The 144,179-nt window shown below is 43.3% G+C and overlaps 2 protein-coding genes across 10 annotated transcripts; one reads left to right on the forward strand and one right to left on the reverse strand.

Annotated features, from left to right (window-relative positions):
* Positions 1 to 16,935: 16,935 nt before the first annotated feature.
* RPRD1B (regulation of nuclear pre-mRNA domain containing 1B) lies at positions 16,936 to 72,533 on the reverse strand. The gene is made up of 7 exons (XM_082644843.1): positions 72,233 to 72,533; positions 66,293 to 66,422; positions 58,891 to 59,024; positions 49,752 to 49,864; positions 48,066 to 48,192; positions 41,248 to 41,423; positions 16,936 to 19,532 (listed from the first exon to the last, which is right to left on the reverse strand). The coding sequence occupies exons 1-7, from the start codon at positions 72,381 to 72,383 to the stop codon at positions 19,383 to 19,385; spliced, it is 981 nt and encodes a 326-aa protein (XP_082500969.1). The 5' UTR covers positions 72,384 to 72,533; the 3' UTR covers positions 16,936 to 19,382.
* A 345-nt stretch (positions 72,534 to 72,878) lies between these two features.
* TTI1 (TELO2 interacting protein 1) lies at positions 72,879 to 117,523 on the forward strand. Of its 9 annotated transcripts, none has more exons than XM_082644840.1 (9): positions 72,879 to 72,921; positions 81,720 to 81,777; positions 87,631 to 89,974; positions 94,364 to 94,573; positions 97,712 to 97,860; positions 100,800 to 100,940; positions 103,911 to 104,115; positions 104,408 to 104,495; positions 116,134 to 117,523. In XM_082644840.1, exons 3-9 carry the CDS (start codon positions 87,673 to 87,675, stop codon positions 116,315 to 116,317), a joined length of 3,279 nt encoding a protein of 1,092 aa, XP_082500966.1. In that variant the 5' UTR covers positions 72,879 to 72,921; positions 81,720 to 81,777; positions 87,631 to 87,672; the 3' UTR covers positions 116,318 to 117,523. The 9 variants fall into 9 exon arrangements, with proteins under 9 accessions (XP_082500966.1, XP_082500964.1, XP_082500965.1 ...); XM_082644839.1 differs by having other exon boundaries at positions 72,888 to 73,073; XM_082644834.1 differs by lacking the exon at positions 81,720 to 81,777 and adding an exon at positions 85,111 to 85,224 and having other exon boundaries at positions 72,888 to 73,073; positions 87,632 to 89,974.
* The last annotated feature ends 26,656 nt before the right edge of the window (positions 117,524 to 144,179 follow it).

Consider the following 144,179-nt stretch of genomic DNA (forward strand, 5'->3'; position numbering starts at 1 on the left):
GCCCTAAGGTCTTGGCACAAAAACTCCAGAAGCTGCTGGCAAAGCCTCCTTTCCGGTAAATTCTTTTCTAGCTCTGGAACTACTGGTTCCAAAGGTGCACAACCGGTCCTGAAAATAGCCATTTCACCCCAAATTAAGAATAAACCCTGTTTTTGAGGATTCTCAATTTGGGGTTCCTCTCAAGCGGAGCTCTAGACCATCTGAGTTGGCAGGGACCTGAGATATTCTGGGCCAATTACAGAAGAGGAAACCGAGGCCAGAGAAGGACAGAGACTTTCCCAAGTCACACAGGGAATCAATGACAGGGCTGGGACCAGAACCCAGGCTCTCCACGCTCTGGCCAGTGCTCCTGTCTCTACAGCAGGCTATAAGTAGTCGGACTGGATTAACTTGAAGGTAGTTGCAGGCTCTGATCTGAGGCTAACAGATTCTTCTTCGAACAGGGGTGTGGTCTTCTTCAGACTGTGGTCAGCTGTGCAAATTCCTGTCACTGGTCCTCAGCACAGAGTAACATTCTACATGCAAAAATGACAATATGGCATTCCAAAACAAATTGGCATTCCAAGAACAAACTGATATTCCAAAAAAACAAAATTCCAAACTGGTATTCAAATTAGTTGCCAACATTAAAAAACTAAAGTATTTTTACATGCAAATCCAGATTCCACATTCTCTTGGAAAAATCAGACAATCTGGTAAGACTGATCTTCCCTTCCAGCGTGCGACACTTGGCTGAACTACACAGCGGCTGTCACACGTTCGCCTGTCCACAGCTGGCCAAATTGCCTCCTTCCTATTGCCTCCCCAGGTCCTGAAGGCATTTGAGTTTGCAGTCCCTGTTCTATTGAGATTTGCGAATCCCTTCTGTAACTATTCCCCAGATAAGGGGTCACATAGGCACTGTTCGTTGCCTCTAAGGAGTTTGCTTCCAATCTGTTCCGTGGTTGGCCACTTAGATGGTGGTGGTGAAGGAGAGCTTGATTTGAACCATGGCCGATCTGAATTCATGCGTAACAGGTCATGCTGCATGTACTTCCAAAGCCTAATGAACTTTAATTACCTCAGAACCAGGACCGAACATGCTTGTTTTGGCTGAGGCAGATAAGAAGGCCCCTCTTGGAAATGACTTCATAGACTGTCAAGCCATCGAAATGAAGTCCAGATGCCATTGCATTCTGGGCAAAATAGGGGTCAAATCTGGATGGCCCTTTGGAAGTTCTGAAGGCAACCAGTGCTGATATCAAAAGAGGGTTTGGAGGCCTGTCTTCAGGTTCTTGAGCAATGACAGCACTCAGATAAATTGCCTTTCTATGACCTTGCCAGGAGCTGTCACCACCAACCCGTGTTTCATAATCCATGGAGGTGGGGGTGGTTTAGAGTAAAGTCAGGCCGCTGAGCACTCCATCAGGAGGTGGCCCAGGGAATCTGGGCAGACACTCTTAGACAGTTCTTGGCAAGCTTCAAATTTTGGAACTTTAAAAGCAATGGCTTCGTTCCTACCACACGTATCAGCAGTCAAATCTCAAAGGCAACAGAAATATTAGAGTCCAGGGCTATTCGATATAGGAGAGCCCTTGTATGTTTCATCTCGTCTAACTCTCCACCTTAATTGAGAAGTTCTCTAGAGCACCCTGGACAAGAAGGGTCAGCCAGCCTTGGTGGGGCAATGTCTTCCTGATAATGGGTCAGAAGCTGTCCCCACTGAAACGTCCAACTCCTGTCCCCACTTTTATCCTCAAAATAAGAACCATTTTTATGCCTGCCTTTGTCTATGTACATTGAGCATCACCAGATTTGCCCTCTCATCTGCAGGCTAAACTGTTCCAAGTCATCCTTCCTGGGAGGCCTTGATTTTGAGGCCTAGCTACTGTCCTGCAATTGGCCAGTGCCCCTTTCCAGCATCTTTTCACAACAGCTGTGACTTTAAGAGGACACAGTTCTTGCTCTATGACCTCCAGAGAAGAACGGCTGAGTCCAGCTGTACCACATCCCAGGTTCACATGCCCAGTTTGTTCCACATCAGTAAAGAGCTTTTATTTAGTTAACAAATACTCATGTAGCTCAGCTTACTTCAGCAATATTCATTAAATTCCCATAACCCTCAGAGTTACGAGTCTATTATTGTCATCCCTGGTGTACAGATGATGAAACCAAGACACCGGGAAGCAAAGTACCAGTTAAATGGGGAGGCTGGGGGGTTTCCCTGGTGGCGCGGTGGTTAAGAATCCACCTGCCAATGCAGGGGACACGGGTTCGAGCCCTGCTCCAGGAAGATCCCACATGCCAAGGAGCAACTAAGCTGGTGCACGCCACAACTACTGAGCCACAGCTACTGAGCCCGCACGCCTCGAGCCCGTGCTCCACAACAAGAGAAGCCACCGCAATGAGAAGCCCGTGCACTGCAACGAAGAGTAGCCCCCACTCGCTGCAACTAGAGAAAGCTCTCGCGCAGCAATGAAGACCCAACGCAGCCATAAATAAATAAAATAAAATAAAATAAAATTTAAAAAGTGGGGAGACGGGGACTCAAACTCAGATCATTGGAGACTGGAGCTGGTGCCCGTCCCCTCCGTGTGCTGCCTCTCTGTGCAGTTGTACACGTTAAGCACGGGGATGAAGATCTCTAGGGAGATCTGGAAATACTATGTCTCCCTGATAAGTCAGCCTCAACCTGAGATGTGAAGTGACTTGCCTTAAGTCACTCCATTCTGCAGTGATGGACTTGGGACTTCACCTGGGTTCCAAGTTCAGGATTCTTTGCTCTAGTCTAGAGCATGTCGAGTGGACTCATCAGATTTAATTGAAAGGGAATCCTCCAGGGGAGCAACATCACAAAGATCCTACCCAGGGAAGTGAAATGCATTCTAACCTGGCTTTGAGCCCACATACATATCTAACAGTCCACAATTACCCAGTGGGTTCCTGGTCTAGGGAGACAAAAACTAAGTAACCTAAGCATCTGATATTTTGAAAGTGCACATGTTAGGAAATACATGGAGACCTCATTAATTCATACCCCAATAATTCAGCAGTCATCATGGTCTCTTGTTGGGCTGAGGTACATATTACATTAATCCAGAGATGGGCAGACTTTTGTAAAGGGTCAGATCGTAAATATGTTGGGAAAGGCGATCATACACAGCCTGTTGACTCTTGCACAGTTGCATGAACGTGTTCCTGGGGCCTGAAACGTTTCCTAACAGGAAGGTAAGGAGCCCTCACAGCTAGTGCTGGGCATATCACCTTGTTTGCAAATATATTTCCCCTGCTAACAGGTTGGATGTATATGTCTTTGTTCTGCTTAAGTGGCATCTAGCCAACCCCACTGCTTGTATCTGTTCCTGGGGAGAGGGAACAGGGTCCTCCTCCTGCATGAGGGGCGCATGCAGACCATCTTCCTGTGTTAGCTGCAGGACAGGACCCGCTGACCATGGGGAACCAGTGCTCACTATTAAAGCAGGTCTTGCTTTCTTCTGTGAGTAAAGCATCATTCCATCTAGTGCCTATGTGAGCTGTGTCTTACTTGGTGACTCTGACACCTGAAACCATGCACCTTAAATTTCTTACTATCTCTGCCTTATTTATTTATTTATTTATTTATTTATTTATTTAGCGGTACACAGGCCTCTCACTGTTGTGGCCTCTCCCGTTGCGGAGTGCAGGTTCCGGATGTGCAGGCTCAGCGGCCATGGCTCAAGGGCCCAGCCGCTCCGCGGCATGTGGTATCTTCCCAGACCGGGGCACGAACCCGCGTCCCCTGCATCAGCAGGCGGACTCTCAACCACTGCGCCACCAGGGAAGCCCTATCTCTGCCTTTTAATTGAGGTATTTAGACATTTAATGTGATCACTGATATGATCAGATTTTGGCGTATCACCTTGCTATTTGTTTTCTACGTCTCATCTATTCTTTGCTCCGTTTTTTCCTTTTTCTGCCTTCTTCTGGAATAATTGAAAATAATTTTTATGATTTCATTGCATCGCCTCTGTTCACTTATTAGCTACAGCTGCTTGTTATGTTCATGGTTGTTTTAGACTTTTTAGTGTATATTTTTACCTTATCACAATCTACCCTCAAGTGACATTATAACACATCACGAACACTATAAGATCCTTATAATAATACTTCCATTTCTCCCCCTTCTGACTTTATGCTTTTGTTGTCATATATTTTGCTTTCTTGTATGTTATAAAACTCTAAGTACATTATTACTTTTGTTTAAACAATGATCTCTTTTTAAGATTTTCTTTTTGATGTGGACCATTTTTAAAGACTTTATTGAAATTGTTACAATATTGCTTCTGTTTTATGTTTTGGTTTTTTGGCCGCAAGGCATGTGGGATCTTAGCTCCCTGACCAGGGATTGAACCCACACCCATGCATTGGAAGGCGAAGTCTTAACCACTGGACCACCAGGGAAGTCCCTCAATTATCTTTTTTTTTTTCCTCAATTATCTTTTAAAGACATTTAAATTATAAGAAAAAAATTATATACTTCCCCATGGAGTTATTTTCAGTGCTCTCCATTCCTTTGTGTAGATCCAGATTTCTATCTTGGTATCATTCTTCTTCAGATACCATTTCTTATTGTTCAGGTCTACTGGTGATGAATTATTTCAGCTTTTGTTGCTTTGAAAACATTTTTCTTTCATCTTCATTTTTTTCTCTCTTTTTAAAAATTAAAGTAAAATTGACTTACAATATTAAATTAGTTTCAGGGATCAAAACAATATTAAATTAGTTTCAGGGGTACAATATAGTGATTCAATATTTTTATACATTACAAAGTGATCACGAGAAGTCTAGTTAACATCTGTCACCATACAAAGTTATTCCAATATTATTGACTATATTCCCTATGCTAAACATTACATCCCATGACTTATTTTATAATTGGAAGTTTATACCTCTTAATCTCCCTCACCTATTTCATTCCACACTATCCCCTCTGGCAACCACCAGTTTGACCTCTGTATCTATGAGTCTGTTTGTTTGTTCAGTTTGTTTTTTAGATTCCATGTATAGTGAAATCATATGGTATTTGTCTTTCTCTGACTTATTTCACTTAGCATAATACCCTCTAGGTCCACCCATGTTGTCACAAATGGCAAGATTTCATTCTTTTTTATAGCTGAGTAATATTCCATTATGTATATACACATCTTCTTTATCCATTCATCTGTTGATGGGCACTTAGGTTGCTTCCATATCTTGGCTATTGTAAATAATGCTGCAATGAACATAGGGGCACATGTTTCTTTTAGAATTAGTGTTTTTGTTTTCTTCAGAAAAATACCCAGAAGTGGAACTGCTGGATCATATGGCAGTTCGATTTTTAATTTTTTGAAGACTCTCCATACTGTTTTCCACAGTAGCTGTACCAATTTACATTCTCACCAACAGTGCACGAGGGTTCCCTTTTTCTCCACATCCTCACCAGTACTTGTTATTTCTTGTATTTTTGCTGATAGCCATTCTGACAGGTATGAGGTAATATCTCATCGTGGTTTGATTTGCATTTTCCTGATTAGTGATGTTGAGCATCTTTTCATGTGTCTGTTGGCCATTTGTGTGTCTTCTTTGGAAAAAAAGGTCTGTTCAGGTTCTCTGTCCTTTTTTTTTCCTCTGCCCATTTAAAAAAAATAGGTTTTTTTTTTTTATATGAGTTATATATTTTGGGTATTAACCTTTTTTCACCAAATTGTTCACACACACCTTCTCCCACTCGGGTTTTTGAAAAATTTCCTCTTTGATTTCTTTAACAACCCATTGCTTGTTTAGTAGCATATTGTTTAGCCTCCATGTGTTTGTGTTTTATGTAGTTTTTTTTTCCCTTGTATTTTATTTCTCATCTCATACCATCATGGTCAACAAAGATGCTTGATATGATTTCAATCTTCTTAAATTTATTGAGACTTGTTTTGTGGTCCAGCATGTGATCTATCCTGAAGAATGTTCTATGTGCACTTGAAAAGAATGTGTACTTTGCTGCTTTTGGATAAAATGCTCTATATCTACTAAGTTAATCTGGTCTAATGTGTTGGTCAAGGCCAGTGTTTTCTTACTGATTTTCTATCTGGGTGATCTGTCCATTGATGTAAGTGGGGTGTTATAAGTCCCCTACTATTATTGTGTTACTATAAATTTCTCTCTTTATAGTCATTATTTGCCATATGTATTTAGGTGCTCCTCTGTTGGGTGAATACACATTTTAAATTGTTATATCATTTTGTTGGATTGATCCCTTTATCATTATGTAATGTCCTTTCCTTGTCTCTTGTTACAGTCTTTGTTTTGAAGTCTATTTTATCTAATCATTGCTACCCCAGCTTTCTTTTAGTTTCCATTTGAATGGAATTCATTTTACCATTCCCTCACTTTCAGTCTGTGTGTGTCTTTAGATCTAAAGTGAGTCTTTATAGGCAGCATATACATGGGTCTTCTTTTTTTATCCATTCAGCCACTCTGTCTTTCATGGAGCATTTAGTCCATTTACATTTAAAGTAATTATTGATAGGTATGTACTTATTGCCATTTTGTTTATTGTTTTATGGTTGTTTTTGTAGTTCCTTTTTTCTTCTTTTGTTTTCTTCCCTTGTGATTTGATGACTATCTTTAGTGTTGTGTTTGAATTCCTCTTTTTTTGGTGTGTGTATTATAGATTTTTGGTCTGTGGTTACCATGAGATTCATATATAACTATGTAAATATGATTATTTTAAGTTGATGATCTCTTAACACATTCTAACAACCAAGCATTTTTATTCCTCCTATCCATATTTAATGTTTTTGACATCACATTTTACATCTTTATGTTTTGTTTATCCCTTACTTATTGTGGATATAGATGATTTTACTACTTTTGACTTTTAACCTTCCTGCTAGCTTTATAAGTGATTGATCTACTACCTTTACTATACGTTTGCCTTTACCAATAAGATTTTTCCTTTTATAATTTTCATATATCTAGTTGTAGTCTTTTCTGCTTAGAGAAGTCCCTTTAACATTTCTTGTAAAGCTAGTGCTGAACTATTTTAGCTTTTGCTTAACTGTGAAACTTTTAAAAAATATTTATTTATTTTATTTTTTTGGCTGCATCAGGTCTTAGTTGCAGCACGCAGGATCTTCGTTGAGGCATGCAGTCTCTTCGTTGCAGTGCTCAGGCTTCTAATTGTGGCGCGTGGGCTTCTCTCTAGTTGTGGCATGTGGTTTTCTCTCTCTAGTTGTGGCGTGCAGGCTCCAGGGCACATGGGCTCTGTAGTTGAAGCACATGGGCTCCAGAGCGTGTGGGCTCTGTAGTTTGTGGCACGTGGGCTCTCTCATTGAGGTGCGTGAGCTCAACAGCTGTGGTGCGCGGGCTTAGTTGCCCTGTGGCATGTGGGATCTTAGTTCCCCAACCAGGGATTGAACCCACATCCCCTGCATTGGAAGGCATATTCTTTACCACTGGACCACCAGGGAAGTCCCTGTGAAACTCCTGATCTCTCTTTCAAATCTAAATAATAGTCTTGCTGGGTAGAGTATTCTTGGTTGTAGGTTTTTTCCTTTCATCACTTTAAATATATCATGCTATTCCCTTTTGACCTGCAAAGTTTCTGCTGAAAAGTCAGCTGATAGTCTAATGGGAGTTCCCCTCTATGTAACTGGTTGCTTTTCTCTTGCTGCTTTTATCTTTTTTTTTTTTTTTTGCCAGTTGAATTATAATGTGTCTTGGTGTGGACCTTTTTGGGTTCATCTAGTTGGGACTTTCTGTGCTTCCTGGACCTAGATGTCTGATACCTTTCCTAAGTTAAAAAATTTTTCAACTATTATCTCTTCAAATAGCAACCCTCCTTCTCTTTCTGGGTCCCCTGTAACAAAATGTTAATATGCTTGATGTTGACCCAGAGGTCTCTTAAACTATCTTCATTGTTTTAAATTATTTTTTTCTTTGTTCTGTTCAGCTTGGGTAATTTCACTGTGTCTTCCAGTTCGCTGCTCTGTTCTCTGTATCATCTAATCTACTGTTGCTTCCTTCCAGTGTATTTTAAAATTTCAGTTATTGTATTCCTCAGCCCTATTTAGTTCTTTATATTTTCCCACTCTTCATTAATCTTCTCACACGTTCATTCATTCTTCTCCTGAGTTTGTTGAGTGTCCTTATGATCATTACTTTGAACTCTTTAGGGCGTAGACTGATTATCTCCACTTCACTTAGTTCTTCTGGAGTTTTGTCTTGCTCCTTCGTCTGGAACATATTCCTATGTCTTCTCATTTTGCCTGTGTTTATTTCTGTATATTAGATAGGTTGGTTATGTTTCCTTATCTTGAAGTGGCCTTATGTAGGAGATGTCCTATGGGGCCCAGCATCACACTCCCCTCTGGTCACGAGAGCTGTATGCTCTAGGGGTGTCCCCTATGTGGGCTGCATGGGCCCTTTTGTTGTCAAAGGGCCTACTACTATGAGTGTGCTAGTAGGGGGGTGCTGGGCCCTGGTCTGGTTGGCTGCCAGGCCTTGCCTTGTGCAGTGGCTGCTGGTCCACTGGTGGGTAGGGTTGGGTCCTGGGGCAGCTGACTGCTTGGTTTGGGGGGTCCTGGGACTGGTGCTGGTCTGCTGGCGGGTGGATAAAACCCTGGCACTAATGGGTTAGAGAGAAGACTGCAAAGTGATGCTTGCCACCACCAATCTCCTCATGGTAGAACAAGCTCCCCCAGATGGCTGCCTCCAGTGTCTGTGTCCCCAAGGAGAATCCCAATTGCCTCCTGCCTTTCCAGGAGGCTCTAAGGTCAGCATGAGGGTCTGATCCAGGCTCCTTTCAAATTACTGCCTCTGCACGGGGCCCTGGAACATGTCAGATTTTTTGAGTGTCATTTAAGAGCAAACTATTTCCCACAGCTCTCCAGCTCTCCTGTATGCAAGCCTGCTGGCCTTCAAAGTCAGTGTTCTAGGGCGTATCTTCTCAGTGCAGGACCCCTAGGCTGGGTAGCCTGATGTAGGGCTCAGATCTCTTGCTCCTTGGGAAGAACCTCTGCAATTGTGATTATGCTCTCAACTGTGGGTCACCTACCTGGGTGTGTGGATCCTGGCTTTACTGTATCTTCACCTCTCCTACCCATCTTGTTGTAGTTCTTTATGTCCTTAGTTATGGAAAATCTTTTCTGCTAGCCTCCAAGTTGTTCTCATAGATAGTTGCTCTCTAAACAGTTATAATTTTGGCATGCCTGTGGGAGGAGGTGAGTTCAGGGTCTTTCTACTCTGCCATCTCGACCGCACCCCCACCCATTTTTTAAGGACATTTTTGCTAAATACAGAATTCTACATTTTCCCCCCCTTTCAACACTTTAAAGGTGTCATGCCATTCCTTTCTGGTTTGCATAGTTTATGATGAGAAGTCTGCTGCTACCCTGATCTTTGTTCCTTGGTATATGTTTCTTCTTATTCATTACCAGTGGTTTAGCAATTTCACTATGATGTGTCTTAGGATGTAAGTTTTTTTCATGTTCGTTCTTCTTGAGGACTACTGAGTTTCTTGGACCTATGCCCCTTTATCATTTTTATCATATTTGAGGAATGGCCATTATTTCTTCAAATATGTTTTCTGTCTCTTTCTCTTTCCTCTCCTTCTGGTATGTATTTCTGAGAGTTGGTATTGTTTCACAGGCTACTCTTTTCATTCTTTTTCCAGTATTTTCTCTTTGTGCTTCATTTTGAATAATATCTATTTCTGTGCCTTTAATTTCACTGATCTTTTCTTCTGCAGGGTCTAATTTCTTCTGCTGTTAATCCCATTCCGTTTATTTTAATTTCAGATAGTCTATGTATCATCTCCAAAAATTTGATTTGGATTTTTAAAAAATACATTCTATGTCTTTCCTCATTATGTTCATGTTTTCCTTTACATATCCTTGAGTATTTATTATAATGTTAATAATATCTGTTTAAAATCCTTGTCAGCTAATTCTATCACCTGTGTCATTTTGGATCTGTTGAATTATTTTTCTCCTGGTTCTGATCATATTTTTCTGCTACTTTGGTGATTTTTTTGGTGCCAAACATAATAAACTTTACATTGTTGAGTGTTGGGTTTTGTTGTATTTCTTTAAACAGTGCTGGACTTTGTTCTGCCAAGCAGTTACTTGCAGATCAGTTTGCGGATTAATACTGAGCTTGTTTTATGGCAAGCTAAAAGCAACCTTTACTCTAGGACTACTTTAGCCCCACCACAAAGGCATGACCTTTTCAGGATTCTATCCAACACTGTGTGTTACAATGTCTCTTCTCCGGCTAGCAGAAACTTCAACTATTCCCAGATCTATGCGAGCCCTGGGAATTACTGCTTTCTGTTTTTTCTTTCTCTGGTGGCATGGAGTTTCATCCCACATATGTCCTGATCAGAACTTACCTAAGGGTCAAGGGAGCCCTCTGTGGATCTTCTGAGCTCTGCCTCTATGAAGCTACCTTCTCTCTGTTATTTCTCCATGTAAATTTTAGCTGCCTCAGCTTTCCTGAACTCTGACCCCTGCCTCCCAGTTCAGTGATACAGCGGGCATCTGGTTCCCCATCTCTGTGAAGACTGGAAAAATCCTAAATGAGTAAGAGGGGCAATCCACCTCTTCCTGTGTGTTTTCCTTCTCTCAGGGAGTAACAGCCCTGAGATGTCCCAATGCTTCCTATGTCCAATGTCTGAAAACGTTTGTCTCATATATTTTGTCTGCTTTTCTAGTTGTTTATGGCGGAAGGCAATTCCCACAGCACTTAATCCTTCATGGGTGGAACTGAAAATTTCTATCCTAGTTGTTTTCACCATTGGTTTATACTTTAAAATATCATTTAACTAATAGATGGTGACTTCATTAAAAGTCGTTAGAGACAGTTTAAGAAAATTGTGTTGGGAGTTAGCTCATGAATATTTTTGAGTTTCACAATTCTACCAGGAAGTTAGGCTGTCAAGATTTTATGAAAAGTTGAACTAGGAAAAGATCTTCAAGGTTAACTCGAATTGATCAAGACACAACCCATTACTTAACCTTTAAATTCACTTTTTAAAGTGTTCAAGATTTTGACAAGGGTGCCAAGACCACTCAAGGGGAAAAAATAATCTCTTCAACAAATGGTACTGGGTGAGATAACTGAATATCCATAAGCAAGAATGAAGTTGAACTCTTACCTCACACTGTACACAAAAACTAACTAAAAAATGCACCAATGACCTAAATATAAGAGCTAAAAGTGTAAAATCCTAGAAGAAAACATAGGAGTAAACTTTCATGACCTTGGATCTGCAGTGTTTACTTAGCACAAGAAAAAACAGATCACAGACTTCATCAAAATTTAAAACTTATATACATCAAAGGACGCTATCAAGAGAGTGAACAGACACCTACAAGATAGGAGAAAATATCTGCAAACCATGTATCTGCTAACAGTCTAGTATCCAAAATATATAAAGAACTCTTAAAACTCAACAAGAGACAACCCAGTTCAAAAATGGGCAAAGGACCTGAACAGACATTTCTCCAAAGATATACAAAGAACATTAAGCACATGAAAAGAAGCACAATGTCATTAGTCATTAGGAAAATGCAAATCAAGCCCACAATGAGAGAGCACTTCATACCCACTAGGATAGCTATTGTTATGGGTTGAATTGTGTCCCCCCTCCCCTGCAAAATATGTTGAAGTACTAACCCCTGGTATCTGAGACTTTGACCTTATTGGGAAATAAGGACTTTATAGATGTAATCAAGTTAAGATGAGGTGATTAAGGGGGGCCTCAATCTAATATGACTGGTTTACTTATAAAAGGGGGAAATTCGGACAAAGGCACAGAGGGAAGATGGAGTCAGAGATTAGAGTCATGCTACCACAAGCCAAGGAATGCCTGGGGCTACCAGAAACTGGAGGAGGCAAGGAAGGATCCTCCCCTAGGGACTTGGAGGGAGCATGGCCCTGTGAACACCTTGATTTTGGATTTCTAGCCTCCAGAACTGTGAGACAATGAATTTGCTGTTTTAAGCTTCCCAGTTTGTGGTACTTTCTTATGGAGCCCTAGGACACCAACACAGCTATAATTTTAGAAATGGAAAATAACAAGTGTTGGAAAATGTGACGGTTAATTTTATGTGGCTGGGCCATGGTGCCCCTATATTTGGTTGAACATTATTTTGGATGTTCCTGTGGTGTTTTTAGGATGAGATTAACATTTAAATGGATGGACTTTTGAGAAAATCAGATTACCTTCCACAATGTGAGTAACCCATCAAAGGTCTTAATAAAACAAAGACTGACATCTCCCCTCGAGCAAGAAGGAATTATGCCAGCAGACTGTCTTTGGACTCAAACTGCACCTCTTTTCTTGGGTCTCCAGGTACTGGCCTACCCTGCAGATTTTGGACTTACTAAGCCTCCACAACTGTGTGAGCAAATTCCTTAAAATAAATCCCTATCTATCTATCTACCTACCTACCTACCTACCTACCTACCTATATATATCAATATCCTATTGATTCTATTTCTCGGGAAAACCCTAACACAGCAAGGATGTGGAGAAACTGAAACCCTCATCCATTGCTGATGGAAATGGAACTGGTGCAGCCACTGTGGAAAATCATTTGGTGGATCCTCAATTAGTTAAACAGAGTTATCATATGACCCAGGATTTCCACTCCAAGGTATATATCTAAAAGAATTGAAAACAGGTGTTCAAACAAAAATTTGTACAAGAATATTCATAGCAACACTACTGACAATAGAAGATAAAAACAACTCAAATGTCCATCAACTGAATGATATATATTGATGGATATCCATACAATGGAATATTGTTCAACCATTAAAAAAATAAAATTCTGATAAATGCTATAACATGAATGAATGTTGAAAACACTATGGTGAATGGACAAAGCCAGATGCAAAGATCACATGTTGTAAAATTCCACTTATATTAAATATCCAGAATAGGCAATTTCATAAAGACAAAAAGCAAATTAGTGGTTGCCAGGGGGTTGGGAGTAGGAGTGACTGCTTAATGACTATGGGGTTTCCTTTTGAGGGGATGAAGATATTCTAAAACTAGGTTGTGATGGTTGCACAACATCGTGAATGTAGTAAATACCAATGAATCATACACTTTTAAAATAGTTAATTTATATTGTGCATTTTGCTACAATTTAAAAAAGTGTTCAAATACACAGAGAAGGATAATTCTTGAACTTACTAATTAAGAAACAAATTGAAGATGTGGAAATGGAACTTTTTAAGTTAACAAAAAAACCCCAATGAATCAAGAGTTAAAGGTCGGGCTTTCCTGGTGGTGCAGTGGTTAGGAATCCGCCTGCCAATGCAGGGGACATGGGTTTGAGCCCTGGTCTGGGAAGAACCCACATGCCGCAGAGCAACTAAGCCTGCGTGCCACAGCTACTGAAGCCTGCGCGCCTAGAGCCCGTGCACCACAAAAAGAGAAGCCATCGCAATGAGAAGCCTGAGCACCGCAACGAAGAGTAGCGCCCACTTGCCACAACTAGAGAAAGCCCGTGCGCAGCAACGAAGACCCAAAGCAGCCAAAAATAAAATAAAATTTAAAAATTAAAAAAGAATTAAAGGTCAAAAAATAAACATGTGTAACCACTGCGATAAACAAGTAGGCTTGTGGAATTACAATCACAAAGCAAGTTTTTGTCTCCTACCGTCTCCGGAAATCCAACTTGTGGGACTAGTGTATCCCTTAGTTCTAGAAGAAAATCAGGCCTCTACAGCTTCACTAGTCAATCTTACATCATCATCATCATATCATCCTGTAGTCACACTTAAGATGCAAAACAGTCTCAGTTCAGAAATTTAAATGTCCAATTCCATTATAATCAAAATGGCTTATCATTTGAAGTTGAGGCCTTCTCTGGGCCTGCTGCAGACCAGAAGCCAGCATCAGGGAAGTGAGGCCTTATTTGTGTATTAAGGTTTCTGACCCTCCTGGGGTAGGGCTGTGGGAGTGAGGAAATGAAGGCAAAGCAAGAAAACATCCTTAGTTGAGGCTTTGTGGTGACTGGGCACTGACTTGGCAAGAGTTTAACTGTCTTTCTCATGTGGGCTCCTCCAACGCTCCTCAGGGTGGCTCATCCGTCCTCTCCTCTCTCCCTGTCATGCCATCTTCATGCCCCAGGGAGCCCTCAGGGGTGACGATTTCCCCCATGACTCTGCTTTTTGATCCTTCATCAGCACCGCGAGTTGGAAGTTCATCTCCTGGAGGAAACCCTCGCCTCTTGCTCAGGCTCTGAGATGACCGCATGCCAGTTCTCTTGCATGCAGCCCACATCTGGTCCTTGGGAGGCAGAGACACATCCCTGGCCCAACAAGCTCTGGGAGTGGAGGCTGTACCCACCTCTGCCACCTCTCCTTTGCTCCATCATCAAAGCACCCAGCCAGCCACTGGTATCTCATCCTTTAGATTTTTCCAGGCTGGGGTCTGTATAGTCTATCAGATTGTCGCCCTACAGGGGATGCACATATAAAGCTCCAGTGAGGCCCTTTTCCCTAGCCTTGAGGTGAGGGGCAACTGGCACCCATTACTCTTGCTGAGGAGACTCCAAACACACAAATAGCTCTCTTCAAAGAAACCCCCACCAAAAATTCTCCTTCTTCAGCTCTTAACTCTTCTTTTATATCCTTGATGTGGGTGAGGGAGTTTACGATGGCTACAGGTTTTCGACCATCTCCATTATAAATACAGCATATGGTATAGTTAGGTGGTATCTGTTGCTGCCTTGCAAAAAACATCTATTTTAACCTCTTGTTACATGTGCATTTAAATAACTACAATCATTTGAATATAGTAACAGCTACTATTGAGCCCCTACTTTGTCCCAGACATGGTACTAGGTCCTTTTTACAAACATCTCATTTAAAGTTATTAATAGGTATGCTTATAACTACCTTATCGATTTCATGAGTTCATACAGATAACTGGCATTTAAAAATCTACAGAGGTATTATTAATAAGATTCTCAATAGGAAGAAATATTCTGAAAGCCTAGTCACAGAACTTTAGATCTGGAAAGGACTTCATAGGTTAGTCAACCTCACTCACTTCCTTTAAGCAGCAGCTGAGGTCCTGAAAGGCTGAGCGACTTGCCCAAGGTCATCACAGTGAGAGGAGATCAGAAGATGGGGGTTATCATTTGCTACAGCTGCCTTTTATCTGTAAAAAGTATTAGGTAAATTCTAATGCATACTGCTAATTTTAAGATTTATCAAACCAGGGGTAGAAGTGAATTCTTAATGTAAAATAACTGTCTCAGAGTCTTAAAAAAATTGAACAAACTGGGCTTCCAACACTAGGTAAAGCTGTGCAAATCCTAATATACTGTACAGGAGAATAAAGGATTCTTAATTGAATCTGTGCCTCAGAGTGGAAAAATGATTTTTAAGTGGAAAATCCCACAGAGGTGGCGATGAGAAATGAGTTTAGCTAGATGAATGATCTTAAGAGAAAGCAAGACAGCAAACCAGGTTGGAGGGTGGCTTTTTCTTAAAGATCTCAAATAAACCAAATGCAGACTGTTTGTCCCCAGACAGTGAGCTACTGTGCTTACTCTCATCTTCCTAGTCTTGGCACTGTTTCGTGTTCTGATCCTCACAGCCTCCAGGATTTCATGTAAACTTTTAAAAAAATAAGCGCATACAGCAAGATGATGATATTATTAGTCTATCTATCAAATACTATTGAGAACCCAGCAAATGCCATCCAGCATTCTCAGACTTCAGTCCTGCATTCTTCTCCTGCAAGACAACAACCATATGCTTTAGGGCTGGCGGGTGTCCAGAAACAATTTAGGCCAATACACTTCAAAGATAAGAAAACTGAGGCCCAGAGAGGAAAGCACCTTGCCTAGGAAGGTCACACTGTTAATGGCTCTAATCACGGAAGTTAAGCATTTTGACAGATTCATGAACTCTTGGGTAGTTAGTTCCATCCTCAGCTCTGAGGACCTCAGAGTCACATTTTGTAGCCTGAAGTGCTAATTAAACCAGAGGAATTATGGACTTACTATTTATAGGCAGGAGTGAAGACATTAACTAGACCATGAAACCTGGGGACACAGAAGGAGATCTTGTCTCCTGAGATTTACATATTACATTCAACCTTTATATTTTAAGACAGAACTTGGTTAATGCATAGTCTCAACTTTCCAAATCTGATCTTCATCTTGGGTTGCCTTTAGCCTTGAAGGACCAGGGCTACAGCAGTTTTTTTTGCGTCATGAGACAAGCGGGATAAACTGGTAACTGTACTTCTTTTGGTAAATGCTGCCCTCACCCAGTAAGAAAGGTTAAAATCATCCTTCTAAACATATCAATTGCTTCAAAGGAAAGTATTTCAAACCATTTTTTGTTATTTTGAGTTTTAACCAATAATAGTCAATATGCTCTCACTGAATTTAAAAGTGAAAAGAAACCCACAAAAAATGTTTTTAAAAGACATACCCCTTGGGTTTGCAATTATCTCACATGTTTATTTTACTGTTCAGAGTGGTTTTCACTGTACTGCCAAAATCAAATCTCTCTTAGGAGGCCTAGTGGTACAAACAGAAGTGCTGAAATCAAAGAACTTCCAAGTTTTAATCTGTCGGAGACCGTGTGATACTAAGGATACTAGGCAAAGAGTCATTTAACCTCTCTCCATCAATCCCACTTCCGTACAATGAAGATAAAACTATGAAGGTATCTCTCCTGTGTACTGTGTGAATTGGCTAATTAAAGCTAATTAACCCCCTGGAAAGAACCAAAAAATACTATCTAAGTGCTAAGTATTTATGGGCTACTAAACAGTCAAAAAAACTCCTAAGTGACAAGACTCTACAGAGACAGCACAATCTCTATTGATGATTACTAATTACCCACTGATTACAAACAAAGCTTTGGGTGTTCCCTAACAGGGGAGGGAAAAGAAACATTACACAATGTCATTCAACAACACCATCTTTATTCAAAAATATATATCTATGAGACATTTCAGAATATACTGCTACCGCCAATGGCAGCCTATACTTCTAAATAAAGTCCTAAATTAATATACAAATTTAAGCTTTAAAAATACTCTTTAAGAAAAAAAACAGAACAAAAAACAAGGGAAGATTGAAGACTTTCTGAGGAAGAAGACCTGAAGGAAAGGTCCTGGAGGCCGATGGATGCCCTAAGTATAGGAGAACACAGAACAAAATTCACCCACCCTGCCCTGCCAGATCACCTCACATGTACAAGGAGAAAGGTTCATTTAAATTAAACAAATGAAGTAAAAAGCACTCCTGGGGAGGATGTGGGAGAATTAAGAGTTAAAAAACAGAACTAACTTCCTTACAGGAAGTCCACTAGTAACAGGTGTTAAGAGGCCAACACATTCATTTACATAATTGCTAAAGTTTCATTTCTTGCTCTTGCTGTAAGAATTATGCGACAATCTCTAGTCAAAGACTCAATCAGATAAAACAGAGCAGTGGGCAAAATCCATTATGTTGTAACATTTTCCTCTAGCTGATGAGAGCAGATATCTACTATACCTTTTTGGCTGGTTTGTGGCTGGTAAGACTTTGCTTCCTTGGTGAAAGAAAGCACAGAGTTTGTGCAAGATGGGTCTGTTCAGAAGCAAGCTCATCTGCGGGACTAAAGCAGCACACCACGTGGGGAGGGGGCTTATATGCAGAAACAGCAAAGACTGGAATTTATTTTGCCATTTTAGTAAAAGTCATTTACTGCCCTATGGCCTCTGGGAGAAACACTTTATATATAGACTCATTAATTTAATAATGACAGGACAACAGGCAGTGTCAATATGCAAACAACACACAGACCGTATTCAATCTGAAAAATAGCTTAAATGCCACTAGGTCCTACACAGAGTTAAACTGCACACCTGCTATGACTTTTTATCAGTTTCACTTCATGGCAGGCAGGAAAGCTTCTCGAAGGGAAGCCTGTTACACTTTTAAAAACAGACGTTATGTTCTAACACGCTGAACATGTAAAATTACATGTAAATTGGCTTTTTGGTAGTCCTGAAAATTCTGAAGCCCCCTCCACTGAATTCCTTTTTATAGCTTTTGGATTTCAGCCTCTGGGCTATAATTCCTATTACACTATTTGGGCAAATTGTTTTCTGCCCTTTCCAATGTCAAAAATAAGCCTGCCAAATTAGCATGACTTACAGTCAGCAGGCCTAACCTTCACTAAACGCAAGGTAATAATCCTAACTACATTATATAGTCATAATGTCAGCTGGCATGATAATGGAATTAAGACCCCCAATTAATATCCCTCACTTTCCCCCTTCCCGAGATGAGCTATTCAGTAACATCGGACACAAAGTACTCCTCCGCCTAGGGGCACAAGGACACGTGCAGTGGTGTGAACCGAAGGACAGACAAGCATGCACAGAGTGTCATATTTGCAGGGGAGATTTTCAAGTTTAGTCACCATGCTGTGGACATGTGCCCACGCAGTGAATTAAATGTTAGTGTGTGCCCGACTCCCCAAAAGAAAGGGTCAAAGCAGCACCCACGCAGAGCCCAGACTCCCAGAATGCCTTTATAGCTTTGGGGGCCCACAGTGCCATTTCTAACAACCGCCTTCACAACCAACTGGGGCAAAGATCATGTTTCTAGGAACGCGCTGACAGTGGGTGGCACCCTTGATAAGTGCAGCCTGGGAAGGTCGTTGGATAGGAACCCTAAAGCAAATAACTTATTTTTAATTCATGCTTGTGATCCCTGTTAGTCGTTCTCTGAACTATGACTTGATGGCCCAGATCAGCTTTGAATGTTATTGCTAGATCCTCTAGTCTGCTCACAAATGCACCTAACCATTGACTACGCATTGCTAGAAGTCACACTAAGGGAGGATCCGAGATTTGGCAAACACTTTATGGCAAAGCTGCTCAACAGTTGTGCCTCCAATCTCTGGGGTGGATGGCAGTCAGGAAAGCCAACTACTCCAGAACTGAGTCCCTCAGTGGAAGTTCAAGTGAACTTGAACAAGCCCAACTCAGAAAGGAGAAGCTGCTTTCATGACACAATGCTGTCGTGAGAGACAAGATTCTTCTACACATGATTTTCATAACTTCTTGGGTGTAAAGAGAGAGCTAAGAATGGAAAACCAACAGGGGCATGGAAACGTGAAGTGAGTTTGTATGCTTTCCAAATATAAATCTAAACTGGATTCCATTCGCCACTGTCCTCAGTTGTGCTCAACAGGAGAGGCTGGAGAGGAGAATCAGACCCTGCGGTTCTTTCTTGAGGCTGGGGGGGGCCGAGCAGAAAGAGGGATAGAACCAGGGGCTACTAGGTTATTTCCAACCATGACTTGCCCTCTTCTTTCTGCTGGTACAGATGGGAGTCTGGGGCATGACACCTGCCTTAGTCAGTTGAAAACAGGTCACCAGCAGAGGGCAGGGGGGCCAAGCCCCCTGTGACGTTGGGCAGCAACGAGAGGTCTGGCAAGCTCTGAATATGGGACTTGAGTTCCTTGCGGACCTGGGTTACCCGAGCAAGCTTCTGTTTATATTCCTAAGGAGACAAAGAGAACACAATGCAGTTAAGTCTGTGTGTGCTGATGGTCAGGTTTAAAGACCAGATACAGATACTCTCACCTTCTTGCTCTGTGTGCTCCTCACCAGACAGCCCCTCCCCCATTCAGCTAAACATTCATTCAAACTCTCAAAAGGCAAAACTTTAAATAAAAAAAGGAAAGCTCAAGAGTTCAATACTGGCAACAGTGAATGAAATGGTATTCAACTAAGCACTTGCGATTTGGAAGTAAAAAGTGATGTTTTGTATTTGCGGTGTCTTTGGTTCTTATCTATTTCAGAATACTTTATAAAATAAAATAAAGCCTAAGCTTTACAATCATTTTGAAAACTCCACCTAGACATGGCTAGGAAAACCACTATAAAGCTATATTTTGTGTGTTAAACTTAGATTAACCCAGAGTTATTATCTTCGTAGACAAGGACTACAGAAGCTTAAAATTCCCACTGCCACTGCCTGTGTCCAGGACTTCCTTGTTCCACACCTGAGAAGTGCAGCAAGGCCCAGCTGACGCCTTCTAGTAGACTCCCCTGAACAGACTTATCTTCCAGAAGCCCAGCTTTCAAGTCACTCCTCTGAGACAGGGAAGCATGGCACGGCACTATCTCCATGACTGCTCCCAGCAGCAAGGTCTTCTTACAACTTCCCAACCCCCCATGCACATGCCAGAGCTTGCACAGGCCGTTTGTTCAGGATTCCCCTCAAGCCCGAAGGGATCTCTTTCTTCTCCTGGTCCTGGCAAAGTCCTGACTCCACTCCTTCGCCTACTTGCTGAGTCCCACTCCTCTAGAAAAATCTTTCCTCCTTATCCAAGACATTGGTCCCCATCTCCACTGGCCTTCCTGTGCACTGCGCCCCTAACAGACTGCTCTTAGGTACTCTCTCCATACATACAAGACTTCTATGTTCCCCTAAAATATGACTCCCCTGATGACAGGAACTGAATATACTATTTTCTTTCCTCAGCTCCCAGCTAAAAGGTCTTCTTGGTAAATCTGTATGGAGTAACAACTCTGGGCCATGTGAGATCTGTGGTTTACAACCCCTTTGGGGCTTGACTTCTTCCCTCTAACTGTGTCACCCTCCTTGGTGTTTCTGCAAAGATAAGGAGGTTCCTGAGGCTGGGCCCTTGGTGACTAAAGCGTCTCCTGCAGGAAGGTAACAGAAAGCACTGGGCTGAGACGCAAAGCCCTGGGTTTAGTTCTGGCTCTTTTAGTTTCTGTGTGACTGTGGACGTGTTCCCTCCTTTCCTTCATCCTTCTTTATCTGAAAACTGAAGGAACTGGACCACCCATAAGGTTTTTCTTCAAGTTCCAGATTCCTTCATGCCAGACACCTATGCACACTTAGAGAGGCAAAGGGTTTGAGGGCATAAGCTTAAGCACTCCTAGGAAGAGTGATAAGACAGGAAAAGGGTTAAATGAAGAACACTTATTTTGAGTTGTAAAGACAAATCCCAAGCAAGGAGTGGAAGAGGGGAATGGGGAAATGGGCAGGGAGGCTCCACCCCTACATGACTGGTGGTGGTCAGCCTTCCACCTGAAATGAGAGCTGCTCACACAAGCCATCAAACGAACAGACAAGGGACAGGTTAAGAAAGTAAGCTCTCCTGGCACCCCCTTTTTTACCTTCGTAGACTTAATACAACTAAAATAATGACTTACGTTAATTATTGTTAGTGACTCCTCCATCAAACTAGTAAGCGTCGGGAGGCTAGGACCAGACCTATATGCTTCACCCAGCGTCCACCACGCCGAGCAGTGCCCTCTCAACAGTAGGTGTCTACATAGCTGCCCAATGAATTTACAATATATAAGAGATAATATCATGCACAAGCACACCACATAAAGTAATCACCTTTCATTCTTGAAACTGAAAACTACTTTCAAATCTGAGGACCTAAAACGTGAAGGTTCTCTGTCCTTCCCTCCACAAATAGTTTTCTTCTTTGGTTTCACAGACTTCACAGGAAATTAATAGAGAAGACCAATTTTCTATTACTGGGCGTGGATTCATTTATTTAACTCCTCCTGAATTCTAGGTACAGAAAAGGTGAAAGAGTTACTGAATAGTTACCCCTTGCTCCCTGCCCAAATCCTCTGACCAAAGCTGACAAATGGAAGCCACCTCAACTCAGAGCCATCCAGTCTTGGTAGCTACAGAGCACTTCAGGTGAAGGAATTCCTCAAGAACAGTTTGAAAATCACTGAGTCTCTAGTGAGCTGACCTGAGATCAGAATCCAAGGGTCCTCACTCTTGCGTAATCCTTAGACTAATTGAGCAAGTCCGCCTGAAGGCAAAAGGAAAGGTGGCTGGGACTTCCCTGGCGGTCCAGTGGGAAGACTCTTGCGCTCCCAATGCAGGGGGCCTGGGTTTGATCCCTGGTTGGGGAACTAGATCCCGCATGCATGCTGCAACTAAGAAGTCCACATGCTGCAACTAAGACCTGGTGCAGCCTAAATAAATAAATAATAAATAAATATTTTTTTAAAAAGGAAAGGTGATTGATCTGATAACACCCCCACACTACCTTAAGTTCAAATAACTCTCTTCAAAGGCAATCTTAAAAAAAAAAATCCCATTTATTCCTGTTTAGGAGAGTGGAGAGGTATCTCATCATGCTTAGGCTGCTATTATATTCTAGATATCACCACAGAAACTTCATTTTATTAAAAGGAAGTATGTTCCGTATTAAAGTCCTCTCTTCAGGCCACTCTGAAAGTGGATGGATCATGCCCATACCTCCTTGTGCCATGGGCATTTCTTCTCGTTCTCTTCCCATAGGGATTTCTATTTTAAGAGCAGTTGCATGAGCCTAGGAGGAGGGCATCACTAGAGAAAGGATGAAAGTGGGATTCACTGAAAAGGATTAAAAAACATAGAGTTGCAAGATACACGGTTAATATATAAAAGTCAATTGCTTTCCTATATATACCAGCGATGAACTAGTGGAATTTGAAATTAAAACCCAATACCTTTACATTAGCCCCAAAACAATGAAATACTTAAGTATAAATCTAACAAAATATGTATAAGATTTATAGGAGGAAAATTACAAAATTCTGATGACTGAACACAGAAGTAAATAAATGGAGAGATATTCCACGTTCATGGATAGGAATATTCAATACTATTAGGATGTCTGTTCTTCCCAACTTGATCTACAGATCCAAGGAAATCCCAACAAAACCACAGCAAGTTATTTTGTAGATACAGACAAACTAATTCTGAAGTTTATATGGTGAGGCAAAAGATTCTGAATAGCCAACACAATGTTAAAAAAGAAGAAAAAAGTTAGAAACTACCTGACTCTAAGACTTACTTTAAGCTGCGGTAATCCACACAACGCAATACTGGCATAAGAATAAACAAACAGATCAATGCAACAGAATAGAGAGCCCAGAAATAGACCCATATAATCAACTGATCTTTGACAAAGGAGCAAAGGCAATACAGTGGAGTAAAGATAGTATTTTCAACAACTGGACATCCACATGCAAAAAACCAGATCTAGACACAAATCTTACATCCTTTACAAAAATTAACTCAAAATGAATCAGAGACCTAAAGATAAAACACAAAACTATAAAACTCCTAGAAGATAACACAGAAGAAAATCTAAATGGTCTTTGGTTTGGTGATGACTTTTTATGTACGACACCAATGGCATGATCTGTGAAAGAACTGACAAGCTGGACTTCATTAAAATGAAAATTTTCAACTCTGCAAAAGACTGTCAAGAAAATGAAAAGACAAGCCAGAGACTGGGAGAAAATGTTTGTGAAAGACATCACATGTCATCAGGGACATGCAAATTAAAACACTGTTGAGATACCACCCCACACCTATTAGAATAGCCAAAGCACAGAACACCGACAACACATGTTGGTTAGGATGTGGAGCAAGAGGAACTCTCAAATACATTGCTGGTTGGGAATGCAAAATGGTACAGCCACTTTGGAAGACAATTTGGTGGCTTCTTACAAAACTAAACATACTCTTACTATATGATCCAGCAATCATGCTTGTTGGTATTTACCCAAAGGAGATGAGTATCTATGCCCACACAAATACCTGCATGCGAATGTTCATAAGAGCCTTATTCCTAACTTCCAAAAGTTGGAATCAACCAAGATGTCCTTAAGTAGGTGAATGGATAAATAAACTTTGGTACATCCAAACAACAGCATATTATTCAGCACTAAAAAGAAACGAGCTATCAAGCCATGAAAAGACATGGAGAAACCTTAAATGCATATCATTTAGTGCAAGAAGCCAATCTGAAAAGGCTAACTACTGTATGAATCCAACTACATGACATTCTGGAAAAGGCAAAATCATGGAGACAAAGGTTGGAGGGAAGTAGGGAGGGATGAACAGGTGCAGCAGAGATGATTTTTAGGGTAGTGAAAATACCGTAATGATAAATTATACATTTGTCCAAACCCACAGAATGTACAACACCATGTGAACCCTAATGTAAACTACTGACTTTAGGTGATTATTAGTGTGTCAGTGTAGGTTCATCAACAGTAACAAATGTACCACACCTGGAGAATGTTGATAGTTGGGAGACTATACATATCTGGGGATAGGGAGTATGTGGAAAATCTTTGTACCTTCGTCTTAATTTTGCTGTGAAACTAAAACTGTTCTAAAAAACAGCCTTCAAAAAAAATGACCAATGGGACAAGAGGTCAAAATGTATCAGCAAGAGTGACTAGATATATATACTCTAAATATCTAAATACAGGTAAAGACTTCTTTTAAAACTGTTAAAACAGGGACTTCCCCGGTGGCCCCTGTGAAGAATCTGCCAGTCAGGTCACGGCACTCCCTTGATAGCTGCCTTTCCAGTTATTCTCTTAGGTTCTGGACGGGCAAAGGAAACAGACCTCAGGAGAATCCAAGAATCTTTTTTCTCAAACTACTAGCCTGCCTTCTGACAACTGTGGTCCACAAGCTCTGCTGCTACAAGGTTCCAAACCATGCCCTCAGCAACTCCTGTGCTCAGCAGAAATCCAGGCTTCGTTTCACGATACCATGAAAACCAACTTCAAAGTGATGAGACCTATTCAAGTTCTTTTGACTCATTAAGTGTGCTGCATCCCACAGTCTCTTTAGCACACCAAGTACCATTCAGACAAATGATGTGGCAAGGTGGTCACATGCTCCTTGTTTAAAATACCTTACACTTGTAACAGAGGACTTAGTCTTTAATCTAAGGCTCATGCTCCCCTGCCTGGTACAGGAATTCGAGAGATCAAGCCCTGTACCATTTACACTAGCAGATGACACCGCTGCACCACTCCTGCTCATCAGTCTTCTCTCCCTACCAGCTAATTCACCTCACCCACGCTTCACATGGCTCTTTATCATACTCTTGTCTTCAGACACTTGCCTCTTCCTCCACTACCTACCTTAAGCAAGAAAAGACAAGGCAAACCCAGGCAGCTGTTGCTTTTTCTTCCCTGCTCGTGCATAATTTATACTGGGGTGGTGGCAGAGGTGATGGGTTGAGCTGAATCCTCCATTCTGCTACAGGCACCTACTGCAGCAAACCCCACGCCACCCTAGAGAGGCCATGGGGAGCCGTGAGACAGGCAAGAGTTCCACCAGATTTGCTGCTACGGCTGCCCTGTTTCAGGATCCTTGAGGAGAGGAGGTGGAGGGGAAAGCAAGCACCTGTGAGGAATCGCCTGGGTTTATCTGACTGCCAAGAAATGTTTAAAACATAGAAGGTAAAGGCCCAACGCGTATTTCTAAGATAATGCCGAGGATTTATGGTCCTGACAAAGCTCTGGAATCTTGCCTCACAGACTTCAAACCAGAGGGAGAAAATGTGTCCAACATCCCCCTGCCTCCTATGGATCCAGCTGACTCTGTGGGAACACAGTCCAGCATGAAGTACCAAGACAACTGGCTGAAGGAAGCACGGCTGACACATTCTTTGCCTTTTTTGGTTAGAGCGGTAAGCCAAATCTGACACGCTGCAGATGAGCTTGGGGATAAGATGGTTAGAAATGACAGGGTCCGACATCACAGTCACCTTTCGACAGGAATTTCACTTTCAAAACAAAATTAGAAGCATCTCCTCTAGCAACTCATGTAAGAAATACCGATCAAATGTAAACACTGTCAAACCTACTTTTTTCTTGCTAAGAAGTATTTACATAAGAAATATTATGTTAGAAATAACACCACAGGCCGGGGCTTGATTTGATAAGATTTCCAGTAACAAGACTCATGTGTTCCTTTATCTTGCCCTGTTGTGCTATAGGACATACGGTATATAAAAATCACCCACTGCTTGGCTACTCCCAATTAAGAATCATAAAGGGTTATTATGCATGAAGAAGTTTATGAAGGGCCCTGTTCAGAGAACGGCTTCAAAGTCAAAGAACGGCTTCATCGCATGAAGGGTAAAGAGAGCCAGGCAGAAAGGGGAAGCTGATCCTCACCCTAAGATTACTTAACGTGCCCACTCAGCCCCCTCGTCCTGCCAGGAGGCTCACCTCTTGCCACTAAGGCTCACAGGATCTACACGTAGAAGTCACAGCTTCTACTTAAACCCCAATTAGTTAATTAATTTCTCTTTCTTTCATTCACTTTTTTTAAAGGAAAATACAACCTAGAGATCTTTGGACTGAAAATAAGAATGCTATTTTTAATTTTTCTTCAAGGATCTACACGGGAACGTTGAAAACCCATCACTGACTTGCACCTCTCTCTCACCCAGCTCCATGCTCCATATGACTTAGTGGCAGCGGAGACATCTCAAAATGATACATTCTGGGATGTCACAGCAGGGCTGGAGCTGCTGAATAAGATGCAAGATACAGGGAAAAGAGGACGTCGTGGCTCCGATCCCAGTATTCAGGGCCTTGCAGCTCCATTACTAAAATCAGTAATAAAGGTATTGTTGGGGCTCAGAATGGGATGCCCCAAAATATGCCACCATGGCATATTGATTATTTTGAATTGAAGCTGCTTAAGAAGCCACTAATATAAGGGGGGGGGGGGGAAAGACTCTGACCCTCCTCTGTCTCCCTGAAAAGCAGGAAATAAATCCCTCACGTGAAAGGTTCACTCTCTGCATCTAGAGGTAGAAGGAAACACTTACTGTCAGAGACAAGGAATTCAGCGCTGAGAAGAAGCCTCTATAAACAAACCTTGTTACTTTACTTCTTTAATTTACTACCCCAAGCTTAAACTCTGTTTAGAGTCTTTTCTAATTAGGCACCCAAAGCCTAAGTTTCTTTGTGCTGTCAATTCCTCACAAATTTATTGTTTGTCTAAAAAGTATAAAAGCTGCCTTCTCTGGCTACTTCTTAGGTCCCATTTTTATGAGATTTCCATGCACATGATTAAAATTTGTTTCTTTTTCTCCTCTTAATCTGCCTTCTGTCCATTTTATTCTTAGTCCAGCCACAAAAGCTCAAGAGAGGCAGAGGAGGAAATCCCTCACCCCCACCCCCTTCCAACAGAACACACGAAGTACTTCCCAGAGGGGAAAATGACAAAATGACCACAATTAGGGGTATTCTCAGAGCAATCCAACCAGCCACTGGAGGAATCAAGTGGGAACAGGCTTCTTAAACCTGAAATCATACCACAAAGTGTTTTCAGGGTATTTCCTTCTCCCCAGAGGACCCTCTACACAAAAGGTTTAAGGGAGCTTCTACTATCACAACAAAACCCCCCTTCTGATAGGGAATTGCAAAAGCAAGGGAAGAAGAATGAAAAGTCACTGTATACACATAACTAAACTAATAAAAAATGAAACTAACAAAAATAAAATCAATTTTAGGACTGGGCAAATTTTCAAACCTTAATGTAATCATAAAGCTAAAATTTACAATTTAACAGATGTCCATAAAAGTGCTTTAAAAAGAGACTTACTTAAAAATGACCTGGGTCCTTCAAAAATGCTTACACCACTTATGCAATGGACCCCTCATACAAAACCAGATAAAACCAAAATACTACTGTACAGGAAGAATTATTTATAATTAATTCTTTTTTAAAAAGTTAACCTTCAAATATGCAAGTTTTATGCAAATAAAGCCCCCACAAACTGACTTCCTTAATGACTATTTTAATAAAGAACCAGGTTATTGATGCTGTGCAAGCATCAAAGGTGCCAACTTTTCACCTGTTTCTCCTTTTGAGCCTAATACTGTTGGAGTCAAGCATTCCTAGAAGGCAGATGAGAAGCAAAGGGCAGAAAGGAAAAGGACATTTTTCACACAAAATAATTTTAAGCAATGCTTATTATAATTTTAAGTGCTATACGGTCTGCCTGAAGCAGGCTAGCCTGTAGGTTATTGCACAGTATCTGGATACAGCTCTCTCTATAAGCAATAAAAAAACATCAATTCCTTCCCATTAGCAAAAAAAGGAAGAAAATGCATTTCCTAGCTCCTCCAAAAGACTGAGGGTATATCACACTCCCACTGGAGGGAGGTCTCTGTGGTAGGACAGAAAAAACTCAGAGTCAGAAAATCCAAGGTTCAGATCCTACCCTACCTCTTGTCTGTGGTATGACATGTGACTTTACCTTGCTGGGCTTAGCATCCTCCTAAGATGGGAATGGAAATAATGCCTATATTCTGGGGTGATGCTGAGTTCTGAATGAGACCAAGCACTTGTTAAACTGTTCCATGTCAATGAGCAGATCTGAGAGGGGAAAAGAACAATCACTCTTCCCATGTTTATTATTTTATAAGTAATATTTAATCTTCCTGATTTATATGTTAAAGTTGTACAGAATTGAAGAAAAAGAGAATTATTAATGGGATACAAAATCCTTCCTCCCACAAACCATTTGAGTATGACCTGAAAATTTAGCACATTTACTAGAAGCTGGCTTGAGAAAATGAAAAGGCCCATGACCTCCAAGACGAGGGGAAAACAGTCACAGAATGTTTAATTAGGTGGCACCACAGTCCAACCCTATCAATCTAAAAGCTGAGCGAGAAAAAGAATTTGTCTCAGGAGTAAAGCCTAGATCTCGTAGGAATGTCCTCAGCCAGAAGGAGTCCCCGTTGAAGATATCCTCTGACCGCACCTGGAGATAAACCGAACTGCAACCGTCTGTGCCACCTGAGGTCAGACGCTGAGCCAAGCATCAGGATAGGGTTGGGGATGAAAGAATGACAATACAGCCAGGATTTTATGATCTGGTCAGAGAATCACCAAATAATCCCTAAACAGAATGACAAACTATGTGGTGCTCTAAAGGAAAATGATAGGGAGCTACGACAGTATATATGGGGGGTGGCAGCGGGGAGAGACCTGGCTTTATGGGGTGGAGATGGGGTTTCCGGGAAATACTGTTTGACTTGGGATATAAACGATGAATGGGGATCAACCAGGTAAGGGTAACCAGTGGGAAGTAAAGGAGGGAGAGAGTGTTCTAGGCTGAGGGAATAGCACATATGAAGCCAGAGACAAAAGAAGGCTGGCACAGACAAAATGCAATGGAACACGGCAAGAGATATGGCTGATGAGATCAGCAGGGGCCAAGTCCTGGGGTGGGGTAGGGGGACGGCCACATGCGAGGATTTGGGCCTATTATTCTAGGAGCAATGGGAAGCCATTTAAATGTTTGAGCAGAGAATGACATGCCCAGAGCTGCATGCTGAAAACATCACAGGGTGCCATGCAAAAGAATGGATCACAGGGCATAAGAACAAATGCAGATGGATCAGTAACCAGGCTACTGCAAGAGACCAGGTGAGATATGGTGACAGCCTGAACTAAGGTGGTGGAGGTGGAAAAAGAGATGAAGAGAAGGGGGACAAATTCAAGAAAACCTGAGGAGACAAAGATCACAATAGCTTGGTGACTACTCCAATGTGGAAGACAGGCGACAGGAGGTTGTCTGGCAGAGGTGCAGCACAGGAGCTGAGGGAGAGACTGGGACATGAGGAGGGTGAAATGACTGGCGTGGGAGGTGGGAAAAACAGGGAGAGAAACACTGCATGAGGTCCAGTGTCTGGTTTTGATGAATGGCAATGCTCTTCTCCAAGAGAGGGGAAGAGGAGGAAAGGAAAGGTTGCAAGGGAAGAGATGGTATGTTTTGACCATATTAAGAAAGAAGTGTCTGTGGAAATAAGATAAATGGGCCTTAAGTACAAGGAAGGGTCTAGGTAAAGATTGAGATTTAAGCCATCAGCACAAAGGTGGTAGCTGAAGCCACTTTATGTCACTCAAGGAAAAGGTCTGGAATAAGAAAAAAGCTAAAGGAAAACCCATATTTACAGGGCAAGGATGGAGAAAAGCTGATTAAAGGACAAAAGTCCTAGAACCAGCAGAAGGTGGGATACAGAAACCAGAAAAGGAAAACACATAAAAATTATTAAACAGTATAAAATGCTATAGAGAGGGCCAAAAAGAGAAAAGGAGATGAGAGACAGAGACTGAAAAGTATCTTTTGGCTTTTGAGATTACACCACTGGTGGAAGATTCTAAAGACAGTAGTGGAGATATGCCTGCTAAGCTGCAATGGGGTAAGCAGAGGCAGCAAGGAGAGACACGAACTTACAACGGGATAGTGGTAGTGGTGCAGGGGTGTGATTGTGTGAATGTGATTTAAAAAAAATATTAGAGAGGCAAAGCATGCTACACGTGCTGAGAAGGACCCCTTCAGCCAGCCTACTGGAGACTTCTTCCACAGAAAGGAAAATAACTTGGCCCTAAAGATCCTGTGGGATAAGGAAAGGCAAACACTAACAACTTAGGTTAGACAAGTATTGGAAACTGTTTGCCCCAGGTGAGGGTAAAATTGTTATTTTATAAATGAAAAGCCATGCCAAAGACAAGAGGCTGCAAAGACCACTGGCCTCAGTAGAGAAAGTCAGAACAGAAAGAGCCTGGAATGGGCACTTTAGGTCCTCATCACTAAATCCTAACTGGGGCAAACGGTATCTTTCTGGGAATAACTCCTAGTGAGTTTATGTCCCACGGAGCAGAAACACTATGGGCAAAATAAAAGGACTCGGAAAAGCACCAAATACATCATACCAGACATCATGAAGAAAAAGTGGGGTGTGTCTATATATAATCACTAGCCAAACCCCAAGAATGCTTAGAAGGCTGCTGGCAAATTTTTGCTGAGTTGAAATTTGCCAAGTTACTCTGCTTAAAATTCTCAAAGTACCTAATGACTGGAAGAAGCAAGAGACTGGTCCACACTTTTTCCTAAAGATGCTGAAAGAACCTGAATAAGGAAGAGAACAAATAAGGAGGCTGGCAGAGTCATAATGACATCTGGCTGGTACCATCACTTCTTTACATGAAGCATGCTGTATGTACCTCAGGGACTTTGTAAAGCTTTCAGGTTGACTCATTATAAGCATGCACAGTTTTGCCCTAATCACGGAAAAAGACTCTTTCTGACCTTATTGCAAGCCCTACATTTTATAAGGAAAAACAAAGTCAGAGATATAACTTAGAAGATTGCAGAGTATGCCACAATCCCATTTTACTTTCTTCAAAAATCACAACTTGAAGTGGGAGTAGAAGGCCCACCTTAACAGGAGTAGGAACATTCATAAAGACTAAAATACATCTTTGCTCAAAATAACATGTACCCATTGGGTCAAACAGACACCTAGACACAAGAGCTCAAGTTTCTGTAATCTGAACTCTGCTTTCAAAGTTATGCTCACTCAAGTCAATACTATAATGAGAAGTAATTGCTATTTTCCCACAGCCGTTTCACATGTAAACAGATAAAACCTAGAAGAGAGCCCTATTTGTCTAATTAAACTATTCAATGTTCATTCCTTCATAAAACAAAGATTAATCCTTAACTTGTGGATATATATACACATATTATACATATATATCTTCTATCTGTCTGTCTATAAAAGCTCAATAAAGTTCTAGACTGCCTAAGATGCTTTGAAAAATATCAAGAACACTTAAGACAGAAATGCCTACTGGTGGCAAAGACCCTGAAATGCATATGACCTGCAGGGTACTTAGAGACAAGCAGACATATGCACACATACAGAATCAATTTTTAGAAATTTATAGGAAGGAAATAATCTAGACTAAAAGTTAGCCCAAAGTTGGGGGGGGGGAGAAACAGTACAATAAAAATAATCATTGAATATCCAACCACAGATATTCAAGCAGCCATTTAAAATGTTTATAAAGTTTTTGTCAAGAAGGGAAAATGATCACATAAAAGTTTTAAAAAGCATGACATTATGATTATTTTAATTTTAAAACAGGAGGAAAAAATAAAAGAAATATACCAAAACTAAAAGTAGTTATCTCTGGGTCGTGAGATTATGATTTTTTTTATACTTAATTTTTCTACGTTTCCTATGATGTGCTTCCTTTATAATCAGAAAAAAAGAAAAGAGAAAGAACTGAATATTAGTTGAATAAGAATGAATGTTTTCACAGACAAGCAGTGACATGGGGCCCGGATGCTGTTTTGACTCAATATGTATATGCGCTTTATAAATATGAAAAATTAGTGCTACATATACCAGCTAAAACTCAGTGGAGCTGTTTCAGGAAGGAGGAGGATTCATCAAAAGTTGAACTATAAATACAAAAACAACACTGTGGCTAAAAGTATGGAATTCCAGGGACTTCCCTGGTGGCCCAGTGGTTAAAACTTCGCCTTCCAATGCAGGGGGTGTGGGTTTGATCCCTGGTCAGGGAGCTAAGATCCCACATGCCTCGCGGCAAAAAAAAACCCAAAACATAAAACAGCAGCAATATTGTAACAAATTCAATAAAGACTTTAAAATTGGTCCACATCAAAAAAAAAAAAAATCTTAAAAAAAAAAAGAAGTATGGAATTCCAGCTGGGAGAGCTTTGAAATCACATCGCTTTTTTCAGTGTAAAGTCTCAAATGTCAGTGAACCATGCCCTTAGGTCACCAAGTAAGTGAACTACATTATATGGGGCATTTTCCCCCGTGGAGTGACAAGAGATGAATATAGAAAGAACACACACACACACCTAAGCACACACACCGACAGATAAAAGTTCCAGCTGCAAATCTGGCCTGAGCTATATATAATTAGCACCTAAAATGAATGGAAGAAATCCAAGGACTAAACACTGCCTCCAAACTCCAAATTACTCACAGAACCACACAACTCAAGAAAAGTCCCCACCTACTGGAGGGAAACCTATTAAAAAAAAAAAAAAAAAAAAAAAAAGGATCCCACATCAAAGGGGTGAAAAAGCAGTAAGCAAGCCAAGGCCTGCTGTGTGGGGAAGGATACAAGTACAGCCCCCCTGATCACTTGACCCACGTGAGCAGACTGACCTGCCTCAACTATTCTACAGCCCGTGGTGCTGACAGCAATGCTACTCTAGGGAGGAAAGAATGACATGCTGAGGAAGGGCAGTGAGTGTAGAGGGCTGCTTAGTGGGGGACCAGGCAGGGCCTCTCAGTTCCCAGGGGAACACAGTAGATGATCACTGGAGTCAGGTTTCAGGAGACTGGGGTTCTGGTCCTCACTGACTTCCTCTGTGACCTTGAACTGATCATATAAATGCTGAGCTTTGCCTTCTCATCTAAAGTGAGGATTAGGGAATTCCCTGGTGGTCCAGTAGTTAGGACTGTGAGCTTCCACTGCAGGGGGCACGGGTTCAATCCCTGGGTCAGGGAACTAAGATTCTGCATGCCACGCAGTGTGGCCAAAAATTTTTTTAAAACCGAAAAAACAAACAAAAACCCCCTCCGATTATAAAATGAGGATTAGATCACCTGCTCCCATCTGCCCTCACTATAATGGACGATGAGATACTGGCTTTCATCACCACGGGGAAAGGGGAGAATTTACTCCAAAGCTGACAAAAAAGGAGCTCTCTATCTCCACCTACTGCCTATCCCATTACAGGAATGAACACTTCTAACCACCTGCTCCCTGCAGGGAGATGGGGGATGCTGCCAAAAACAACAGACGGCCAGCAGTTCGGTTTAGCGCCCCTCAGCTACAGTCAAAGACTTTCTCAAGTCTGTTATAACCAAATTACAAACAGATACATGAAGAGTCACAAGACAGTGCTGGATTCCGGGCCGTCTCCCCCTCCCCAGCTGTGTTGCCTGAAGTAGAAAGCTGTGCTGCCTGAGTATTCATTACAGCTGAGGGGGAGGAGCCACGCTGGGGAAAGAGCAGCAGGCCCAAGTTCCACGAACCAATTTCTCCCTTCCTCTCAGAGCAAGAGCATGCACAGTTATAGCAGGAGGGTACTCAGAACGTTTGTGGCAAAATGGGCTCTCTCAAATTCAGAAAGGTTTTCTCGAGGGCCACTTTAGAATGCTTTCATGCAACCATTTTAATCCCCCTACATAAGATGTCATGTCTCTGAAACAAGATTCTTGGGATTGCTGAAATGATCAACTCTGGCTACTCTTCTGTGTAGAGTGTCTTTCTGCTGTGACCTGACCTTATGAAATAAATTAATTAATTTTAAAAAAAAACAATAAACAAACAAAAACACAAACCCAATAAAAATCACAAGATGTCTGCTTTGAATTGTATTCCTGGTCTGGGCTAACTGGGTCCGAGTTCCTTTACCAATTCAGAAGCTGGACTATACAATCTCTGAGGTTCTGTCCAGCTCGGTAATCCTGTTAATGACCTTACCTAGACATCAAGGCCTTTACTTTGCAGAGTGAAGCTGGCTGTCATTGACCATGCCCTGGTGACTTTGTTGAGCGCACATGCATACATACGCATACCTTCTAGAGGTGGGTAAGACACTGCCTACTGAAAAGAGGCGCATGCTGTCTTCTACTGTGGTCCCTGATACCAAGGGCACCTAAACAGGGCCTTTGTAATATCAAATGCATCAGTAAGTGATACTCTAGCATCTCTTTTAAAATCCTCCAGCAGAAATTAAAGCACACCTAAATAATTGGGAAGACATCTCATGTTCATGGATTAGAAGGCTTAAGATTGTTAAAATGGCAATAGTGCCCAAAGCAATCTCCAGATTCAATACAATTCCTATTAAAACTCCAACAGCCTTTCTTGCAGAAATGGAAAAGCTGATCCTCAAATTCACACAGAATTGCAACAGGCCCCAAATAGCCAAACAATATTGAAAAACAACAACAAAGTTGAGGACTCACATTTTCTGATCTTAAAACTTACTATGAAGCTACAGTGATCAAAATAGTTGTGATACCGGCATAGGACAGACACACAGATCAGTGGAATAGAACAGACAGTCCAGAAATAAACCCATACATCTACCGCCAACCGATTTTTTACAAAAGTGCCAAGTATTCAGTGGGGGACAACAAATGGTGCTGGGGCAACTAGATATCTATATGCAGGCAATGAAGTTGCACGCACGTCCCCCTGCCCCACCTCACGTCATATAGCAAAATTAACTCAATGACCCAAATGTAAAAGCTAAAACTACAAAACTCCTAGAAGAAAACACAGGAGTAAATCTTCATGATCCGGGATTTGCCAACGGATTCTTAAATGTGACACCAAAACACAAGCAACACAAGAAAAAACACAGTAGAACTCACCAAAATTTAAAACTTACTACTTCAAAGGGCATTATGAAGAAAGTGAAAAGACAACTTATAAAATGGGAGAAAATATCTGCAAAGCGTTTATCTGGTAAGAGTTTAATATCCAGAACATACAAAGAACTCTTACAATTCAAGAACAAACAAACATCCCAATTCAAAAATGGGCACAGGACTTGAATAAACACTGCTCAAAAAAAAGATACACAAATGGCCAAAAGCACATGCTAAGATGCTCATCCCCGTTAGTCGTCAGGGAAATGCAAATCAAAACCACAAGATGTCGCTTCACATCTACTAGGATGGCTAGAATTTAAAAAGGACAGACAGTTATCAAGCGCTGACGAGGATGTGGAGAAACTGGAACCCTCATACACTGCTAATGGGAATGTAAATGGTACAGCTGCTATGGGAAACAGTTTTGGTGGTTCCTCAAAAAGTTAAACATAGGGCTTCCCTGGTGGCGCAGTGGTTGAGAGTCCGCCTGCCAATGCAGGGGACATGGGTTCGTGCCCCGGTCCGGGAAGATCCCGCACGCCGCGGAGCAGCTGGGCCCGTGAGCCATGGCTGCTGAGCCTGCGCGTCCGGAGCCTGTGCTCCGCAACGGGAGAGGCCACAACAGTGAGAGGCCCGTGTACTGCAAAAAAAAAAAAAGTTAAACACAGAATTCACCTTATGACCCAGCAATTCGATTCCTAGTTATACATATACCCAAGAGAAATAAAACATATGTCCCCACAAAAACTTGTACACAACTGTTTACAGCACCATTATTCATAATGGCCAAAATGCAGAAACAATCCAACTGTCCATCAATAAATTAATGGGTAGACATTTTTTCATATCTATACAATGGACAATTCAGCCATAAAAAGAAATGAAGTACTGATACATGCTACAACGTGGATGAACCTAAAAAACATGCTCAATGAAAGAAGCCGGACACAATTATATGAAATATCCAGCACTGGCAAATCCATGGGGATAGAAAGCAGGCTGGCGGTTGCCAGGGGCTGGGAGGAGCGGGGGAGGGGGCGCATAGGGAATGACTCGTTAATGGGTACAGGGTTTTCTTTTGGTATGACGGAATGTGAAATGTTTTGGAACTTGATATAGGTGGTGGTTGCATAATACTATGAATGTACTGAACACCACTGAAATGCATACACTTTAAAATGGTTATTACTTTTATGTTCTATACATTTCACCTCAATTAAAAAACACCTGCGGATAGGAACACATCTCCCCAGAGCTCTTCCCTGTGTGGCATATAGTCTGTGTGTGTACAAAGTGGCATGTATATCACAGAACTGTCTCCTTTCAGTTCTAGAGCACTGCTAGTCTAACACTATGATGTCAAAGAAACCAACTGATGTGTTAAGGTGGTAAAATTTTGGGTACCTTCCCCCTTTTGATTTTTTTCCTTCAATGCTTGTACAAATAGATTTCCTTCTCTCTCTCTCTCTCTGCTTTTCACATGCCCCGATCAGTCAGACAGAACATACCCCAGCATACTTTCTCCAAACTGACAAGACAGGAACTTGGTCTGTCCTACTCTATGGCTTGTAAGCTTCTAGCAGTCACTTGGGGTAATGGTCACCTCTGTCACCCAGAAACAAACCTTCCTTTTGCTCCAAGAACTGAAGTTTAGAGGCTTTTCTGGTACCTTTGGCCTTTCCCTGTTTGAATCCACCTTCTTCCGTACCCTCCATGTTCCTCATCCTCACTTCGGGGCTGCTGTTTGTACTTCCTTCTACATGCCTTCTTTCCCATTTCTGCGTTTCCTCATGTTCATGACAAATATTAAGCAGCTCTCCTTCTAACCCTGCCTGGAGTTTAAGGCCAATGTCTACCATAACACCCAAAAGGAAAAGCAGACAAAAAAGAAAAGGTAAAAAAAAAAAAATCATCTCAAAATGAATCATGATTCTACTTCAAGGAAAAAAAAGAAAGCAACACAAAGGAGGAAACCCACAGTTTCCATCAAATACTCACCTTTCTTTACTGATATGTTCTTTACAACCAAGAATTAATTTTTTAATGCAACCTAGAAAATCCTCTTCTTTATGAAATAAGGTTTCATCAGGTGATGAACTTCACTCACAGAACAAATATTTACTGAGGAACAATTATGTTCCTGACACTGTAAGAGCAGCCAAAGAGCACATATTCTAATGAACTTTGGAAGACCTGCTGAAGGCAGTATGTTGTTCAAAAACTGCCCGTGCATTTTATAATTCTCTTATATTTTATTTTATTTTATTATTATTATTTTTTGTGGTACGTGGGCCTCTCACTGTTGTGGCCTCTCCCGTTGCGGAGCACAGGCTCCGGACGCGCAGGCTCAGCGGCCATGGCTCACGGGCCCAGCCACTCCGCGGCATGTGGGATCCTCCCAGACCGCGGCACGAACACGCATCCCCTGCATCGGCAGGCGGACTCTCAACCACTGCGCCAGCAGGGAAGCCCTAATTCTCTTATATTTTAAATAAACTTCGGATCAAATTAATGCTAAACAATTAACATATTCATTTTTCCTTGGTCTATTTTAACTTAGACACAGTGAGTTAGGATAGTCCCCTTACTTAGAACATGTCTCACATTCTACTTTAACTCCTTTTTCGCTGTTTTTCCCACACTAGAGTGGAAGCTCATTGACGGGAGAGCATACATCATGATCCTCTCTGATTATCTCCTGCCTGGCATGGGCTTTGTTGACTTCATGCCTGAATAAGCAGCCCTTGAAAGAGTATGGAGCCTAATCCCCACAGGAGGGCTCTGGCACCCCGCTCCCATACCTTCTCTCTTTGTCTCCTTTCATAAATCTGTCTGCTCAGGTCTGGCTGTTCTCCATTTATAAATATATTTCCCTTCTTCAACTGCTACTTCCTTTTAAGAAAAGGCTTTAGTGCCTGCGAGGAAGTTTGGACTTAACCTTAAACCACAATCACAATTGCCAATTGTCTCCTTGATCTATATTATGTACAATCTCTCAGTTTGGTTTTATGTTCACCCATGCTGTTTACGCAAGAATATGATTTCCTTGAGGGCAGAAACACAATCTCTCTGTGAGCCATAACTCTGTCTTCTACATCCCAAGGTCTGAATCATCCTAGGCTCTGAATCATTATATTCCCTATCCCAAATTTTAGAAGCCACTGAGAAATCTAACATAAAATTCTCAAGTGAAAGAATAAAAAGGTATGATTATTACGTAAGGAAGATATAAACTTGAAGAAAAAAACCTTACGTGTTAACAAATTAGAACTTTGGGAAGAAAAGAGACTCTCAAGCAAATAATTACATTCCCAGAGTTCTAAGAATTACATATTCTACACCGACAGCAATGAAAAGATTAAAAAATAAAAGCAGACTTCATGATGTGGCAGTTTTAAAACAAGTATTGGCAGTATTAAGAAAAATAAATGTTAAAAAGGTAGGTAACTTTATTTATTGTCCTCATCAATAAGAGACTTTTGGAAGATTTATAAGAATTCATAGTAATAATGCATCTTTCAAGTGGCACATACTTAGCAAGTTTTATCATCACCATAAGGATATAATGGAATAAAGACCAGTCTATTATGGGATATGAGAGAAAAATCTGATTCTAGGGAGCAAACCGTTCATATTTTTAGCAAACATGGATAAAGAAAGAAGTAAAGCCATCTTTCAACATCTTATGTTATATCTAGTAGTTTGTTTTTTTAAATGCAGCAAATTTAGCTCCACTTTTACGATGAATAGTTCTGCTCATGTGGCTGACAGACATGGTTTGGAATAAGAACTGGCAGTTCAGAATCTGCACTTTCCAGTGGTGGGACATAGCTGTTCTGATTCTTAAAGCAATGGAATTCCAATGCCCAGATGAGTAGAAATTTGGGCTGGAAAGCAACAAAACACACTCAAATCTCTGATCCATCTCTCTGCCTTAATGACCTCTTGTGGCATCTAGCAAACCACTGGTTCTAGAGAAACCAGAATGATCCCCCAAGAAATATAGGGAGGAAAGTGCAACTATGAGGAAGGGAGACGTACAAAGAGTTAATTCACGCTACCAACCCAATCTCCTTCTCAAAGACTCTGTCCTCTAGGGTAGCGTGCCACGTTCCACCCAGCAGCAGCTGCTCATGATAATCAATGTCTGACAGATCAGAGAAAGCCCTTAATGTGTTGCCAAGGGGCAGTTCAACAGATGGCATGGTGACTTACAACAAGAATCATTAATTACACTCTCTTATTAGTCCCAGGGCACAGTGCTGAAAATGCTTCCTCAGTGAAAGATGAGCATTTCAGATAAATGACCGTCTGGCACTGCCTGTGAAACTCCCTTTAGGATTTCTGGTCAGTGTTGATTTCTAAATCTAAGCCATACTATTTTTATAGCCGTTTCCCATCTTCCACTTTCAAGCTGGCTAGGAATATGAAATTTCCACCACTACTACCCATCACAGCTCCTGGAGTCATTGCAGGTAACAACATGGGTAAAGAGCGCCCATCCTTCATTTCCCCGCACAAGTCAGGTGACTGTATTGAAAGGCAAACACAATCATGTCAGCCACAGGGCTAGCTCACTTTTCCCTCCCTCTGTGCCAGAGAATGTGTTTCTTGAGTACAGGGCTGGGGGAGGGGGACTATCCCCTCCCTCCCTAATCCACTCTGTTTCTTGTAGTAAGTGACTGATTCTCCAACTCAAAACTGTCTTCCCTTCCCAAACCACTGGCTGCAACTCTTCTCCACGTCTCTTTGAGAAAAAGAAGGGCAGACACTCCTGAAAAGGAAGCCTAGCAGCTGGAAGCAAGCAAAAGTTCCCAAATGTCCACACTGCCGGTTCAGTTATCTCAAAGGACTGAGGATAAGCCACCATGTATTTAATTAAGAAGCCAGACAAACGCAAACTAGAGAAACTAGTTCTGAAGGCCCTCTCCAAGGGCACTCAGACAATGTCAGCTCCGGGTAGAAATTAGTTCCTTCTCAACAGTATGAGAACTGGGCTCCATAAACATTATTATGTTAATGTGGAATTTTAGAACAGACTGCAGACAGAGCTTAGAGGCACACTACTTATTGGCCTTAGCAAGGATACAAGTTGGAAATAAATCTCAGTATAACCCAAAAGAAAATTTCAAGCATTTCCCAAATATTACCAAACAAACATTCTTTGGTTTTGCTGAATGCCTATTCTTCCTGTACCTCAATATACATTTCATTTTTTTTTTTTTTGGCTGCGTTGGATCTTTGTTGCTGAGTGCGGGCTTTCTCTAGTTGCGGCGAGTGGGGGCTACTGTTCGTTGCGGTGCGTGGGCTTCTCATTGTAGTGGCTTCCCTTGTTGCGGAGCACTGGCCCTTAGGCGCGCGGGCTTCAGTAGTTCTGGCTCGCGGGCTCTAGAGCACAGGCTCAGTAGTTTTGGAGCACGGGCTTAGTTGCTCTGCGGCATGTGGGATCTTTCCGGACCAGGGCTTGAACCCGTGTCCCCTGCACTGGCAGGAGGATTCTTAACCACTGCGCCACCGGGGAAGCCCTACAATTGTGTTTTTTTAATATGAGTTCAAACTAAAGCAACAGTAGTACCCTAAATGCTGTTATTTAAGGCTTCATTGTTTGTTTTCTGCATTCCCATTTGTTCTTTCCTGGACATATAAAAATATGACTTTGATTTTTAACTAGGTTCAGATAATTACAATATCTGATAGGGATTTCCCTGGTGGCGCAGTGGTTAAGAATCCGCCTGCCAATGCAGGGGACATGGGTTCGAGCCCTGGTCCAGGAAGATCCCACATGCCGCGGAGCAGCTAAGCCCGTGAGCCACAACTACTGAGCCTGCGCTCTAGAGGCCGTGAGTCACAACTATTGAAGCCCGCGTGCCTAAAGCCTGTGCTCCGCAACGAGAAGCCACCACAATGAGAAGTTCGCGCACTACAATGAAGAGTAGCCCCCACTCGCCGCAACTAGAGAAAGCCCGCATGCAGCAACGAAGATGCAACGCAGCCAAATATAAATAAATTAATTATTTTTTAAAAAATCTGATGGATGTTCTCATCTCATGAATTTTTTTAAAAGGAAAAAAAAACGTGTTATTTAAGGCATAATAAAAACCTTCTAATGTGGGCTGCAGGAAGGGAAACTTGGGAAGTTTGGGTCTGCCTTGCAATGTACTCACTTCTAGTTTTTTCTCCTTTTCTGACAAAACATCTTTCTGGTTCTGGGTGTACTCCACCAACATCCGAGCCAGCTGGCGTCGGTCTTCCAGTTCTGCCGCCAGGCGCCCGTTATATTCGGCTAGTAACAGACATGCTTCATCTACTGTTTTTGAAAGACGTTCAGCTGCCTCTTTGTCTAAGTACAAATGAGACCAAAAAAAGAGACAATATACAATGACACAGGCATAATTGCAAACATTTCTGGGGAAGGTTAGTTTCTCCCCTAACATTCAAGTCCAAGAACAGGCCAGAACCTGTAGACAAACAATGGACTGGCTGACAGAGAAATCCAAAGGTACTCACTCCTGTCAACAAGATGGGACATTTCTGAATTACCTGAAGTGAGGCAATTGTACAAAGAGGGGAATCTGGTAAATGATTTCTAAATGCCTCTACCAAAAAATGAATAAATAGAAACAAATAAATAAATAAATATAGCGACAAAAGCTCTACAAATAAACAGAAAGAGATATTTAAGGTCATTTGTGAAATAATATTTCCCTGCCTCTGAGAATTTCAAAGGTGCTTTCATTCATATTATTTCATTAAATATTCTTTGCATATCCCTCTGAAATATAAAAGCAAGCACTCATTTCTTGGGTGTGGAAACTAAGACTTAATAAAAGTGACAGGTTCAGTAGCAGGTTCTTTGCTGAGGAGCTGGGACTCAAAACCACATCTATAAAATGGACCTACAGGATTCTACTTCTTAAACTATGTAAGCCTTAAACCTCTTCTTCTATTCAACAAAATATAGGGTCTGATAAGAAGCTTTCAAATGCTTTTGAATGTGACCCACGCTAAGAAATACACTTTATATAAATACACAAAAATAAAAGAAACACAAGTTTCATAAAACAATACTTTCCTTAGTATGTGCAGGGTGTTCTATCTTCTAACCCATAAAAAAAAAAAAATGTTGGTCATTATCTACCAGACTGATTTCAGGTCCAATTAATGGGTTGCAACTCATTGTTTGGGGAAAAAACTGTGCGGAAGAATCAAAGTATAAGAAAGGGTATCCTTGGAAAGAAGGGGTGAACAAGGCTCAACATTAGGAAATAAGACAAAGGACTATTTGTATTTCAAAGAAGTGATGTAATTAATTACGTGTGGGTATGGTGAGATTAAAATTTTTAAGTAGGTATACCTCATTTTAAAAAGGCCTTAGGGCTTCCCTGGTGGCGCAGTGGTTGAGAGTCCGCCTGCCGATGCAGGGGATACGGGTTCATGCCCCGGTCCGGGAAGATCCCACATGCCGCGGAGCGGCTGGGCCCGTGAGCCATGGCCGCTGAGCCTGCACGTCCGGAGCCTGTGCTCCGCAACGGGAGAGGCCACAGCAGTGAGAGGCCCACGTATCACACACACACAAAATAAATAAAATAAAATAAATAAAATAAAAATAAAAAGGCCTTAAAGGATCGGGAGAGATCGGTGCTTTGAAACAAAGCACTAGAGACTCCAGTAGTTCCATGGGACAAGCTCAAAGTGAGTTACACAGTGATACAGATCCGGTGCTTCCTATGAATACAGGTCGTCAAGGTGAGAGACCTCAGCACTGTCATACGTTAACCGGGATTTAAGAATTCCAACACAGTTTCTTTGGCAAACAGTCTGCCTGACTTTTAGATGCCTTCTCTACGTGAATACTGGAAGATGGACTGTTGAGGGGTTCCAAATTAGGCCTGATGTCAAAGATCAGGTACTTCTATGCTCCTCGGGGACAGGGAAACAACAGCATGTTCCTGGTGGAGGAGGACTGAACCAAAGAGAACACAAAGGAAAGAGACATTCTCAGCCGCTGAGGGTGAAGCAGTGACACTCTTCTAGACTGGTGGTGCAGTCTGGGAGTAAGCTGCTGGGGCGGTTAGGCTGCTTTAGCTTTGTCACTGCTTAGCTATTTTTTGTAATGGTTAATTCATTAAAATGTGTAAGTGCCTGTGGCAGAAAATGGCAAGGAAAACACTAATTTTTGAGATTAAAATAAATAAATAAACAAAACCAATTCTTTTACACTCCAAGAAGTGTACAAAGGAAATAATTCATTCACACAAATAATTACAAACCAGAAAAAGAACCTGTAATAGTTCTATGAGCTAGAGAAGAATATGCAGCCAAAACGTAGTGGCGAGATGCTCACTTCGAAGAACTTAACCTGTGGCTGTCCTCACATGCTCTGTCTGCCCTCCCAGCCACACAGACGAGGGCTGTGTGCCTCTTTTGGCCAGCCCTTCACTTGCGCATGGGCATCCCAGCCCCTCCTGCTTACTCCAAGACTCAAGTTTCTGGGTCTGTCCCCTGCGTTTCCCCATGCCTCATCAACTTCTCTCCCTCCGGAAGCACCCCACCAGCACACACACACACTGCTCCGTCTCACGACTGTGCGTCACTCTCTAGCTATTGCTCCACATCCCTGATCCTCTTACAGCAGAACTTCTCAAGAGCGCTGTCTACCCTCCTGGTACCCACCTCCTCCCCTAACTGCTGTCACTAAGCTCACTCCAATCAAATTTTATCCTCCAAATCTTCCAATTAGCCTGACGAATCTGTGGGCTCCTATTGTGTGCCTAACACTGTTCTAGGCTCTGAGCCAACAGGTAACACAAAGGACAAAAACTCTCTGCCCGCAAGTGTACAATCTCAGGTAGGAAGAGAAATAAATAATACACTATATTTTAGTTATTTACCAGCTGAAGATAAGAACTCTACAGAAAAATAAGGCAAAGGAGGAAAAATGGGGCATTCAGAGGGATGAAGGCAATTTTAAATAAGGTAGCCAGGAACTTCCCTGGTGGCGCAGTGGTTAAGAATCCGCCTGCCAATGCAGGGGACACGGGTTCGATCCCTGGTCCGGGATGATCCCACATGCCACGGAGCAACTAAGCCCGGGCACGGCAACTACTGAGCCTGAGCTCTAGAGCCTGCGAGCCACAACTACTGAGCCTGCACGCCACAACTACCGAAGCCTGTGCACTGCAACTACTGAGCCCACCCACTGCCACCACCGAAGCCCGCGCGCTCTAGGGCCCGCGTGCCACAACTACTGAGCCCGCATGCTGCAACTACTGAAGCCCGCGTGCCTAGAGCCTGAGCTCCGCAACAAGAGAAGCCACCGCAACGGAAGCCCGCACACCACAACGAAGAGTAGCTCCCACTCGCTGCAACTAGAGAAAGCCTGTGCACAGCAACAAAGACCCAATGCAGCCAAAGGAAAAAAAAAAAAAAAAGGTAGCCAGGTTAGGCTTCACTGAGGTGATACAGAAACCAAGGGCTGGAGGTAGTGAGAGAACAAGCCACGTGACTATCTGGGGAAGATCATTCCAGGCAGAGGAAACAGCCAAGTACAAAGGCCTTTGGAGAGGAAAGTGCCTAGCAAGGAACCCATATGACTAGAGTGTTCTGAGCAGAGGGGGGACACGATCCAACTTCCATTTTAGCAGATCACTCTGGTTACTATGTTGACGATAGAAAGATGACTGGGGAACAAGCAGGCAGCAGGGAGAGCAGATGGGGGCTACTGTGATAATTCAAGTGAAGGTGGTGACTCGCACCACGTGGCAGCAGCCGAGGTGGTAACAAGGTGTCAGATACAAGTTGTAGCCCCGATCAACAGGAATTATGAGGGGGTCATCTACTGAGATGGAAAAGACCATGAGAGAAATTCTGGAGGGAAGATGAGAAGTTTGGTTTTGGACAGGCCAAATCTGAAATGTCTTTCGAGCTATCCAAATAGTAACACTGAGCAGAAGGTTGGATATATGGGTCTCAAGTTCAAGGGAGAGGTCAACACTAGAGATATAAATTAGGGGATCGTTAGCATAAAAATTGTTATTTAAAGTCATTACACAGAATGAGAGGAACTGTCAGTGAAACTAACTAGGAAAGAGGGCTAATTACTCAAAATTAAGAGGTGAAGGAGAAGGGAAGAAACCAGCAAAGGAGACTGAAAAGACACAATCAGAGAGAGGAGGAATGCTAGGAGAATATGCGGTCCCAGCTTCCTCCTGCTGCTCTAACATATCACCACAAACCTGGTGGCTTAAAACAACATAAATGGATTGTCTTAATATTCATTATCATGGCCCCTTCCTCCATCTTCGAAATGCAGCTCTCCAACTTCTGCTTCCACAGTCACAACTCCTCTGACTCTTGCCCTCCTACCTCCCTCTTATAAGGACTGGGCCCACTTGACTAAGCCAGGATAATCTCCCCACCTCAAGATCCTTAACTCAATCACATCCACAAAGTCCCTTTTCCTATATAAGATAATATATTCACAGGTTCTGAGGATTAGGACATGGACATTTTGGCGGATCATCATTCTGTCTACCACGCCAAGTGAGAAAGTATTTTCAGGAAGAAGAAACTGGGCCAAATGTTACTGAGATCAAGTTAAGATTGGGCAAAAAATTCACCACTGAATTTTGGCAATATGGAAGCCATCAGCAACACTCATAAGAGCAGAGTCAGTGAAGTGGAACCAAAAGAGAACGGGGCAGGCGGGCGGGGGGCGGGGCATGGATGGAGACCGATGAGCATTGGCGACCTATATTAGAATGTTTTGCTATAAAGAACAGAGAAATGAGATGGTAGCTGGAGGAAGATATGGGTCAAGAAAAAAATTTTTCCCAAATGGGAAAAAAATACATGTTTTTATGCTATGGAGAATGATCCAGTAAAGGGGGAAAAAAAAAATGGAGATGCAGGAGAAAAGGGGAGAATTGTTGGAGCAGTGTTCTTGAGTAGGTGAGAAGGAACAGGTCTAACAGGCAGAGGGGCTGCTTTAGAAAACAGCATGCTCATCCACAGAAATAGGAAGAGAAGTCAGCCAGTGTTTATTTGTTTTGCCCAGCCACATTCAGTTGTGAACGGTGTCCGCCAGGAACTGGGGGTGGGGGAAATGAGTTGTTATTTAATGGTATAGAGCTTCAGTTCTGCAAGACGAAGAGAGTTCTTGAAATTGGTTGCACAACGTGAATGTACTTAACACTTCTGAGTGGCACACTTAAGAATGTTAAGTTAAGGGCTTCCCTGGTGGCGCAGTGGTTGAGAGTCCGCCTGTCGATGCAGGGGACGCGGGTTTGTGCCCCGGTCCGGGAAGATCCCACATGCCACGGAGCGGCTGGGCCCGTGAGCCATGGCCGCTGAGCCTGCACGTCCGGAGCCTGTGCTCCGCAAGGGGAGAGGCCACAACAGTGAGAGGCCTGTGTACCATAAAAAAAAAAAAAAAAAAAAGAATGGTTAAGACGGTGAAATTTTGTTAGGTGTATCTCACCATAATTAAAAGTCAAAATAAATAAATAATTTTAAAAAGCCATATAAATCCTTTAAGTCAGTGAAAACAAATGAAATTATATACACTGCTAGTTTTATATTACTTTGCTTCCAATTTTGCAGATTGAGATTCTGACAGTAAGAATAAATGAGGTGGTCCTTATAACAACAACAAAGTTGGATTTAACCAGGAGAAAAGTTGGGTTTTTGCCACAAGACTAGAGTGAAGGGAAAAAGGAGCAAAAGTGACTGAGTGTGTGTGACAGAGTGATTATAAAGACTCTAAGTGTAACGACTCCAAGCTGAGAAATGAAGAAAACAAGGCCATAAGGGGAGTAAAGGCTGGGAAAAGGTGGAAGGATCAAGACTGTGGGATCAACAGGCTGTTAAATCCAGTGGGTTTAATTGTTGGGGTGAGGGATGGTGGCAGCAGAGAGAGCGAGCCCAAGAGGCCTCCGTGTTGTGTTCTCCAACTAAGCACACTCCTGCCTGAAGGTCTTCCCAGGTACCGCTCCCTCCACCTGGGGGGCACTGCCTTCCCTTAGGTCTCCGCACAGCTTGCTTCTTCATCGGGGGGCCTCTGATCAAAGCCCATCTCATCAGGAAGACCTCCCTGGGCACTTTTCGAACAGCGCCTCCACCCCCACACCTCTGCTTTCCTTTCCTTTGGGGCACTTAACCTGTGACGGGATGTGGGTGCGGCCCCTAGAGCAGATGCCACATGGGGCGCCTCAAATGTCTGTTGAGTGAAGGAAGTATTTCATGAGTAACTTTGATTTCCTTTAAATGGATATGGAGGAAGTGAGTGAAGCAGCCAAGGTAAGGGACTGGAAGGAGAAAATGGCGGCCCTCGGACGAGAGTGGAACAAAGGGTCCGAGCTTTTGTAACGGGAAGAATGCAGGCTCTGCAGCCTAGGCTGGTAGAAGCACCTGGCGCAGAGCACACTCTACATGAGTTCACACTTCACTCCTTCCTCTCAACTGCCCATGCATAAAGCGGGAAGGATGCCAACTGCCCCTCCCTGTTTAATTGGGGGTGATCATCAAGAGGGCAAAATGACATGACTAACAATACAAACCTGGAGTTCTTGGCACTGAAGGCACTATCACCTATGGGGTATGTCAGTGTACAATGTAGAAGTCACAGCACTGAATCACAATTTTTTCTTTTTTTTGGAAAGGGTCATGAGTTTAATGCCTTCCCCCCGCCTGCCCCCCACACACATAATTTGCACTGTGGTTTCAAAAGACCTTACTTGTACTGAGTACCACAGGCTGTGGCATGCTAGCATTTCTGCAATAATTCCTAGAGTCACTATTCAAGCTCGGACTATTCCAGCAGCTTCTTTGTGCAGCATGTGAGTTATATTTGCAAATCCCAAGATGACAGAGAACCCAACACCATGTGGAAGGTATGTATTTGCAGACATAAGCATGTCCTGGGGTTTGATGCGTTGGAGATATGTCTCCCTCCCCTCATCTTTCACCCAAACTACCTTCTCACCTGTTATTTTTTCCAAAAGAGAAACATCTTGCACTTCCTGGGGTAAAGAAGCAATTTTCTGTCGGACAGTAGCATCCCCTGATGCAGCGTTTTCCAGGTCCTGCAAAGCTTTGATTAGTTCCTCAGTCTGTACGATGAAAACACAAACAACACTAACCATTAAGACATATGGGGATATGGGGTTTAGAGAAACTTAGCTGGAGTTAAACGAGGTGGAGGCAAATTCTAAATATGATCATCCCTGACATTTAAAAAATCATTGTTCTCATCCCAGAGTGTATACTGAAGTCAGTGATACAAATTCTAAGAGAATGTACATAATTTTTCTAAGTCCATGGTAGAACACAAATGAAATTCTACATAACTATGAAAAATTTTTTTTAAAGAACATGTTTTTGGCAACTTAAGAAAATGGAGTCTGGTTCATACTGTTTGGTTTCAAAGGATGCATGATCGCTAGTACAGAATGGCCTCCAGTTTAGAATAAAAGTATACATGTCAAATGCTTAGCAATTTGTGTGTTGACTGATTAAATGAAATGACACTACCTACTTCAATTCTTTCTTGAATTTGCTCTACAAAATGAGTATCACAAAGACGACATTTTTGACTTTGGCAGTCACTCCCAAAATTAAATGTGTCAAGCTCATTAGTTACAAACAAAGAGGGAAGAAAACCAAGAAGAGCAAACCAAGAATGCATCTTCTGTGTATACCAGAAAGGTTTTTTTTTAATTGTCAGGAAACACACAACGCTGACAGGTTAGTTAGTCCATAATAACCCTAAGGCTACCATGTAGACGGTAGTCAGGTTATCCTGAAAGTTGGTAATTCAGGCTGTTCTCTTGAAAGTTTTTAAATGCAAAGATATATGGCCTAACACTGCTTTCATTTGACCCCCGGACTAATTCAACATTTTAACATAACACAAATCAGACATGCTTCCTATTTACACAAGCCTTAAACACACCCATGTGTAATAAAATAAAGCTGTTTTAGGCAAAATGAGAGGCAGTGCAACTCAGTGAAAAGAGCATGGGCTCTGAAGTCAGTCAGACCCAGATTCAATTAAAACACTGGGCAAGTTACTTAATCTATCTCCTTGAGCCTCACTTTCTTTGACTGTAAACGAATAACTACATAAACAAACAGCTAAAACCAACCACACAGAGTTCATGAACTAACTTACACAAAGGGTCAAACAATGCAGATACACAGCTAAAAACTCAATAAATGCTACCTCCTTGTTTTAATATTTAAATAGGTTATAGTGTAGTAAATTTGCTACTGCTACACAGACTGTCCTTAGAAACTAATATGTTGTTTACTTATAAGAAACAACCATGCTATTGGAGACAAGCTATGGTAGAGGACTTTTGAATGCCTTTGTAACATTATCTACCCCTTTACAAAAAGTCTATTTTTTTAAAGAATAGTTTCAACTTCTAGGAGTGAAAAAACCCAAATCCCAAGTACTCTTACAAATCCATCCCAGACTCAGGGCATGCGAAGACAAAATCAAGCCTGCTGTCCGGCAAGCTTCATTAGGTGGATCTTGCACCCAGTGCCAAGAACTGCCCTCTGGTAATTCCATACTATTGGTCACTGGCGCCACCCTGTGGCCAGAATCTTCAACTAGAGGTCACTTCAAGCCACTCTGCCCTACTCTCTGGGGGTCAAGACATACCAAGAGGGGTCCTGCAGAAGGATCTTGGGGAGAGTAGCTTCCAGGGTAGTCGTCATCCTCCTCCTCTTGTATTTGCTGAAAAGTTCGCTTTAGAGATTTCTTCTCCTCTGTTGCTAGAGGAAAGAAAAAAGTGACAAATTTGCATCACCACAGCCTGTACAGGTAAGAGTCAAATGCTATGCTCAATGGGTCGCAAGTAAGAAAGGGTAGAAGGGGTGTACACTTCCAGAGATGGCTTAACATTAACCTTTAAGCCACTTATTTTCAATTGGTGGTCATTCCCTACGTTACTGAGAAGAGTCAAAATGGCCTCAGTCCGTCAACTCAGATTGACTCACTGGAAAAATACTACCGAAAAAAAAGCATCTAAAAGTGAAATTTACCAAACTAACACATTTCATTAAAAACGTCGTTATCTTAAAAAAAAAAAAAAAAAGTTAACAGGAGAAGTAAAAAGGTAAGAAACCTCATCAGAAAATGTAATGTGTAATGAAGCAAGCTGTTGTGTGCAAGGGTTTGTAGGGAATATACCGTGTACAAAATGAGATACTTTATGCTTTCCAGGGTCACTTCAGAAAATAAGTAGCAGAGAGAGACCCATCAATTAAATTGTGTCAAAAGCTCTAAAAACAAACGTCCTTTAAACTATCCCTTTAAGAACAAAACAAACCTAGTTTTACCTTAAAATTTACAATAACCATTACTGAGCATTATGACATATTACTGAGAGAAATTACATGTCACCATTTTAAAATTAACCACTTCTGAGGCTAACAGGTTACATTTTTTTATTATCCGTACCACGTGCTTTTAAATTGTTACGACAGATGTGTTAATTCCAAAATCATTCCTTTTGCATTAAATTGGACAATACAAAATAAATGCCAAACAACTGAGGGACATAAATCTAAATGAGAAATTCAGGTTTGGAAAGTAAAGAAACTATTGGATGCCTAACATGTGCCAGGCACTGCAATAGCTTCTTTACATTTGATCCTTCCAACAATTCTAAGATGTACAATGGTATCTCCACTTTAGAGGTGAGAAAATGAAGACCCAGAGAGGCTAAATAACTCATGTAATGGTATGATTTCAAAATCTGTGCTCTTTCCACTGAATTCAACTTACTTAGCATCACACAATTTCCATCTCATCTGTCAAATGAGGGTCACCATGCACCTGCCTCAGAACTCTGTGAGATATAAACAGAATCATGTACACTTCTTGCTTGATTCAACACTTTCTTCTGGAACCCAGGATGTAGTTCCTGTTCTCTACCTTACATGTTAACTGACCAGGCTATGTTTGATGTGAAAGCCAAGTCAATATCGTGGATTTTATTTTTTCTTAATGTTTTTGTTTGTTCTACTAAAGAGAAACAGCATCATTTGCATTACCGGCAGTCTTGTCTTTGCACTATTCTATTATGCACAGATTTATTATCACAGTTTGGTTAAATGACACTATTCCCCCAACAACAGAGTTCAAATTTCAGTTACCATGGCATATTTACTCTGTGTAACTGCATAAACAACAAACCCTCGCTGCTAACTTTAGTCCACAAATCACTACATAAATAATAGAAATGCATCATGATTAGTGACTGCATCACTTCTCCCAAGGTCAGTAATTGGTTACTGCACCTCCGTTATTCAGTTCACACACAGACAACAAAGTGTTTAGTTGTGCTGTTAGTCTCCCAGTGACAAAATCCACGTGACATTTTATAAAAATAAATAATCAAAACAGGGAACTGACTGACAAAGATGAAAGAGCAGCAAAGAAACTAAAACGAAAGTTAACGCTGGAAATGAAGTTCGCATGGAAAACAAATGGAGCTGTAGAAGAAACAGCTGGCTGTGGGGATGCCGGCACTGCCATGCTCTTCTAGAGAAGATGGCTTCGCAGCCAGAGGAATTTAGTGAAGGCCAACTCATCAACATAAATGAAGAATGTGGCTGTGATGAAAAGGATGACAATGTCCCAGAGGAAGTGATGCTGACAAAAAACTTCACTTTAAAGGAACTCTGAGATACTTCACAACACTGAAAGCACAAAGGATAAAATGTTGGAAGCTGATCCAAATTTAGGAAGGAGTATGACAAAGATGGAAAAGATGCAACAAGCTTTGTTCAAACCACTCGTGAAGTTTGTTACAGAGAAATAAACACTTTAACTCACAATGTTTCTAATTTATGTTACAGCATGCTAACTAAGTCTTAATTTTACTATTTTTTTTGTTTTCCTATACAATTGTAATCAACAGTGAGTTTTTAATTCTTTGATAAAAAATTTTAAGTCACAGAATAATTGTAATTTTTCCCATTGATTATTAAGATCACTCTGTACGGTTTCAGCTTGAATGGTCATTTTTACAGTCCTGCTCTCCTATGCAAAGCAAGGACGGCTGTTATTTTTCAAACAGAAAATCTATGGGGATATAATCTGCATATGAAATATCTAACAGTACTCTGCACACAGTGCCTGCCTAACTAACGTGTAGTGTGCAGTATGACCTGTGTGAACGTTTAACCATTACAGCATCAAAGTGGCCATGTCTGATGAGTAGCCACTAGAGAATGTAAGCATAAGAGCAAAAAAAAAAATTTACAGTATTGTTCTGTTCACTTCCAAACACCTAGAAGAATGCTCAATAATCAAGAAGTAACTGTTAAACACTAAAGAAGGTAGGAAAAAAAATATAAAACTTGAATCCTTCAGTTTTCCAACTCTCATACAGAAATTATTATATATAAAAACCACACATCACTGAACATCTCAGGACACTCAGAATCACTGAATTTTGGCACTGGAAGGCCTCAGGCAGACCTATGTATTTGCTTTCCCCACTGCTCCCCACCTCATTTTTCATAAGAACGTCAAGGCCCACCGGCTGTGGTGTGTCCAAAGCCAGAGACCTTATTAGTCTAAATCTGGGTCCTACAGCAAAAGTCTTCTGTCTCCTAATCTGGAGTTCTTTTTACCACTTCCTGCTGGCACTCACTTCTAGCAATGCAAAACCGAAATCAAACTGATGACAATTTGAGGGCCATTTCTGTCCTCCGCCATCCTGATGGAAGAGGGTGTAACAGGAGGTAACCGTTATCATCCTACTTTCCAGCTCTCCTGTACCTCCACTAGAGGACCTACTGGAAATAAATTATTCATCATTTCCCCCACAGGGCTCCTCCTTTCCTGAGCTACCTATTACCATTATGAACACTGCCACTGGCCCCATCTTCCAGGTACAATGCCTTGGAGGACAGTGGAATCTTTCCCAAAGTCCCAACTTCTAGCAGATTCCACAATTGTGAGGAATTCTTCCTTACATCCTCTTTCTGCTTCTTCCCAAAGCCTCTTATAAGCCACCTGTCCTTATGCATGCCTTGTCCAGACCGCTGTCCCAGCTGGGCTCTCTGCCTCTTCTAGTCACTCTTGCAACTTAGACTACACCATCTTCCTAGAGCTGGGCTCTCACCCCATCATGCCTCTACTCAAAACCCTGAAAAGGCCACCTAAGTTCAAAGTCTCCTTGGTGATGGTAACGGCAGAACCACCTTGAGCACTCCCTTCCGACTGTCATCCTTTCCCTCCAGCCCCCACAGCATCAGGGCCTCTCTTTGAAAGCGCTGGGCCCTTGCCACTTTGCGTGGCAACTGGCAGGCACAGGCCTTACCTCTCCGATCGAAACAGCAAGTGTCTTATTCCTTTACATCGCTATAATACCCAGGAAAGTGTCAATACACCTGAGTCTGAAACTTCTTGAAGGCAGAGGAAGCATAGCGACTGCAAAGCCCTAGTGCTGTGCCAGAAATAACTATCCCTGCTTCCCTTTACACAAACCAGACTCTCCCCTGCTCATGTGTACAGAATTAGCAGCGAGAAGGCCCAGAATTCTCAATCGAGTTGGACAGCCATTAAAATGACCCGGGAAATCTGCCAGTCCTGTTCCTGTGTCTGAACTTCAGATCAGGCACCTTCCGCTATCAATTCGGCTCTGACCACAGGTGTTACACTCACTCCTTTTTTCACTTCCTCAACCACTCTGTTTATAGGCAGGGCAAACACCACAGGGGCCGAAATCCTTCTGTCCTTGTTGCACACCTTCTGTTCTATCCTTCAACACATCCCTGTGTCTTCACGGGGCCTGTACTAGCTAACCTTCAAGGAACCTGGTTACCTAAGGGTTTATGGTATGCCTCTTAGAGACCTGTGATAGAATTTCAGACACTATGGCAGACTGTGAAACTAATTTTAAGGCAAAAAGTTAGCCTGAAGGATCCCAAATCACATTACAAAATGCAGTCATCTACCAGTAAAGCTGGATCTTCTAAATAATCCACTTGAAATTTCTAGGATTGAAAAAAGAAAAAAAGAAACCCCCCCAACAGATTTTATATTACTTTTTTTATAACATCTTTATTGGAGTATAATTGCTTTACATGGTGTTAGTTTCTGCTTTATAACAAAGTGAATCAGTTATACATACATATACATATATCCCCATATCTCTTCCCTCTTGCGTCTCCCTCCCACCCTCCCTATCCCACCCCTCTAGGTGGACACAAAACACTGAGCTGATCTCCCTGTGCTATGCGGCTGTTTCCCACTAGCTAGCTATTTTACATTTGGTAGTGTATATATGTCCATGCCACTCTCTCACTTCGTCCCAGCTTACCCTCCCCCTTCCCTGTGTCCTCAAGTCCATTCTCTATGTCTGTGTCTTTATTCCTGTCTTGCCCCTAGGTTCTTCAGAACCATTTTTTATTTAAGATTCCATATATATGTGTTAGCGTATGGTATTTGTTTTTCTCCTTCTGACTTATTTCACTCTGTATAAGTCTCTAGGTCCATCCACCTCACTACAAATAACTCAGTTTCGGGCCTCCCTGGTGGCGCAGTGGTTGAGAGTCCGCCTGCCAATGCAGGGGACACGGGTTCGAGCCCTGGTCTGGGAAGATCCCACATGCCGCAGAGCACCTAGGCCCGTGAGCCACAATTACTGAGCCTGTGCGTCTGGAGCCTGTGCTCCACAACAAGAGAGGCCAAGATAGTGAGAGGCCCGCACACCGCGATGAAGAGTGGCCCCCGCCTGCCGCACTAGAGAACGCCTTCGCACAGAAACGAAGACACAACACAATCAAAAATAAATTAAGAAAAACAAGAGAATCTTTAAAAAACAAAAACAAAGCAACTCAGTTTCGTTTCTTTTTATGGCTGAGAAATATTCCGTTGTATATATGTGCCACATCTTCTTTATCCATTCATCTGTTGGTGGACACTTAGGTGCTTCCATGTCCTGGCTATTGTCAACAGAGCTGCAAGGAACATTGTGGTACATGACTCTTTTTGAATTATGGTTTTCTCAGGGTATATGCACAGTAGTGGGATTGCTGGATCGTAAGGTAGTTCTATTTTTAGTTTTTTAAGGAATCTCCATACTGTTCTCCAGAGTGGCTGTCAATTTACATTCCCACCAACAGTGCAAGAGGGTTCCCTTTTCTCCACACCCTCTCCAGCATTTATTGTTTGTAGATTTTCTGATGATGGCCATTCTGACTGGTGTGAGGTGATACCTCATTGTAGTTTTGATCTGCATTTCTCTAATGATTAGTGATGTTGAGCATCTTTTCATGTGTTTGTTGGCAATCTGTATATCTTTGGAGAAATGTCTGTTTAGGTCTTCTGCCCATTTTTGGATTGGGCTGTTTGTTGTTTGTTTTTTTTGATATTGAGCTGCATGAGCTGCTTGTAAATTCTGGAGATTAATCCTTTATCAGTTGCTTCATTTGTAAATATTTTCTCCCATTCTGAGGGTTGTCTTTTCGTCTTGTTTATGTTTTCCTTTGCTGTGCAAAAGCTTTTAAATTTCATTAGGTCCCGTTTGTTTACTTTTGTTTTTATTTCCATTTCTATATTACTTTTATAATGAAAAAAGAATCAGGAAATACTGTTTCCAACAGCTCCCTCATTCTCTGTCCCCTCCCTGCAAAATAAGGGAGTTTTTTTTAAAAAGCACATTTACCTTTACTTGTAGAGAGAAAAAGATGTGCAACAAAGGGCTGACACTTGAGGCACAGTTCTGAAAGCACTCTACCTGTATCATCTCACTGAACTGAATGGCCAGGTCCAGACCTGAACCTGGGAAGCTGGGCCTATAGCTTGTGCTCTTAACCATCATGCTCTCCAGCCTTGCACAAAATCTGGGGGACTGAACATACTAACGTGACTCCTCCTACTTTTGCTATTGGTTTGTATTTAGAAACTCAGAATATTAGATATTAGAACTGGGAGGGGGTACCAAATAGAAGTCATATGATCACATTAATAACATCTTACCTTCATTACCTCAAGTAATCCTCACTCAACCCTATGAGGTATTATTACTAGCCATAATAATAGCCATACTGTACAGTGAGAACCTGAGGCTCAGAGAGGTCAAGTGCCATGCCCAAGGTCACACAGTTTGGAAGTGACAGAGCTGGGATTCATACTCTGGAAGTCTGATTTCAAACCCTTGCTCTGAATAGCTAAACTAACTATACTAAGGTCCAGGACACTTGTGTGACCTACTCATGAGTTCATACCCTCATTCAAGTCTACTGAATCCATGTGCTTTCAACGAAAAATTATGGTGTGAAGAACACAGGCTTTTAAGTTATATAGATCTGGGTTTGAATTCTCTACTTATCAATTATATCTACTTGGACAAAATTACTGTACCCTTGTGAGGCTTAATATCTTCATCTGAAATAGGAAAATAATACCTAGTACATAGAGTAGTTGTAAGGATCTAAAATAAATTAACGTGAAAAGCAGCCAGCAGAGGGGCTGGTGCTGAATAGGTGCTCAATAAATGCTATTTCCTTTGTATCTACCTTTCCTTTCTAAAGCCTACAGCTATAGGATACCGTGTGATTTATATGGGACTGAAGTAAATAATAAGTTCCACTCAGTCAAGCAACAGCATGAGTATTCCCAAGAATACAGAGACAACTTTAGAATCACTGGGTCTTATACCTGGGATTGAAAAAAGAAAGAAAAAACCCCCACAGATTTTAAATTACAGGTACACAAACTCAAGAAAACTCCAGTTCTAAAACAAAATTCCTAAGCTCACACATTCTCCAACATTAGAAATGTCAGCTCCACAGGAAAATTTTTATTCCAAAAGTAAACTCTGTAAAGTTGTCTGAAGACAAAGAATTAGCCCTGAATTAAGGTTGAAATATAAAAGGACTATTTAAATTTGGAAATAAGCTTCTGGAAAACTCATCAATATTTTGAAAGGATTGTGTAAAATATTCTGATAACTCGGGTCCAAAGAAGACAGTGAGAAGACAGAGTGAGTTAGTTGAGACAAACACATTGGAACCTTTTGATATGTGTTTTCATCTTTACAAACTAGAGAAAGAGAAATTATCTTTAGATCAGCATTATCCTCTACATTAGAGGAATACTGCCTCTATTGCTGTTAATGTCTAGACACTCAAAAAAAAAAAAAACTGAAACCCAATGGAGCTATTTTCAAATCTAGCACTGCCACAAATTCCCATTTGTCTGACTGCTCCCTGAGTGCAAAACTATTTCTCACTCCTCTCTTGCTCTTTCCTATACTGTCTAGCATAGCTGTTTACTCAAAGCATATGTTTGGCAAATGCTTGTTTAATTGAAACTCAACACTTAGCTTCAAACATCATCTTTCAGAGCTCTCCTACTTGCCCAAAGCTTCAAACATCATCTTTCAGAGCTCTCCTACTTGCCCGAAGGTGTTTTTAAAAAAATCAGCACTGTTTACCAATGGACTTCAAGTCAGAGGAGAGAAAAGAATGTTGGATAATTCCCCAACACTGTGTAGAATACTTCCAAAGGACACAACACAAACATTGCCAGAATCCAATCCAATCCCAAAATTGTTTTCTATCAATTCCAAGTAAAACAACAATGACCTGCAGACTGAAAGCACGTATGTCATTCTTAGAAAGCCTCTAACCTCTAGTTTCACAGGAAAGTTACTCCACCTTAAAACGCATATAAACTCAGACCTGGAGGAGATTGTGAAAGGTACACAATAAAAAGAGTTGCTGAATGAATGATATTATCACATATACTAATTGTGGTTAAGTTCTATTGCAGAGACATGTACAAAGTCCCAGAGGAAGATGGAGGGAATTGGTTACATGGGCCCAGACAAGCTAGCAAAGATGTCAGAACGTGAGTAGCATTCTTAAGGAATAAGTTCACCACACAAAAGGGGCAGAAGGACATTGTAGGCAGAGGTAACAGCAGATGCAAAGGAAGGGGTGCCAACAGAGCATCCAGAGGGGAAATCGCTAGGTATGGCCAAAGAATATGGTATATGTGAGAAGATGGGAGAAGAATCTGGAACAGTAGAGTAGTTCACATTATAAAGGGTCCTCAATACTATGTTAGTATTTGGACTTGACCTTCCAGGCAATGAGCATGTGTACAGTCACATCAGATCTGTAGCTTAGAAACATGTCACGTTTAGAATTAAGCCACAACTAACTGGAAGCCAAAGAACCAAATAACGTTTGATTTTACTCCTCTTTAAAAGAAAAAATAACATAGCTTTTAAGAAGGACTTGGTAAAATTCACACACAAACAGGAACACACTATCTCAGAATATTCTGGGTTCAATAAGGACCAAAACCAATTTTAGACAGCAGCTGACAACCATCAAAAGTATGTCCCCAAACCACGTCAATATGTAATGAAAACAAGTTCCAAAAGGGCTGAAGGACTTATCCAAGATCCTATAACAGTTAGAGGCGAGGCTCGGACAAAATCTTAGCCCAGGGTACTTCCTAGTTCGCCGTAACTCTGAACAATTTTGTTGTTCCTTTCCCTTGTGCAAGGAAAGTCTCTGAAAGGCATAAGCGTGCCAAGGAGAATACAGATCAAAAGGTAGGATATGAGATGATGAATAGCATGAATACTAGAACCAGGCTTACACACTGCAAGCACTACATAAATTCTCACCATCGTTTATGATCATCTCTCTCTGAAGAATCATATAATCGCTGGTGGTTCACAGCAACCCCCACTGCAGCTTTTCATATGTGATTCGAAAGTAGGCAAAGACCAAGAGCTGTAAACATGTGGTGATGTTTCTACCTTTGGGGGGAGGGCTCTTGGAGTCCTCCATAGACAGCTTCAGCTGCTGTATGAACTCGCCGCCATACACACTTCTTTCTTGCCAGATGTTCAGCAATCTTTCTAAAGGTTTTTTACAGCCTTCATCTGCCTCTCTGCCCAGAAAAGATGAAAAGATATATATAAGCTTAAGATTTTTTGCTTTTAATTAGGACAGATTTACTTTAAAAAAAAAAAAAAAAAACCAACAACTGACTAAATAATTTACATATTTAAAAACAGAAGGAAGAGTAAGGTACATACTGTACTTAACGGATATTCAAAACTTGACCAGAAACTACATTCTTCCTGTGGTGTGTAGAGAAGAGAGAGGGATTATGCTACAGAATTAATCTGTGTCTTTTATCCTCTTTGAAAGATGGGGCAAATAGGGCAAAAAGCCAAAGGCTGATTTTTACTGACAGAGAATTATCAAAAATCAATCATATCAATTGTGACAGCTTGCTTTTTACAAGGCATTAACTGAAATCTAGTGCCAGATATACTGCTGGAAATTAAAGCAGGCCAAAATTTTTAAGGACAGGAAAAAAATGATTAAAACCAAATGTTTAAAGTGGGGAAGAAATTCATAATAACTCATCAATGCTAACACACCAACACCTCTAATATGTATAAATACAATCGTACATACATATATGTCAAGACTGATCTCAACTTTAAACTCACTACTTCATAATTATTTTAATTCCAGGCTAGGTCTGTATTCCAGATTCACACAAAGGTGTCTAGCAAATCATCTTAGAACACACTGAGCATAATACAGTCCTTTGTAACTTATATCTGAATGAAAGAAGCTAGTTTTTTTCCTGATATATTACTCTCTTAAAACATATCACTCTCTTATTTTTCAATGAGATGACCATAACTCGCACTCAGGGTGAAGCAGTTGTTTACCATAAAGTGTCAGAGGGCAAGTGGAAGCATGGGGGGAGACTTTCTGAAAGGAAAACAAATTCCCTCACCATGTACTGTGTTACTATGAATTGTTCTGTTCTGTGAGGCTGTCTAGATGTCAATGACCTTACACTGAGGAACTATAAACAAGAAGGGTTACCCTGACATCTTAGTATCTAAGTCAGTATCTTTAATAGGAACCTCAAGAAGAAACCATATAAAATTCAACTCAGATGGGAATTTCACCCACCCCCAGCCCTAACAGCACTTTTCTAAAACTTACGTTAACACTCAAGATGAGCTGAGTTTTCAGCCTAATCTGGTCAGATTGTATTACTTATGAATTATTAGCGGCAAATTTCACTAAATTGGGGGTTAAAGTACTAACTAAATCAGGATACATACAAATTAATTATTCTATTGGTAAAGCTTTTTTTTTTAAAGTCAGAGGTCGGGGTGAGGGGGAAAAGGGGGAAATTTCCACTGATATTTATAAAACTTAAAGATATGACCTTGATATTTATAATAAAAACATCTCTACTCCATCTTCAAAATACACCTAGAAACAAATTACTTCTCACCTCTTTCTCTGCTCTCAGCCTGACCCAAGCCACTATCATCTCTTGTCTGATTACTGCAACAGCCTCATTACTAGTCTCCCTGCTTCCACCCTGTCCTCCAACCATCTATTCTCAAGTTTTAAAAGTCCAATCCTAACTGTTGTGTTAAGGTAGATCATGTTGCTCCTTTGCTCAAAACTTCCAATGGTTCTTCCTGGTCTCCCTCAGAATAAAAGTGAAAGTCCTAATGGAGCCTACAAAGCCCTTCTCAGCCCAGCCCATTACTTCTCTGACCTCACCTATCCTCACTCTCCCCTCCTTCCTCAACAGCTCCCTGGCCCTCCTGCCATAAAGTGTAGGACCTTTGCACTTAGCTTGGAACCAAGGCTCAGGCCAGGCAAGGCTCCTTTGCTCTCCTCCTTCAGGTGCGTATATTCACACAGCACCTTTTCAGTGAATCCTCTCCTCATCTCCCTACTTAAAAGTACACTCCCTACTCCTACTTAATTTTTCTCCACACAATTTATCTTCTGATGTGCTATATATTCAGTTTCCCTGTTGTTTATACTCTCTTTCCATCTGAATGTGATTTCCACAAGGGCAGGGATTTGTCTTTTTCCCCCACTGCTATATGCCCTAGAACAAGCACAATAAATATTTAATTGCAATGTTTTTTTTGAAAAATGTTAGAAAGGTTTCAGTAGGCCATACAATTAGTTAACTTTCAACGACCATTTTACCACATCAAGGTCATTCATGTCAGACATCAATTAAGCATTCATCTGCGCATTAAGGTTTCTGAAATACTGTGCTTGGAATACAAAGAACAAGGCCTAAGTCCTGACCTCTAGGTTCTTGACCCAGCAGCCCCTCACCTCTCCACACCCTACCTGAGGCTTCATGTTCTGGCAACACTCAACGGTAAGTATTTTCTACTCAGCACTTGCTGCCACTGGTACGTGTGCCTATGCTCATGCTTTCTCCTCTCGCTTGAATGGAATCCCCAAAACAGAACAAGGTGAAGAGCAAAAGGTTCTGAGTAATTCCGGGGGCTGAAGTACTATATTGGGGGGGGGTGTGGAAACAGCAGAAGAATCTGGAGGGATACAGTGGAATTAGATTATAGAGGACCCTAAATGCCATACTAAACATGTGGCCTTTATCCTGAAGGCAATGGGAAGTCCCTAATGTGATCAAATGCAGGCTTTAGAAAAATAAAGTCATTATAACTACGGTAACAAAATCACAACTAATCAGAACTTAACTGGTTGGTACTTTTAACATAAAATCTGTTCTCTGCAAATTCTCTTAAAAGAGAAACCAATCATGAAAACAAATTCTTATCAAGGATTTAGTTAAAAGGGTTGGGAGGGGCACAACACCCATCCAACCGCCATCCTCCATTCCTGGGGCTATTTGGGGCTTAAGACTGATAGTGGGCTTCCCTGGTGGCGCAGTGGTTGAGAGTCCGCCTGCCGATGCAGGGGACACGGGTTCGTGCCCTGGTCCGGGAAGATCCCACATGCCGCGGAGCGGCTGGGCCCGTAAGCCATGGCCGCTAAGCCTGCGCATCCGGAGCCTGTGCTCTAAAACGGGAGAGGCCACAACAGTGAGACGCCCTCATACCACAAAAAAAAAAAAAAAAAAAAAGACTGATAGTGAGTACAGCTGCACAGTACACTACTGTATAGTGGATACTGATGCTCAAACCTGTTGTAACCACAAGATTTTCAAAAGGCTTTCACCACTAAAGGCTACAGCCAAAAGGGAGCTCTACTTTAATAATTGAACATAATTAACCATGACAGGTTAATTCTTTGAGCACTACAGTCAATCAAATTTTTGCCGGCTAAGGTCTAAAGATATAGACACAACAGTCAAGAAGTCTTTTTACTGATGCGGTTTTGCCCTAAGTAGCTCCAATGAAGTGGAAGTCACTTTAGCACCTGAAATTGGATACAACCAAAGCAAAAAAGTCATTTTATGACACAAGGAGCTATCTTTTCAAGTTGTACTAACTCCATTCTAACTTGAGAAATCATTAAGTGAAAAAACACAAAAAATCTTTGCCACTTATCAATGAATAAACTGAAAGATGATAAATAAGTACATATGTAACTTATTTTGCAGAACACAACTTAGTATCTTAATTCTAAATATTTATAAATTCAACCACTGAAAATTTGATCTAAAAAGTGAAAAAGTATGTGTTATACACACGTAGGACTACTGCTCGAAGTGTCAGCTGGATACCAGAGGGCTTGCCAAGCCAGCGTGGGGGCCTTTTCTTCCTCTGCAGCTCTAATGGCACTGCCTTGGTACACCCACTATAATTTGTGTACTTCTCCCTTATCCCGTGCACAGTAGGCCTATGGCAGGCCTACCCAGGGCATAAATTCTTTCTAAGTATCCTCAACACTTCCAACAGCACCTCATGTAAAGGTAGAGCAGAAACAGTCCTTTGCAATTGTGTAGAAAAGAATTAACATAGCAGGCCTGAGACTGCTGCCCTTAACAGGCCTGCTCATGAGGTTGGCCCTTGACTGGCATCTCGGAACCTGGATTTCAGAAGTGTTCCCATCATTTCCTAACTGATAAGGGTGGTTTACTGTGCTTAAACTGTTTATACAAACAGTATGGTTTATGCTGAACACCTGCTTTCCTTCTGGGAGCCTAGAATTTTGGCAGAGTGCCTGCGACCAACCCTAACAAAATCCCTAGGTACTACATCTCTAATGGGCTTCTCAGGTAGAACACTTCACGTGTGTTGCCACAGTTCAAAGGGGGAAGAATTAAGTATGTCTTGTGTGACTCCACTATGAAAGGACTCTTGGAAGCTTACGCCTCGTCTCCTCTGGACTTCATCCCTTGCACCTTTTCCCTTTGCTAATTTTGCTTTATATCCTTTCACTGTAATAAATCATAGCCAGGAACACAACTATACACAAGTCCTGTGAGTCCTCCTAGCAAGTCACCAGACCTGGAAGTGGTCTTGGGGACCCATGACTGTTATAACAGGAAATAAATATGTATATGGTGATAATTCCAAATTTATGTCTCCAGAAATCAATTTCCTACTGAGCTTCAAGACTCTTTCATCCATCCGCCTATATGGCATCACCCTTTGGAATATAATATCTATTAGCCATCTCAAACTTAACATGGCCAAAGCAGAACTCTTGATTTCCTCTACCATATCTTTACCTCAATCTCCACCTCGGTAAACAGCATCATCAGCCATCCACATACTCATGCCAAAAACCTAGAAATAATCTTTGATTTCTCTTTTCCCTCACTACCAAGCTCCCACTAATCCTATCAGTTTTACATGGGGGGGGGGTGCGGGCAGGGGCACAAATCTACCCGTGAAGTAAACAAAGTAAACATTCAACAAGTGGAAGCTATTATCTCCTCAATGCTCCCGAGTCCTAGCCAATGTCATCTCTAGCCTACACTAGTGCAACACCCTGGACCTCATGTTCCTGCCTCTCCCTTATTATCACATATTATCACTCTCTGAAAGTATCTTATTCATTTTGTCCTTGCCTGCCTTGTTCACTGCTTGCCCCCCTAGTGTCTGCATCAGTACTTTGCACAAAGAAGGCACTTAAATACATCTTGAAGGAAAGATTAAGTGAACTATCTCCAAACTAAGAAGAAAACAAGAAGGCATTTGTATGGAAAATAAGTTTAAACTCTGGTTACTTAAACTGCTATTCAAATTAAATCTACCCTATGAGCTTGGCAGCTTTCTCTGACTTGAGAGGTTTGTTGTTTCCTTCCTAGGGGGTAGGGGGTTTGAGGGAGGAGATAGGAAATTATCATAAAGAGATTCCTAATCTATTTTAGTCAATATTAATGGGTCCACTATCTTTGTTCATCAATTGGCCACAGAAAAACTGTACAGAGAGCACTTTCTACTGTTGATAAGGTGCATCAGGACTGAAGTGGTGTGGCTGGACTTTCTATTCTAATTGTGGGGGTGGGGTGGGGGGTGGGGAGGGAGCTTAGAGACATGGGGACCTTAAAAGAACCAGAAGAATGCAAAAATGAAAGGTAATAGAGCTATCTTTTTATTTAAAAGGATCAGGTCTATTTTCCCCATAATGCCACAGAATTTGCCAAGACATTTTTACAGTGCCTCCTAGATAGGTTTTAGGATGATAACCAAGTAGAAAAATTTTTAATCCTGGTATTGCTCATCCCTCCTCTCCCACCGCTTTTCTACTTACACTTTTCTGATTTGGGAACTGCATATGATTGCTGTTAAATTTTTAAGGAAAAATGTTATGCTTACTATCCCTATAGGGAATTACTTTAGTCAATTTCTTATACCCTAAATTTATTAACTTATTCAACAACTACTTACTGAATCCCTACTCTGTGCCAGGGCAGACCACAATGTTGCTCAGCTCCTGGGACACCATTCACATCAAGACTATCTAAATGGTGTTCCCGAAGGTACAAAACCCAGTAGTTCTGTGCCAGATACTCTATTAGGTGTCTGGAATACAGGAAAGAACAAAAAAGAAACAGTCTTTCTCTTCACATAGTTTATAATATAGTATATGCCCATGAATGGGCAAAGACTGTGGATTGAGCATTGTTGTTTTACTTTAGCCTCACAACTCTAATGAGACAGGTGGTGACATTCCCTTTTAACTAACCTGGAAACGTGGGCTCAAAAAGCTACATAACACATCCAAGGCCACTCAGTGTTGGAGGCAGAGCTACAGCCAACGTCTAGGAAACTGAACTGAATCTCCTCAAAACAGGAAAATGCCTGTCTCCAATTTCAGAGGGCTACTCTAGTAGTCTGTTCTAAGCTTACTCTGTTATGACGACTCAATATTTTTTCAAGTTCCCAAACATTCTGCTTTTTCAGTATCCACGTTCAAAACAAAAAAAAAGCCAGTTGACTAACAGAAATCTTTTATCCATCTCTACAAAGCTAGATGTCATTTCTTAAAAATCTTTTGGAGTTCTCATTTCACTCCTTCAAACTTTCCAAATCTTTCACGGAATGCCAGACTTACTTTCACACTTCAGGTCTTTCACTTACACGCTAGACCTTAGAACAATTTTCGTTTAACCCACTAGTCTCTTTCTCACCCTTCCCAGTTTCCTTTGGCAAAGATGTTTTGTTTGATTTGCTTACTTATTAATATTCTAGTGAAAAATAGTTTTTCTTTGCTTCTCCTAGGCTTATATCTACAAAAAACTTATATCTACAAAAACCAGTTAGTTTTTAAATAAATAAAAGTGATTTGTAAAACTGCTAATTAAATGTATAGTTTCCGTGATATCAGCTATAAGTATGCTCTACCCACCCCCGTCCTCTGTCACAAAACACAATAGTGGCACACACTTAATATGACAGAGCCAGAGCAAATATCTTACTTTCCACACTAATAATTACTATCTTTGCAGGTACAGTAATGACTACTATTTTTAGTAAGTTAGACATGTAGACATCCAGAAGTAAGTAAAAACAAAGGCACAGCAGCTAATTTCTTGCTATTAAGGTTTTGTTACTGCAAAGTTCCCTTGTACTATTTAGCTTTGTTTTTTGACCATAAGCTAATGAGACAACTCAGCCAAACCAAGGAAAGTACCATATTCAAGAAGTGAATTCAATAGTGAATACATCTAGGAGAAAAGATGTGCTTCAAGTGCTAGACTGAGTCCCTTCAATGCATCAAAATATTTACTTGTCTGAGATAGTTCTCAAGGGTTCAGGCAAAATATAAAACCACAATTTGGCCTCTGCAACTCTCTATAAAGTACCTCTTTTTAAAAAGTATGAAGTTGTCAAGTTACAAAGGCTATCACACACAAAAAAAGAAAGAACAAAAAGGAAAAGGTAATGCATTCAAAAACAAAACAGAACAAAAAACCAGAAAACATACCTGGCAACGTGAGAAAAAGCATCCACAAGGACAGATTCAAATTCTCTAGTGAATTCAGGTCCTTTCCTTTTACTGTTTTGAATGACATCATTGGCTAAGTACAGAAAAGTAAGCTTTCTATTTGATTTGGCTGGAAAAAAAGAAAAGAAGATAATTTAGCTTACACCAAGGAAATTCTCAATCCACAATTCTTCTGCCCTAAGCTACTCCTAAAGAACACTAAGACAAGCATTATCTACTTGAGGTCAAGACTGCTATGTTTGAAAAAACAATTTAAGGGACTCCTGGAGGTGTCTAGTAAAACAGGATTGAGAATACAATTTTGAAAAAAATAAAAAACAAGAATACACCATCTTAACTGATTGTGGTGATAGTTGCATAACTGCGAACATACTAAAAACCATTGAATTGTATATTCTAAAGGAGTGGCTTGTGTGGAATGTGAATTATAGTTCAATAAAATTGTTTTTCAAAAAAAAAAAAGAATACGCCATCTTAATTTCTGTGTTATTTTAGTCAGGGTAATTAATTGGCAGTAAAAATTAAGATAATCCAAAGAAAATTCCTAAAGGATAAGCAGTCAGTATTCTCCAGTCAATTCCTAAAGGATAAGCTGTCAATACATCTCCAGAAGACATGTTAAAACCAAGGTTTTCATTTATTATACTGCAAAAAATGAGCATTTCTTACTCACTGTTAATTATCAAATACCACAGAATGAAAGACTGAGTTAAGTTTCAGTTTTAAAAGATACTTGTAATTTATGCTCCTAGACCAAGAATTTCTCTTTGAACATCCCAATAACCATAATCAGTCAATGATATCAACTCTACAATCCAGAGGAATCTCTAGATGCACCAATGGATATTTATCTCAAAATACAAATATACATTATTGTTACGTGATCACTGAAAATTTACACACGTCTGAAATCTGGATATGCAAAATTATGGCTCCCACAAAAATATAATTCTTCTCTCTTATACCTACTAAATGTAGTATTTCCTATTACTGTATATGGTAGCATGCATTAAACCATAAAAACCTCACACAATATGTCTGAGTTACAGTTGCTTGGGGGAACATTACTGAATTTCCTGGCTTCTGTGCACATAACTCTTCAACCGTAAAGTTACATCACTACCATTTTTGGTCCCAGTTTTCTTTTAAAAGAAATAAATAATAACACAATCAGATAGTTCAAAACATTAAGTTTTCTCCAATGCCAAAGTGCCCAAAAGACTCAAGCAAGCCCTATGTCAACCTTTACACCTGAATTACTAGTCCTTACTCCACTGCTCTCAGAAACCATTTGTTTCTTTTGAAATGCACACAGCATGTATAAATTCTGACACAGCAGGCTCAAGATCTGACATTTTAAAATGTAGCTACAGGAGAATAACTCAAGTTAAAAACAAGATTTTTAAAGCATGTTATAGTTGAAACTGATGACTTAAAGTGCTCATAAAATTAAATATGGATATCCTGAAATGTACTAACCTTCTGATAATAACCTAGTTTAGATGGCCAACTGATGAGAATATTGAAAACCTGGAACTATCTTTAACTGTTCTAATTATTATTCAAAAACAGAACAAAAGTGTGAATAGTTTCAATATCCCACTGTTGCTACAAAGGTATGATTACAGCAAAAAGCTTTTTCTTTCTTTTTTTTTTTTTTAAAGCAAACCTTGCTCTAGGATGTTGCAGCAAGTTAAACTACCAAGTTTATAACGCCATGAAAGTTAGATTTAAAAGTAAAAGAGGGCTTCCCTGGTGACGCAGTGGTTAAGAATCCGCCTGCCAATGCAGGGGACACGGGTTGGAAGCCTGGTCCAAGAAGATCCCACATGCCGCGGAGCAACTAAGCCCGTGCACCAGGACTACTGAGCATGCGCTCTAGAGCCCGCGAGCCACAACTACTGAAGCCCATGCACCTAGAGCCTGTGCTCCGCAACAAGGGAAGCCACCACAGTAAGAAGCACGTGCACCGCAATGGAGAGTAGTCCCCACTCACAACTAGAGAAAAGCCCGCACGCAGCAACAAAGACCTAACGCAGCCAAAGATAAATAAATAAATAAATATGTAAGTAAGTAAGTAAAACAGAACTTCTAGAAAGCAAATCGGACTAATATACATCATGTTAAAAAACCCAGAATCCAGGGCTTCCCTGGTGGCGCAGTGGTTGAGAGTCCGCCTGCCGATGCAGGGCACACAGGTTCGTGCCCCGGTCCTGGAGGATCCCACACGCCGCGGACCAGCTGGGCCCGTGAGCCATGGCCGCTGGGCCTGCACGTCCGGAGCCTGTGCTCCGCAGCGGGAGAGGCCACAACGGTGAGAGGCCTGCATACCGCAAAAAACAAAACAAAACAAGACAAAACCCCCAGAATCCATATTGTAAAATGGCAATTTGGCCATTCAAGACCTGATACATTTTGCAGTATTACAGATATGATAGCTAAGATAGCCAGGGTTTTCACTATCTACAATGCCAATTAATTCTCATCACCCTCAAACTTAGCAATGGGAATTTAGGATAAAACTTTACCCCTCCACATCCAGCACCCTGAATAATCAACTTGAGCACCGTGTGTGTAAAGGTAATATAACAAAGCCCTAAAGGGAATTCCCTGGAGGTCCAGTGGTTAGGACTCCACGCTCTCACTTCCGAGGGGCCGGGGTTCGATCCCTGGTCAGGGAACTAAGATCCCACAAGCCGGGCAGTGCGGCCAAAACAAACAAACAAACAACAACAAAAACCCACAAAGCTCTAGAGCACTTGAACACACACGCTCATAATACACACGACACACACACCCTCTACTCCAGCCCTGGGTGATAACTCACTTGTTCAAATGTCTTTCCAATATGTCAGTATGGATTCTTTCACTCCCTACCGAGGCCCATTCCAAACTGGTTGAAATAGTTATTGAGCAAAGTTTAAATAACTGGCTGACCAAAATTTTTCACTTGTTTGGCTGGTTTTGACATCTAGAGAAAGTAATTTTAAAAAAAGAAGGCCTATTTCCCTGCATCACTAAAGGTAGTAGTGGTACAAATGTAAGGTACAAAAGCACTACTAAAAAGTGTTCATCTGAGGGTGTTGTACACCAAACTGCTCCAGAAAGAGAGAGAGAAGTTCTACCTAGAACAGAGCCCAAAGGGATGAATGAAGAATCATTCCTAGGGAATGGAAAGAAAATAACACATCATGAAGAGAAGTAGTACTTAAGCAGGAAAAAGAAAACTTTTAAAGTCTCATAAATAGTTGGGGGCAAAACAGAGATGGTTTGTGAATGTCTTAAGGAAATGACTTGACTATAGATAGAAATGTCCATTTTTAAAGATTCAGGGTGGGCTAGAACCTAAAGGGCTAGTCAATTCTAACATTAGGGCACAAAATAGTTTTCCACTTCAGTGCGGGGGCATTTTCAATTCATGAAGGAAGGCTAGGTATTAGGAAACTGTACACTGATGCTTGGAAGAGCATCCTCTGGTTCTGCACTGTCCAGTATGATAGCCACTAGCCACATGTGGCTACTGAACACTTAATTTGTAGCTAACAAAACTCAGGAACTGAATTTTCAATTGTATTTATTTGAAAGTTTACTTCCTTAGTCACACATTTCAAGTGCTCATGGCAAGAGGCTACCTTGTTGCACAGCAGATATAAAACATTTCTGTCATCACAGAAAGCTCTATTAGACAGTGCCGCTTGATCCTTTACTCAGCCATGAAAATGATGTCAAGAGACCACAATTTAAACTAAACTAAACTGATCCTAAACTATTTTTTAACTGTGTTAACAGGCACCATGCTAAACGTTGTGTACATTACTGACAACTGGAAGAGCTAGTTTCTCCCTCAAAACATAATCCAGTGAAAGAGACATAACTAGTAAGAATGAAATAAATGCAGATTAATTCTAATAAATAAAAGCACTACGGGTTTGGCTGGAGTAAGATGATCACCTTCATTTATTAAGTGCACTGATGCACTGGGTACCTGAAAACAAGTTTCGGCGTCTCGGAGCTCTGGACTAATGTCCCAGCTGTACACTCATTAACAAAGCACTTCATCTCTTCATATCTGTATCTTCTCATCTATAAAATGGGGATAATAATGCTGACCTACTTACAACTTAAGGTTTCATCATATGAGATTAGGGTTAAAGGAGCTTCATAACGAAAGTACTCTTTATTTTCTGTATCTCAAATAGGGTGAGGTGGGGAATCAAGATGGCTTCACAAAAGTGACATCTGAGGTGGATTCTGACGTGCCTCTGAGATCCTACCAGATAGGATCCTGTAGAAAGCAATTCGAATTTTTCCGCCACATCTCAGATGACAGAAATAATATCTGAACGGCACAGTGGGGTACATGAATGGCGCTCTGGGAGGCCCAGGCTCTATCCCCCAACTACCCTGAGGGCTGAGGGGACCCCCATCTCAGTACAGCACATGATATTTGGGGGGTGGGAGATCTCTGCCAGAGGACTAGAACTGGGTCTTCTGAAAGAATCCTGGATTTTGGTGTCTGCCAGTCTGATGTAGTCTGAGCCTCACTGGTTCTAAGGCCTTGAAAATACCACTTAGCCACTTCAGTTTCCTCATCTGTAAAACAGAGTGACATCCTGACCTCACAGATAGCAGAGAACACATGAAGAGTTACTTCCTATGCTATAAAGGGCCTACCACATACAGGCTGTCCAAAACAGCGCTAAGCTTCATTTGCTCAACTTTCTGCTATGAAGCTCACTGGGGTATCAGATAGCTGTGTAGGTGCCCATTCTTTCCCCAGCGGACTGTAAGCAATCTGAGGCAAAGAACATGCCCCACACTGAGTCATCAGTATTCCACCTCACCATTATTTATCCAATGCCTACACTCTGCCTGACACCATGCTAGATGTTCACGTGGATTATCCTGTTTACTCTTCACCCCAAGTTGTTTGAGCCTCCGTTTTTTTCTCATCTGCTGAGTTCCTACTTCACAGAACTCTGAGACTGTAAAAAATGACAATGTATGTAATATCAGTACTGTACTTGGCACAGAACAGAGGCACAGTAAATATCAGTTATCATTATCTCTATTTTACAGATCAGGAAACTGAAGGAAAGAGAGGTGAAGCGGCGGGGGCTCAGTAAATGGCAAAGTCAGGCTCCAGAGGCACTTGGCCTCTGGAGCCAACATGCTATCAAGCTCCCAACCCAGTGCCTGGCACGCAACAGGCTGAGCTCAATCAATGGCCGCCAGATGCTGAGCAGGGTCTAGAACCAAGGAGAGCTGCATGAGAAGAGGAACCTGAGAGGCAAGGTCTAGGTGGTGTGGCCCCTTGACTTCTCTGCAATGGCAGTGACTGCACCCACTTCCCAGGGCAGTGCTGAGGACTAAGTGCGAGGCCATACATAAGGTCCTAGCACAGTGACTGGCACAGAATAAAGGCTCTGGAAGTGGCAGTTACCCTTGTCCTCTTTTGACAGATGAGAAAACAGGCTTAGAGAGAAAAAACTTGCCCGGTATCACTCAGCTAGTAAGTGGCTGAGCCAGGGCTCGATCTAGGTAATCTTACTCCGAATGCCCAGCAACCGCCTGGCACACAACAGGCTAAGGCCTGTACCCTCCACCAGGCGCTCAACGCTGCCGAGAGAATAATGGTCACAAGTGTCAGGAGGAGCCGGAGAGGAAAGCGGCTGGGTTAACTGGGAGTCCTGAGCCCCCGGTCGGTGAAACCTCAGACAAGTACCTTAAACCTTCCCAGGCCTCGGTTTCCTTCTCCGAGAAATGGGAATAACACTGTCTCCAACCTCAGAAGCGCAATCAATCAGAGGCCCAGGCCTGGAAAGCCAGGCTCAGCTAAGAAGCTAGAGGGGCCTCGGGAGGGGGTGCGGGAGAGGGCTACCCGGGAGGAGGACCCATGGGGGTAGAGGGAGTGTTTACCTTTGCGGAGCTCGCGGTGCCACACCGAGACGATGGGTCCCGCGTGCTTGCGGTGGTGGATGAGCCACAGGGAGAGGGTCTGCACGCTCTGCTGAGAGTTGCTCAGCTCTGAGAGCTTCTTCTCCAGCGCCGACTCGGAGAAGGAGGACATGGTGGCGGCGGCGAGGCCCGGCAGGGATCGGCCTGGGCCGCCCAGTGCGGCGGGGAGAGCGACGGCACGAGGCCGGGACCTCACCTGGCGGCCTGCGGGACTCTTTATGACTGACAGACGGCCGGGGGGGCCAGGAGGGGGAGGGGATGGGTCTCCGCAGTAACAGCCGCCCGCGCCGCCGCCACAAGATGGCCACCGACCTCTCACCCCGCCGCGAGAGCAGGGTCAAAGGGCAAGAGCCGGAGAAGCGGGGCACCGAGGGGAGTCAGAGTGTAGAAAAACACCCCTCCGGTGGCGAAGACCTCTTTGAATCGCGCTCGGAGCACTCCGAAAGCGACAGGCAGGGAAAAGGGCGCACTTCGGCGCCCTCCGGAAGGCGCTTTGACCGCTCGCGCCCGCACGCCGGCGCAGTGAGTGTCACCGGAACCCTTTCTCCCGCTCCCGCAGAACCTTTCTGGCGCGGTGCGGCGCGCGCGTTACGCGTCACTTCCGGCGCGGCGGAGGAGGTGCGAGAGTGAGGGAAAGGCTGGAAGACGAGGTAAGGGAGAGTGGCGCGAACGAGAGGGAGACAGCAACCGCGATCCCTTAGAGGGGGATCCGGAGGGGATGCTGAGGCTGAGAGACCATGACCTGGGATTGGAACGGGACCTTTCTGCGTCACCTGGCAGGCCCCAGCAGCACTCTTCCTCCGTACGTGTCCTGCTCTCTGGCCGCCCCCCACAAAAAGCTTTTTTTGGTTCTGCCAAGCCACCCACGTGCACTTTTCACGCCTCCACGCCTTGGCTCTTGCTGTTCTTTTTCCAAAGGTGACGCCCCCCTTCTCACGCGGTGGGCTCCCACTAGGCCTCCGGGACCACCTTTAGTGGCCAGTTCCGATGTTTAGTCTGTGACAGGACCGCCGTCAAACACACCCTTGTGCTCCCGGCTCTTAGTTGGTTGTTGTATTCAGGGAATTACAGGCTACCTTCTGGGGGTTCATTTGACTATTGCTCAAATTTAAGTAATACATGTTAACTTTGTGGGGGGGGGTAGGGTAAGGAAGTCAGTGGGTTCGTTGACCTTTAAGAAACACTATTTGAGACTTTATCCTTTAACTATTTTTAAAAAGTTTTAAATTCCAATATCACATCAGCAGAGAAATTTGTTCTTGTAACTGCTGTGGGGTGGTGGTAGGGAGTTAGGTTATTGTAGACGTAGTAGAATTTTTAAATGTCCTGATCATAGTGGGACTGACCAGTTGTGGGCAGATTCCAGTTAGGAGGCACTGTACTAGTTGATGCCTGCTTTTGCTCATACTGCGCTGTTCTTTGCTTAGGTGCTTTTACTCCTCCTTCAGAATGGAGTCATCATAATCATAGCCAACATAACGAGCTGCTGCTATGGGCTAGACACTGTGTTTTCACATAGTGACTCATTTAATAAACAAAGCTATGCAATAGGTATTATGTTATTCCCATTTGGCAAATGGGGCTGAGGGAGCTTGGGTGACCTACCCAAGATCACATAACTAAGGTTAGAGGGAAGGGACTCTACTTTATCTATCTTTTTTACCCCAGCACCTTATTCGTAGCTGACTGAGTGAATTAATATAAAATAGGTGAAGAGCTTAAAATCACAGTCAATATCTAGTCACAATTATAACCTAGGGCCTTTGAGTCCAAATCTAGGCCATCTTTCTGTATTAAGTAACAGTGTCATATACTGAGCACTTTTATACCAAGTCACTATGTATTAAGCAAATTACGAACATTCTTTTTTTTTTTTTTTTTTTTTTTGCGGTATGCGGGCCTCTCACTGTTGTGGCCTCTCCCGTTGCGGAGCACAGGCTCCGGACGCGCAGGCCCAGCGACCATGGCTCACGGGCCCAGCCGCTCCGCGGCATATGGGATCCTCCCAGACCGGGGCACGAACCCGTATCCCCTGCATCGGCAGGCGGACTCTCAACCACTGCGCCACCAGGGAGGCCCACGAACATTCTTTTATTTAATCCTTACAACAGTCCTGTGGGGTATGGGTTATTATCACTATTTGACAGATGAGAAAACATTAAATATGGTTGAGTAATCAATGTCACTTGGACACAAGAAATGACAGAACCAGGAATCAAATCACGGTTATCTTATCCCAAATTCTTCACTCCTGAGCCAGTGGTTTTTATTTATTCATTCAGCCGATAATTTTTGAGAACCTATGTCTGAAGCACTATTCTAGGCAAACAGACAGAACCCATGTCCTGGGAAGCTTACCTTCTGCAGGGGAAGATAAACGTGTGTAAAATGAGCCCGAAAGTTATAAATGCCTCGAATAAAAATAAAGGAGGGTAAGAGGTATGAGGACTGCCCGTATGGGCAGATAGGCGTGTATTATATATACTGGTCAGAGAAGGCCTCACTGATATGGTGACATTTGATCACAGCCTTCAAACAAATGAGAGGACAAGCCCTATGCTATGTGGTGAATGTTCCAGGCAGAGGGAAAACCAAGTGCAGAGTCCTGAGGTCAGACCACTGTTGGCATTTTCAAGGACCAGCAAGGAGGAGAGCTCAAGTGATGTGAACCAGAAGGCTAGAAATGAGCTTAGAGAAGTTGCCAGGGACCATATCATGTGGGGGACTATAGGCAATAGTAAGGACTTTGGATATTACTCAGAATGAAACAAGAGTCCATTGGACCATTTTGAGCAAAAGAGGAGCATGTGGCTATTAAGTAGAAAATAGACAGTAAGGTGCAAGGGTAGGAGCAGGAGGACGAGTTCAGCTGCTGTTGTGATAACCCAGGTGAAAGGAAGACTCAGACGAGGGTGGAGGTAGTGAGAAAGGGTCAGATTCTGGGGATATTTTAGAGGAAGAGATCACAGGATTTACTGACAGCATAGGTATGAGGAATAAAAGAAGCAAGAGCTTATATGGCCCTAAGGGTTTTAGCCTAAGCACCCATAAGAATGGAGTTTGCATGTATGTACTGAATTGTGGGAAGAGCTGGTTTGGGTAGTAAGAGCAGGAGTTTAGATTTGTATGTGTCTAATTGGAAATGCCTGTCCAAGTAGAGGTATCTCATAGGCAATTGGGTTTATGGGTCTGGAGTTCAAGGGAGAGATCGGGTAGAGATATAAATGTGGGAGTCATAAGGAGGAATAGGTATAGAAAGAAAAGGGGCCCAGTGACTAAGTCCTAGGACACTTCAACATTTAGAGGTCAGAAAGATGAGGATGATATAATCATGTGACTTATCTTCTTTAGCCTGTTAATATTAATAACTGATTGATTTTCAAATATTGAGCCAGCCTTACATCCCTGGAATTTAGTCCTACTTTGTCATGGTGTGTAATTCTTTTTACATACTGCTAAATTGTATTTCCTCATATTTTGTTTGGGATTTTGGCATCTATATTCATGAGGGAAATTGGTCTGCAGTTTAAAAAATTTTTTGTATTATCTTTATTGAATTTTGGTGTCAGGGTAATACTAGATTCATAAAATGGATTGGAAAGTGTTTCTTCTTCCATTTCTAGATGATTGTGTAGAACTGGTGTTAATTTTCTTTAAATGCTTGGTAGAAGTCTGCAGTGAAACCATCTAGGCCTGAAGATTTCTTCTTTCTTTTTTCTTTGATTTTGGGAGTTTTTAAACAATAAATTCAGTTTCCTTATAAGGTTGTTCAGTAATCTATTTCAGATTGTGTGAATTGTCGTAGTTTGTGTTTTTTGAGAAATTTGCCATTTCATCTGTCAAATTTATGTGTATAAAATTATTTGTGGTATTCCTGTATTATCCTTTGATATCTGCAGTCTGTAGTACTGGTATTGGTAATTCCTCTCTCTCTCCCTCCTTCCCTCCCTCCCTCCTTCCCTCTCTCCCTCTCTCTCTCCCTCTCCCTCCCCCTACCCCCATCAGTCTAGTTAGAAGTCAATTTTATTGATCTCTCTAAAAAACCATTTCTTTGGTTCATTGATTTTCTCTATTGTTTTTTGTTTTAAACTTCAATTCCTGCTCTGATTTTTATTATTTCTTCCTTCTGCTTGCTTTGGATTTATTTTGATTTATTTTATTTTATTTTATTTGTCTTTTTCTAGGTTCTTGCTGTGGGAGTTTAGATTATTGATATTCATTTAAGAGCTTTTCTCTTTTCTAATATATATATTTAGTACTATAAATTTCCCTTTCAGCATGGCTGTACCTATGTCTTACAAATTTTGATATGTTGAACTTTTATTTTCACTCATTTCTATGTATTTTGTAAAAATTTCCCATGACATTTCCTCCTTGATCCATGAATTATTTAGAAATGTGTTGCTTAATTTCCAGGTGTGTGAAGATTTTCCTGTTCTCTCTCTATTAGTAATTTCTAGTTTGATTCCATCGTGGTTGGGGAACACACTGTATGATTTTAGTTCTTTTAAATTTGTTGAGGTTTTTATTTTTTATTTTTTATTTTTTATTACACTTTTTTTTTTTTGCTTTATAACAAATTTAATCAGTTATACATATACATATGTTCCCATATCCCCTCCCTTTTGCGTCTCCCTCCCACCCTCCCTATCCCACCCCTCCAGGCGGTCACAGAGCACCGAGCTGATCTCCCTGTGCTATGCGGCTGCTGCTGCTTATTTTGTGGTCCAGGATATGGTCTATCTTGGTGTGTGTTCTGTGGACACTTGAAAAGAATGTATATCCTACTGTCATAATATTCAGTAAATGTCAATTATGTAAATGTTGGTTGGTGTAGTTGAGCTCTTGTGTTACAATTGCTATTGTTCTATCAGTTGTTGAGAGAGGAATGTTAAGTCACCACCTATACTTGTGGTGACCACCTGTACTATTCCTTTCAGTTTTATCCATTTTTGCTTCACACATTTTGCATCTCTGTTTTGTGCATACACACTTAAGATTACTATGTCTTCTTCATAGATTTACCCTTTAATCATCATATAATGTCCTTTATTGTCTCTGGTAATTTTTTTTGCTCTGAAGTCTACTTTATCTGATATTAATATAGCTAGTCTTGCTTTCCTTTGATTAATGTTTACATGATAATATCTTTTTCCATCTTTTTACTTTCAACCTGACTATGTCATTATGTTTGAAGTGAGTTTCTTGTAAACAGCATGTAGTTAAGTCATATTTTTTAACCAACTCTGACAGTCATTTTTTATTGGTGTATTTAGACATTTTACATTTAATATAATTATTTTATTTATTTATTTATTTATTTATTTATTTATTTATTTATTTATTTTTTGCGGTATGCGGGCCTCTCACTGCTGTGGCCTCAGTGACCATGGCTCACGGACGGGCCCAGCCACTCTGTGGCATGTGGGATCTTCCCGGACTGGGGCACGAACCCGTGTCCCCTGCATCAGCAGGCATACTCTCAACCACTGCGCCACCAGGGAAGCCCTTGATATAATTATTGATATGTTAGAGGTTAAGTCTGAAATTTAATTCTTTCCTCCAGACTTCCTTTACTTGAACATTTTTTAGAATTCCATTCAATTTATCTATAGTGTTTCTGAGTGTATCTCTTTGTATAACCATTTTAGTGGTTCTTCTAGGTATCATATTATGTGTATATAACTTATTTTTGACAGGTCTAGTGAAGTATATGTACCTTACTTCCTTTATGTCTCTTTACCCTTTCCTGTTTATATTTGTCTGAAATATTTCCTCTAGATACATTTAGAACCACATCAGTCAGTGTTATAATTTTTGCTTTAACTATCAAACACAATTTACAAAATTTAAGAGAATAAGAAAAACCTATTGTATTTATACATATTTTTATTAACCATGTTCTTTCTTCCTCTTTGATGTTCCAAGATTCTTTTTTTTTTTTTTTTTTTAACATTTCCTTTCTGTTTAGAGAATTTCCTTTAGCCATTCTCGTAGAGTAGGCCTGCTAGTGACAAATTCTCTTAGTTTTCCTTCATCTGAGGATATCTTTCCAGTTCATTCCTCTTTTTTTTTTTTTTTCCTCCTGATGGACATTTTTGCTGGGTATAGGATTCTGTGTTGACAGTTCTTTTTTTTTTTTTTTTCAGCACCTGAAAATTATTGTGTTGCTTCCTTCTGGCCTACATGGCTTCTGAGGAAAAATCCAGTGTCATTCAAATAGTTTTTCCTATATAGGCAAGGTATCATTTTTCTCTGGCTGCTTTCAAGATTTTTTGTCATTTGTTTTCATAAATTTTAATTTTAATTATAATTGGTGCACATTTCTTTGGGGTAATCCTGTTTAGGGTTCACTCAGCTTCTTGAGTATATAGATTTATGTCTCTTGCCAAATTGGGGGAGCTTTCAGTGCTTTGAGTCCTTTTTCAACCCTGCCCTTTTTCTTCTCTCATTCTGGGATGTTTAAATCATTTGTTATAGTCCCATAGATCCCTGAGCCTCTTTTCAGTCTGTTTTCTCTTTGTTGTTCAGATTGAGTAATTTCTAAAGATTCTTTCCTTTGTCCCCTCCATTCTCCTGTTGAGCCCATCTGCTGAGCTTTTTATTTGTTATTGAATTTTTCAGTTCTAAAATTTCTGTTTATTTCTTCTTTGTATCTTCTATTTCTTTCCTGAGGTTTTCTGTTCTTTTGTTTTAAACAAGTTCATAATCGGTTATTGAAGCATTTTCATCACAGCTGCTTTAATAACTTTGTCAGGTAATTCTAATGTCTCTGTCATCTTAGTGTTAACGTATATTGATTGATTTTTCTTTTTTTATTCATTTGGAGATCTTCCTGGTTCTTGGGTATGGTGAATGATTTTTGACTGGACATTTTTGTATTATGTTCTAAGACTCTGGACCTTATAGAAGTCTTCTTTTTAGTTGGCTTCCTCTGAAACCACTCTGGCAGGATAAGGCAGGGGTGGGGGGGACCAACCTTGTTACTTCCAAGTGTAGGTAGAAGTCCAGATTCCTCACTCCGCCTCCTTTGACACCCGTGAGGGAGGGCTCCTAATTACTGTTAGGTAGAAGTGGGAGTCCTGTCTCCCCACTCCTACTTAGCCTTCTTTTCTTTCCCCCCATCTTTATTGAGATGGAATTGACATACAACATTGTAAAAGTTTAAGATGTACCATGTAATGATTTGATACACATATCAGTGTATATATATTGAGAATGGTTACCACAATAAGGTTAGTTAACACCTCCATCACCTCACACAATTACCCTTTTTGTGTGTGTGGTAAGAACATTTGAGATCTACTCTACTGTCTTAGCAACTTCATGGATCATCAGACTGACCTTGCAAACTTTTATAATAGATTCCCAAAACATACCTGCTCCACCCCACCCCCAACATAGATTCTGATTCAGTAGATCTGGTGTGAGGCCCAGGAATCTGTACTTACGTTGTTTCCCCTTGGTTCTGATAAACAGTTGGGTTGGAAACCTCTGGTGTAGTGAAAAGAATGCATACAACCTTTGGAGTCACACAGGCTTGAGGTGAATCCCACTGCTTGCTGTGTAACCTTGGGCATCACTTAATCTCTCTGAACCTTGTGTTACTCAGCTTGTAGACGAGGAATTTATTTATGTACATTGCCTAGCATATGGTGGGTTTTTTCAACAAATATTAATTCTCTTCTTTCTAGTCAAGAACTTGTGTTGGCAATTCTTTTATTTAAACTCCTATTTCTGGAATCTAAACCCAGTCTTTCTACCATGTGCTAGTTAATTCAAAGTTAGAAGTTTTAGAGATCATCTTATCCACCAAGTTTATTTTATGTTGAAGAAACTAAAATTCATGGAAACCACACATCAGGTACTGTCAGAGCCAGGACTATCACCCAGATTGTCAGATTCCTGTTCTCATACTCATTCTGTCTGGAAACACCCTAAAAAATGGGCTGGCATACAGTCAAAATCTAGAACTATGAATGCCACCTGAGAGTCAATCTAGTAAGATCCTCCTGTAATGGATGAGATCAACTACCTGTAGGAATAACTCACCCCAGGAGAAGAAGAGGATGGTGGGTTTTTCCCAGACTCCAGTTCACACATATCTGATATCAAAGATCCACCAAAGAGAGAGCCAGACCTTGGTCTGTGGTGATGGATTCAACAAGCATTTATTGAATGCCTGCTCTTTGCCGGAAGCAATAAACAAAACTGTCAACTATTACTGCCCTCATAGAGCTTATATTTTAGTGGGAAGAGAGAGACAATAAACAAATAAATAGGTGGATAACTTGGTTTGACAGATGGTACTAAATGCTATGGAGGAAAATTTCAAAGGCAGGGGAAGGAGATTGGGAGTGCAAGGCAGGGGAGGAGTGAGGGTGGGTTGCAGTTTTAAGTTGGGGTGATCAGAGAAGGCCTCCCTCAGAATTCACATTTGAGTAAAGCCCTGAAAGGTGAGAGAGCAAGCCGTGAGGATATATCGTGGAACAGCAAGTTACAAAGGCCCCGAGCAGGTGGTGTCATCAGAACATCACTCCTGTGTGAGGCATGGCTCACTTGCCATGATGTTGTCTCCCTCTCGTCTCTGCCTTTATTAGGGGCTACAACTTTTCTGCTTTCTGGCCTTTGCTTGTGAGGTATTGTTCCTTGAACAGCCTTCCCATGCAGCCCTAAGTGTGTAGTCCCCCCACCCCAACATAAATCCTCCTCCCTCCATGAACCCTTCCCTTTTGGTGTTCATTCTTTTTCTAAGTTCCTTTTGTACTTCCCTGGGGTTTTTTCCTCCCTTTTTCACTTTTTAACTATATGATACAATAAATACCTGTGGTCTAGCGTCTTATCTTTTAAGTGTCTGTAAAGTATAGCTCCTACAGATTGTCCCGTTTGTTTGCACCACCTGGATGCCATGGCCCAGGGATCTTACACAGCCCATTCCTGTGAAAAGGCAGAAAGAGATGGGAAGGAGGGGAAGAAGCTGCCAGGGGAATGGGTTCACTCAAGCACTCCGATTGCAGATCTCTTCCCCCACCTCCCCAGTGACTGCTTTCTATGACCGCGGAAGGGGTACACTGAACTCAGAAAGGGTTAGAGTCAAGAACTGGTTTATATAGTCACTGTCTGCCACAGTTGAACTGTGGGTTGTTTTCTCTGCTCACCCTGAGAATCAGCTTGTTCTGAATGCCTCACCCCAGTATCACTTTCTGGGCCAGAATACCCCAGTTGCTGTCAGTTATATAAACATCAAAGTTTGCAGTGCCACTTTAATCAGTGTTGCATTTTATCAGACTAGAATCTAGGACTCCTAAGCTTCTAAATCTCTGAGCAGTTCCTTCTGTAATTGACATATTGTCACACAGGTGTGATTTCATGACCATCCCATAAAGGTATATGATTGCCTTTTATAGTCATGCCATACTAGCAATTTGTTATACTCTCTTCCTTACAGAAAGCTGGTTTATGTATTTCTGAGCCCGTAACCCATTCTTTTGAAGATCTCCAATTGTGATAAGTCTTCATCTGTATAGTATCCCATTGGGAGAATATACCACAGTTTATCCATTCTACTATAGATGTGCATTTGGGTAGTTTCTTTGTGGGGACAGTTGTGGCTAGTGTATTCCAGAACACATCTATTGGTAAATTTATGTATGCATTTCTGTTAGGTATATATCAAAGAATGTGATTACTAGATCATAGAGCATATGTATGTTTACCTTTAGAATAATAGATATTGCCTAAGGATTTTCCAAAGTAGTTGTATCAATTACACTCTTACCAGCATTGAATGAGAGTTTTGGTTGTTTTATATCCTTGCCAACGCCTAGGATTTTCTTTTCCTTTTTCTTTTTTTCCCCTTTTTTTCAGCTTAGCCCTTCTGGTGGGTGTGTAATGGTATTTTGTTGTGGTTTTATATTGCATTTTCTGGAGCAGTGATGTTAATGTCTTTTCATATGTTTATTGGCCATTTGGATATCCCCTATTGTGGTATGCTTGTTCAAGTTCTTTTCCATGTTTCTGTTGGATTGTCTTTTTCTTAATGATTTACAGAAAACCTTTTATATTAACTTCAGTGTAGTCCAATTTATCATTTTTTTTATGGTTAGCTCTTTTCTGTGTCCTGTTTAAGAAATCTTTGGCTACTCCAAGATTACAAAGACGTTCTTTGTTTTCTTCAGAAAGCTTTGTTATTTGACATTTCATGTTTAAATCTAGTATGAGATGTAATCAAGACCTATATATTTTTTCATGTGGATAGCCAGGTGGCACAGTACCTTTAATTGAAAAGACCATTCTTTCCCAGTTGATTTCAGTGTCAACTTTGTCAGGTATGTGAGTCTACATATGGACTCTCTGTTGTATATGTGGGGGCTATTTCTGGACTCTATTCAGTTCCACTAATCTGTTTGTCTTTCTTTTTGCCCTTTAATTATTGTATCTTTACAGTAAATCTTGAAATCAGATAGTGTAAAAATGACACCACCAGAATTTACCAATTTAATTCCTCTTCTTCAAGATTGTCTTTGCTATTCTAGGTTGTTTGCATTCCCATATCAATTTTAGAGTCGTCTTATAACTTTCTATAAAAATGCTGCTGGGGTTTTGATTGGGATTATGTTGATTCTATACCAGCGGTTCTTATCCAGGGCGATTTTTGCCCTACACAGGACATTTGGCAGTATCTGGAGACATTTTTGGTTGGTACTCTTGGGGGAGTGCTACTGGCATGTTGGGGACAGAGGCCAAAGATGCTGCTAAATATCTGACAGTGCACAGAACAGCTCTCCACCAACAAATTATCCAGCTCAAAATGTCAGTAGTGCCACTGTTGAGAAACTCTGAATTCATGTAATCAGTGTTTCAGTTGGGCTTCTGTCCACCATCTTATTAAGTATTTGTTTTCTGTTTGACCCACCAGTTTTGCTTTCCTTTTTCTCATTTTTCACCTTTTGGATCAATCAAAAGTACTTATTATCCCATTTTTACTACTGTCTGAACTTTTATAGCTCTTTTGGAGTTTACCCTATAGATTTCAACATGCATTCTTGACATGCATTCTTGACAGTCTAATACAGATTTTTTAATCACTTCCTGATAATGCTAGACTCTTAATACACTTAACTCCTTTTATACTATCCATGCACCTTTTGTGCATTATTGTCTTGCATTTTACCTTCAGTTGTGAAAGATAGTTTTATAGGGTGTAAAATTCAAGGTTGGCAGTTACTTTCTTCTCACACTTTAAAGATGTCATTCTGTTTTTTTCTGGATTTCATCATTTCTTTAGAGAAGTTGCCTGTCACTTCTGTTGCTGCATTACTTTTAAGATTTTTCTCCATACTTTTGGTTTTTCAGCAGTTTGACTATGATGTGTCTGTGTGTGTTTCTCTTTGTATTGTCAACTTGGGCTTTGCTGAGCTTCTTGAATCTGTGAGTTGATCTCTTTCATTTGTTTGGACGTTTCTCAGCCATTTGTCCCCCAGCAGCGGCCTTCTCTCAGAAGTCATGTCTTTTGAGATCCCTGAAGACTACGGTTTTGCATATAGGACTCCAGTCCTATATGACCACATTAAAAGCATCATGGTTTCTTTTTCCTCAGTGACAGCCCTCAGCCTGGGCCTCTTCGTAATCCTGAGCCATGTCCAGGATCAGCAAATGGAAAACAAACAAACAAACAAAAAAACCCAACTATTGATTGTTGACTTACTGTGAACTTTCATCCTTCACTAGAGTATTAGTTCATCTGGTCTTTGTTGCTTCTGCAATTATTTGATGCTTTAAGAAACGATTTTTATAATTTATCTGGTTTCTCTAGTTGTCACCAGGAGTATTGGCCTCCCATACCTTACTATATCCTACTTGAAAGGAGAATCTGTACAGATGTTTCTGAGTGCTTATCATATGCCAGATGCCCTTGTAGGTTCTAGGTGTAGGATTGCCCAGTCTAAAGTAGGTAAAACAGGCATATACAAAATAATTCAGCATGCTAAATACTGTAATAGCAGTACGTACAGTGGTATGAGAAAGGAGGAGAATATGAAATAGCACTACCTGTTTAGGAAATTGCAAGTTTTATAATTTCACATGGTTGAAGTTTCAAGTTCAAGCGGTGAAGCAATGCGAAATGAGGTTGATGAGACAGGCGGGGGCCTGATGGTGCAGGGCCCTGTATGCCATGGTAAAAAAGGTGTCTGTGCTTTAGGCAGGCTACAAAGAGCAGGTGAAGGATTTTAAACATGGAAAAGAGTGATCCAGATTTTTGTTTTAAAAAAATTACTTACATGTCAGTGTGAAATACGGATTCAAGAAGGGCAAGCACACAAGGCAAGGGTGGCCAGAGAAGAAACCATTACAGTCAGTCCAATATCAAATAGATGATTATCATCATCAACAGCTTTGAAAGATGTTGATGGGGTAGAACTGATGAAATTTAAAGGAACAGTGGAATGAAGAGGGAGGTGAAGGAAAGCAGAGAGGCTAAGGCGTCTAGCCCAGGTGAGGACCATAAATCACAAAGGGAATACAGAAGAAAACGGATAAGTTCAGTTTAGGACAGGTTGTGTTCTCACTTCACTTGCTCTATTACAGTTTTTGTCATATAATCTGAGAACATAGTTCAGGGGACCCCAGGTTACTGTCTTGAAACTCCTGAGATAAATAAGAGAGATGCAGAGCCCCCGGCCATCGCCTTCACCCCAGCTTTAACCAGACCCTCTGATTTTATCTGTTTTACGTGCTGGGCTTCCACTTAAACGTTTTATTGGAAGAAAGTTTTCCATGCTAAAAGAAAAAAAAGTTACTCAGCAACGTTTCCTTCTTCATTCATCTTCCCATTTTAGGTCTGTTTCGAGTCACTTCTTGTTTGAATGGAGTCCTCTGGTAGGGCACGTGGTGCTCCCCTCTCTGAATCCTTGCATACGGCTCTTTCACCCTGACAGCTGAATATCTTCGCTGTAAGTAGGGTTTGGGGGCCACAATCCTTTATTTGCAGTCAGTAGATGCTCTTCCACTGTCTTCTATTGCAAATGAGAAGTCCAAAGACGGTCTTTTTCCTTTATAAGTTATTTGTTGTTTCTTCCTGAAGGCATATGTGATTTTTTTTTTCCGTTTATCTTTTAGTGTACAGGAATTTTACCACAATTTGACTAGATGTGTATCCTTCAGTCTTTTCAATCTCCAGATAAATCCTTTTGCAGCTCAGAGAAATGTTTCAGTTATTTATTTGTTTTAGCTCCTCCATCTGTTCCTTTTTTTCCTTCCAGAATTCCCAGCTATTTATATGTGGGTTCTCCCAGATCTGTGCTCCAAGTCTCACATTTTCCATCTCTTTGTATTTTTGCTCAGTTTTAAGATAGCTCTGCTTGATCTTCCCAGCCACTAATTGGATCTCAGCAATTAACCGCCTTTTTTTTTTTTTTAATCAATTGAGCTTTTTTAGTGTGGAAAGACATGTTTTTAAATTCTAAGAAATATCTTTTGTCTTGTAATTGAATTTCCTTATTGGTCTTAATTATTTTTCATAGTCTTGTCTGTCTCCTTTAGCATTTCTGTTAAACTAAGGTTCACCACCTCAAGGGTGCTCTATTTGCATTTCCTGCTCCTGACTGTTGGGTCCCATTAAGTGGTTACTTCCTTTGCTTCTGTTGTTCTAACTACTAGTACCTTGGGTAAGGCGTGGCACAGTAGCCTCAGGGTCATCAGTGTGTGAGCTGGTGCTGATAGGGTGTCAGTAGTCCCTGGCCCAGCTTTCTGGCCTCCACACCTGATTTTGCTAGTCTGGAATAGGGAAGATTTGAGCTTCTTCCCTTCCCTGGCTTCTTGAGGGTCACAGACCAGGAGATATCCCCCCAAGGAACCTCACAGACCAGCATTGCCTTTCCTCTCATGGAGTTCTGTGGACCAGACTCTGTCCAGGGTATGAGAGCCTGATTGTTGCCCTGGAGCCCTCTCCCGACCCATGGAGGAGATCCAGCACCAGCTCTCTCTCTGGGCTGAGCAGGTCTTGCCCACACCCACCAGGCACCACTTGCCTGCCAGCACTACTGGGGACAGCGAGAAGCAGCGGACACTTTCTTGTCATCATCTGTTCAGAAGCCCCCGGCAAATAGAGCTGAGAGAGAGAAGGAGACACCACCAGACTAGGTGATCTCTAAACCTCCATCCAGTACCAGCGTTTTACAGTTGTGCATGTTTAATGGTCTCCAGCTTCAACTCAGTCCTCAGTAACCTTGGGCCACACTTTTGTGTCTTCCCAGCATGCTCTGCTTCCCCAAAGGGAATATTTGAGAATTTTATTTCTCTCCTGAAGCCCTCTGTTTACCCGCCTTCTTATTCGCTATCAGTCCATGACTCTGCATTTCCCCTCACAGAGAAAAGAGCCTCTTCTCTGTGAGGGGAAACGCAGAGTCATGGGCTGATAGCCCACGTGTAAAGTCACACAGCTCCTTCACTTACCTATAAACCTGTCTCCTTTCACTGCCTGCGCGCCATCCACCTCTCCATCCTGCTCAAATCTCTCTTCTCCCGTGGTCTCTGTGATAGTGTGCGCTCCTGGTTTTCCTATTTCTCTGGCCACTCCCTTTCATTTTGTTCTGCTTTCAGTCTCACCCAGCTCTGAGTCTTCTCCTGTATTACTGGCTGCCAGGGGGTCTTTTCAGTGCATAAAATTGTTCCTATCACCCTCTGCTTGAAACCTCTCCATGACAAGAACAGGTAAAATTAGTCCAGGCTGATAAAAGTCAGAGTAATGGTTACCTCTGGGCAGGAGAAATAGGAATTGATTGCAAAGGGGCATGAGGGAGCCTTCCAGGGTGCCGGAAATATTATATATCTTATTTTGGGTAGTGGTTCTATGAGTCTCTGCATACATTAAAATTCACTGAGCTGTTAAGACTAGTGCCTTTCGCTCTATGTATATTATACCTCAAGTTAAAAAAGACAAAACCTTCAGTGGCTTTCCATCACTACCACAGGTTAAAATCCATACTCCTTAGAATAGCCCACAGGTTCCAATTCACTCCTCCCTTGAGTCTTGGCTCAAGCATCTTCCTCCCGTGAAACCCACCCTGGCTTTCTGAGTGTTATGACGCATACGTCTTCTACACTCATGTAGGACCATAAGCACAGGCCTAGCCTAATTCTTAAGAGACTGTGTTGTAACTGTACATCTGCTTCCCTCCCTGGACTGGGAGCTCCCTAAGACTAGGAACCGGCTCTTTTCCGTTCCACTGCTCCCCTAGCACCGTGTGGAGTGACTGGTACATAAGCCCCTACTGAATGTCTGTTGAATGAATGAGTGCAAGTTCACTTTGTATTTGCTTTGAGCTTGGCCTTCTTTACTGAAAAGTCTTCTCCCTCCAGCCTGCAGGGTGTTTCCTCAGTGAGAGGAAGCCTGTTGCACAATGGCGGTTTTTGATACTCCAGAGGAGGCCTTTGGCGTCTTGCGTCCCATCTGTGTTCAGCTCACAAAGACCCAGACAGTGGAGAATGTGGAGCGTCTGCAGGCACAGTTACAAGTCGTGAGTGACTCTGCCCTTCAGGAACTTCAGCAGTACATCCTCTTCCCTTTGCGATTTACCCTGAAGACCCTGGGCCCCAAAAGAGAGCGCTTGATCCAGAGTGTGGTGGAATGCATCACCCTTGTCCTCTCTTCAACGTGTGTGAAGGAACAAGAACTTCTCCAGGAACTCTTTTCAGAACTCTCTGCTTGCCTGTATTCACCCAACTCCCAGAAACCTGCAGCTGTGTCAGAGGAGTTGAAATTGGCTGTGATCCAGGGCCTCAGTGCATTAATGCACTCGGCTTATGGGGACATCATTCTGACTATTTATGAGCCCTCCATTCTGCCTCGTTTAGGATTTGCTGTATCTGTATTGTTAGGCCTAGCAGAACAGGAGAAATCAAAACAAATTAAAATGGCCGCCTTAAAATGTTTACAGGTTCTACTCTTTCAATGTGAGTGTCAAGACCATCCAAGGTCCTTGGATGAACTTGAGCAAAAGCAGCTGGGGGATTTGTTTGCTTCTTTTTTACCTGGCCTCTCAACTACACTGACCAGGGTCATCACAGGAGACTTTAAACAAGGGCACAGCATTGTCGTGTCTTCCCTAAAGGTCTTTTACAAGACAGTGAGCTTCATTATGGCTGATGAACAGCTCAGAAGGGTCTCAGAGGTCCGAGCAAAGCCTGCTGTGGAGCACAGAGTAGCGGAGCTGTTGGTTCACAGGGAAGCCAGTTGGGTAAAAAATACCGGCGACAGGTTGACTGTCCTTATTAAAAAGATAATTGAGTGCGTTTCAGTTCACCCACACTGGAAGGTGAGGCTGGAACTGATAGACTTTGTCGAGGCCCTTCTCTTGAAGTGCAGTCAGTCACTGGTCGAATCAGCTGGTCCCCTTCTGAAGGCTCTGGTGAGTCTGGTAAATGATGAGAGTCCTGACGTCCAAGCCCAGTGCAATAAAATTCTGAGATGTTTTGCAGATGAGAAAGTCGTGGTGGGCAGCAGAGCCTTTGCTGACATCTTGTCAGAAAACCTGCACTCCCTTGCCACGTCCCTTCCCCGCCTGATGAACTCCCAAGATGATCAGGGCAGATTCTCTACTCTATCCTTGTTACTCGGGTACCTGAAACTCTTGGGCCCCAAAGTGAACTTTGTCCTCAACTCTGTGGCCCATCTCCAGCGCCTTTCCAAAGCGCTTATCCAAGTTCTGGAATTAGACGTGACCGACATCAAAATCGTTGAAGAGCGGCATTGGAACTCTGAGCATCTGAGCACTTCTCCAGAGACTTCAGCCTCACGGCCATGGGCTCAAATGCAGAGGAGATATTTCCGCTTCTTCACTGACGAGAGGGTTTTCCTGCTCTTGAGGCAGGTTTGTCAGCTTCTTGGTTTCTATGGGAACCTCTACTTGCTCGTGGATTCCTTTATGGAACTGTACCACGAGTCTGTGGTTTACCGGCAGCAGGCCGCCATGATCCTTAATGAACTGGTTGTAGGGGCTGCTGGGTTAGGGGTAGAGAATCTTCATGAAAAACACGTTAAAACAAACCCAGAGGAACTGAGGGAGATCGTGACATCAATACTTGAAGAATACACAAGCCAAGAAAACTGGTATTTGGTCACTTGCCTGGAAGCTGAAGAAGTGGGAGAGGAGCTGACTATGATGCAGTCAGGCATTCAGGCCCTCACATCTGGTGCACGCACCTACCAGGCTACCTCTTCTCCCACCTTCTCAAAGCCAAGTCCCACGATCTGCTCCATGAACAGTAACATCTGGCAAATATGCATCCAGTTGGAAGGGATTGGCCACTTTGCACACGCACTAGGGAAAGACTTCCGTTTGCTCTTGATGTCAGCCCTCTATCCAGTCCTGGAGAAAGCTGGAGACCAAACCCTGCTTATCAGTCAGGCGGCCATCAGTACCATGATGGACATTTGCCAGGCTTGTGGCTACGACTCCCTGCAGCAGCTAATCAATGAGAATTCAGACTATTTGGTAAATGGGATCTCTTTAAATCTGCGTCATCTATCTCTCCACCCGCATACCCCGAAGGTCTTGGAAGTCATGCTACAGAACTCAGATGCTAGCCTGCTCCCGTTGGTGGCAGATGTGGTTCAAGATGTCTTGGCTACCCTGGACCAATTTTATGATAAGAGAACAACTTCCTTTGTCAGTGTACTGCATGCCCTGCTGGCAGCATTAGGTACATTGAGAGCCCTTTTTTAATGCTGATTGGAGGGAAGGAATAGTATCCTTGTTCGCCTAACTGTTTTTTTCTTTGTTTGGGGTTACGCTATGGAGGACGTTATTTGAATAGGTGTCTGTCTGGTCCCACATGTTACGGTAGAGTTCCATTGCTTATGTTTTTATACTTTTAATAATCTCTACCATCTATTGAACCCCTGCTCCGTCCCAGGGACATAAACCCTGCAGACTAAATGTAAACATTATTTTTATTTTGCAGGTAAGGAAAACTAAGGCTCAGTGAGCTCCTACTTAGCCAAGGTCACACAATTAATAAGGAGGCAAGTCAGGATTTATGACAACTTTGTTCTTTTCAATATACCAGACTGCTTCTGACAATATTTAGAGTTAGCAGTATCTATGCTAATGGCGAACAGGACTAATGTAAATTATTCAGTCCACAGATAATCTAGAACAGTACTGTCCAATAGACCTTTCTGTGATGATGGAACTGTTCTATATCTATTCTGTCCAATACAATAACTACATGTGGCTAGTGCAGCTGAGGAACTGAATTTTTTATTTTTACTTAAATAGCCACATGTAGCTAGCTAGTGACTGCCATGTTGGACAGAGCAGGTCTAGAAACTTTCTTTTAACCTTTTAATTGTATGAGGTGGTTTGAATTTCTCTACTTCCCTTTCACCCTGTTGGGTGTCTGTTGGAGGTGTTACCCACCATTAAAATGGCAAAGTTTGGGGCTTCCTTGGTGGCGCAGTGGTTGAGAGTCCGCCTGCCGATGCAGGGGACACAGATTCGTGCCCCGGTCCGGGAAGATCCCACATGCCGTTTAGCGGCTGGGCCCGTGAGCCATCGCTGCTGAGCCTGCACGTCCGGAGCCTGTGCTCCACAACGGGAGAGGCCACAACAGTGAGAGGCCCGCGTACTGCAAAAAAAAAAAAAAGGCAAAGTTTTGGACTATAAGAAAGAGAATCCCTTCACTGGATAGTCAATCTTCGAATGAAAAAAAAAAAAAAAAAAAAAAATATATATATATATATATATATATATATATATGAGCTATATACATGAGTTCCTTTTATCCAAAGAGCATACCTCCAGTATTTATTTCAGTACTTCTAATAGCCGCCAAAGTAGGTGGAAAGGTCACTGACCTCATTTTGTCAGCTAAAAAAGCTAAGACCGTGTAAGAAAGTTTCTCAAGGAAGGTGACTGAACAGGGACAGTCCTCTGCCCTGTAGCTGATACCACTTCCAGTGTTCATTCATTCATTCATGAGCGTTCACATGCAGTGTACGTATTCTTTTATTCATTCAGCAAAGATTACCTGCAGTATGTTAGACACTGCTAAGTAGTCAGGATTCAGCAGTGAACAAGATGACTAAACTCAAGGAGCTTTCCTGCTACTGCAAGAGAGTAACAGGACAGTAGCAGAGTGGTCAGGGGACTTGATCATGGCACTTCCTTTCTGAGGAAACGGCATTAGAGCTGAGACCTGAAGGCTGAGAAGGGCCCATCAGTACATATGGAGCTGTCACATCCTTTTTATGGTTTTTAAGAACATTCAGGCAAAGGGAACAGCAGGTGCAAAGGCCTGGAGGGAAGAAAGGGCTTGGAGTCTTTGGAGAATGGAGAAGAGATCATTGTGGAGACAGTGACACAAGATGAAATTGGAAGGCTGGGTGAGGATGAATCCCACGGGGCCTTGTAGACCAAGGGAAGGAGTGGGGGTTGTATTTTGCAACCACTCAGAAGCCTGTGTGCTGGACTAGTCACTGGGATGGCAGTGGTGACCAAGAAGAACATGGAAACACTCCTAAGACTGGCTTACTGCTTATGGATTTTAGACTATGAGTGGCTTCCATGGCCCAAATATACCCCAGGCTTCCATGCTTAGCGTTTTGAGTAACTCTACTACATGTCAGTTTGAGTTTTAAAAAATATATTAACAAAAGGCCTATTAAATATATCCTCTCAGGAGATATCTCCATTTGGGCCATGAAAATTGAATTGCCTTAGATTGCCAGTGTCTTTGGTCATCTCTAAAGAGGAATCCTGTGTAGCACCTTTTCTCTAAATTGCAGAGAGGAAAATGAGGATGGTTAAGCTTGACTTGAGAGCATCCTAGGAAAAGCAGCAAAAGTGGGGATAGCTTTTCTGAAAGTTTTGAGATAACCCCGACTACACTTGCATTTTGAATGGTAAGCAGTACTGGGGAGTGGATCAGTCTTACCCAAATCAAAGTAGCACTGTCTGCTGGCGTGTCCTCTTGTCATTCGAATTGTCTAACTGATGGTCACTCTTTTAAGATGGGAGTGGAAGTGTGGTCTCAGAGAACTTCCAAAAGGTTTTAAAAGAACCCAGTATTTCTTTTAGGAAATTGAGTTACCACATACACAGTATTTCACAGGCATTGACTAAAAAAGCATTAGGTTCCACAGTGAAGGCAAGAAGCATCAGTTAAATTACTGCTTAGCACCAACTACTGATTCAATGATTATTCATAACAACAAAAAAATTGGGTAGATTTGAAAATGAGAAAGCATCCATACCACATACCTCAGCACTCAGAGATTGTGCCACATCCACACATGCAAGGCCGTGTTTTTCTGGACACAATGTTCTATTGTGTGGCTACACCATAATTTAAGCAGCCCTTTCTTGGTGGACATTTTGGTGGTTTCCAGTCTTTTGCCCTCTCCACCCCCAGAATGCTGCAGTGTACTCTCTGTAGGTCATTTTGGACATGTCTCAGTATACCAGTAGAGTATATTCCTAAGACAGTTGCTGGCTTAGAGGGTATTACATTTAAATCTGTGATAGATAAAGAGTTTCAAATTGCTCCGTGAAAAGGTTGCACCAATTTAAACTCCCATCAGCAATGTAAGAGAGCGCCAATTTTGCCACCCCGTTACCCACACTGTATATTACCTAGCTTTTTGATCTTTGCTAATCCAGTAGGAGAAAAAGTGCACCTTATTATAGTTTAATTTGCCTTAAGAGTGAGGTCGAGCTGCTTTGCCTTAAATCTAGAAAATAATCTTTGCAGCATGTCTACTTTTAGCAGTGTAAATGCTGGGCCCTGGCTTTAACCCATTGGGAATGCAGTCCCTCAGAGTACATTAAGGACAGATTTATGTCTGGGCACTGAAGAAATGGCATAATCGAGGTTCCTCCATGTAGGAACCTCCAGGTACTGGACCGAATGCTCTCCCATCCAGCATTTGCTCTCTGCTGCTCCCAGTGGCCTGGCCCTGGCGTAGCCCATCTGCTGTTGCTGTGGTCTGTGCAGATGCTCCTTGATAGAAAAGAGATTAGCAGGTGCTAAAGGTCATCAGAGACTTCTCCCCTGCTCTCTGCAAAAGGAGGGCAAAAATTCAGGCCATAGGGTTTTCTGGTTGATTCATTCTTTAAGTATTAAGACCCTTATTTGAAATGAAGCCCTAGGGGACCCCAGTATACAAAAAGAGTTCAAATTAGAGCAGGGCTGGTGAAAGAAGGCATAGAAACCCTGTTCCCACCCTTTAACCTGCTGTCTCTGGGTGCCCCTCCCTGTTGTGACCCTGAGACATTTCTGCAGAGCCCTAGGGCTCCTCAAGACAAAGTTTGAAAACCACTGGTTCTGTAATGTTTAAGGCTTATTCTGCGGTGACACATCAGAAGTATTGGAGCATCACTAAAAAAGGAAAAGCTTTGGAGAGAAAATGCCAGCCTTCTGAAGCATTTTATATCAAATACCTATGTGAGACTGTCCGCTCTCAAGGCTCTGCAGAGCCTCTCTTCCGCTAATGAGCAGTGTATCCTGCACTCAGAATTTTGTCACTGGTAGCTTTCCTCCAGTCTAGCGTATTTATTCATTCAGCATATATTTTGAGCACCCACTCCATGCTGGGCATATTAGCTTTCCAGTGGTGATCAATGGAACACAGTGTCTAATGGGAGATTCAGACACTAAACAATACATACAAAGTAAATACAGTAATTACAAATTGTGATGAATTGAAAGAAAAGAACATGGTGCTGTATAAGACAGCGTATAAAAGACCTAAGTTAGATTGGCGGGGTGGGGGGGGTGCGTCAAGGGATGGCTTTACTAGGCAACGTATATTTGTATTGAAACATGAAAAGTGAGTTGGAATTAACCAGATGTTACATAGGCGGTTAAAGTATTCCAGATAGTAAGAACAGCATGTGCAGAGGTTCTAAGGCAGGAGGATACCTGGCACATTGGGCAGCCAGGAGTGGTTAGAAGAGGAGGTTGGAGAGACAGGTAGGGACTGGATCCTGTGGGCACCATGCAGGCCATGGCAGAGAGCTTATTCTACTTAGAAAGTACTAATGCCTGTTGTCAATGACCAAGGTGATCATTATAACACTTTATTTATAGCCCAGTGGTTCCCAGACACAGGTCATCTCGGGCAACTCCAAGAGCAAAGTGTAGGGAAAGAGGGAAGTCATTTGAGCCAAAGACCAGCAAGTCTTGAGAAAGGACGTGAGAATACCACAACAGCCGAAGACATTGAACAGTTTGTGCTGAACTACCTCAAGGAAAAGGATGTAGCAGATGGAAATGTCTCGGATTTTGATAATGAAGAAGGTAACTATTATTTAGTTTGGCCTCAGCTGTTTTTTACTTTTTGGAAGCAGATTATTGTAAAAACAATGAAACATCATGATAGAAAGTTTGGAAATAAGAAAGGTCACAAATAACCCCCGCCATGCAGACGTAAGCATTCTCACTTTGTGTGTCGTCTTTTTCCATCCTTTTCTATTGCAAACCTGTTTTTGTTTGGTTGCAGCCACAGTTTAAATGCATTATACCCTTTTTGCATTTCGTTATATAATAAGGAACTCTTCATGTTGCTATGGAGTTTTCATAATTAATGTTTTAATAGCTGCCACTAAGTATACATTCCCCTGTGGGAAGTTTAGGTTGCTTCTATCTTTTCACTCTAATCAACAGTGCTGCAGTGCATGATTCTATGCACGTGACCTTTTTCTTCTTTTTGCATATTTCTGTATAAATCTCAGAAGTGAGATTTCTAGGTCAGGGATATGAACATCATGTTATGCTTGCCAAATTGTCTTTCAGAAAGGTTGTGGCAATGTACACCTTCTCTTCTGCAGTTCAGGATTAATACTGGTTTCACCACAAGCTTGCCAACATTGACTATTAACCAGTTTTACTTCTTGCTAAGTTAAAATGGTTCTCGTTATTTTACTTTGCATTTCTTTGATTGATAGAAAGGTTGAGCATCTTTCTGTATGCATCTTTCCTAACAATTTTTTCTTATGCCCATTATCTTTTCATATGCTTTGTCCATTTATTTTATTTATTGGTAGGAGTAGATTCCAGTGTTTTTCTTACCAATTTATATGATAAAGGAGAAGGGAGTTCAGGCTAGTTGAAGCTCTGGCCTATTGTTTTATTCACAAGCTCAATCTGGAGTTTCAGGTCACGAAAGGATTAATAAATTATTAGAATCTCCTCTGCAAATATAAAATGCCAAGTCATAATGAGCTTGGTGGTCTCAGAACTATCCTAAATCAAACTGAGTCCCAAATTAGTTTGTTAGGTCGGAAGAGAGCAGACTTCTTTTTCTTTTTCTTTTTTTTTTTTTTGGCACTCTACTCTGGTGAACTGAAGCCAGTACCTCCAGGATAACAGGAAATAGTAGTTCAATGCAACTAACTACAACAAGTTCCTTCTAAATAGCAGGGAAGCATCACAAGGCCCAAATAATGATTTATGCAGAGTTGAGTTGTTATTCTCCCCAAGAACAGAATTTTCTAATCAGAAATCTATCAGGCTTTTTCTTCTCAGTTTTGTTTCTTGAGCCAACCCAATCCTTCTCGTAAACTGCACCCCTTGCTCAAGCCTAGAAACCATGAAGAAGAGGCATCTTGATCCCTCGTAATCCAGATTTGCCATTCTTGTTTGACATTCTAGCATTGTCACTGAATCCATTCTTTCATGATTAGGATCTTCTGGTTCTAGTTGATGTTGGCTAGGAGCAGACCGAATGAATCAAATCTTTCTTCCGATAGCAAAATCCACATCCCTCAGATAACATTTCACAGTAGGTGAATTTCAAACAACAAATCCTCCTCTAGAAAGAAAAGCACAGCCTTATCATTCTTATAATTATCGTTCATCAAGTACACACCACACACTTGGCATTATAAGGAATGTTTGGATTGATGTTGGTTTGACATGGGTTTTTTGTTTTAACCACAGTAAGAGCACCTTGTATATCTGAGGTCCCTTCCTCCAAGAAATCCAAGCATTCTACAAATGCATTTTCATTTATCTTTTCAGCGTCTGTTAGAGACAGGTGTGGACTCTACTGTAAGGTTCTGTTTTTCCAGCAGAGGAAACTGAAATGGCAGAAAGTTAGGGGAGCAATGCTTAGCTCAGTGTAAATGAGCACAGCTGGTATTGAGGGTGTGGGGAGACTGGAGGCTATAAGCAGCTAGAGGAAGACCTTCAGGGGAGGAATTTTGGCCAGGGTTTCATGCAACTCTCAAGTCTTTTTGTTTTAATTTACAAACTTACACCTATCTCATGCAATGCAGCACTCCAGGCAATGAAAAAAAATGATAATAGCTGGTGACATTCATCTCATTTAACTCTCTCAGCAAGCAGATGAGGTATACATGCTTTATCCCTTTTTTTCAAATGAGGTGACGTGGGATGAGAGGAGTTGCTAATAGGATGTGGAGGCAAGACTTTAGTCCTCTGACCAAACCCCATCCCTGTATATTGCACCAGGCTGCCCTGGTGTTGTCCCTCATACCAAGATGCGTAAGGCTTCATCTTGGCCCTCAGAAGATCTTACAAGCTGGTAGAGAAGACAGGCATGTACCCCCTTTAGTCAAAAGATGAACCAAAAGGAAAGGAAAGAGAGTAAAGGGCCAGAGGCCAGCCAGGGAGCTGCCAGCCTCGGGGCTCCAAATTAGAATCTTGCCCTCTTATGTTTTTATTTTAAATATTTATTAATGGCAACTTAGAAAAGACTAAGGATATAGGGAAAAAATAAAAATCATCCATTAACTCATGACCCCGTCTCTGTTAATATTTTGAACTTCCTCCGGTCTTTATATAAAACTTTATATAATAGTGCAGGGCTTCCCTGGTGGCGCAGTGGTTGAGAGTCCGCCTGCCGATGCAGGGGACACGGGTTCGTGCCCCGATCCCGGAAGATCCCACATGCCGCGGAGCGGCTGGGCCCGCGAGCCATGGCCGCGGAGCCTGTGTGCCCGGAGCCTGTGCTCCGCAACGGGAGAGGCCACAGCAGTGAGAGGCCCGCGTACAGCAAAAAAAAAAAAAAAAAAAAAAATAGTGCTCACACTGTGTATGCAATTTCGTATCCTGCTTTTCTCTTTTTAACACAATGTTATTTCATAAGCATTTTCCCTTGTCATTAAAGCCCTTGGTAAATGCAAATTTTCAGGCCCTCATAATGTGCCATTCATTGTATGGATATACCATGGTTCATATAACCGTATCCCCTTGAGTGGACGTGGAAGGTTTTCCCCCAGTTTTTAGCTGTTACAGGTAATGCTTCGGTGAATATCTTGACTCGTAGCTTGACCCAAATTTTACATGGTTTCCTTGGGATCAGTTCCTAGACATTTTCCCTTGTAAGTCTTACTCCTGATCTGAAGTTGGGAGATCAAGTTGGGGTGGGGCATCTCTCGTAAAACACTGCCCCCAGTTATGCTCTTTTTCCAGAGGAGCAGTCAGACCCTCCTGAAGTGGATGAGAATGACACTGATCCCAGTGTGCAGCCACCACTGCCAGTGCAGATCCAAATAGCCACGGACGTGATGGAGCGCTGCATCCACTTGATGTCAGACAAAAATCTGAAAATCCGCTTGAAGGTCAGTGTGCGGCCCTTTCCCTGCATTCACAGAGCTGCGGGACTGAGGTTTGGTCTATTGGCAATGACTACATGGATGAGCAAGGAGCCCCCCCCTTATCTCCCAGTGCGTGTGCAGTGGCCAAGAGAAGGCATCAGGAGGAATTTATCTGTGGGATGCCCGTCGTACGTCTTTCTGTATCAGTCCAGAGGCCAAAAGGGATCTGAGTCCCCTTGGTAGAATTAAAAACCACAAAGTTTTGGAGCGTTATTGCATCTCCAAGGGGTAAAAAGTCATATGATTTGGAAAGGATATCACTTTCTGAGCTGACTTAATGTGGGACACAGGTTTTAATATTTTGAAGTGGTCATTCGTCCAAGCCTGACGCTAGCCCTTGTCTCTGTTTCTATTTCCATTTTCATCCTAGGCCTGGCACCCACACTTTTCTTAATCTTACATCCTTGTTTGCTAGCAGTTTCCCAAGCAGCCTCCCCATCAGAAAGACTTAAACTATACAGTAGTAACTCCGATAACAGGACAGTGGGGCAGGGTGGGCATGGGGGACACAGCTTTCAGAATCACCTGGGGGCAGATCTTACACCCAAAGGAAAGCACAGCCTGACCCATTCCTCCCTACCCCCAAACAGGAGTGAGAAACAGCCGCCTCCGTGCATTACTGATAGTGATGAGAGCACTTTGCCCTGGTCATGGGTGGGGGGCTGGGAAACCCTGACCCACAGATTACCTCACTCAGCATCTGGGTTTTGTGGAATTTGTTTAGACTTCCCAGAGATATTTCTTAGCATTGACGGGTTTTCCACTCCGGAGGCACTCTTCAGGAGCCTTTTGTTGGTGGTGTCTGGTTGATACATTAGTAAGTGTCTTCCCTCTTCTGGAGGCTTTGTAGCAGCGTATACACACTGTAGCTATTGAGAGCATCAGCCCTGGAGTCAGGTCTGCACACCCGAGTTCCCGTCCTGGCTCTGCCCTTCACTAGCCATGCCACCTGCAGTAAGTCAGTTCACCTTTGTGAGCATCACCTTCTTTATCTGTAAAATGAAAATGATGGTACCTACCTCACTGGGTCATTGACTATAAATATAAAACAGTTAGCATCAGACGTGGCATATACACTCATTACTTATTCGCTTATTCACTAAATGCTTATTGAGGACTGCTATAGGTCAGGCAGAGGGTATATAGAAGGAAACGAAGCAGACGTGATCCCTGTCTTCATGGAACTTCCTAGCTCTCGAGGGGAAAGGGGTAGTACACAAATACATATACGTGGAGGAAATGCTATGAAGGTAATAAGAAGGTTCTATGATAGAAAATGCACCCATGTAGTAAACACATTTTGGGAACCTACTCTACCAAACCCTGTTGAATAAGAGGGAGCTACGTTCTGATTTAGACCAGTTGTCGGGTGATAACGTTTAAGTCGGGACTTAAAGGCTGAGAAGGAGCCAGCCCTGCAGGGGCCAACGGAGGGGGAAGAACATTCCAAGCAGAAGGGGAATGATTCACTCAAGTATGATGTAATTTACCCAGTTAGTGACAGAACTCAAATCCAAAGGCAGTCAGTGATACCAAAGCCATTGCCACTGTACTACTCTGCTCTCCTGAGGTTTCTCTTATTCCCCTGCCTAACTATTCAGCCCTCAAGGGCAGGGCCTGTTTTGTTTTTGTTTCTGTTCCAGTCTCCGTGTGACCAGCACACAGTAGTCATCCAATAAGGGTTTACTGCAGACCTCACTCTGTCTTCCTGACTCAGACGTGTACCCTCCCCTGCTCTGGGAAGGCTGGCTCGTCTGTGCTGGAGGGAAGCCTGCACTTGGTTATCGTGGTGACCACTGCCTGTGACACTGAGAAGGTTGTCTGTCTTCAGTGAGCTTTGAGACATGAGAGATCAGGAAACATATTCTCAGGGAAGGTAAAAACCCCAATTTACATCTAGCCTACCCCAGACCTTTCTTCTGAGATTGACCTGTGTCCCAGCTGCCTACCTGACCTCTCCATTTAGAGGTAACAGAACTTGATCTCACCCACCCTCCCGGTTTCCTCCTCCTCCTTTGTTTCTATCTCATTAAGCTGCACCTGCATCTATTCAGTGGCTAAGCCTGAACCCAAGCAGCTCTTTTTGATACCTCTCTTCATCTCCCCAAGAGCGAGTCCTTCAGCAAATTAAGCCATTGCATCTCCAAAACAGGTCTCAAACCCTTCACTTCTCTGCCTCGGCCACGACCATGTAGCCGCGTAACTCCCCGCCTCCCATGTGGACATGCGCCGTGGCTCCCTCAAGGGCCTCCTCACTTCTTCTCACTCCCACTTCAAGTCCCTTCTCCACTCAGCAGCCAGAGTGACCTTTTAAAAACATGAATTGTATCATAGCACGTGCCTGAACATTTCCACGGCTCCCCCACCACATTTAGAACAAAATTAAAAAGTCTTAATGTGACATCTTCGAGGTCCAGCCCCATCTTACCCCTCCTCTGTCACACTTCACGCTGCCCTGCTTTAGTTTTCTAAGCACTGCAAGCTCTCCCTCCTCTGGGTCTTCCTCGTTACTGTTTCCAGTGTGCCTCCTTATAGAAGGTACTTCCTCAGAGAAGCCCTCCCGACAGTTGGTATGGTGTAGATCCCTCCCTTTATCTTGCATTTTCCCCTTGACTTTCCTTCCTTGTACTTGTCACAATTAGTAATCATTCATCCCGTTATTTCGGTGTTATCTGAAGTCTTTCCCCAGTTGACCACAAGCCAAGGAAAGGAAACATAAGTATTTTGTCCCTGTGTGCCCCCCACCCAGTACCTAGCCAGTGCTTGGCATGTAGTCAGGACTCGTAAATATTTCCTTGACTCATGAGTTTCTAAGTTTTACTCTTTTAAAATGGTGACTCGATCCCAGGTATTTGGTTTCAGGCCTTTACTATCTGCCAAAATACTGTCCTCTTTTCTTGCAGGTTTTGGATGTGCTGGATCTGTGTGTGGTTGTTCTGCAGTCCCACAAGAACCAGCTCCTTCCCTTGGCTCATCGGGCGTGGCCTTCGCTCGTGCACCGACTCACAAATGATGACCCCCTGGCAGTGCTCAGAGCCTTCAAGGTACTGCACCGATGCCCCACCGCCATCAGTCATGGGGATGGCGGGAAGTGAGCACAGGGCTCAGTGGTGTCTTTTGGGGGTAGTTCTCTTTTTATCCGATTGTGACCTACTATACCTTGAAGAAAGTATAGGCAAATAAGAAAAGCACAAAGAAGAAAATAAAGTCAGTTTCCTTTTGAATTTGAAGCAAAGAGAACTAGTAGATGAAAAGGGCCACCAGTATTCACTGAGCACCTCCTCTGTGCCGGGCAACATGCTTGGCACTTCACACACGAGCTCATCTCGGTACAACAACCTTATAAGGAAGAATACTGGTATCCCCATTTTTTTTTTTTTTTTTTTGCAGTACGCGGGCCTCTCACTGTCGTGGCCTCTCCCATTGCGGAGCACAGGCTCCGGACGCGCAGGCTCAGCGGCCATGGCTCACGGGCCCAGCCGCTCCACGGCATGTGGGATCTTCCCGGACCAGGGCACGAACCCGCGTCCCCTGCATCGGCAGGCGGACTCTCAACCACTGCGCCACCAGGGAAGCCCGGTATCCCCATTTTTGACAGAGGAGGAAACAAGCCCAGAACGTTAAGGAACTTTTTCAAGATCACACAGCTAGGAAGTGATAGTACCTGAATCTGAGTTCATGCCCATGTTCTGTGCACGGCACAAGAGTCAAGATGAAGACTGACTAGGTTCTAGCAATGGGCGTCCTCTGTCCAGCTGAGCGACTCTGGACAAGCCCATGACCACCTATCCCACCTTTCTCATAGTTGTTGTCGTCAAGGATAAAGTGGGACTATTTGGTGAAATGCTTTGAAAAGTTAAAAGCCCTCTGTGTATGTAAGGTATTATTCTCCCTGACTTAGTTTGGCTTATATTAGCACACATATTTTGGCTTATTTATTTATATCCTTCCTTGTTCTAAAAAGCACTTAAGGCAAGTTACAGAGATACATTTACCATAGCAAGCTAACATAAATTAGAAGTGGGTGAGCAAGATGAGGCAAAGAAAAAAGATGCGTAGGATATAGAATGAAGCCAGGAATGCAACTAATATACTTGGCTAAAGTATCTTGTAAGATTCTTCAGCATATACTGGACCAAAATGCAAGCTCACATTTAAAACATATTAAAAAATCATTAATATTTTTTTCCAAAGCAAAATACACAAAATGACACACACACACACACACACACACACACACGCACGCACATGTGGGTGGTGGGGGACAGGAGAAGGAGGGAGGTTGGGGAGAGGAGGATGAGGGAGGTTGGGGAGAGGAAGATGAGGGAGGTTGGGGAGAGGAGGAGGAGGGAGGTTGGGGAGAGGAGGATGAGGGAGGTTGGGAAGAGGAGGAGGAGGGAGGTTGGGGAGGGGAGGAGGAGGGAGGTTGGGGAGGGGAGGAGGAGGGAGGTTGGGGAGGGGAGGAGGAGGGAGGTTGGGGAGGGGAGGAGGAGGGAGGTCTTGCTGAGTCACTCAGATGTGCCGTTTTCCTTTATGAAAATTAATAGTTTATCTGAAATGACAGCAAGTATAGAAAAATGAAAAAATATAAAGATGTAACTGAGGCTGCTTTTCCACTCCCAGACCCATTAGTGACCCTTGAGGTCCGTAAGGCCTTGTGCAGTCCTGCTGAGGGCCCTGAAATAAGTGCCTTGTTCTCTACAAAGTCGGTAAATGTTCTCTGTCCTGGATATGCCTTGCTTACCAATTTTTTTTGTTAATTTATTTATTTAACTTATTTATTTTTGGCTGTGTTGGGTCTTCATTGCTGTGCACGGGCTTTCTTTAGTTGTAGCGAGCGGGAGCTACTCATTGCTGTGGCCTCTCTTGTTGAGGAGCACAGGCTCTAGGCACGTGGGCTTCAGTAGTTGCACATGGGCTCAGTAGTTGTGGCTCACAGGCTCTAGAGCGCAGGCTCGGTAGTCGTGGCACACAGGCTTAGTCACTCCGTGGCATGTGGGATCTTCCCGGACCAGAGATCGAACCCGTGTCCCCTGCATTGGCAGGCGGATTCTTAACCACCGCGCCACCAGGGAAGTCCCTTGCTTACCAATTTTTAAAGAAATTCTTATTATCCTGTATACTCAGTCTTGTGCAGCGGGGCAAAACGTTTCAATATGTTCTGCTTGAGAAGGTTTAAAACAAGACATGCAAAGAGACTGCCTGTCGTGAAAGATGGAATGAGGGTGATGTACATAAGAGATTGTGCCATGGAACAGAAGGAACTCTGACTCAGCTCTGCCCACTGGGGACCCTGCCCTCACCCAGCCAGGGACCTCAGCCAGCCACTGCCCTTTTCGATGCCTGCACATGGCAGCAGCTGAGCTGGGCCTCAGCTACTGGGCCTGTTTATGTTTGTTCAGCTAGCTAGAGTTAAAAGCACAAGTCTTTCCTCAAGGGATGTTAGGAAGATTCAAGAGATGATCTATGTGAACTGCTTTAAGCTCTTTTTTTTTTTTTTGCAGTATGCGGGCCTCTCACTGTTGTGGCCTCTCTCGTTGCGGAGCACAGGCTCCGGATGCGCAGGCCCAGCGGCCATGGCTCACGGGCCCAGCCGCTCCGCGGCATATGGGATCCTCCCAGACCGGGGCACGAACCCGTATCCCCTGCATCGGCAGGCGGACTCTCAACCACTGCGCCACCAGGGAGGCCCTAAGCTCTTTTTTTTTAAAAAAAAAAAACAAAAAAGGGAGGGAAATCCAGGTATTAACCATACTATTCATCCAACCCAAGATTCCTTTGAATTATTCTCCATGTAATCTGTATTTATGGATAGAAGCAGCCATGCCTCGGGAGCAGAGACCTCCGAATTCATAATTGTCAGAATCACAAACCGTGGGCAAGGAATTAACAGCAATAATTCTATTTTTCTTTTTCAAGCAGAGACCTAGATGAAATTGAATTAGCAAACATTCTTTTAGCGCTCTCGCTGCCTTGGCAACGTTCAGTCACCAGGTTGGGGTCTGTTTCCACAGGTTTTGCGTACCCTGGGAGGCAAGTGTGGCGATTTTCTAAGGAACCGGTTCTGCAAAGATGTCCTGCCAAAGCTGGCTGGCTCTTTAGTCAGCCAGGCTCCCATCAGTGCCAGGGCTGGACCAGTTTACTTCCACTCGCTGGCCTTCAAGTTGCAGCTGGCCGTCTTGCAGGGCCTGGGCCCGCTCTGTGAGAGACTGGACCTAGGTAGGTACCAGCCAGTCTCACCTGGGCACACACACTGTACACTCTGTCTCACCCCCACCCTTGCCCTCCTCACTTAGCCATGCTCCTGTCATCTCCTGTCCTGTGCACATCCTTCCATCTCACTTTGGCCTCATTTATCCATTTACCTTGCTGTGTTTTTTGACTTAAGGGTGCAGTACAGAGCCCACAGCATCTTGCCTAGCTGTTCCAGTTTCATCAGACAGCAGTTGGTGCCTGCTCATCCCCACTGAAGCCGGAGGGCCAACGCTTGTTTTGTTTTTCCTCTCTGCAGGTGAGGGTGACCTGAATAAAGTAGCTGATGCCTGCTTGATTTACCTCAGTGCCAAACAGCCCGTGAAATTACAAGAGGCTGCCAGGAGGTACGTCTGCTTGATCACCCGCATCTCTTTACGTTTCTCCTAAATTATAGATGATTTGCTAATGGGAAGCAGAGTTGAGGCATCTCTGTTCTTTTCTCTTCTCTCTCTTCTTGCCAGGTTAAGATGATTTCTTTAACTGTGCCAACATCTAGAGATGGTATTTTTACTAGACACATTTCTCTTTGAAAGTAACCTTTTCCGCTGCTGCAGCATCAGCAACAATTCCAAAGGGGCAAAAAGCAGAAAGGTGATGTCTTATAGGGGACAAAGCACTCTCCTGGTCAGAGGGTGATTGGCTTCTAGGCCCTACTCTTCTGGTGACCAGGTGACCCTGGCACCTCTCTCTCAGCTTCCTCATCCACAAGGCGAAAGCATTGGATTATTGATCTAGCAAACCTTGGCTCCACAGAGCGTCTTAATGGGTGTCAGGTGCCGTGAACCCTCACAAATTGTATGCAGAATTGTGTGTGTGCAAGCAGACATGTACGTATCTGTTTCTAGACAGATTCCACATCATTCATCCGATTATAATAGGAGTCTGTGAACCAAGAAACGTTCAAAACCACTGGACTAATGATTTAAAGGGCCTTTTCAACTCTGAAATTATGTGATTCTAATTTCTAAGAGTTTTGCTTATTAGAGAGTAGCTGTACCACCTCTAACAGGAGAAGCCATGTCTGGTTCCTAGAGTCCTAAAGGCTATTTATCAAAAGCTAAAACTCTGAGCACAGGAGCATTCCCCAGACTTGAGACCCAAAATGTACCCTGACCCCCTTTCCCCAGCTCTCCTTCTAGCCAGGATCAGCCTGTGCCCTGGAACTGCTATCCCTGGATATCTGCAGCTGGGGCGAAAGCCGGTCTGTCTGGCCTGGCACTGCCTGCCGCTCTGGGCACTGCAGCTCCACCTCCCCGGGCAAAGAAACAGTCCTTCCCACTTCATCAGCTTCTGGGAACGTGTCCCTGATCTTCCTTGGTGGGGTAGGCGTCATCTTACTCCCTGAAGGGCTGAAAGGCTGCTCTGTCTGTGAAATGAGGAAAGCCAACTTGCTCCCTTATAAACCTTGCACTCTCTTGGAGCGATGGAAATATCTCTTTGAATTGACTTATTATCCTTTGCAGTTTTCTGCTCTTGATTTCCCCAGTTCCGTTTTTTCTTTCTGCCCCTTTCCTGTCACATCCCCTAGGCCCAGAATCCATCATGGTTTCTCAAGCACAGGGGTGCATCCCAAAGAGCTTCTTGTCCCCGGACCTTCTTATTCCTTAATAAGAACCAACTTAGGATGAAAATAGTCCTCTTCCAGGCAGTGTTCCTGAAGCGAATTGTGCTGTGATTTAAAGCACAACTCACAAACATGATGAATCCATCTTGAAGCAAATTCTTCTGGGTGCCTGTTACAGCCAAGAGTCCCAAAGATCTGGTTTTCTCATTCCCTGTCCCATTCTACTCTTCCTACACCCGCCCCATACCCATCCTTCAAGTTTAGACCCATCAAACAAGCTAATATTCACAATTCATTATCTTTTCATTTCTAATTTTCTTTATTTGCTACTGAAAGCAGTTAAACCCGAATTGGACCTTACTGACTCTTGAGTTGGAATTCCAGGGGCCTTGTGGGGAGGAGATTGCAGCCAGAGGCCTGACTGCGGCGCCTCTTTGTTCCACTTGAGGTTGAGTCAGATGACCTCCCTCTGACGGGCCGGGCGGGGAGGAAGTGCAAGGTTGCCTGCTTTACGTACACGTCATCTGCAAACTTATTTTGAAGTCAGGGGAAAAAATATCTGTGTTGTCCTTGATCAGGAGCTGACTCGGCATCTTGATTCAGAAATTAACAAGCTCTCTAAATGGGAGAAGCCGTCTGAGACAATAGGAAATCTGGTCTCTTTGCAAGTCTCATTACAGAGCCAAGAGAGGGAGATGGGTGGGCCGATTAGTATGAAAACAGTCAGATCTCCGGGAACAAATGAACGAGGTCCCCTGACTGAGACAGAGTTCCCAGCTCCGCAAATGGCCGCACATCCATCTGGTTGTTTGTCCTGAATTCTTCTCTTTCCACCACACCCCACATCCATTCCAGAAGTGAAGGCTGTCTACCTAACTTGCGAAATCTCTCTTCAAACTGCTTCTCTTCACCTCCAAGCTGCCAGGGCAGGCCAGGTCACCCTCATTTCTTACCTGATCCCCTGCAGGAGCCTCCACTCCAGCCCCCCGCTTCCACACGTGCCCTTCAGTGTTCCCCACACAGCTGTCAGTGACACCTCCACCCACTCAGGGGAGAAGAGAAGGCTGTGTGTTCTTTACCAGGGCCCAAGGGGGAGATCTGTAGCCAGAGGGTTACAAAAACTCAAGCTTCAGCTCCGTATCCAAAAGAACTAGTGAAAGCCAGAGACGCCCCAGCTCCCTCAGAAGTAGTGACTTTCCGACACTGGGCAGCTGACCAGCTGGCTTTGGATTGGGCGGGGCTGGTGAGGAAACCTGTGAGGGCAGGTGGCTGCTCTGAGGCCTCCTGCATTCTCAGAGAGGTGGATGAGCAGCTGTGTCTGTAGGTCTGGCAGGTGGCGGTGGGGACCTCTGCAGGGCAGCGTCCCTCACGTTGGAATGGAGGCGAACTTGGCAGCGCCGTGAAAGTTCCTCTTTGTGTGCATTACAGTTGGATTTTTCCTTACTCCTGTTTGCTTCTCCTGGCTCCAAAGAATGACCAAGCCTGTGTTTGCTTTTTTAATTTGTCGTATTAAATAGAGCCTTTGTGGCAGGCTTTTACATCCAGGCTGTAAACTCTAGAAATGGAAATTGATCAGGGGGTGGTTGATATAACCAAGGCTGTAAATGCTAAGAACGGAGATGCCATTCCAGTTTAATGCTTTTATCTAGCAAATGTGCCTTGTAAGGAGGGACATAAATCTTGCAGCTTGGTTGGTGGGGGTGGGGAGGGGGTAAGAGCAGGGTATAACCTTGCCATTTGTTACCACCAGGTGTCACTGTGAACTGGCCATGCAAGAGAAAATACCGACTCCCCCAAAGTCCACCTAGTTAAATGACTTCAGTGGATAACAAATGAGAAAACCATATTTGGGGTATGGGAAGAGGGGTCAGCATATCATGAGCTGTAAATAAGGTCGAGTCCCTGAGAATAAGCACTGGATTACAAAATAACAGGTTATATCAGCCACGCCCGCATCTCAGCCTTGGCCGACTTAACCGATATAAATTCTCCAGTGGCCCTAGAAGCCTCTGAGATACCTCCCAGCATGCAGTGGGCCTCCACAGTTCTGTGCCTTCCTGGCCACGGAGCTCTTCCTTCCTGCATATGAAAGGAATTTGAGATGAGAGCACGTTCCCCAAATTTCTGTGTTTTTCCTTCCAACCAGTACATGCTCTCAGCCTGGTTCAACTCAACTCCATTAAAACCACACTCCTTGGGCCTCTTTCTGAGCAGCCTCTGAGGCTCCCTCTCTTGTGCATAAATCAGTCAGTCTTCCACCCTGGGGCTAAATGGAACAAAACTAGGCAATATCTATTTTTTAAAAGTTGAAGTCCATGCCCAACAATGCTCTTAGGCCACGTGGTTTCCACCCCCCAGTCCTACCTCCACCTGTCAACCCCAGAACCCAGGTGGGGACGCAGGGTGCCAGCAAGTAGCCTGCTGCACCTCCTGGTTGTACAGGTGCTTGATGCTGTGGTTCTTGATGTGTGTGGTGGGGAAGGGAGAGGGCCCTCCCATCTTCCTCTCTTAGCCATTGTATGTACGGGCAAAGGGCACCAGTCTTAGAGGTGGACAAACCTAGGTTCACATCTTACTGGCTCTGTGACCTTGAGCAAATGACTTCATTTCCTTGCACCTCATTTCCTTCCTCTGTAAACTGGGTTTGGTTATAACACCTTCCTCCAGAACCATCATGCGGATGAATAGCATTAATATGTAAGAGAGTACGCTCGGCGTTCATCCATTCTGCTGATTGACTGAGGAGCTGCTGTGTGCCCGGCACTGTTCTAGGCACTGAAAATAGAGGGGAGCAGGAGAGAGGAGGCCTCTGCCCTCATGGTGCTTACGTTCTGGAGTTATATTTATGTGTGTATACACACCCTTATGGGAGATATATAAATTTGCCAAATATATAATGTGTTGTGTATATGTTACATGTACACATATACACTTGGGCACGGTATTTCTTGTTGGAAGCCTGCTTTATCCTGACTGAAATCTAAACTGGGGTTTTCATCTCAGAAGGGTCTTTTTCATGTTAATTGTTCTACCTCCCCCTACCGCCTTTTGCATGAGAAGCCAGGACCAAGAGTTTGAAGGTTCATTTACTGACTGACTTCCCCGCTTTCTTTCTAGCAGTAGGATCCCAGCCCATCAAAAATGCAGCCGCTGCCTTCAAACCCTGGAGGAACTCAGACTGGCAGAGGCTCTTTCATTTCATCCCCGTCAGAGCCCCAACTCCTCTCACACATGGGCTTATTATATTTGAATGGATCAGGAGCCACAGAGGTGATCCAGTGGTTCAGCTGAGCTTGAAATTAGTAGCGCATCCCCTTAAATGGTGTGGGCAGTTTGTTTGAGCTTGGGCTGCAAAGCTGTTTCCTATGGAAATGAGGGCACTCCTAATGTTTTCCCTTTTGACATTCGATTAATAGTTGACAAATCCAGACCCAAGTAGTTAGCTTTCCCATTATCCATCTTTTGACAGGCATTGCTGCTTTTCTTTTCAAGGCTCACTGTTCTAAAAATACACTCAGATCTGAAGCTGTTCACTGTGCATATATAGGCATGATTTCCTGGTGTCAAAGATAAGAGACATCTGCCATGCAGATTACAAACAAAGTGGGTTGCTGGGTTTCAGATCTGAAGGCAGGGACCTCTGTGCTACTTAAATCAAATGCAGCCAGTCCTTCCCCTGCTTCCTTGGTGTTGTCATGTGATTGATAATCTGCCAGCGTCATCCATTTCACCACCCAGTTGGAAAGCCGAGTGTGGGGCGTACATGCACTTGTATATGCCATACTGGGTCAGGAACCACGATGCTCTTGACGGGAGATCGAGCCTGGTAGGTGGACCACATGCACAAAGTAGATTTCAAATATCAGAAGTCTTGGCCGACCACAGGGTGGTCATTTCATCCCTTTGCAGGGGAGGCAGGAGTGAATGTTGATGATCTCAGTACCAACTAAAGTAGCCAAGGACATGGCCTCAATTGTCTTATTATATGTGTATTTATTTAAAAGATGCTTTAGAGTCTCTTATTAGCCACATACTGTGTTGAGAGTTCTAAGGTGAAGACCAAGGTAGAGTTGGCCCCACATCGCTGTTCGGTAGTGGTATACCCTTGGGCAAATTAATTTCCTTCTCGAAGTCTCAGTTTCCTCATCTACAAGACTAGAATAAGCATATCTATTTTTTCCACCTAATAAAATTATGACAAAGATTCAGTAAAGTCATGTATATTAGTCTTTAGCACAAAATGTCAGCCCAGAGTTAAAAAGTCAATCAATAATACTTGTTATCAGTATTTAAACTTCCTCCTTATTCCAAAAAAGACCTAAAGCAGCTTATAAACTTAAGTGTATGCAGCAAGGTAAATAAGAAGTGAAGACATTTTTTAAGGGAAAAATAATAAGAGGGAGAACAAGGTGAAGCCAGGGTTGAAGTTAATATATAAAACGCAGGCTTTGAACTCTTCACCTCCGCTAGAGATGAGCCTGCAACGTGGCTCTGGGCCTCCTAACAGACAAGGCAAAGAGGTAAACGCATCTGCTGTGCAAATTCCAGTCATTACTGAAATAAGAAAAGAAAGCCTTTAGAAGGAAGCACAGCTCTGGAATTCCCTTGGTGCTGAACCCTGAGAAAATTTCCCCGTGGGTCATCTTAGAAGAACACTAGGTACCATTGTGACTGATTATTTCTAATGTCCTTGCAGTAAATACAGAAGTACATTTCCTAGAGCTGTTTCTGATGGCTCCATCAGTGGAGGCTGCTGGCTTAGTGCCAGAGCGTGGGTTACAGGAAAACAGTTCGGGGGTGGCGGGCAGGGGGGCACAAAACAGGTAGGCTGCCATGAAGATATCTTTATCTGCAAGGGTGTGAATCTTCCAGGGAGGACCAGGAAACACTGCATGCAGCCTGAGAGTGCAGACGGCCGGGGCCATTTTTAAATCTGCGCCCAGCAGCGTTGTCATCATGGGATCTAGGCCGACAGTGGGGCCTGGAGCGGGGAGAGCTGGCCAGATGGAAAGGGCTGCTTTTACATTCTGCCCCAGTGGGATTTAAACCCTACTTGGTTCTGGCTTATTTTTGAATTGTCAGTAACAGATTGGGCCTCTCAGTGCCATATCTTTTTAAATATGCACAAAGCAGTGGAGTCATTCCACAGCGTCTATGGTACTTTGTCTTGTGGTACTTTAGGGACTCGATGATCATCGTAAGCTTCCACTGGTGTTTATGGTTTTAAATCCTGTCCCCGTTGCATTTCAATATTTTTAATATCGGCCTCTGTGTGAGTGTGTGGGTTGACGGTCAATAGATGAATGACTCTGAACAGGTAAATAGAGTTAAGTCGAATGAGTATGTATAGCTGCAGAGGTCATTGCTAGTATTTATTTGGAGAGTAAATTGTTGCTTCAAGTCATAATCCTCCATTTCCAACATTTAGAAACAAAAAACGGCCCGCGTGCAGGGGAAGATAGCTAAATTGAATAGCAAGAAAGGACAGGCTTGAAATACTGGTTAACCGATGAACCGAGACCCATTAGAGTAAATTACCGAGTATGGAAGCATCGCCCCATTGCTTGCTGGCTCGGACACGTCGACACCTTGAGCATCCGTTTATTTAAAAGGAAACACACAGCCTCATTTGTAGCATCATCATGTACGGAGTCACGGGAGAAGAGATGGCCACAGAAAAAAAGAGTGTGGAGGCTGTTCTGCCAGAAAGGGAATAACAGGGAAGCCAAAATAACTTTGCAGGTGTGCCTGCTTTCCAACAAGTGACTTTACCCTCTGACTGCATTTAGTCGTGCCCACGTAGAGATAGCTTGTATCGTGTCCCTAAGGAGACACCCTGAATAACTTCTTTAGATGCCCCCCAGTAAATAAATAAATAAATAAACATCACAAAGCCGCAAGTCCTTTACCACCGGCATTTACGCAGACAGCTCATGAGAGCATTTTATAAACCCAGAAAGAGACAAGGAGCAGCAGATCCCTCAAGCAAGTAATTGACAGAGAAAGAATAGCCTGTCACCCAGGAGAGCTGGGAGCTCCGAATTTCAGTTAAGTTTATTTAGCTTTGCTGGGCCTCGATTGGCTAGCGGTTTTCTAGAGCTCCCCTTGAGCAGGTGTTGTCTAACCCAAGATGGTGAGGACATACTCTGTAATATTTGCATCTTCAACAGAGGGGTGTCTTGCTGCATTTGGGGTGAAAGGGCCCATGATCCAGCCCCTATGCTTGAGAACTGCTGGGAGTGTGGAGCTGGAAGGGGGTTAGAACCGATCTGATTGATGTACAGAGAAGTGACTTGCCATGTCCCCACCTCAGGAATCCTTCCCCGGCTCCGGCCCACCCTCTTCACATTGCATCATGGGCTTCTGTGGTCAGTCTGTCCTCCCCACCAGACAGGGAGCCCTGAGGCCAGAGCCTTTGTCCATCCGTCTTTGTGTCCCACGCCCCTGACGCAGTGCCTGGGCTGGACCAGGTGCTAGTAAACCTTTGGTGAACCACGCAGAGAGGGAACCAGACCTGGCCAGCCAGATTCTAGCAGCACATTTCCCAGCTCCCCAGGCGACCTCACCCCCAGCTTTGTCACTCGGAGCACCTGATATTGATCATAAAGGAATGAGTCGCTTCTATTGGTTTGGTGTCTGGAGTTTATTAGGTACTTACTGCTACCCGTCAATTGTAGATAGGGCTGAAGTGCAGAGAAATGGCTGCCTGCATGAAGTGAAATTCAATAAAACCGCATTTTAAGTGAAAAATCAGTATAAACACCAGGCTTCTTTGCCATGGAAACAGAGGTTGCTTAGAAACTGCCTAACGGCGAGTTCTAAATTTTTTAAAGTCAAGTTATCATTTAAGCTACACGGCCCTACAGGTTATTGAGAGATAATCACTCGCCTCAGGACACTGGAGGCAGGAGGCACAGCTGAGTGCCTCCCGAAACTCTGGGGACCAGATAATCTCTTGATAACTGTGCTCCCTGGAGCCACTGATTCGGGCCTGGGGGAAAGAGAAAGAAATTTTTGTTCAGGAGTTAAATGGTGTACATATATTTTTTTTAAGTGTTTCCCTTTGGGTTTGAAAATAGATGGAGTTGGCCACTTGGCATGTTCAACAGCCATCTCGGCCATGTCTCAAGATGTGTTAGGAACATCTTCCAGGCAGGTACTCCTATCACTCCAAAGCAGAGGTCTCCTCTTTGTCTTTTGATTATGCAAAAGGATGCTTTCGAGGTCTTCAGCCTTCTTCCCTTCATTGTCTGGGAGCCCCTCTCCCCAGCTCAGGAAGGGCAGGAACTTGTCCCAGGACGAAGCAATACTGGAGTTTGGGGAAAAGCTGGGCCGCTGAGTACTCAGACAAGACCTCCTGGGTCTCAGGCTCAGCTCCCAGGGCCTCAAAGTGAACAGGGGTCCAGGTTCAGAATTTGTCAGCGTTTAGAGTTCAGCGGGTTGCATGCCTTTTGCCAAGCAAGCGCGTGGCTATGCCTGCCAGCCACCTGGTTGCATGGCACGGCATCTGCTTCCGACCTCAGGCATGCGGAGGGCAAAGAATATTACATTCGTTTCTTCCTGAAAGTAATGGACAAAACTACAACCCCAGTGGCTGAGAATTGGGACCCCTACCGAGTCAGTATGAAGGAAATTATGACTGAAACAAAAGACAAATGTTCTGCCCTTTTCAGAGCGTCTGAGAATTTTCCATGGTATGGCAGTGCTGCCAGGGTTGGTAGTGATAATTATTCCTTAGACACACACACTCTCTTTCTGGAAGGAACAGTGTTTTCATTATACACTTCAGAGTGTTTTCCTGCACCTCATCTCCTTAGAGCCTCAGAACAAACCTGTGAGGAGGGTGGGGCAGATGTGATTATTTTCCTTTGGAGAAGGAGGAAGCAGGTTCACAAAGGCAAAATAATTTGCTCCCAGCCACAGAGGTGGGGAAGAAACCTGCATTGCCACCTGCCATTCTGGGGATTCTACCTCTTTAAGAGCTCAGAAGTGAGACCCAAAATAATTCTTCCAAGAGTATGGCTGTAGCTAACTAAAAGAAGATGAACTTTGCACACGATTTTTCCTTTGCCTCCCTGTTGGCATTTTATTTAAGGATCTCGAAGGGCAAAGAGAGTGGCTTCCTTCCTTTTCCTTTCCTGCCAACGAGTACAACACCCGCATTTAGTAAGTTAAAAAGGAGACCAAAAATGAACACTGCAACGTTTCCATGCCGTGTAAGTCAGAGCAGAGCTGTGACTGAACTGGGCCACGGCACCACTTTGCTGGGTGTCGCCCAGATCAAAATACTCCTTGAAGCTGAGAGTGCACCCATGCTGTAGCTTGTTCCAGTTCTTGAAGGGGGAAAAAAAAAAATCAAATGAAACCATTTGCATTCTAACAGTCTTTGGCACCAGGGAAAACTGTCAGCTGTGTCACGTGTAAATAGAAATCTGCTTCCCATTTTTGGTGCATTTTTTTCATAATTTCCCTTGCCACTTTAATTATCAAAGATATTTTTGTTTTTAAACAAAAATTGTCTCCCACGCAGGCCCCATCTCCTTTCTGCGGTGAAGTAGAAGCGATGAATTAGAATATTCTAATCACTTCTCCAGCAACCACCGCTGAGGTTATAAACTCAAGATTATCCTAAGTAAAGAAAACTTAAATTGTTCGGGCACAAAACGGGCCAGAAAATGTGTCAAAGTGCCCCCTCCACCTGTCTCCCTTGCCTCCTTAGCATATGTCTGTTAAACCCAAGGAAGAAAGCAAAAGTGGCTTCACCGAAGTAAAACCCAAATCCCCTGACGGCACAGGCTTTTTAGGTTTAGATTTTTAGATAACGAAATTAAAAACCAGAATTTAGCTCTGTTTAGCAAGCATTTACATTCCTATCTGATGCCCAGCAGTACCGGAGAGGCTCCTAGGAATGGTCATCAAAAATAAAATGTGATCCATGAAATAGATTCTATCCGCTGTTAGTTGATAGACAGGGATCGCATGTGGGAGGCCCTGTGTAGGGCTGGGTCTGTGTTTTCTCATTTAAACCCCAGCAGAACCCTGGGTGAAGTACATCTCCAGTTTTAGAAATGAGGAAACTGAGACGGAGGCAAGCCATACAGCTAGTGACATCTGCGGTAACGTGACTCCTGTTAGTAACATCCATGCTCCTTCCTTGGTAGTGAGCAGTTGACCTCTCCTTTAGATCATTTTACAGAATATAACTATTTCAAAGAAGGATGCCATCTGAAGACATTAGTGTGCAGCATAGTAAGTCCCTTATTAAACATGAAACCTGCTCGATCAAGTACTGGTTGAGTGCTAACGATGTGCCTGAGATACAACAGTGAACCAAACAGACATGGTCCCTGCCCTCGGGCTTGTGCTGTGAGGAAGGGAGATGGGAGATGGTCAATAAACAGGCAATTGATAAATGCTGGGGAGGGTGTCCTGAGAGAGAAAAATAAGGGGCAACCACCTAGGCGACATGGTCAAGAAGGCCACCCTCTCTGCACGGGTGATACGTGAGCTGAGATGGGCAGGGTGGCTGAGAGAGAGCTGCCCGGCTAGGGGAGGGCCTCATCCTTCCCGAGATTGAAAAGCCAGACTCCGAATCGCTAAGTCAGCCAGGCATAGGAAGTCTACACTTGGATTACCCGGCACAGTGGCCTGGGCATCGTTCAAAAATGGGATGTGAGCAGATACGAGGCAAAGGGTTGTGACCCCACGGCTCAGACCAAGATAAAGAACCTCACCCGTGGTGGGTGTCTGGTGCTGCATGGCCCCGGCCCTTCAGCTGTGCTCATGTCGTGTATAGGGCACCAGTGCTCCGCCTCTGCTAAAGGTCCCAGAGCCAGGCTCAGCCAATCCTGCCATGGGAGAATAACTGCATCTGATCCCTCTATGGGATCCAGGCCACCAAGAATCCATGGCTCTCAGGGGCCAGAAATGGGCCAACTACTGAGTTCAGCAGCGTGCTGGAGGGTCAGAGATAAGGACCTGAGACTCAGGAGTTGAGGGTTTGCCCAGGCTCCCCAAGCAGGAGCGGGAGTCCCTGCACTGGGGCTGGTCCTGTGAGCGAAGTGGACTCTGTAATAACGGGTGGGCCCTATCCATTTTCTTCCTTCTGAGAACTGTTTTATAGCCCAGAATTTAACCAGTTTCTTTGCCAAGAGCTTGTTTGATGTCAAGATTGTTCTGCTCAGACTAACTACTTTCCTTTTCTCTATGTCAATGGATATGAAGCTCTTTACCTCTCTTTCTGTTAGGCTTTGGGACCGTCCTAATGGCCCTGTATTAGGCACAAAAGTGGGCTTTGTTCTGCTGCGCAGAGTGATGCGGTTATCATCTTTTTCTCCAAGAGCCAGCTAAGCAGCCTCTGGGGTGGGGCACCAGCAGCCCTCCCTCGTGCCCTCACTCTCTTCTCCATCTCTCCACAGCCTTTTCCTCTACCTGATGAAGGTAGACCCGGACTCCACCTGGCTCCTCCTGAACGAACTTTACTGCCCGCAGGAGTTCACACCTCCCCACCCCAGCCTGCATCCGGTGCAGCTGCGGGGGGCCACTGGGCAGCAGAACCCGTACGCAGCCAACGTTCTCCGCCTGCTCCAGGAGCTGCAGTGACCCCGCCCCGCCCGCCCCCGAGTCAGGCAGGCGCCAGAGGAGGTCCCCTGCGGAGCTTGCCGAGGATGTGGGGCCCACCCGACCCTGGCCAAGGGCGGTGGCGTTGGCCTCAGAGAAGACTGCCAAGGTGGATTAGACAGCCAATCGATTTATAAATTGATCGATCACACTGCTTAGAAATTGGATTGAAGGAAAGTAGCTGACTGTTACTTCTCTTTCATACCTGGTATTTTCAAATGACATTGTCTGGCAGCTCTAAGGGCTTAACTCCTTAGCTTACCATCTCTGCGGCCCTAGCTGCCTCTCAGGCCGCCCCACGCACCCACCCACATCCAAGAGCTTGAGGACACGTCGGGCGGAGGCCTATACTACCCATCGTGTGTGACCTCGGCCGCCTGAGGACCACGTGGAAGTATTACACATTGGAGAGTTTTCAGATCACCGGCCTGCAGCATGGACTCACACACCTCCTCCTCCTCAAGGAAGGAGATAAGAACCTAACCTGTTCTTTGGAAGAAAATGAAATAAAGGCACTTCTTGAATGAAAGGTACGATCAGGAACTCACTTTGAAGGTTGTTATTTAAATTGGGTGATTTTTTTAAAATGAGTTTATGGGGAATTCCCTGGTGGTCCAGTGGTGAAGACTCTGCGCTGTCACTGCTGAGAGCCTGGGTCTGATCCCTGGTCAGGGAACTAAGATCCCGCGTGCCGCGAGGGAAGGCCAGAAAAAAAAAAAAGAAAAAAAACTGAGTTTATGTTCATGAATGGGTAATACAAAGTCAAGGTATAAAATCCAAGCAGTACAAAATAATGAAAAGTCAGTCTCCCCATCCTCGTTCCCCAGACATCTAGTTTCCCTCTCCAAAGGCAAACACTCATGACAGTTTTTCTGGATACCTTTTAAGTACTTTTTAACTTTCCATCGGGGATAACGGTCCTCTGAAGCCCCACGTGCCCATAACCCAGCTGCACCCAGTCACCAGCACGTGGCCAGCCCTGCTTCATCCCGTCCCTTCCCAGTTACCTGCACACCACACCCGGCCCCTGGATTATTTTTAAGCAAACTCCAGATGTCATATCCAGACTTCTTTTTTTAAAAATAAATGTACAGCCAGAATAGCATTATCACACCTAAAAAATTTAACAGTGGTCCTGTGTGTTTCAATCAGGATGCAAATAAGGTATGTACATTGCCATTATCTATATGTCCCTTAATAAATCTCTTTTAATTTATAGATTCTCCCTCCACCTCTCTTTTCTTTTCCCGGGAAGTTTTTTGTTGAGGAAACAAGGTCATTTATTCTGCAGCGTTTCCCACAGTCTGGCTTTACTGATTGCATCCCCGTGGGGGGTCATTTCACGGGCTGCTCCTGTCACTTGTGCTTCCTATAAATGAGGAGGCAGAACAAGAGGCTTGATCGGGTTTGATTTTTTTGGTTTTGCTTTTTGGCTGCACGCCTCCATGGGTGGTATTATTTACTTCCATCAGGAGTACATGACGTCTGATCTCTTCTTGTGAAGTTGGCAGCCATTGGTGAGCCTCACCTGGACCCTCCGGTTCATTAGGGATTACAGAGCAGTGCTGTTCCAGCCCCGCCATGCCGGCTTGCTTGTAGTTAGAGCCTTGGTCCCTTCATCAACCATGTGGTAACCTTGAGGGAGTTTGTGTAGAAAAGGCAGGATAAACACTTGATTCTTCTAGCTGGGAGATTGAAAACCCACAGATGATGTAAATTCAGGTACTCAGCCACATGCACACACTCACCCATGCTGAAAGATGCACATTCGAGAGTGATGAATGCTTCCTCCCCAGATGCATGGTGAGGCACCATCTACATAACTCCTCCAGTGACATAGATAATCCCTAAGCTCTAAAAAAACAAAACAAGATGGTTGGCATGGGGACTTATTGGAGCAAGGGTCCCAGCCAGTTCCAGAGAGGCCCCACTCGTTTCCTTTTAGGACCTTCCCTGCAAGGGCAATGAGATGTCCAGCTGGCTTCTGGTCTGGCTCTGTCAGTGAGTCATCACCACCCACCTTTGGCCTTCAGTTCTCCCACCTGTAAAGTGGAGGGAATGGGCCAGAGAAAGAGTTCTTAAGCTTTGAGGATTCTGCGCTCTTCCAGGAATCAGATGAGATCTGAGGACCCACTCCCCCGAAACATTCCTCCTCCAGTCACTCCCAGGAGGGCGCTGCATCCTCCAAGCCTACAGTCGTGCACCATCTCCACCTCCCGCTGGGTCTGCTTAGCTGACCTCCCAAAATTCTGGGTATAATTTCAGAGACTTCACCTATGACCCCAGAGGAACTCCAAGTTAAGAAGTCCTGAGAGAGAGAATCACTTAACTCTCTTCCAGCTTTAAAATTCTGGGATGATTTCCTTTGGGAAAGGGAGGAAATGCCCTCTAATTGAAGGGATTGTAGAAGCATTCACAGAATTGTTCCTAATTCCACTGGGGACACAAAGTGATAGACTAATTCAACCTCTAGGTCCTGACAAACGAAAGAACGGGTCAAAGAGGTGGCGTGACTTGTTGAGCATGACCTAGTTCCCAGGGAGATTAAAGCAGCCTGCCTTCCTCCCCCGGGTTCCTGGGTGTGGCAGGCCATGATGGTGTGCTGAGAAGTTGGGGGGGAACATGCACACCCACCCTGTGCTGTAACAAAACTCTCGCTCTGGGGAAGCCCTCCACGAGATCATCTGCATGGGAGGACTTGCCGTGATGTTCCAAAAACCCACCTCTTCCTCAAAGAGTTAAGACATCCTGAGTCGCTCTCAGATTCCTGCAGGCAGATTGTTGCACTTGATTTAAAAAAAAAACAACTAATTAGAATGCCTCTCCGGTTATTATTATATTCAGGCAACTTTAATTTTGAAGCTGTCCAGCTGACTCAATCTAGTCTTTGTTAATGCAGGCTTTGCAAAGTGATCGTTTCCCCTGTTAAAACTTGCTGGTGCCGTGAGGGTTTCTTCTGTCATTCGGGGTGCACCCTGAGTACTCTGATATCAGTGTGGCTGGAGACGGGTGGGGGAGGGATTAACCGGCAGATACTGAAAGGCCTTGCATTTCGGGTTGAGATGTTTGAGGTCTGATTTGCAGGCAGTGGAGGCTCTTGGAGGATTCAGGGAAGTGTAGAGCTGGATCCAGGGGATCCCGAGCAGAGCTGGATGTGGCCCCCAGGGGGCACCATACTGTGGAGAGAACACGGGTGTAGAGTTCATCAGAGCTGGGGTTGATTCCTGACTCTGCCTCTTAGTGACTGCGTGAGCTCGGTGAGTCACTGGACTTCATTTTCCCATCTCTAAAATGGAGCTGCTGCCCCCCCTCTTTTGACGGCTGCTTCAGGGGGAATAAGTGCTGTAGTGTTTATGGTGTTTAACTAATGCCCGGGGCTCGACGACATGCTTTCCTTCCCCCTATCCCCACCCCATTGCTCGTGGCTTTGTTAGGGATGCAATACCTACTCTTCCAAGACAATTATAGCTGAGGAAGTAGATGGTTATGTCTCAGAACGAACTACCCAGGAACTACAGAGGACCACAGCCGGTGTGTGGCGGTTGGTGGGGGGGCGCAGGAGGGGAGGGGAGGGCCGAGCGGGGGATAAAATCCTGTCAAAAGGGCTTCCCTGGTGGCGCAGTGGTTAAGAATCCGCCTGCTAATGCAGGGGACACGGGTTCAAGTCCTGGAAGATCCCACATGCCCCGGAGCAACTAAGCCCGTGTGCCACAGCTACTGAGCCTGCGCTCTAGAACCTGTGAGCCACAACTACTGAGGCCACATGCCACAACAACTGAAACCCGCGTGCCTAGAGTCCGTGCTCCACCACAAGAGAACCCACCGCAATGAGAAGCCCGTGCACCGCAACAAAGAGTAGCCCGTGCTCACTGCAACCAGAGAAAAGCCTGCGCGCAGCAATGAAGACTCAACGCAGCCAAAAATAAAATAAAATAAATAAACTAAAAAAAAAAAAAAAAGATCCTGGCAAGACAAGCAGGCTCTTTGGCAGGCAGAGAGGATAAAGGGCAATTCCAGACAAGGTAATAACACGCCCAATGCATCGGCCATACCTGCCAGTATCTGTGCTCATCATAACTCCTTCCCTTGCAGCTGACAGGAGACCCAACTCAAACTGGCTTGAGTTGAAAGAAATGTCTGGGCTCGCACGACCAACCGGCCCAGCTGGCTCCAGGTCCCACAGCCAGTCTGTCTTTTGATTCTGCTTCCCCCAGTGTTGCCTTTCTTCTCCAGCAGCCTCTTTCTGTAAAGTGTCAAAGATGGCCACCAGTAGTTCCAGACTTATGTTCTTTCTGCTGAACAAAGTTAGGAGAGTGTGCACGTCCCTCTGACGGCTCCAGCTCAAGTCCTAGGACTTGCTCTCCTGAGCTCAGCCCCTCCATCGCCCCGCCCCAAACCAAGCATTGTGCATTCAGGCAGGTGTCGGCAAACTTTCTCTGTAAAGGGCCAGATGGCAAATATTTTAGGTTTTGTGGGCATAGGTTCTCTATGGCATCTTCTTTGATTTTTTTTTACAACCCTTTACAGATGTAAAAATTATTAGCTCAGGAGTCTTTCAAAAGAGGCTGGGGGTCTTTTTTTTTTTTTTTTTTTTGGCCCTGGGACCTTAGTTTGCCAAGCCCGGATCTACATTCTCTTGAGCAGGCCTGGAGGCAGGTGTCAGGTCAGCTCACCCAAACCATATGGAGAGGGAACTGGGGTGCGGTGCTTTCCCCCAAAAGGAAGCCCTGCATTCAGTTACCAGGAGAAGAGTTGCAGGGTGCAGAAGGGCCAAAATGACAGGCATTCACCACCCCATGTTTGTGGCAGGTGACAAGGGTGGCTTGGTGGTCTAGGGATGGTGGGTGTGAGAAGGTTGTGGTCACTGAGGCCACATGTACGAAGGGCCTTGACTGTCGACCTGGGGTTCCCAGACTTAAGAGATCAAGAGGGGAGGTCTTGGACGGTTCTTGAATGGGAGAGTAAAGCACTGAAAGCGTTTTCAGAATATGCATCTCGTGGCAGCATACAGCAGAAATTGGAAGGGAGAGAGCCTGGTGATGAAATTGTGTTTCTGAAAGTTCCAGGACGAGAAAATGTACCTCTTCCATCAACCCCAAACTGTTTGACACGCCATGGTTCAAGGGCAACTTGAGGCATGTAAATATGTGCTTTAAAGTTTAAAAGTAAGAAGTGAGATGAATGGAACCTCTGATGAGGCTTCCTCCAGCTCATTCGAAAGAGTTGAGAAGCCCTAGAAATGATTTTCCGCAGCTCCAGCTGCGATGAACAGGGCAGGGTTCCTCTCCCTTTGTGTGACTTACCCCAGCCTCTGTGTCGGGCTTGACTGGAAGCAAAGTGCCCACGTTGCCTTTCCTCCAGAGTAAGGAAGAGAGGCCAAATTTCAGAAAATAATTCTGAGTGATGGCTGCCTCTGTCGAAGCATTGATTGCTTTATAAATGGCATTCTTCCCTCTGCCCCCCCGCCTCCCCACCACCCAATGAAGTTTGGAGGCAGCGACTTTTCAAATTACACTTGAAAAGCAGCCTGATTTCCCAGAGGAATCATCTCCTAGATTAGGAGCTGTTCTACCTTTTCTGACACTTCTACCCAGAGTACAAAGCCCGCCTGCAAAAGGCAAGGAGGGAGTGGTGCCCACCACCCTTCAAAGCCTTAGGCACAAGCCATTTATGAAAACGTCTCTCGTTGCAGCCATCTCCCAGCATCTGGGGCTGCCCGCTTTTGCAGCAGGAAAAGGTTAAAAAGCACTGATGAATGGCTGCCTCCACCACCCCCTTCCGTTTTCCCTCATATAATTTTCCATTCTTTTCGCACAATGGCTCCTGGGTCTCAACCAGCTCTCTCAGTCAGTACCCTCACGTCCTCAGCTTCCTCCCACACAGGCAGGCTCTGAAGTAAGGAAAACTCCTTTCAGAATCTCTGAGGCTGTTTCCAAGGGGAAAGATGCTGGCGGGTAGGGTGGGGGTGGAGATAGGGAGAAGTAACGGAGAAGAGTCAGAAGTTTCTTCAAGAGATAAAACATGGGACTTCCCTGGTGGTCCGGTGGTTAAGACTCCGTGCTTCCACCACAGGGGGCACGGGTTCGATCCGGGGTCAGGGAACTAAGATCCCGCATGCCTCACGGCGCAGCCAAAAAATAATAATAGTAAAATAACAAGAAATAAAACATGTTACATTCCCCAAGGCAGAGGTGTGCAGTGGACCCAGACCTTGGTGCACCCCACCTCCCCTCCACCCCATTTTCACATCCTTTCTTACCTCATGGACCCCACCTGGTGCTCTCACACATTCCACCCTAGACACTGCTCCGTCCTCCAGAAATGGGAATCTAACTGTGCCACAGTTCACAGGTGACCTTGGGCAGTCCCTCCTCCTCCCCAGGGTCTCAGTTTCCCTATCTGTTAGGATTTGAAACTGTCGGTCTCCAAAATTGCCCCACCTCCTAAACTGTGATTGGATAATAAAGTGTTGGCAAGTATTGGGGGAAACGGGTATGTAAGTTGGTACAAGCTCCCTGGAGGTCAGTTTGGCCATATCTCCTAAATTTAAATGTATACACCTTTTGACCAGCAATTCTGCCTCTAAGAATTTAAAACTCACACGTGCACAAAGGAGTACATGCACAGGCAAGTCACTGCGAGGTTGTTCCTGATTTACAGGAACTCACAAATACTAAATGCCCAATGTATCAGGCATTATGCTTAATGCTTTACATGAATATCTCAAGAGACTGGAAGCAAAAGATAGGAAGTAACCTAATCATAGGACTTAAACATCCATCCAGAAGAAACTGAAACACCCCCTTGCTCTCCCCCAAAAGAGAAATTGTAGTGAACAATACTGAACAAATGATACATCAAAAGTCATGAAATATTAACTATTTCCTAAAAGTAAATATGGAATTAGAAAGCAGGAGAACGGGTTGGGGAGGGAGGGAGGGAGGGAGGGATGGACTGGTTAAATGAACTATGGTCCATCCATATAATAAGATGAATAAACCAACAATGGCTATCAGAATTTTAAATGCACGTACTCTTTGACTCGGCAGTCCCGCTTTTAGGAATTTCCTTGTCCACATGCAAAGATAAGGAACAAAGAGTTCATTGAAGCAGTGTTTGCATTAATCAAAGTTTGGAAACAACCTAGAAGTCCATCCAGAGAGTCTTGGCTAAATAAGTGTCTTACTAACGTGTAATGTGCCAAGTAGCCTTTAAAAAGAAACAGCTGGTTCTCTGTGTATATCTCCAAGATACATTATTAAAGAAGAAGGCAAGCAGAACAATGATACTATTTATGAGGGACAGGGGTACTTTATGTGTGGAATTTTCTTAAAGAACATTCAAGTGGCAGCCTCTAGGAGGGGTAACAGGATTAGTGATGAGAGATCTTTTCACATTGTACCCTTTATACTCTTCACATTTTTTTTTTTTTTTTTTTGGCCATGCCACATGGCTTGTGGGATCTTAGCTCCCCAACCAGGGATCAAACCCAGGCCCTCAGCAGTGAAAGCGCTGAGTCCCAACCACTGGACTACCAGGGAATTCCCTTTACTCTTCACATTTTTAAATCATATACATGTGTAACTTATTCACTCACAAAAAAGTTATTATTAAAATATAAGACATTTGTGAGTCTATAATTCTATGGTAAACTCACATTTTGGTGATAGGAGTCTAACATCATCTGGGGTCCCTCTCCTGTGCTGTGCATTTCTCAAGGGGCACCAGGCTTGGGGGAGAGGAGGTATTGCTTAAGCCAAATAAGAAAAGGGATCTTAGAGAGGATCCCTTCAGGGGATGGGTTGTGTGCTGTACAGACAGCCACCCCACAGCCCCTGTGTGCATGCAGAAAAACCATCTCCCATCCATGCCCCAGCTCATCTGAGCCCTCAGAACCCCAAGAGAAGCAGGTCGAGCCTCAGAGGCTCTCCTGACTGCCCAGACAGAATTTAGGACTCACACTCAGTGCTCTCAGGGCATTGCACAGTGCCCTCTGCCCCAAACCCCAGTGAGGCTCTGTCCAGCTTGCAGCCTTTTCCCTCGTGGAGGGGTTGCATTCATGACTGCATCTTCAGCACCTTGGACAGGGCTGTGGCTTGTGTCTTCCTCTCCTTGTTCGGATGACAGCTGCCCAGTGACAGGCCCAAAGGCACCAAATAAAGGACAAAGATAGGATTCAAACCTGAGGCTGCCAACATCAAATGATGAGTTACATGATCCGTTACATCAGGTTTATGCAACAGAATTCAAAATCTTCAGGTTGGAAACTTCAGTTCAACAAGCATTTTCCGAGGCTTTTTATGTGCCAGGCCCAGAGACAAAAAGACATAAATTCTGTCTCCTAGGAGCCAGGCTCAGAGGAGAGCTAAACAAAACAATCATCATGAGAAGGCAGCAATAAAGTTTGGATTGGGAGGAGGTTGGGAGCAGCGGTTAAGAGCATGGCCTCTGGACACAGACGGCCTGGGTTTGACTTCTGACCCTGCTGCCCTGGGCAAGTCTCTTCATTGCTCCAAGCTTTGACAAAATGGGAATAAAATAATACCTCCCTGAGAGCATGGTGAGAATAAAGTGCTAGACTCAGGGCCTAGCCCCTGGGCAGTGCTCTGTAGGAGCTGGTCGTCATGATGATGATGATACCTTAGAGGTATGAGTGGCAGCCCAGAGGTAGAACTGAAAGGAAACTGGGAGGCTTCATGGAAGAGAGGCTGTCCCAACTGGCTTTGTAGTGTTTGCCCCTCAGATGCAAAGGGAAGGATCCCCTCTGGGAAGAGGGAACAGCATGTATGGTGTTTGGCTCATGCGAATGGGAGGTGGGAACAGTAAACAATAAGGCTGAACAAAAGGATGAAACTTCGGGAAGGGAGGCTGATCGATACCCAAAGGCAGACACAACTCTACTACCAGTGGGCACTCAGTAGGCGCCTAAGGCATGGGTTGGTAGCATTGCACCAGGGAAGTTGTTCTCTGTGGCTTTTCTGCAGGGCTCTGACTGGATGGAGGGCTGAGCTCGCCCTTGCCAGGCTACCCGCCAGCCCTCCTCTCCACCGTTCCTGAGGCCTGTTGTGAGGGCAGAACAGTCCCCTGTGGGGTGAAGTGCACGGGCTCTGAAGGCAGCCTGCCTTGGCCATTTATGCACTTTCCAGCCCTGTGACCTCTGACACGTCAGTTTCCTCATCTGGAAGATGGGGGTAATAACAGTAGCTCAGCCTGTAGAATTTTGGTGAGGACTCAGTGATTTAAAGCAGGAAAAGCAGCACTGAGGCTAGTATGTAGTTAATGCCCGGACCCAGGTAGATGTTCCATTTCTGCAGAGCATCAGGTCCTTGGGAACAGGAGGATGAGTAAGACCCAGGACCAGCAGACACACCTGATGAAGAACAGACTGGGGAGAGCCCAGTCTGCCTCGAGGCAGAGGCGTCTTCCTGGACAGCCAAGGAGGAGACAGCCAAGCGTGGGGAGGAGACAAGTCCATGTGCCAGTGCCTCTGCTCTGCAAACCTCAGTTTTCACATCTGCCAATGCAGCTAATAATGGATTTGCTGTGCAAACTAAATGAGCTAATGCAAGGCCAGGGTGAGCACACCATGGCCTGTGAGCCTCTAAGCTGGGCTGCTTAGGAGGAGAGAGGCACCTGGCTGTTAACTAGCCGGAGAGTTCAGGACAGCCGGGTAGCTATGTTCTCAAAATAGACCCTCTACCGGCCATCAGGGAGGATAACACCAAGGTGTGAGCTGACACTCCTGGCACCACAGCTCCCTCTAATCTTCACAATTAGCCATGAGATACAATGTGCCCGTTGTACAGGGGCAGAAACTGAGCTCAGAGGGCTGAAGAAGCAGGTTCCTAAGGTCCCACTGTGAAGGAAGACTCAAGTCCTCTCCCAGGGTAATTACAGCTTGAGAGCACCCGCTTTCCTGACTTCTGTGAAGTCTATACAAAGTCGGGGTGGTGGTGGGGGGTGCAGCCCTAGAATTTACACTCCAGTGTGGGAGGCCAGACTTCCCTGAGAAACGTTTTCATTTACTAATGGATTTAATGAGTGCAGAACTTCCTGTTTTAAACAAACAAGTGATTAGCATTGACTACAGAAGTGAGAACAGATCCTAATGAATTGCTAATTAGCCTCTTCCTCTTCCTGGGGTCTTAAGCTAGTAAATTCTCTCTGGATACTGGGAGTCCTAGTCATTCGGACTGGAATTCAATCATTCATTCACTCATTTTTCATGCATTCACCCCACATATATTTCTTGAGGACCTACTATGTGTCACTGTGAATAAGACAAGCAAGATCCCTTTGTTACAGTCTGACTGGAAGACAGTGGTAATCAACTAACCTCGTGAATATATAATGATGCATTTATAGGACAGGGAGCTGGGATGGTGTGCAATAGGACTTGTTCTTGTCCTGGGGTGGGGGTGGGGTGTCCCTCAGAGAAGGCTACCTAGAGAAAGGGACATTTGAGCCAAGATCTGAAGAATAAGTAGGACTTGACTAGATGAAAAGGGATGGGAAAGAGTAGAAGAGTGCTTCAGACATTCCCAGAACAGCGTATGCAAAGGTCCTGTGGTGGGAGGGAGCAGGGTGAGTCTGAGGAAAAGGAAGAGGCCAGCATGATGAGAGATACGCAAGGAGTGTGTGTGTGTGTGTGTGTGAGAGAGAGAGAGAGAGAGAGAGAGAGAGAGAGAGAATGAGAGAGAGAGAGAGAGATGAGGCTGGGGGTTAAGGATGTTGGTCTTCTCCAGGTGCCCAGCCCATATCCTTCAGGTCTTACCTCCTCAGTCTGCTCCAGCCAACTTCCAGCTGCCCCATGTTTGCATCTCTTTGCTTGAGGACTTTGCACAGGTAAGGAAGGCCCTCTGTCTCCATACTTAGCAAACCAGAAGTCTTAGCAAATTAACACCCTGGGAGCAGCCTTCAGCCAATGACTAGTAGAAGTTAATGTATAAACACCACAGCTCCCCAAGCCCTTGGGATGACTTTGAGGTACGTGCTGTACACTGGCTCCCAGAGCTCCCTGGTAGGATGGGGCCCCACTTGCTCACAGTGGATGCTTGCCTGACCACTCACACTTTCCCTGTCTCATTTCCTCACTCCCCTTCTGGTACTTTCTGGAATCACCTCCCCAGAAAACTACTTGCCATTAAACCTTTGTCCCAGCATCTGCTTCTGGAGGAACCCATACTAAAACATCCTTTAAACAAGACACAGATACATTTCCAGCCCCCTCTGCACCCTTGCCTGGACACCTTCCTCCCTCTCATTTGCTTCCCTCACAGAGTGTGGGGCCCATGGACCCTGGTGGCCCAGCTTGGGTCTGCCTGGCACAGTGTAGATCAGACCCATCACCTGCCTCTTTCTTAGTACTCTGCCTCTATAATTCAAGCTGAGATGTCTCTCCTCTGGGGCAGCACTGTCCAATAGAACTTTCTTCAGGGATGGAAGTGTTTTATGTCTGCACTATTCATTATGGTGGCCACTAGCCACAGGTGTCTACTAAGCACTTGAAATGTGGCTGGTACAACTAGGGAACTGAATATTTATTTTATTAGTTTAGATTGAGATAAATACATGGGGCTAATGGCTGCTGTATTGGACACACAGCTCTGGGATATACCCTACCCTCTGTAGGCTGCTAAGTTTCCTGGACACCAAGCCTGATGGACCGTGGGAAGGGCAGCTGAGTGGACCCAGCTCTCTGCACCCAGCTCAGCCACTGGGCCCATCAAAGCTTCCTCAGGTAGGTCACCAGAAGGCAGACACTTGGGTCCCAGGGTGGTCAACAATGTGGGCCTGTCGACAGATTCCATTATTAACTCCCCCTTCTCTGAATGCACCATCCATCAACTGCTCCTTACCCCCTGTAGCTGGATCAGAAAACCTTGAGGGAGAAGCCACGGTGGCTGGTCTGGTGGCAGGGGATGAGGCCTGGAAGTGCTGACTGAGACACCTCCTTACCTACCAGCGTGGCATCCTTTTGTGTAGTGAATCAAAAAGTTCTCCCTGGGGCTTCCCTGGGGGCGCAGTGGTTGAGAGTCCGCCTGCCGATGCAGGGGACACGGGTTCGTGCCCGGGTCCGGGAAGATCCCACATGCCGCGGAGCGGCTAGGCCCGTGAGCCATGGCCGCTGAGCCTGCACGTCCAGAGCCTGTGCTCCGCAACGGGAGAGGCCACAACAGTGAGAGGCCCACGTACCGCAAAAAAAAAAAAAAAAGTTCTCCTTGGAGTTGAGGAATAAACATATTTTTCGACTAATACAGTGTATTGAACTAGTGCCTAGCATTCAGGACAAAGGCAGGTGCAGGGTAGGCCCTGCTAGAAGTCATCAGTACATAACCTCCTCTTCTCCTAAGTAAGAGAACCGCTATTTATCTAGGCACACAGCTGGTCAGAATAAAGGTCACGCTTTCCAATCTCCCTTGCCATGTGGCCATGTGGCTTAAGTTCTGGCCCATGATAGATAAGCAGAAATGATCTTCAACTTCAAGCAAGTATCCTTAAAGAGAGGGTGTGTGCCCTCCTCTCCCTTCTCCTTCCTCCTGGCTGCGATGCAGACGCAGCGCTGGGGGTAGAGTGGTCATCTTGGGCTTTGAAGAGAAGCCTGGCTAAAGGGATGGTAGATCTCATAGAAATGGGGTAGAGAGGCTTCCCTGGTGGCGCAGTGGTTGAGAGTCCGCCTGCCGATGCAGGGGACACGGGTTCGTTCCCCGGTCTGGGAGGATCCCACATGCCGCGGAGCGGCTGGGCCCGTGAGCCATGGCCGCTGAGCCTGCGCGTCCAGAGCCTGTGCTCCGCAACGGGAGAGGCCACAACAGTGAGAGGCCCGCGTACCGCAAAAAAAAAAAAAAAAAAAAAAAAAAGAAATGGGGTAGAAATGCCAACTAGTTCAAAACAAGGGTCTTGTGAAATTTAGGGAAGGAGAAAACAGGACTCCCAAAAACTTCCTTTGCTCAAATAGGATGCAGTAGGTCCAAACTTTGACCCAAATTTTAAAAGCTGTTAATGTCTGTCAGGGACAAATCTTTATTCATTGATTCATTTATTGAGTGCATGCCACGAGCCAAGACCTGTGCGAGGCACTGGGGACTCAGCAGTACACAGGACACTAAAAGTCTGTGCCCTCGCAGAGCCTTCATTACCATTCCTGACATTGTATAGCTCAGTGTACCTTCTAAGTGTTTTTACAGTCACCCTCAGTGAATATGGCATTGAGCTCCTACTTTAAAAATAACCTGCTTCTCAACCAGAATCTCATACATTGCAGATGGGAATGCAAAATGGTGTAGCCACTTTGAAAAACAGTTTGGAAGTTTCTTACAAAGTTAAACATCATTTACCATACTGTCCAGAAATCCCACTCTTAGATATTTACCCAAGAGAAATGAAAACATGTCCACACAAAGATTTGTGTATGAATGTTCATGGCAGAGTTATACATAATAGCCCCAACTAGAAACAACCCCAATGTCCATCAATAGAAGGATGGATAAACAAATTGTGTATATTCATACAACAGAATACTACTCAACAGTACAAATGAATGAAGTACTGGTATACACAACATGGATAAATCTCAAAATCGCTCTCTTGGTGAGAGAAGCCAACCACAAAAGAGTATATACTGTCTGATTCAATTTATATGAAATTCTAGGAAAGGCAAAACTAATCTATAAAAGTAGATCACTGGTTACCTGGGGCTGGGGTTTGGGGAAGGGGATTAATAGCAAAGGGGTACAGAGGAAGTTTGGGGGTTGATGAAAGTGTTCTTTTCTTGATTGTAATGTGATTATATGACTGTATATGTTTATCACATAATGGTGATTGTATGACTATATCAAGTTATACACTTTAAATGGATGCTTTTATTGTGTATTAATCATATATACCTCAATAAAAATGAGGTAAGAATATTTAACCACACCATCCATGAATTAATGAGGAAAAATAACCTCCGTTTATACACTGCAACAATAGATAAATTATTTTTTTCATCAAAAAAATTTTTTAATACATCTTTATTGGAGTATAATTACTTCACAATACTGTGTTAGTTTCTGTTGGACAAGAAAGCAAATCAGCCATATGCATACACATGTCCCCATATCCCCTCCCTCTTGAGCCTCCCTCCCACCCTCCCTATCCCACCCTCTAGGTCATCACAAAGCACCGAGCCAGTCTCCCTGCTACGCTGCTGCTTCCCACCAGCCAACTATCTTACATTCGGTAATGTATGTATGTCGATGCTACTCTCCCTTCGCCCCAGCTTCGCCCTCCCACCCCAGGTCCTCAAGTCCATTTTCTGTCTATCTCTTTCTATTTTTTAGCTTGAAATATTTTTATTCAATAATTTTTCAAAGGACTTCCCTGGTGGTGCAGTGGATAGGACTCTGAGCTCCCAAGGCAGGGGGCCCGGGTTCGATCCCTGGTCAGGGAACTAGATCCTACATGCGTGCCACAACTAAGGAGCCCGCCTGCCGCAACTAAGACCCAGCGCAACCAAATAAATAAATAAATATTTAAAAAATAATAATAATAATAATAATTTTTCAAGTATTTTTTAAAATTTATGTCTATCTCTTTATTTCTGCCCTACAACGAAGATCATCAGTACCATTTTTTTTTTTTTTAGATTCCATATATATGTGTTAGCGTACGGTATTTGTTTTTCTCTTCTGACTTACTTCACTCTGTATGACAGACTCTAGGTCCATCCACCTCACTACAAATAACTCAATTTCATTTCTTTTTATGGCTGAGTAATAGTCCATTGTATATATGTGCCACATCTTCTTTATCTGTTCATCTGTCGATGTACACTTAGGTTGCTTCCATGTCCTGGCTGTTGTAAGTAGAACTGCAATGAACATTGTGGTACATGACTCTATTTGAATTATGGTTTTCTCAGGGTATATGCCCAGTAGTGGGATTGCTGGGTCATATGGTAGTTCTATTTTTAGTTTTTTAAGGAACCTCCATACTGTTTTCCATAGTGGTTGTATCAATTTACATTCCCACCAACAGTGCAAGAGGGTTCCCTTTTCTCCATATCCTCTCCAGCATTTGTTGTTTGTAGATTTTCTGATGATGCCCATTCTAACTGGTGCGTGGTGATACCTCATTGTAGTTTTGATTTGCATTTCTCTAATAATTAGTGATGTTGACCATCTTTTCATGTGCCTCTTGGCTATCTGTATGTCTTCCTTGGTGAAATGTCTATTTAGGTCGTCCGTCCAGCACAGAGAGATAAAGAAATGGAAAATATGAAAGAGCAGTTAAGACATAGTGAGCATATGGAAAGAGTCCAACATATGTGTAATAGGAATTCCAGAAGGATAGAATAAAGGATGTAATGGAGATACAATATTTAAGAGATGGTGACTGAGAATATTTCAGAATCAAAATGAAAGTCCTCAGATGAAAAACACATACCGTGTGCGAAATATTGATAGAATGGTTAAAAATAAATCTCAGGAATTCCCTGGTGGTCCAGTGGGTTAGGGCTTGATGCTTTCACTCCTGGGGCCTGGGTTCGATCCCTGGTTGGGAAACTAAGATCCTGCAAGCCACGCATTGTGGCCAAAAATATAATATTTAAAATAAATAAATAAAATCTCAACCAGAAACATTGTAATGGTAGAGTAGAATATCAAAGATAAAGAGAAAAATCTTAAGATTTACAGAGAATAAAGACAAATTGCCTACAAAGGAAAGGAAATTCAGTTGAGCTGACAGCAGATTTCTCATCAACAGAAATGGATGACAGAGACAGAGAAATAATATCTTGATCATGCAGAGGGTAAAATATGATCAGCCTACCTCAATACACAGCTAGATGGACACTGAAAAAGGAAATCAAATTACAGGTATTTTCAGACTTTCATAGATTAAGAGAGTTTACCAGCTATACCCTCACTGAAAGGATTACTAAAGCAAGTACTTGAGCAAAAGGGAAAGTGAAAGAAGGAAGACATTAAGTACAGAAATTAGTCAAATATATTGGTGAATCTAAATAATTTCTGATAATATAAACATTAATTTCTGTGATAAACAGTGGAACTAAGATTCTAGACAATAACAAGAATAATGGGGAGGGGGGCAATTCAGTTGGTAGTTACATGGTGTTAGAGGGATTGTCTTGTTAAGAGGAAAATAGATACTGAAAAACTTTATGCTGTTAGGAAAATATATACTTAAGTAAGTATGTTAAAAATTAAAATGAAAACACTAAAAGAAATGTGATACACAGCTTTTAAATCAGTGGGGAGGAAAAAGGATGGGGTGCTAAAGAATGCTATCCATCAAAAGTCAAAAAAGAAGGAAAAAATTAAAGTAACCATATGTGCTCCCCCCGCCAAAAAATCTCATGATAATAGAAAACACACACAAACATACACTCAAAATAAGATGGTAGAAAATAAGTCCAAATAAATCAGTGATCACAAGAAATGTAAGTGGATTAAACCTACCTATTAAAGACAGAGACTAGGACTTCTCTGGTGGCGCAGTGGTTGAGAATCTGCCTGCCAATGCAGGGGACACGGGTTCGAGCCCTGGTTTGGGACAATCCCACATGCTGCGGAGCAACTGGGCTCGTGAGCCACAATTACTGAGCCTGCGCGTCTGGAGCCTGTGCTCCGCAACAAGAGAGGCCACGATAGTGAGAGGCCCGCGCACCGTGATGAAGAGTGGCCCCCACTTGCCGCAGCTAGAGAAAGCCCTCTCACAGAAACGAAGACCCAACACAGCCATAAATAAATAAACAAATAAAATTAAAAAAAAAAAAAGAATGATCCATGCTTTAAAAAAAAAAAAAAGACAGAGACTATAAGATAAGATTTTTAAAAAATCAAAATTCAGTATAAGCTGTGTATAAGAGATATACCTAAGACAATGACACAGAAATGATGAAAATAGAAAAAGATATACCAGGCAAATACTAACCAAAGAAAACTCAACTAACGATGTTAATATTGGGCAAAGCAGAATATAATGCAAAAAGAACTACTAGGGATAAACTGAGTCATGATATTTATGATGAGACCAAGAATCCCATCAAGAAGGTGAAAACTCATGAACCTAAAGCTTTTCCTAGATTTCAAGGGAGTCCTTTTGCCACTACACTTATTCAAGGATTGATCGTTCATTAAACTGAATCTTCATACAGGCCTAAGTCCCTTAATGTAAAAAAAGGTGAGGCATGAGGACAAAGGGAGATTTAAAAATAAGGTTGTCGGGCTTCCCTGGTGGCGCAGTGGTTGAGAATCTGCCTGCCTAATGCAGGCCACACGGGTTCGAGCCCTGGTCTGGGAAGATCCCACATACCACAGAGCAACTAGACCCGTGAGCCACACTACTAAGTCTGCGCGTCTGGAGCCTGTGCTCTGCAACAAGAGAGGCCGCGACACTGAGGCCCGCGCACCGCGATGAAGAGTGGCCCCCGCTCCCCACAACTAGAGAAAGCCCTCGCACAGAAACGAAGACCCAACACAGACAAACATAAAATAAATAAATAAATAAAATTCAAAAAAAATATAATACGGTTGCCTACTAAATTATTAACTAGAAAGCTCTGGGCTAAATCAACATAATGGCAACTAGAACAATAAAGGCCCAGCACATCCTAAATAACTTGTGGTACATTTGCATATTAAATTGGGACATTTATGTAGCTGTAGCCTAGAAAATGGCCTTTATTAAAATGTGCCCACAGTTAACAGAGACTAAACTCATATGGCTCTAAATGCAACTCAGCAAACTTAACCTCCTTCTCTTTAGGGCAGCAGTGAGGGCAGTGAAAGGGTTGAGTTGTGGGTGAAGGAGATACTCAAGAAACCTGGGGCATTTGACAAAAATCACATTAGATGACCTTGTAGACAAGAGAGAGAAATGAGCTAGATGAGGCACAATTAGGTAAATTTGTCTTGGGCCCCAAAGGGCAGCTGATTAATTGATGCTGTTAAGATGGAGGAGAGTTCTTAATTGTAGAGTTCTATAACCCAGGCTCAAATCCTGGGTCCCTCACTTATTTACCTGGGAATTGTTTTTCTTTATTTCTCTAGGCATTAGCCTCCCCCAAAGAAATAGCTGCGCATTTCAAGGGTTGTCATGAGAATTAAATGTGATAATTCCTTAAAGCACTTGGCACACAATAGGCCCTCAACAAAGAACAGGGAGAGAGTTTAGGAGCCAGATGTGTGATACAGGTTTCAGAGTCTTGGTGACGTAGAGTTCAACAGGATGAAAAAGCAGTTTGTAATTTGGGCTGCAATAATAAGAGCGTGCTGTTGGTATTGAGGCAGGTAATAGTTCTGCTCTGCTTAGCACTAGCCCGACCCTCCCCCCTTGAGTAGTGATTTCATTTTTGAAAGCCATGGGGTTTTTTTGTGGGTTTTTTTTGCGGTACGCGGGCCTCTCACTGTTGTGGCCTCTCCCGTTGAGGAGCACAGGCTCCGGATGTGCATGCTCAGCGGCCATGGCTCACGGGCCCAGCCGCTCCACGGCATGTGGGATCCTCCCAGACCGGGGCACGAACCCATGCCCTCTGCATCGGCAGGCGGACTCTCAACCACTGCGCCACCAGGGAAGCCCCGAAAGCCATGTTTTTATACGGACCTAGACCAGTGGTTCTCAAACTGTGGTGTCCAAGTGCAGCAGCATCAGCATCATCTGGGAATTTGTTAGAAAATGCAAATTATTGGGCTCCACTCTAGCCCCACTGAATCTGAAACTCCAGGAGTGGGACCTAGAAATCTGTGTTTTAACAGCCTAATGCTGGGACTTCCCTGGTGGCGCAGTGGTTAAGAATCCGCCTGCCAATGCAGGGGACACGGGTTCAAGCCCTGGTCCGGGAAGATCCCACATGCCACGGAGCAACTAAGCCCATGCGCCAAAACTACTGAGCCTGCGCTCTAGAGCCCGCGAGCCACAACTACTGAGCCCATCTGCCACAACTACTGAAGCTCGCGTGCCTAGAGCCTGTGCTCCGCAACAAGAGAAGCCACCGCAATGAGAAACCCATACACTGCAACGAAGAGTAGCCCCACTCGCCACAACTAGAGAAAGACCGCATGCAGCAACAAAGACCCAACGCAGCCAAAAATAAATTTTAAAATTAAATAAATTTATAAAGATGCATGCTAAAGTTTGAGAACCAGTGATCTGTATAGATATATGTGTTAGTGGTAGAAAAATTTCTCAAAACCATCTCACATGAGTCCAGTTAAAGGACCTGAAGATGTTCAGCCTCAAGGAAAGAAGATCTGACCAATCATAAGACTCAGATGGAACAAGGAGCTGACTTCTCTTCCACGTCATCCCACTGATTGTTAGGACCAAGTGTGGAAAACATGGGGGAACAAAAATAGCATGGTGGATTAGAGAAAGTGCTCTTGTCTGCAAGTAAAAGAAAACTGACCTAACGGCCTAAATCTTAAGGAATTTATTGATTGATAACAGGAGTCTAGAAGTAGGGAGGTTCCTATCTGGCTAATTCACCAGATCAACCACATCCTCAAAAACCCAGGCTTCTCCCATCAGTCTTTTCTGCATCTCAAGTGGATCAGCTGCTCTTCACATGGCTGCCCAATGGTGGAAGAAATTCCCAGCTCACATGCTCAGACACTAAGAAGCAGAGGAAGAAAGTATGACTTCCTTGTATCTCCTCTTAAGAAACTTTTCCCAAGAGGGACTCCACTCTCCCTCCAACAGATGTCCCATTGCATCTCATTGTGAATGTGACACACTAGGTCACAGACACTTCCTAAGTAGTCTCCAGCTCGGATAATGGAATTGCCAGCATTGGCTTAGACCAGGGTTTATTCACCTTTTCTGTGCCATGGGCCCCTTTGGCAGTCTGGTGAAACCTAGGGACCCCTTCCCAGAGTACTCTATTTAATTGCATAGAATAAAATGACCGGATTACAAAAGAAACCAACTATATCAAAAAATATATTTTTTAAGCGATATAGGAATAAACTTGCTTCTTTATTAGTGCACTAAATAGCAAAATCTAGCAGCAGATCTAATAACAACCATAATTTTTAAGTAGTGATAAAGGTAAACAATGTTCTGAGATACCTGTAATAACTGTTTTGTGATATGAAAATATTTGTGATTTCCATTGGTGACAAAGTCACAAGTTACTGCTAATGATACTGTGGTTTGTTGCTTACATTCCTAATAGAAGGAAATGATAAATTTCAGTTGGAGTTTAATGAAAAGAAAGACATAGTTTTTTTTTTCTTTTTTCCCAATGCAAGATTGTGAATCCCATGCATTCCATCCACAGACCCTTGGTAGGGGTGGTCTGTGGACTTCATTAAAAGCCCCTAGCTTAGATTAACTGAGATTCACATACTGAGTCTGGGAGTGGGCAGATCTTTACTGAGACAAGTGGCTTCAAAGGAGTGTGGATATCTAAACTAAATCAGGACTAACTCAAGCAAAAATGAAGTTAAGAGTGTGAAGAGGGTGGGAGAGTATGGTGGAGGAGGAGTGGGGTGAACTTGACTCCAGGGTCTGCTCTGTGTAGGGTCATGAAGTGCTTCCTTCAGAGGGAGAACACTTCTCATCACTGGAGGAAGAGACCTTGTCAAGGGGACTCAGACATACTAGGATTCCTGCCAACCTTGGCATCTTACATACCGCCCTCATCCCCGTTTTATTTACTTTTGTTTCTTGGTTGGTTTTCTTTAAACCTTTGTATGCATTTCAAGGTACAGATATAAAACTTGCCTTTTACAAATATTCAGCCTACTGGAATATATCCCTTCTATCCCGCTCCTTAGAAGTGACCACAGCTCTCAGCTTAATGGATGCCTTTTCAGACTACTTGCTATGCACATGTGATATCCCACCAGCTTACAAACTTTCTTGTGTTGGCAATGCAGAGTCCCAGGCCCTGCCCTCCCCCATGCTGGTGAATGAGAACAGCCTCAGTGTGCTAGATGCTGAGTTCACAGTGTCCCCTTCAATTCTCCAAAGATACTTGAGGTTCAGGTAGGGGAGGTGGCCCTCACACCACATAACTCAGAAGTGGCAGAGCTGAGATTTGAACCCATGTCTATCAGACCCCCAAGTCCATGCTCTAAATGCCATACTTGTTGGTTTGCAGAGCTGTACCTGATGGTCCAGTCATTTTTTCCCTTTTTTTTTTATGAAGTGGGGTGGGCATATTCCTGGAACCTAGCTTGGATGGTGCCAACTTGAAATGGGCATTCACACTGAAGTGTTTGGGTGTCTCATCAATAAGACTTGAGTCTCCTAAATCATTCACAGGAGACTCCAGATGTATATTCAAAAGGCAGCATTGGAAACATGAGAAGCATTCACATTAAAGCTAAAAAGCAAGGCAAAGATGTCCTCTATGTGTTCCGTAATTTAACATTATCTTGGAGGAACTGGCCAATGCTGTTAGACAAGAGAAAAAAAATAAAGCTTATATAGATTGGAAAGAAATGAGAAAGATAATCTTACTTGGGGAGATAATTAATCAGATGAAAAACTATTATAAGCAATAAAAATTCAGTAAGGTGGCTGGATACAAAAGTTAAAATACAGAAACTAATAGTACTCATGTTTATGCAAGCTGCATCTAGTTAGAAGACATACAGAAGAAAAGATTACATCACCATAGCAGTAACACAAGTGCTTTGGAATTAATTTTTTAAAATGCAAAGTCTGTAGGAAGGAAACATCTAAATGCTCTCTGCTCCCTCAACATCTTATTATAAAAATTTTAAAACATACATAAAAGTTTAAATAATTATATGGAGAACACCCATATACCCACCACCTAGATTCTCCAATTAACATCTTTTGTATTTCACATGTATTACACATATCAGTCCATATATAATCCTTCTATTCATTCAACAATCCGTTATTTTTTAAGTACTCTTTTTAGAAGCACACAAAATAAGTCTCAGACAAAATGAGAGGGCATTACCGGGGAGGGGAGTGTTGAGATACAATAGGAAGGCATTGTCATAAAATGTAAGTTCTGGCTATGTGAATTTATGAGTTTTACTGATCCCAACTACAATAACAATCAAATTCTTTTTAACTAGAGAAGTTGACTCTAAAGTTCACATGGAAAAGCAAAGAAGAATCCAGGCAAGTTCTAGAAACAAAAATTAAACAGAAAGGGAAGTAGAAAACAGCCTTAGAATATGCTAAAATATGTTATAAAGCCATAACAATTGAAACAGTATAGTACTGACCCATGAATGGGGGGGGGTAGAAAAGAAAGTTGAGAAGAGGTCCAAATATATGTGGGAGTTTGCAATATGATAATGATGACATTTCAAATCAGTGGAGGAAAAATAATGTTGAGATAAGCAATAGCCATCTAGAAAAAAATAAAATGGGAACCTTATCTCATACTTTGAAGCAATTTAAATCCCTGAAGAGTAAAATTTACATTTATAGAAATGAAACATAATATGGAAATGATAAAAGATTAATAGATATAAAGTACTTAACAGTTTTTTTAAATTTACTTGGGAGAAAAAAAACACACCAAAAACAAAGTCAAATGACAAACAAAAGACTGAGAAAAATATTTCAATTCATCTCACAAAGAGCTCCTACAAATCAATAAGATGACAACCAACAAACCAGTAGAAAAATGGGCAAAGGTTATGAGCTGTCAGTTCACAGAAAAGGGAGTACAGATAGTTCTTTTTCTTGTTTTGTTTTGTTTGTTTTGTTTGTTTATTTATTTAGGCTGCGTTGGGCCTTTGTTGCTGCATGTGGGCTTTCTCTATTTGCAGTGAGCGGGGGCTACTCTTCATCTTGCAGTGCACGGGCTTCTCACTGTGGTGGCTTCTCTTGTTGTGGAGCTTGGGCTCTAGGCACACGGGCTTCAGTAGTTGTGGCGTGCAGGCTTCAGTAGTTGTGGCTCTCAGGCTCTAGAGCACAGGCTCAGTAGTTGTGGCACACGGGCTTAGTTGCTCCGTGGCATGCGGGATCTTCCCGGATCAGGGTTCGAACCCGTGTCCGCTGCATTGACAGGCGGATGCTCGACCACTGTGCCACCAGGGAAGTCCCCAAATAGTTCTTTTTTTTTTTTTTTTTTTTTTTGTGGTATGCGGGTCTCTCACTGTTGTGGCCTCTCCAGTTGCGGAGCATAGGCTCCGGACGCGCAGGCTCAGCGGCCATGGCTCACGGGCCCAGCTGCTCCGCGGCATGTAGGATCTTCCCAGACCAGGGAACGAACCCGTGTCCCCTGCATTGGCAGGTGGATGCTCGACCACTGCGCCACCAGGGAAGCCCCCCCAAATAGTTCTTAAATAAGCAAAAACGATGCTCAGTTTCACTCATAAGAAAAGTGCAAATTGAAACCACCATGAGATCCCATTTTAGCCAACAGTTTGACCAGGATCAAAACAGGAGAGTGGGGGAATCAGGAAACAGGTCGCTCTCTCACAAACACAGCTTGCAGGAGTGTAAGTTGGTCCAACTTCTGTGGAGATCAATTTCGCAATATTTACCAAAATTAAAAATGCACAAACTCTTTGACTCAGCAAGTCTAACTTCTAAATATTTATCCTACAGACATATTTGCACATGTACGTGCAGATTTATACTCTAGGAAATTCACAATAAACATTGTTTATGATAGCGAAGGTTGAAAACAGCCTTAGTGTTCATCACTAGGGGACTGGCTACATAAATCATGGTTCATCCATATAACGGGCTATTCTACAGCCAATAAAAATGTGGAACCATCGCCAAGGTAGATTGTTAGGTGGAAAAAGCAAGATGCAGAACTGTGTATATCACACTATCATCTGGGTATTTAAACACATACAAACACACACACACACACACACACACACACACACACACTATAACGGGAAGGAGAGTTAAGAACTTCCTAATGGTAATTGCCTCCTGGAAGAACTGGGAAATGGTGGATGGGTGGGAACAGAATGTAATTCTCTATAAATACCCTTTTGAGCTTTTAACATTAACTTATTCGAAAAAAAAATTTTTTTAAGATAGTCAAGGTTGCCTGAGGAGAGCAGTTTGATAGAATATCTGGTGCTAGCAATTCCATGTTTAAGGATTTCCCACACACTCTGAAATACCCCAAGAGTGCCACGCTGTTCATAGAGCCATACTCAGATAACCATTACCTGTAATAGCAAATCATTAGAAATAACTTAGATGTCCATCAGGAGGCAAATGGGGAGGGTAATTGTGGTGCATCCTCTGCTGAAATGCTCTCCAGTTAGCAGCAAAAATGAGATAGGTCTATATGTGGCACGTGGTTAAGTGAAACAAACACCCACTTTTATAAAAAGTATTATTTTTTTAAAAGTTATCTGTGTCTTTTTCTTTAAAGAATCATATAGTACAGTATTTCTCCAACTATACTGCACTGGCCACCTCCATCAGAATCCAGTTGGACATATAGATTCCTGGGCTCCACTTTAGAATTACTGGGTCAGAATCTCTGGGGATAGAGCCCCAAACCTGGGTTGCTCACAAGCTGCCATGACTCAGATGGCCCCAGGATTAGGTGATGTGTGGGCCCCAAGAGGGCAGCGGGCCTCACCTATTTCCAGGGATCCTGATGGGGCTCCTGAGTTCCTTCCCCCTCTCCCTGGACCAGGCCTCCGTTATCCCCTGCCCCAAGCTGGCTTCTTACTGAACTGCTGGGATGATTCTGCACGGTCCCTGCCCTCTAGTTAACTAATCGTACAGCTAGCACTTACTAGCGACTCGGAGCACAGTCAGTCCTGCCCTGTGCTAGGAGGGTCCAGTCCCTGGGTTGAAACTTACTGGACCCTCTCTCACCTTCTGAAATGGGGCGTCCCTGCCTCACATTCTGAATCCTAGGATGAAGGATCAAGAATAGGGGGCGGGGTAGATGGGACTTCCCTGGTGGTCCAGTGGTTAAAACTCCATGCTGCCAGTGCAGGGGGCCTGGGTTCAATCCCTGGTCAGGGAACTAGATTCCACATGCCGCAACTAAATATCCCACATGTCACAACGAAGATCCCGCGTGAGACCCGGTGCAGCCAATTAAATAAATAAATAAATAAATATTAATTAAAAAGAGAATGAGGGCCCAGAGGCCTGATCCTTGCTGTCAGTTTCCCCCATTCTCACCCAGCAGGGGTTAGAAAGGGAGGTTCTGGGGTAAAGTTGAAAGGGGAGCCCTGTGAGGGTCCACACCTGAGGGCAGCTGGGCAGGCAGCGTGGGTAGGGTTTGGGCCAGAATTCAAGGCCTTGGAGACCAAGGGAGCTGGGGGGCTGGAGTCACTCAGAAGCATGAGAACTGCCACGGGCATTAGCTGTAGATGTGGTTCCGTGTGGGTATGAAAGCCAAGAGGAGGCCTGGACATCTGAATTTAGAACAAACACCTCCCCTGGGTTATTCTTATACTGGGGGACGACTAACCTGGGGGTGTGAGGGGGGTTTTCTGAGCTTTCAGGGCAGGGCCTGGGGACCCCTTTTAAGAACTTCCCTCTCCCAGGTCTCCTGTTTCTCTGCTGCCCCCTGGTCCCACCCCCCAGGCTGCCACCTCCAGCTCTGCTCTGAGGTCAGCACACCTTGGCTTTGGCTTCCACATAAAAATCACAGCAATATTAATAGCGGCCAGAATTTTCCAAGTGCCTCCCATGTGCCTGCTGTGGGCACGTGGGCACTGGGCTGTCGTTAAGAGGGGCCCATTTCCCTCAACAGCTTTACTGAGATATAATTCACATCCCATTAAATTCACCCATGTAAAATGTACTGTATTAACATTTCATTGTTTTTTGTTTATTTACAGGTTGTGTAAATCAATTTTAGAATATCCCCAATCAACTTTAGAACATTTCCATCACCCCAAAAAGAACCCCATACCCGCTAGTAGTCACTCCCCATTTTCCTTTCCCCCAGCCCTGGCAACCACCAGTCTACTTTCTTTCTTTCTTTTTTTTTTAAAGGGGGAGGGGTCTTTTTAAAAATTTTTATTTATTTTTGGCTGCTACTCTTCGGTGTGGTGTGCAGTCTTCTCATTGCGGTGGCTTCCCTTGTTGCGGAGCACAGGCTCTAGGCATGCAGGCTTCAGTAGTTGCGGCACGCGGGCTCAGTAGTTGTGGCACACAGGCTTAGTTGCTCCGTGGCACGTGGGATCTTCCCGGACCAGGGCTCGAACCCATGTCCCCTGCATTGGCAGGCGGATTCTTAACCACTGTGCCACCAGGGAAATCCCGTGCTTTCTGTTTCTATAGATTTTTTTCTCTTCTAGACATTTCATATAAATAGAATCCTACAATACATAATCTTTTGCATCTGGCTTCTTTCACGTAGAATAATGTTGGTTTTTTTTTTTAATTAATTAATTTATTTATTTTTGGCTGAGTTGGGTCTTTGTTGCTGTGTGCAGGCTTTCTCTAGCTGCGTTGAGCGGGAGCTACTCTTTGTTGTGGTGCGCAGGCTTCTCATTGCGGTGGCTTCTCTTGTTGCGGAGCACCGGCTCTAGGCGTGCGGGCTTCAGTAGTTGAGGCTCGCAGGCTCTAGAATGCAGGCTCAGTAGTTGTGGCGCACGGGCTTAGTTGCTCCGCAGCATGTGAGATCTTCCCGGTCCAGGGATTGAACCCGTGTCCCCTGCATTGGCAGGCAGATTCTTAACCATTACGCCACCAGGGAAGCCCTAGAATAATGTTTTGATTATCACTTAGAATAATCCACGGTATAGCATGTTATCAGTACTTCATTCTTTTTTATTGCCAAATAATATTCCATTGTCTGGACACACCACATTTTATTCATCCATTCATCAGTTGATGGATATTTGGGTTGGTTCCACTTTGGGGCTGTTATTTATGAATAACACTGCTATGAGTGAGTATTCATGTCCAAGTTTTTGTGTGGACATATGTTTTCAGTTCTCTTGGGTATATACCTAGGAGCAGAATTGCTGGGTCATATGGTAACTCTTGTTTAACATTCTGAGAAACTGCCAGACTGTTTTCCCAAGAGGCTGCATCATTTTATAATCCTACCAGCAGTGTATGAGGGTTCCAATTTCTCCACATCTTTGCCAACACTTGTTATTCTCTGTCTTTTTGATTCTTGCCATCTCAGTGTGTGCAAAGTAGTATTTCTTTATGATTTTGATTTGCATTTCCCTGGGAGCATTCCCATTTTACAGAAAAGGAAACTGAGGCTCAGAGAGATGAAGAGCTTTGCCCGGGGTCCTGAAACAAGGGTGGGCAGAGGCAGGATTCTAACCCAGACACTGTTCTTTCCCCTGAGCTGCATTCCCAATAGAGCAAGAAAAATCCCTCCAAGGAGGTGGGGACCCCTCTAAAGGGGGAGGGGATCGGAGATGAGACACAAGACCTTGGGAGGGTGAAATGAGATCCTGTGGAGCCTCAGGATTTCCTGTGGAAAGTCCTTCACTAGTTCATAGGAGGTGCTCAAGACCTGTAAGTATTATTATCACTCTAGCATGAGCCTGTACCCTCCAGACCTTCCCACAGGGACCTGGGTTTTTCAGGGTCTGCCTTGCACTTCAGCATTTCTAGAAGGGATCATGTTCATGGAATAAAGACTGGCTGCTGACCTGAAAGGACCACAGGTCATAGACCATCCAGCCCAAGGATTCTGCAACTGGTCCAGAGCCCTGCCTGCTTCATAGCCTGGTTTATCCATGTCCTCATCCAGCCATCCAGCCAGCCTCCAACCCACTCTTCTCTGAACTTCAGTTTCTTCATCTCAAAACTGAGGATACATGCCTCTCTTTGGGGCTGCTGTGGTGGTCAGCACAGTGCCTGGGACACACTTAGTGCTCAGCCAATGTCAGTCATCATTTCAACAGTTCCCGGTCCCTGCCCTTGAGGG

Source organism: Mesoplodon mirus (assembly GCF_964341445.2).
Source record: "Mesoplodon mirus genome assembly, chromosome: 15".
In the NCBI taxonomy this organism is placed as follows: domain Eukaryota; kingdom Metazoa; phylum Chordata; class Mammalia; order Artiodactyla; family Ziphiidae; genus Mesoplodon; species Mesoplodon mirus.

What these genes read in the sequence shown, in the direction of transcription:
- TTI1 (XM_082644840.1), top strand. Translation starts at nt 87,673, where the DNA reads ATGGCGGTTTTTGATACTCCAGAGGAGGCCTTTGGCGTCTTGCGTCCC. An exon ending in TGCCCTGCTGGCAGCATTAG is followed by an intron (nt 89,975 to 94,363) that starts GTACATTGAGAG and finishes CTTTATTTATAG; the next exon opens with CCCAGTGGTTCCCAGACACA. An exon ending in GGATTTTGATAATGAAGAAG is followed by an intron (nt 94,574 to 97,711) that starts GTAACTATTATT and finishes CTCTTTTTCCAG; the next exon opens with AGGAGCAGTCAGACCCTCCT.
- RPRD1B (XM_082644843.1), bottom strand. Translation starts at nt 72,383, where the DNA reads ATGTCCTCCTTCTCCGAGTCGGCGCTGGAGAAGAAGCTCTCAGAGCTG. An exon ending in GCACCGCGAGCTCCGCAAAG is followed by an intron (nt 66,423 to 72,232) that starts GTAAACACTCCC and finishes CTTTTTTTCCAG; the next exon opens with CCAAATCAAATAGAAAGCTT. An exon ending in CAAGAGCCCTCCCCCCAAAG is followed by an intron (nt 49,865 to 58,890) that starts GTAGAAACATCA and finishes TCTTTCCTCTAG; the next exon opens with CAACAGAGGAGAAGAAATCT.